General features: G+C 32.4%; 5 protein-coding genes and 2 non-coding genes across 9 annotated transcripts; 4 read left to right on the top strand and 3 right to left on the bottom strand.

Moving 5' to 3' along the window:
* Positions 1 to 6295: 6295 nt before the first annotated feature.
* On the top strand, positions 6296 to 48672 carry LOC126681222 (MLP-like protein 28). 3 transcript variants are annotated; one of them, XM_050376708.2, is made up of 2 exons: positions 6296 to 6588; positions 7423 to 8142. In XM_050376708.2, exons 1-2 carry the CDS (start codon positions 6402 to 6404, stop codon positions 7710 to 7712), a joined length of 477 nt encoding a protein of 158 aa, XP_050232665.1. In that variant the 5' UTR covers positions 6296 to 6401; the 3' UTR covers positions 7713 to 8142. The 3 variants fall into 3 exon arrangements, with proteins under 3 accessions (XP_050232665.1, XP_050232664.1, XP_055961982.1); XM_050376707.2 differs by lacking the exon at positions 7423 to 8142 and adding an exon at positions 47925 to 48672 and having other exon boundaries at positions 6387 to 6588; XM_056106007.1 differs by lacking the exons at positions 6296 to 6588; positions 7423 to 8142 and adding exons at positions 45783 to 46037; positions 47925 to 48672.
* LOC126681225 (MLP-like protein 28) lies at positions 18803 to 20074 on the bottom strand. Its single transcript, XM_050376711.2, has 2 exons — positions 19852 to 20074; positions 18803 to 19289 (listed from the first exon to the last, which is right to left on the bottom strand). Exons 1-2 carry the CDS (start codon positions 20036 to 20038, stop codon positions 19021 to 19023), a joined length of 456 nt encoding a protein of 151 aa, XP_050232668.1. The 5' UTR covers positions 20039 to 20074; the 3' UTR covers positions 18803 to 19020.
* A 9765-nt stretch (positions 48673 to 58437) lies between the features above and the next one.
* On the top strand, positions 58438 to 59349 carry LOC126681221 (MLP-like protein 28). The gene is made up of 2 exons (XM_050376706.2): positions 58438 to 58657; positions 58776 to 59349. Exons 1-2 carry the CDS (start codon positions 58471 to 58473, stop codon positions 59066 to 59068), a joined length of 480 nt encoding a protein of 159 aa, XP_050232663.1. The 5' UTR covers positions 58438 to 58470; the 3' UTR covers positions 59069 to 59349.
* An 8088-nt stretch (positions 59350 to 67437) lies between these two features.
* LOC130014720 (MLP-like protein 28) lies at positions 67438 to 68340 on the top strand. Its single transcript, XM_050376703.2, has 2 exons — positions 67438 to 67661; positions 67780 to 68340. Exons 1-2 carry the CDS (start codon positions 67475 to 67477, stop codon positions 68073 to 68075), a joined length of 483 nt encoding a protein of 160 aa, XP_050232660.2. The 5' UTR covers positions 67438 to 67474; the 3' UTR covers positions 68076 to 68340.
* A 22130-nt stretch (positions 68341 to 90470) lies between these two features.
* On the top strand, positions 90471 to 124806 carry LOC130014682 (MLP-like protein 28). The gene is made up of 2 exons (XM_050375900.2): positions 90471 to 90695; positions 124350 to 124806. Exons 1-2 carry the CDS (start codon positions 90512 to 90514, stop codon positions 124613 to 124615), a joined length of 450 nt encoding a protein of 149 aa, XP_050231857.2. The 5' UTR covers positions 90471 to 90511; the 3' UTR covers positions 124616 to 124806.
* Positions 102256 to 102362, bottom strand: LOC126685195 (small nucleolar RNA R71). The gene has a single exon (XR_007643307.1). It is a non-coding gene; the product is annotated as a small nucleolar RNA R71 (small nucleolar RNA).
* On the bottom strand, positions 113403 to 113509 carry LOC126685194 (small nucleolar RNA R71). The gene has a single exon (XR_007643306.1). It is a non-coding gene; the product is annotated as a small nucleolar RNA R71 (small nucleolar RNA).
* Positions 124807 to 125190: the final 384 nt, after the last annotated feature.

Raw genomic sequence — 125190 nt, 5'->3', positions numbered from 1 at the left:
TGCACCCATAGACTAGGGGTGTCGACATGGGATTTCGCATATTTGTGATGCTGTGGGATCTTCCTAGCAGGACTGGATCAGCCAGGTGTTTGGGTATGGGTCATTTAGTTCGCGAGATTGCTTTAGAGTTGGGTGCTTACACTCCTGAGGAGGTTGCTGAGATGGAGTTGCACGAGCCAACTCATTTCAACATTCAGCATCTCAAGGCGACTTTGTTTCTGAATTCCAAGGGAAAGATTCAGTCAGTGGCAGAGCGAGGTAAAGGGACCAAAAAGAAGTCTGGCTTGGTTGAACCGGTTGAGGAAGCACACGAAAACGCAGAGGCTACTAAGGTACCCCTAGATGGGGACGTACCGGTACAGCCGCAGGCTCAGGATGCTTATCAGAGGAGCATGCTGGATATTCAGAGACAGATGCTGAGGGAGCAGCGAGCTCACTTCCAGATGCAGAGAACCTACATGCGAGCCACCCATCCAGAGGGCGATTATCCATCGCCACCACCGCCGGAGGATTTCTGAGTTTTATTTTCTTTTCACCCCTTCGCATTTACTTTTTAGACTTTATCCTTATTTTCATATTTGTTTGCTTTCTGTCTTTTTGATGCATTGGGGACAATGCTAGATTAGTGTGAGGGTGGGTAGAAAAACTAGTGTTTTATTTTCTGTTATTTTCTGTGTTATTTCTGTTGTGTTAGTCTGTTATGTTTGTCTGTTATGTCATTTTCTTTTTGTAGGTTGTGATGTTATGACTCTGATATTATTTGGCTTCTAGTGGATATGATGGTCAGATATTTTCTCTCTTACTTTTGGTGTTAATTTTGTGCTCACATTGAGAAGATACCGGGTTAGAATGCTTGGAACTTTAATATTTTTGTCTCCCCTATTCAATGAATTGTTTAATCATGGTTTTTTAGGTCTGAACAACATGTTGTGAATAACTCTTAAATAATGTGCCTTCTTGCTGACATGACCTAATAGGATTGAGGTGAAAATTTGTATTTTGCAACTACATGATTTCTGTGAAAGTCGTAATTTAGGGTATAAAAGCTTGAAAAGAACATTGTTGAAAATAAAATTTCTGAGCATTTAAACAGAGTATTAGCAAGTCACGGAGCATAACCCAATTTTTGAGATGGTTTTGAGCCTTATTGAACATATTTTTATGCCTCAATTTTTGTAGTGTGAATCAATACTTGTTAATTCTCTAGAATTCGCCTTGTGTCCGTAGTGAAATTGCAAAAATTTGTTGAATAAATTGAAAATGATAAATGGCACCTAGGATTACCCATTTTGTTTAGACCACTTTAAATTAGCCTACCCCATCTCCCCTAGTTTCCCCAAGTTGAGCCTTAGCCGTTTTCTTGTTACACCTACGTTTTTACATAATTCTCTTTTTCTCATTCACCTCTTTCTACCCAATGACTTGATAAATTAATTGATGTTTGCAAGCAACTAGTGTGAGGATGTTTGACATCCTTAGCTCATATGTTTAGAACGATTATCTCTTATTTTCGATGATTAGTGTTGCCTTTTAAAATTCAGGAAAAGTAGCAAAACATGAAAACTAGAAAAAGAAAAAGAAAAGAAACAAAAATAGAAATTGAAGCTTAAAAGATGAAAAATCTGAAGAAAAAAAAAAGAAACTCAAGGCCTGAAAAAAAAAAGATTAATTTTTGTGATGAGCGTATGTGCTTAATTGTAGTTCCTGGACATCACATCAAGACATCACATCAATAGTTGTTTCTGGTGTAACTATATAGTGTATCAATAATGTATATATAGTGTATCTATAGTATTTTTATAGTCTTTTATGGTGTATACCATAAAAACGTTGCAAATACATCATAAACGTTGTAAATACACCATAAACATTGTAAATGCACCATAGATATACTAGAAAAACGGCAGAAATACACGAAAAATATATGTACACCGAAAACACCAGAAATACGCTAAAAATACACCAAAAATACACTATAACGTAAATACACTATAAAAACATTGCAAATACACCATAAATTAATTTTTCTTTACAAAATCAATAGCAGTAAAATAAATAAATAAATCTGTAGATAAGAGAGACAAAATAATTTTATGAATAATAGAAGAATTCTATATAGAAAAAAAATCATAGATGTATAATAATATATTTACAAAATATCTAAATCATCACAAAAAACCTAGACAGTTACAAAAAAAACTAAAAACGGTGTCGAGAAATTCTTAGAAGAAACGCAGTGACAAGAAAATCAATGGAAGAATCACAGTGATGAAAAATACACCAAAAAAATGTGACATCGAGAAAACGACGGAAAGAGATGAGCGGCGGAAATATATGAACTCAAGACCAAACAGAAAAGAAGAAGATAAGAAGAGAAAATTTTGAGAGGGAGAGAAATAGAGAGAGAGAGAAAAAGAAGAGTGGTATGGCAAAATTTAAAAAGGAATGAAATTTTAACCTAAAATGGAGATAAGCCTTTGTATATATAGTAAGGTATTTTTGTAAATATGTTTATTATTAGTCTAGAGTAAAAATTACGGAAAGATAGAGTAAAAGTGGTAAATACTTTTTAAAATTAGAGAGAAAATTTTCACAAATTGTAAATAAAATTGATTCCGCAATTTTAACAGAGTGCTGCCGGACGTACACATCTATATCATATATAAAAGCGCGGATGGGGTGGGACGAGCATATTTACATTAATATCTTTTCACTTATAAAATTTAATTATTAATTAAAAACTATTAAGACAACCATTAAAATTAGAGTACTAACTAAAATAAACTATTATGTTAAGATAAGTTAGAGTAATAAACAAAATAAACTACTATGTTGAGATAATTATATAGAATATTAATTAAAATAAACTATTTTAATTATTTAATGATTACTATTTTAATTATTTTTTGATTGTATAAAATTTTAAATAAGATAAACTATTTCAATGAACTATTATTTTATTTTTTACTTTATATTTTCTATTAAAATTATCTATAATTATAAAATTTGAGTACCAATTAAATTTTTTAAGCAATTAAAATAGTCATCTAAAATTTTTAATAAAATAAACTATTTTAAATTAATTAATATTCTAAATTTTATTTGATAATTTGACGAGTTACACTACGAGCCACGTGTGAAACACGTAAAATGACACTAATCATTTAAAATGGATGTAACTACTAAATTGGTCTAACGAACTTTAGGGAATACTTGAGTAATTGTTACAATAAAAAAATCTCATGTTTTACGATCAAACTTGTGAATCTAAACAACTAAATAAAAAACAAATTATATCCATCAAATCATGTGGTAATGGCTTAATCAGCCAGCTGACTTTTGATTATTTTATTTATAGCTAAAGAAATCTAAATTTAATTTGATGAGTGAATATCAACTAAAAAATGAAAGTAAAATAAATGCTACTCTGTTTTATATAAATACTTGTATTTATCATCAGTTTTTTTATTAGATTTATGAAATAATTATTGACTTATTGGCAGCTAATCCTATCTTTCAGGTAAACTTGAATGGCTCTTCTAATTTCTTTTTCCTTTTTTTTTAAGAAAAGATGACTCTTCTTTCTAAATTCTAATAATAGACTTATTCATCAAATCACGAATAATGTTTTGTTTAAAAGTGATCTTTTGTATTAATTCAAAACAAAAAGATGTAAAATAAATTTATAGATCTGACAAAGAAAAAATAGTCTATACTACAGACATGAGTGACTTAATCGCAAATCTGTTTTACGTATCAATAAAAAGGTGAAACAAATAATTGCGCTGTAGTTGAATACAAGTTCGATTTTTTAAAAAAAAATTGCATCAAGTAAACTTGAATGTCGCAAGAACTGCTAAAAATAACATACATATGTAACAAACAAGCTGAAACCATAATAAGAAATTTGAATAAATCAAAAAAACTGTATAAAATAAAATTCGTCAAAGATCAAGACAGATGATCGCCCAAAACAATAAAATCTTGATCAAATTTGACAAAACATCAACACAACAAAATTATTACCTCAGTGACAATATAACTTCATCAAACACACCAAAAACAAACAGATATCCATAATAAGTATTCTTCAAAAAACAACTTATTATTCGAAAAAAATATAAAATATAGATATACAGGTGGAGAGACGGCGACGATGAATATATCGTTAAAATTATTTAGTGATAATTTGATCTTTCAATTATAATTTACAACAAATAAATCAAATTCTTATATCTGATCTAAATTCAAAAACACAATCTTCAATTTAAACTTAAATAACTCTTTCTAAATTGATATAAAAAGTCAATTGTATAAAAATATTATTCGTGAAATCAAAATTATTAACCATAAAAAGATATGTGAAATGATTTTTTATATCCATAACTTTGATTATGTTGTCAAATATATCCTTAAAATATAATTTGGACATTTTGGTCCTTTAATTTTATAAATTGGGACAAACATGTCAAAGGCCCAAATTATATCTATTTTTAGAATTTATTTTTATAAATTTTTAATTGTATAAATGATTATTATACACAATAGATCTTAAATGTAAGTTTAAAAAGAGTTATATGGGTTTAAAATGATAATTATGCACTCTAAAATATGTTTAAATTAAGGTTCGATATATTTATTCCAATTTGTAAAATTAACAAATCAAAATGTCCAAACTGTGTTTTAGATATATGAAAAAAATGATCAATATTGTGCATATTAAGAGCCATTTCAAAAGTAGGTTTAAAATAAATATCAAATATATTTATCATAAATCACAAAACTGACGGATTAAATTGTCACAAATATTTTTTAGAATATATTTATCATTTTATAAAATACAGGCTTAACCCATCGTTGGGTCCCTACTTTGACGTTTTTGCACATAAAATTCATACATTAAAATACCCCATCATTAAGTTCCTGCACTTTAATTTTATCTTTAACGTAAATTCTTATGTTAGCGCTTGTAGTACACACGTCGTTTATGAGAGTAGAAATTTATTTTTGTAGTTTGATATATAACAATTGATTCCCTGCACTTTTAATTTATACAAATAAGGTCCATGGACTTTTATATTAAAGAAATGAAATCCTTGTAATTGTTTTTCTAGAAATATAAACCTGAATTTATTTTATAATCAAATATCATTGAAAAAATATATAATTTACTTAGTCAATAAAACAAGACATTTATGCAATTTAATTAATTTTTTATAATGTTTTAAATTAAATTAATAAAAAAATTATAATTTTTTTAAGGATATTTTAACTTTATTTTTTTAAATTAATATCCTATTTTTTATTAATTTTTATAAACGATCACTTTATCAAAATAAATATGATTTAAATATTAGAGTATATATCATAATGAGGTCCTTACTCGACATATATTTTTAAAAAAATTAAATTAAGGCGACTAAAAATATTTTATTAAAAAATTAGAAACCCATTTCTACTTCCGCCTTATATGTCACCTCTATAAATGGATGTAGCCAGCTCTGTCTTGTAAGTTTGAATAATCAAAGTTGACATATATTAGGATCGACGTCTGTTTACACCACCTCTAAGTGTGATTTTATTATATTATTTAAAAATAAAAAACATCAGTATAAAATATTATTTTAATAATTTAATAAATACATATTAAAATTAATTTTATTTCTTTGAGTAAATTTTACTTTTTAAAATAAAAAATTAAATTCACTTTTATTTTTTAACATAATGAAAAAATTAATTTTTTTTATTTAAAGCTAAATAATAATAATTTAAATATTTAATAAGAACAATTTAAATATTCAATAAAATAATAATTAGAAAAATATTGATTTTGACGTTATTATTTAAATATATTAAATTCATAGCAATTAAAAAAATATAAATTTTAATATTATAAATCTAATTTTAATTTGGTTAAATTAAAAATTAATACATATTTATATGCAATCTTTACATTTAAAAGTGCAGGGACCTAAAATAAAAAAAAAGTACGAAGATCTGAGAATGAGTTATACTCATGGAAAATAAAGAAAGATTAACAGTGTCAGCACTCGTCTTAACAGAGGGACCTCATAATAATGGAAGTGAAAGTATAAGGATCTAATGATGTGATATTGTATGCAAAAACTTTAAAGTGCAAGAATCTGACGATGGATTAAGCCTAAAAAATGTATTTTAACTCTTTTTTTTTTGGTTCAGAAAATGACTGCTTCACAATGTAAGACTTAATCTTAGAGAAGATGATAGCAAGAATAAGAAATAATGACTTGAAGGTAAGGGCAATTATGTTATTTTTTTCCATAAACAGAATATTTCAAATCTATATAAATGCAAGAAGATCAAACAGGTTTCTTCAGCAATATTTATTAGGAATTTCTTAAATATCTACAGAAAACAAAGTAATGGCTCTGGTCGGAAAGTTAGAAGGCGATGTGGAGATCAAAGCTCCGGCAGAGCTATTCCATAATGTTTTTAGTTGCAGACCACACCATGTTAACATTATGAGCCCTGACAATGTACAAAGTGTTGATCTTCATGAAGGTGAATGGGGTAAGCATGGTAGCACCATCTGCTGGAATTACACTCATGGTATGTGCACCATTACGCAACTTTTATTTTTGTAATTTATTTTGATAAAAGATAGATAAGAAGATCTTATATATCCACAACTAAAATTTGTTTACAAAATTTATCATCATTTTTCAAAAAAATTTAGTTTAATTCATTATTTTTAATATCATAGTCAAATATATCCATATTTGGAGCTGATGTCGCACGATATTATAAATACCGTTTGAGATATATTATATACACGTAGACGTATAACGTTGCTCTACTTTAGTTCTAAATGAGTTGTGAATATATCTCGCAAACGTTGCAAAAGTGATGGACAAAACAAGCAAAGTTTAAAGATCATGGTATGTTTGGAAAAGGAGTTATAGTTGGGGTAGATAAATTCATTCTTCCAAGATAAGAAAAATGATCGTTTGGATGTTCTTTTCTTTCATATTAGTTATTCAAGCTCCTTTTCTGTTTGGCAAAACCCATACGGAGGCTCCCTCTACTTTACCATTTTTGTTCGAGAAGTCCCTACACCAAAGTTCGTCACGTCCGGGTCCTTATAATTTGCAGAATCACATTTTGATATTCCTTTTTGTGGTTTTTTTAGTCCCTCTATTTACAATTTGTGATTTTTACGGCACACAAAAAATGACTTAAAAGATTATAATTTATAATTTGAAAGATTGAAAGAACAAATGAAGTAAGTAGAGGGACTTTACGAATAAAAAAAATACAAGGGATACCTGAACAAAAATGGTCAAAATAGAAGGGGCCTCCGTATGGGTTTTGCCTTTATGTTTTTATGATGTAATCTCCATGTATTTAGTAATGACATACTAATGTTTTTATGAAAATGATCAGATGGAGAGACCAAATATGCAAAGGAGATTATTGAAGAGATAGATGATGTGAACTTGTCAACAACTTTCAAAGTGATCGAAGGAGATCTGCTGAAGGAATACAAGGAATTCAGGTTTATAGTTAAAGCTACACCAAAGGAAGGGGGAGGCAGCTTGGTGCACTGGACATTGGCTTATGAGAAGTTGCATGAGGCTATTTCTGATCCTCAATCATTGCTCGATCTCGGTCTCCTTACCAGCACGCATGTTTGCTCTCACCTCACCCAAAATGAAGTAGCCCAACCCAATTAAAAAGTGACCGTAATTACCATCAATTTTTACGGTCTTCATTTTAAATATACCAGAATTTCTTATCTAAACCGGACTAATAAATGATATATGGACCTAATTAATTAAATATATATATATATATATATATATATATATATATATATATATGTGTGTGTGTGTGTGTATTTTACCTAGTGTGTGTTATTGTGTATTTTACCTAGGGTGTGTGAACTCGAGTAAATCTCAAGGCTCAAACTAGATGAATTTGTTACTAGTATGGGTAAACTCGGGCTAAGTATCTCGGGGCTCATAACTAGCTCTATTTGTACGTACGTTTATGTGTTTGTTCATATGATACAATGGATATAAGAATCAATACAAGTAATAAGTACTTGTACTAGATCATCAGGATTTAACAATCAAGGATTAAGGTTTCATTTGGAGACTTGTATCTGGTTGCATTGTGTAAAACTGTTTATACATCGTTTTGTTTTGGTAATTGCTCCAAAAATCACAAACTTTCGCGTGTTTTTGGTATTTGACACGAACTTTTAATTTTGACATATAAATATACGAACTATCAATTTTTTGCATACATAACACGAGCGCCATTTATGACATAAAACGGCACCGTTTTTGACCTAAAACGGCAACATTTATACCTAAAACGGCACCGTTTTTCACCTAAAATAGAAACTTGGTCATATATGCAAAAAATTGATAGTTCATGTATTTATATGCCAAAATTAAAAGTTTGTGTTAAATACCAAAAACACGCGAAAGTTGGTGATTTTTTATGCATTTAAGCCTTTTGTTTTTATATACTCATTTGTAAATTATGAACTCACTCGGTGTTGACCCCCCCCCCCCCCCACCCACAGTGTTTCCTTTCAGGTAGCATTCTTTTGGTATATCGAACTTCTGTTCTAGTTCAGAAGTCCGTCTTTTTGGTAGTATGTATAGAAGACGATGTCTCGTTAGCGTTGTAGTAGTGGTGTCAAGACCTAGTTGTACAGTGGTTTATTTTGAAGTGTGAGGACCCAATGGTTTGCTGATATGGTTTTATCATGTTGCCAAACTCTGATGTGTGAATGAACATATGTTTAAATTTTGGTTGGGCATCTCCACTTAACTTCAATTGGTTTTAAGATAGAATCTAACACGCTATCAGAGTCTTGTCAATTCACACAATTTGAATTTGGTCCGACCCATATGAGATGCGTGAGGGGGGACTGGTTGTTCGGCCTGAACACGCTACGCGTGAGGGGGAGTGTTGAAGTGGGAATCTCATATTGATTGTGTGTGTGAATGAACATGTGTTTAAATCTTAATTGGACACCTTCACTTAATACCAATTGGTTTTAAGATGGAATCTAACCAGAGTAACATAATTTTGTGTTTGTAATCATTAATTGAGATTGAACAAGAGCATTTGGAGGACTCATAAACAATGGGTATATATTCTATTTGTTTTTTTAATCCTTTTACTGTGTCTTTCTCTATTAATTTTGTGATTGCTTCAGACTAAGTGACGAGTAGCTAAATCTTTTGATTGGAGCTGACATTGAATTATGTTGTTTTGAAGTATTGAAGTATGTTTGTGTTGTTGGTTGTGTGTATTATTTATTATGCTCAATATAGGTAATATTTGGCCAAATAAACCATGGTTTGTAACTAGGATCTTGACTCAAGGGAACTTTGTTCTAAATAGACTTGATAATCGATAATCTAAAATGTTTAATAACATATGAAAATGAGTTGAGCAATTAGATGTCCCTATGGTGTATTATTAGGTGAGATTAGTTCATTAATTTAATGAGCAATTATGCGAGAGTGAGTTGTCTATTAATTTATTAGTTTAGTTGAACCTTTGCGATCTCTTTGACTCGAGAGAGCGGAGTTTAATGCCTTAGAACAATTCAAACCACACAACAACGCGTTAATTATACTTCAAGGTTTAAAGGGTGGCGATATTTCCAGATCAAGTTTTTATAATGTGAGCAATTTTTAAATTTTTGACATTTTTATCCTTTAATGATTAGTCAACTGTTTCCTTCTTTTATTTGTTTTCTTATTTTTACTTTTAGATTAGCTTTGTTTGATAATTAAAAAAAAAACACCTAAACTTGACTAATTTATCGCAGTAATCTCTTTTTTACTCAAACAAAACCTTAGAATAAACCTGTAAAATTAATCTCCAAACGGCATATCCATTCACCGTATTAATTAGCTATCCTAATTTTTTTTTTGTACTCTTTATTAATGACTCCTTAGTAATAATATGAAATGAAAATGCACTACAACTGCCAATATATATCTTACATGTTGTTTAAAAAAAAAAAAGATTTATGCATTTAGGGCCGTTTGGTTCAAGGTTGGGAATCGGAATCGGAATGAGAATCGGAATGAAAAGGAATGGAAATGAGAATGATTGTTTTCATTTTTTATTTGGTTCAAAATTAGTGTGTGGGAATGGGAATGGGTACAGGCGAAACATTCCTCCTAGTGTAAGAGATGATGTAGCTATATGGTTGCCGCCGCCGATGGGGTTCTATAAAGTAAATTTTGATGGAGCAATAAATAAGGATTCTCGCATAGGATCTATTGGTTTTGTTGTTCGTGATTATACAGGTACAATTATCTTGGCTGGGGCTCGACGATTTCCTGGCATAGTGGTCCCAATTGTAATAGAGGCTTTGGCACTTCGGACATCAATGGAGGAATTGTTGCGGATAGATCATCAGAAATTGATCTTTGAAGGGGATTGTCAGATTCTAATTAATGCAATAAATTCCTCCTCTAGTGAAGACAGAGATGCCGGAGTTATCTTAGAAGATATATTTAACCTAGTTTCTAATTTTTCGGAAATTAGGTTTCAGTTTGTATCTCGTTCTTGTAATTGGGTAGCCCATTCGGTGGCTAAAAAAGCCCTTGTTGATGACTGCTTCTGCAGATCTCATCATTTTATTCTGGAATGGCTCACTCGTGCTTGTTGAGGAGTCATTCATACTTCTCATTGTATTGATCGTATTGATATAATGAAAATTAGCCTTTGCAAAAAAAAAAAAAAAAAAAGAATGGGAATGGGTAAAGTTTAATAAAAAATTTATTTATTAAAAAAATTTATTTATTAAAAAAATTTATTTATTAAAAAAAAAATTTAAAAAAAATTTATATAATTTTTTTAAAAAAAATTAAAAAAATTAAAAAATTAAAAAAAATGAAAAAATGAAAAAAATTATTTTGAAAAAAAATTAAAAAAATTATTTTGGAATAATTAAAAAAATTATTTTTTAAAAAAACAAAAAAATTATTTAAAAAAATATCAAAAAAGCTTTTTTTTTTATTTTAAGTATGTTTTTTAAAATAAATATTTTAAAATAGTTTTTTTAATAATTATATATTTATTATTTATTATTAAAATATTTTGTTAAATTTTGATTCTCATTTCCAAAAGTCCATTCCCATGGGGTTGGGGGGGGGGGAATGGGTGATTCCCATTAAAAGGGTAATCACATTCTCATTTCCTAATATAATTTGACAAAACAAACACGAATAATGAAAATTATTCTCATTCCCATTTTCATTCCCCTCTTTTTATGGCGAACCAAACGGCCCCTTAATAGAAAAAAAATATGTCTTCTCAAAAAAACATGAAAAAAGACATATCAAACGCACTGTGATATTGTATGCGTTTGAGCCGTAAAATAAGAGCTTAAAAACATTAAGTTACCTAATATTTTGATGAATGAATTTATATCAGAAAATTTAACCTGCAGTTTATCAAAGAGAAAACAAACAAATAATTCATGTTTAATTGTTTGTTAATTACTTAAAAAGGATAATTCATGAATAAAAGAAATAAACCAAAGAAGGAAATAATTGACTAATCACATAAAAGGATAGTAATGTCCAAAATTTAAGAATTGCTCTGACTTCATAAAAACTTGATCTGAAATATCGCCACCCAGATTTAACATAACAAAAATACCAATTCCCAATTGTTTTTAAGAGAAATTCTTAGGTAGACTCGGTCTACCACGTCATCCGTAGACTAACCTATCACATTATGACACGTCATTAAAATGATGGCAATCTTGTAATATTACTATTCAAAAGTGTAAATAAATAAAAAAACGAATTTACAAGACTGCCATCATTTTAATGATGTGTCATAATATGATAGGTTAGTCTACGGATGACGTGGTAGACCGAGTCTACATAAGAATTTCTCTGTTTTTAATCCATAGTTTTCACACAAATTGCTTAGTTTTTAATCATAAAATCTACAAAATTTAATTTTAAATATTTTTATTTATATTTTTCAATTAATGAAAGATGATCTATTGACTTTTGATAATATTTATTTATTTGGACGACAAAGATGGAATATTCAAAACAATATTTCTCGTATTAGTAGTTCTGTTAGAGCATCTCCATTGCATGTTGTATTTTTTATGCTATTTTTAGCATAAAATAAGATAAAATGCTACATATAGCACATATTATTAAAATTTGCTCCATTGCAAAATGCTAAACTAAATGCTAAATTTATAGTTTTATAAGTGATTATCATTATTGATGGCAAATCTGTAAATAATTTAGATATAATAAAATTTAGCATATGCTAAACTTTCTAACAAATTTGGCACAAAGTTTAGCATATGCTAAATTTAGCACATGAAATAGAAGTGCAATGGAGATGTGCTTTTTATACTAAATGCTAAATTATAGCATTGTGAGGTATTTTAGCACTAGAGTGGAGATGCTCTTAGGTGCCACATAAATTAAAAGCTAATATTGTTGTAAAAATAAAATATATAATTTGATAATATTTTTAAAAATTATACTAAAATATTTCATGTTACGGGTTTAAATTTAATAAATTTTAATTAAATACAATATTAAATAAAACATTTTGAAATTATTATACATAGTAAAATAAGAATAACTATACAACATAATGGTTGCGCCACGTCATTCGTGCAACAAACCAATGATACGTTAGCCATGCGCAAATGTTTAATGATAAAAAAATAAGTAATAAATAAAGATTCTCTATCGCAAATGATTATTGGCTTGTTGTAAAAATGACATGACACATCCGTTATGTGGGATAAACACTCGTAAAATAAATTAACTGCAACATTGAATAATTTTAGAATGATTAATTGATTGGGTCATGCACTATTATCTAGAATTAATTAGATTAAAAGTAGCAGTTATACTAATCTCTAAAAAAAATCAAAATATTGTTTCTGGAGATTTTGACTTTGTTGTCTTTTATAATACTTCAAGTTTATTAAATAAACATCTCCTATTATCCACCGGCAAAACATGGTCGACAGCCACTTTTAATTCATAATACAGTTCATAATTGAAAATGATAATATTGTTTTTAAAATAGTATTATCTACTGTCACTATTATGAACTCAACAAAATGTAAATAAGGTAAGCAAAATATGAAATCTTTACAAGACCAAGTAAAATAGAGTAGCAAAATCGTGGTGATAGGAACTGATTTAGATTAATTTATTGCATTTGGGTTTGACATTATATTTTTTAGAAGAAAACCTGAATCATGAACAATTTTTATATAAAATTATTTCAAAATCAAATCAGATCCGATTAAGATGGGAATGAAAAAGCCAGCATGCTGTAATTCATAAGTAACAATAAATTATACAAATTAAAGTATAAGTAATCTTAAATGAAAACTAACTAGTACTACTTTCATAGTTGACCCAACTTTTTTTATAAGATGGACACAATGCTATAAAAATATATAAGATGGATAAAAGTGTTTATGCCATTTATGCCATGTTATGTTTATAACATGCCAATGAGCATTTGCGATAGAAAATAATTTAATTATTATTTATTTTTTTAATCATTAAAAATTCCACATGATTTCGCATAATTGGTTTGTTATACGAATGGCATAGCGCAACGGTTGTATTGAATAATTTTCCGGTGGACAATATTGACAGAATATAAAATTCGAGGTGGATGTACTATAAATTTTAAGATGAAAAAAGTTTATTAAAAATATTCAATATTGAGCAGTGGACAATTACCCACAACACCCTCTGAACTAGATAGTACATTTATGGATAATAGTATTTGGTGTGATTCTTTTATTTTCAGTTTATACTCGTTCCACAAAATTGTTTGATAAAATGATTTTAAATATTAATATTTTTAACAAAAACAATGAATATATCTTTAAAAAATTATGACAATTTAGTCTATAATTTTCTTTTTTCTGGTTTTCCTTTCGATCCGCTCGATCCATTGATGCCTACTATTTCCAATCTTCATTTCATTGAAATTTTAAAAAGATAGATCCACAACTTTTTCTTTTCTTAAATCTATAAAACCTTGAATCTAATGATCAAACAAACACTAATTTTTTTTGAGAGATCTAAAAATCTTATTAAAGGGGGTAAAAAAGATTTTAATTTTTATTCAAACATGATAAAATAAAAATCCCAATTCGAAAATAAAAATTTAACAAAGACTTATTAAAACAAAGAGTAGATCTATGATAATTAGTAATATATGCGGAGAGAAGATAATTTTTCGATTAGCCGAAAATATTATCTTCTTCCACCCTCAAACAAATAAAGAAGATGTGAAGTTTTTTATAAAGAAGGGAGAGCAAAATTTTAGAGAGAAATTTTTTTAATAGTAATTATCATTTTTAGTCTATAATTTTCAGTTTGTGATAAATACATCAAATCTATTTTTGCTATTTATTTTTGCAGTTGATCATTTAGGTTTAGTTTCATGACTGGTTATTTTACATAGTTGAACTTTTATTTTAATTAAAAAATTATTAAATTAATATGGTTTAAAATAAAAATTATATATTTAAAAATAAATTTAATTTGTTATATCACAAATCACAAAATTGGAAAATTAGATCGTTACAATTTAAAAATATGAATTCGTCATTATAGTTAAAAATAAAATAATTTTTTATATATTATATTTTCACAATATTTTATTAATTTTCTTTCTAAAATTAATTTATAAAAAGAATGTATTATTAGCCTCCTTTCTCTCACTTTTTTTCTTTACTAAAGTTTTTTTTTTATTAATAATTGAAAAGAAAAAACGCTGGTGAGAGAAAGAGAATTCACAACTTGGCAGAATATTATATACACTTATTTCATTGGTCATTTTATTGACCAGTGGTAAATTATTTACTTCATTATTTTAGTATTAAATTTTTCTCATTCAATAATTACATATTTAATTTCTTTTTGTAGATTTTTAACCCTTTTTATGAATTTATTTTTTAAGAAATTTTTGATGTAATTCACGGTGAATTTCTATTTTCACAGATTTAATAATGGAAAAAAATCATAATTGTTATTAATAAAAATTTCATTTTGATATTCTTTCGATCGAACTTGTTTAAAAATTAAGAAATTGTTTTTGTGATTTAAAATATTATTAAACAGGCGGATCGTCGAATTGTATATTTAAAAAGCTCTATTAATACAATGTAAAGTTATATATATAAATTTATTTTATTTAATTGAAATTTTTATTTTATAATTCTTAATGTGTTTTTTATATAATCGTTAATTATGTTATGTTTTCATCTTTCTCTATGGAAAAAGGGTTAGTAAGTCCTCAATGTTTAGTCTGTGGAACAACTAAGTCCCTCATCTCATGGAAGGTACTTTCTGTGAAGGTACATTTTGCCAACATGGCTGACATGGAAAGAATTGTTGGTCAAAACAAATCTATCTAATTTTTGTTTTAGGTCGTCTCCAGTTATTTTATTTTTCGTTTCAAAATAAAATTTATTTTATTCACTTTTCACAATTAAATGAGTTATTATCAATGTTGTCAAATACGTCCCAGACATTGGTCCAATAAAAACCGAGGGTTAAAAATAGATGTTTAATCCGAGGTTGAAAATAATAAAATGTTTAATAATTATTTATGTAATTCTATAAAAAAAATAAAATTTGTATAATAAAATTAATAGAAAATAAAATTGTTATGTAAATTATAACGAATTATTAAAAAATAAATCAAAGAATAATTTAGTCTTTTTATAAAAGAGTTTAGTTCGAGACTTCAGTAAACTCTATAAAACAATATATATGTTTATTTAGTAATTTGATTAGAAAATAAGAAATATACATCTTATCAGTTATATTATTAAGTCACTGAGTTCGAAATGAATAATATTTTAGTTTACAGTGAAAAAATTTAACTAAATCAAATAATAAAAAAATATGTAAAACCTATTGAATTTGAAACAGGTTTTTTTTATCAAATGGATTTCCGGACAAGTTGAACGGTCTGTAACTAATTTATTACATAACAATTTTAAGAGTTCCGGCCGAGTTAAGGCACCTGCTTTCGTATTTCCCGGTTGAACCGGCCAGTGCAGCCGGTTCTGATAGCAATAGTTACTATCACTTTCTATCATATTGTGAAATTGACAAAATAACTCAAAAACAAAATCACTTTAAAACAGACCTTTGTTTTAAATAGCAGTACTTAATTAGAGCATCTGGAATGACGCTCTTTATTTTATAGAATATTTTTTGTCAAATAAAGAGTATTAATAATTTTTAATATTAGTTCTCTCAAGAAAATTAATATTAGTCCAGTGGCTCTTTAATGTTGACTTTTTATCTATTTTACTTTTAGAAATAATAATAATAATAATAATATTTTCATTTACTTTTATTTATTTTATTTAACTTTTATATTAAATATAGCCAATTAAGAAAGTCCTCTGGATGAATTTGGAACTTTGGAAAGTTGGTGGCCACAAATGAATTGAATTCAATAAAAAGATAATATTTGAATAAAAAAATAACCAATATAATTTGAAATTTGAATTTTTTATCTTTTAAAAAATGAAGTATTGTCGTTTATTTTAATACTTCAAAATGATAGATTATAGGCACTCATTTATTTTTATCTTGGTTCCATTAAAAATATGATATCTTCTTTAAAAATTCATTCTGTTTATATTTATATATAAATTGTCTCTCAATTTGCGACGAAAGTAGTAATATTTATTTAATAATAATAATTAATAAAGCACCACCAAATTCATACAAATTAATTTTAATTATACATATACAAACCAAAAATGTATTATTCAAACTTCCTGATAATGTAAATCTCCATTATCAGATTTAATCAAGAAGATGATCAAACATGTTCAAACACACTGGATAAAAATACCAATAAATATCAATATGATCCTTTTCTTTTATGGCTTGAGAAGATGATTATTCGAGACTCCATTTCACAACAGCACCGCCATCATCCTTCACAATTGCTTGAACAGTCGTCTTTAAGCTCTTACAATGTTCCATTAATTCTCCTTCCAAAATGTTGAATATCACCTTTTTCTGCTTAGCGCTTATACAAAGGATAAATTTTCAATCAGGAAATAATCTAATTGGTATTTTTCGCTTCTGAGCATTGCGGAAGTTCTTGAGTTCGAGTATTCACACAACCATGCTCGTTCATCTATTAATTAAGAGAGTTTCCCATTTTTACGGTGAACATTTAAGAAAATAATATAATCTAAATTGTACAAGTTCTTATTTGGACGTCCAGTTGTTCATTAAAGCAAGTTGAAGGCCAAACTGATACAGTGAAAAAATAATGGTGAAATTTATATATACATTATTAGGCCAATATATCTTTAAAATATAAATAGGACATTTGGTTCCGTCAATTTTGCAAACTGAGACAAATATATCAAACTTTAAATTAAACCTATTTTTGACACATGATTCTCATTTAAACCCAAATAATCCTTCCTAAACTGAAATAAAAAATCAATTTGAGGTTTTAAATTTGAATATATTTGTCTCAAATCATAAAATTACTGGATCAGAATGTCCAAAGTATATTTTAAAAGACATATTTGGTAAAATAATAAAAATTACCATATAATCTTTTGTTTAATAATTATAAAATAATTTATTTATTAATTCTTTAATTCATTTGCTAGTTAGAATTTCATATAATTATTATCCTATAAATAACTAAATATAATGAAAAGTAAAGAGCTAAATAAATAACAAAAGATAATAAACAAATAACATAGTAAATACTTTAGAACGAAATTTTTCTGGGTTTTTAGATGAATTCGCATTCATTGACCGGCATAATTTACGGATGACACTTTATTGATTTTACCACATGACTTCAGTAAGATTTAAAATTTGATTAAAATTTTTCGTTGCTTTGAGCTTATTTCTGGAATACAAATAAATTTTCGTAAGAGTTTTTTATGGGTATTAATGTTGCTCAACCGGATCCTATAACAGCTTCTGAGGTTGTGGGCTGCCAGCTCGATCAAATACTGTGGCCTTCCATTAGCTAATCGAAGCATTCATACGGGAACTTGGGGATCACATTGTCGACGGCTTCAAGTCCAAAATCGCCTTATAGAAAGAATCATGGCTCTCAGACAGGTTAGTTCTCATCAAATATATTCTCTTAGTAGTATTCTAGTTTACTTTATCACAATTATGCCGGTTGCGATTAAAACACATCTAGAATGTATTGTCCAGAAGAACACAATATATAGGAGAATACAGCCCAGAATGATAATCATATAATCATAGCCGAACACCACATCAAATCCAAAACCCTAAGGCAATAAATTATGATTATTATAGCAAAATTATTATTTAGAGGATTTTGCATGGTGAAATTATTTGGCACAAATAAATTGATTTCTACATAGAGAAACCACCATACTTGGACATGAAAATTCTTAAGAAACAATTTATGATAGAGATGTATATGTCATTTTAAATTACAAAGAAAAAAGATATGACTTTTCTGAACACACTACTTGCAAACGTGCCAAATTACGTGGCAAATATTGAAATCCATTGTGTCAGTATACGTGTTCTTTCCGGCTTCAAACTCAGCAAAATTGTCCCAGAAAATAATCGGTATATCGATTTGTCAAAAGTTCAAAATTCATTACCGACATTGCCAAATTTAAAAGTTTATGTTGAATTGCAAATTAGGTCAAACTTGGTATATGAATTTGCATTTAACCCTTTATTCAACAATACAAATTAATAAAGCACCCACCAAATTCAAACAATAAAACTTTAGTTATACATATAAATACAAGCCGAACAATATTATTCACTTATACATAATTATTTAATTGTGGAAAGGTATTATTCAAACTTTCCGATAATGTATATATTCGGAATTCGAATAATCCATTATCGGATATCAAGAAGATGATCAAACATTTTCAAACACACTGGATAAAATACGAATCAATATAGATATGATCCTTCTTTTTCATGGCTTGAGAAGATGATTATCAATATCTTTGGTCATCTTCTCAAGCAAATCCAGATAACTATGAAGAGATGGGACATCTGCATGCATCTTTTCATATTCGAGACTCCATTTCACAAGAGCACCACCATCATCCTTCGCAATTGCTTCAACAGTCGACTTTAAACTCTTATGATGCTCCATCAAATCTCCTTCCAAAATGTTGAATATCACCTTTTTGTTTGCCTCATCTATCTCCACACTTTCCTTAACGCTCATAGTCTTTCCATCTAAATATTTTCCACAATTAAATCAAAAATTAACTTGGCAATTTAGTATCCTATCTTAAATTACATATGTAATTTAAAAATGTTTTTCAACGTGATAAATATTCTTTTTTATGAATACGTGATAAATATTCTTAAATAGATGGTCATGATGCAAGTAAAATAAGAATGAACCTTTATGAAAGAGAAACTGAAATTTGATGTTTAGTATTTTTTTCTAAAATAATGTGAAAGTTTAGTTTCTCGTAAGTATTTTACTCTTGACTTGGAAGTTTATCATCTGCATATATCTCGCACAGGTTCTTTGGGTTCAATAAATTAAAAGAAATAAAATAAAGTACAACCACTCCGGTCATAGATATTTATTAGGTCAAATTTATTATTATTTTTTCTCCTAAGTTTCAGTGTCCAATACCTAAATGGTAAAGAAAATCAAAATCCAGAAGTAAATAAACTTTTTGACATAATAATTAGGATATGATAATAATTTATCCTAAAAATAAATAGAAAATACTACTATCTCTTAAAAAATCATGATAATAAATTAAATATATAAATGCTTTACCTATGGTATAATTCCATTTCTTGATGGATCCAGGAGTTTCCCAGTCACCTTCGTGCACCGCAATTTCATGGATATGTTCAGAGCAAATATTGGGAATATGGTGAGCTTGGGTGCTAAATATTTTAAAGAATTGATCAGCGGATGCCTTGATCTGTACTTCCTTCTCAATCTTCTCAGTTAAATCCATTTTTTTAAGTATATTGGTAGATTGAATAAAAGATGCAACAATCCTTTCGTCTTCTTCGCTATATATACAAAGTAGCTACCCATTTAATAAAGGTTTTGGGTCCTTAAACTATAAAATTTTGATTTATCATGTCCCTTGTTTTCTATTTGTTTTTCTCAGATCTTTAAATTTTTATTTTCTGATCCATTGGATCCTCAAGTGGATATTATTTGGTTCCTTGAATCCTTAAACTTTTACATATTACTCCATCCGTCTCAAATTGATAGGCACTATTTTGATTTTTTTGTCCCAAATTATCGGCGGTAATTTATTGCTTTAATGCTTAAATGGCAGATATACCCTCATTAATTACTCCCTCCATCCCAATAGAGTTGTCCACTTTGAAAAATTTTTTTGTCCCAAAACTCTTGTCCACTTTCAAAAAGTAACTAAATTTTACACTTAATTTTCATATATTATCCCTATTTAAAATCCACTAATTATGAGTAAATTGAAAGTGGACCCTATAATTAATAGGGGCATTACAAGAAAAGTAAGGAAAATTTTATAAAACCTATAAACAATAATTGCTTTTTTTAAACTGTGTGATAAAGGCAAAGTGGACAACTCTATTGGGACGGAGGGAGTAGAATATATTACATTAAAAAGAGAGCAAAATCCACTAAGAAATAAAGTCAACACTGCATTAAATAAAGACAAGTGTAATATGTTTTTATAAAATTACTCATTTTGCATAGATTTACTAAATTTCTTAATACTTGTGTTTGTCCTAAACTGCCTATCAATTTGGAACGGAGGGAGTACTTCGTTAGGTCCTTAGGTGGTCATTAAGTGGATCTGCACTTAAGGACCCAATAAATAAAAAGTAAAAATTTAAGGATATGAAAAAGGCAAATAATAGATAAAGGACTTAATAAACTAAAATCATATAGTTTAGGAATCCAAAATGGGTTTAGCCTTTAATAAAGGTCTAATCACTAAAAAGACCTCCACCTTTTAGTCCAGTTTCAGTTTAATCCCGACGTTGCAATATTGTCCAATACACCCAAATTTGCAACTCTGATTTCCAATTCTATCCTCAAAAAAGCTAAATTAAAACTTTTTCACTTGAAAAATTGTTAATTTAATACTTTATTTTAGTATAATTTTTAAATAGCACTTAATGTTATAAAAATAACAAAAAGCTCTCTTCCCCATAAAGTCAAATAATAATAAAAATTTATTTTAATATTATAATATCAAAAAATAAAAAATTCACCGCCACACTCCTTCGACCACGCCACATTTTTCCGACTCCGGTGTATATTAAAAATAATTAATATTTTCTAATTAAGGAATTAATATACGCAAAATTTTAATTATTTTTATTAAATTTAAATATTTTTTTAAAAACGATAATTATCTTTTAAAATAAAAATTAATTTTCAAAAACCCGATCTTGTTCGTCTTTCTCGTGACGAACCCAAAACGAGTTTAAAAAATATACTTTATTTAAAAGAATTATTTAATAGCAAATTATAGTATTATTTGAATTTATGTGAAATTAGGTTTTTTGTTCTTTTTATAACACTAGTTTCGCATTACGTGCTATGCACGTGACTCGTAACGTAACTCGTCAATGTATATATTAGTAGATTTATTATAATTATATTAATTTTTTATTTATAATTAATATTAAATTAATTAAAAAAATTTGTAAAAGTAAATATAATATATTAGGTTTTTTTTTTATACTGAATTTATTCTTCTTTTGACTTTATAATAATCATAATTAAATAATTAACTTAATTTTATTAATAATATTTTTAAAAATAATAAGATTGAAATTTAAATAATAATATATTGATAAAATAGAGTTTTATTATTTTGTAGTTCAATCAAACTAAAAGATATGTATTCCTACTAATTTGGAGACACTTTAGTTATTTTTCACATACTAAAAAGTAAATTGGAGATAATTTAGCTATCTATTCTAATTAGCACTTTAATTATAATAGTGATTAATTAAATAACTAATTAGTTAATGACTATAAAACCTTTATTTAATAATAAACTGAAAAGGATTATTTAGTAAATTTGCTTGTCCTCCCCTCCCCCTCCATCCGTGTTTTTATATATAGTATAGATTAAGTGCTTTTATATATAGTATAGTATAATTTATACTACAAATGCTATTTACTAGAAATCAGGGGGATGGGTTTTTAATGAAGCTTCACGAAGTGGTCAGATTCACTCCACAACTGTTGCTCCAATAGTCCATGTTGCAGCTGCTACTCCGGTAGTCCATTCTTCAGCTATTGCTCCACTAGTTCAGTCTACAGCTGCTATTCTGCAGTGTAATACCCGTGTTTTCAAACTTAAATTGTCGGTTTGATATCCGTTATAAATTGGTTGGTTTTTTTCATTCGTTGTTCTTTTTTTTTCCGCCATGTTCTTGTTATATTTCCGACTTGATTCTCAATTATTATATGTTAGAAGTAACACTTGTGATACTTTGGTAGTATCTTTTTAAGTGTCTCATATGTATCCCAGGAGTCCTGATGTTGATTGGATTTATTTTTGGGTATTTATCGAAATAGTGTTCGAGTGTTTTCTAAATTTATCATGTTTTAGTAAAACGTACATATCTCCCAATTTTACAATCGGATCGGGGACCCCTTCAGATATATTGTTCCGGAGAGAATTTACTAAAATCTCGTCGGTTAAGGTTGTTTTTGGATGTTGCGGGCACAAGCTACATGTCGCGGACGCAATGCGGGCGCTACTAGATTTTGCAAAGTCTACAAATATATCCCTACCTCGACCTAATCCGCCTTCTTTCGACTCCTAATCCCTAAAATAAGTATATACACTAAAAATATTTGTTTCTATCAATCTCTCATGTCTTAATTTGATTTCATACATGTTGAATGTGATTTAAATTTCCATTTACAAGATTTTAGGTGAATCCTTCGTGTTCTTCATTGGAGTGTTGGTGGCTTGGCATATTTCGGTCCAGATCCTATCCTTTGGGTTTAATCTTTGTTTTACCTTGTTGTTCATCAATATTAGATAATGATGTATTATCCTTATAATTTATGAATTCCTTGTTGTATGTTTATGCCTAGAATGTATGATTTAGGTTGTTGATTGATCGGATTTGTGAAATTGAGATGACATGTTGTATCTATTGATGTGTATCATATGTTTGAAGGATTATTGGTTTATGATCTGATTTGTTTGGGCTTTATGACACATTTGTATGCATTCTATTGTCCTAGGCAATTTTGCGAGAAATGACGATTTCATGAGTTATGGTTGTTGTAATCACATAAAATAATTGGAATGATATACCTATTGATATAACATGTTTAATTTGACATTTATTGTTTATAATCAGTTTTTACATGTTTGGAGCCTTGGGCGTAGGAGTGAGCAAGAACCGAACCGAACCAAAAAACCGAACTGAACCGAACCGAAATTTATTGTTTGGTGCATTTTTCCGGTTAAAATGGTTTGGATTGGTTTTATATACGAGAAAATATGAAGTTTGGTGTTTGGTTTGATTTGGTTTGTAGTTTTCATAAACTGAACCTATCGAAAAACCGAACCAACCGAATATATTAGAACTACATAGTTTTTTTAACTCACAAATCCTAATATTTGTAATTATTAATGGAGGTTTTTGTTTTGTTATGTCATAATTTATTTATAAGCTCTACTTTAACTTTTTATTAAAAATAATGGGCTTTATTTTAACTTTTTATTGAAAAATATGGCTTTACTTTAACTTTTTATGGGCTTTTAAAAACTCAAACCGATAAAATAATAGAGACCGAACCGAACCGACCGAAATTTTTCGGTTAAAAAAACTTTGGTGTTTGGTTAAATAAAGAATGGTTTGAATTGGGATTTTCCCAAACCGAAAACTAAAAAAACCGAAAAAATTCCAACCGAACCGAACAGACCGATGCTCACCGCTACTTGGGCGTATGATTTGGTTTTAACTTGATTTATGATTTTAACTAAGTTATTTGAAATGGCTTTTCGGATCATGTTTAAAAGATGGTAACTCAATTGAACTTATCTGTTACTTTTTTTTTTGGTAAATGATAATATAATAGCACAGCCACAATAGTGGGAGGCAAAAGTTTTGCAAGACGGCAAAACTAAACAAAATTACAGAAGAATTCTAAATTTCTAAAGACATCATTACCAGAAAAAACAAAACCCGGATTATTATCCTTGTAAAAAGCAACAGACTTGCAAATGATTAAATAAGCTAGAGAATCCGGATCCACCATCTCATGACGAAATAGACGCTTGTTTCTAGCTTTCCAAATTTCCCAAATGCCGAAGAACCAAAACGTTTGCCAAAGAATGCGATACCGGTGGTGAGAAAGAGAACTCCAATAATCGAAAAAATCATGTAAGGACAGAGGTGCCACCCAACTTAAATTACAAGAACTCACAATAGCGTTCCAAGTAATCCAAGAAAATCGACAATGGAGGATAATATGCAAACTTGTTTCTTCTTCCGAACAAAACAAACAAGTTGAAGAGATTAACGGAATACCTCTGCGAAGCAAACTGACATTCGATGATATCCTATCCCGAGCCAAAAGCCAAGTGAAGAAGAGAATGCGAGGCGGCGCTTTAAATTTCCAGAATCTCCCTGCATTTGTTAACGTATGACTCTGAGAGTACGCAGCAAAGAATTGACTTGAAAACACTGCTGGATTATACTGCAGTTTACCATAGAAGCTGCTGCAGTCATCGTGATTCTGCTGTGGAAGACGACCTGAAGTAATGTTCAGCAGTGAACGCAGCTGATCCTGTTCGTTTAACTGAAGCCGACGATTCCATTGAAAGGTAAAACGCTGTTCATTAAAATCAAAGAAATCACTAACCTATCCCGCCTTGAGTCTGCTGAGATCAAAAAGATTAGGAAACAAAATATATAGCTGATCATTCCCATTCCAAGAATCAAGCCAAAACCGAGTTTGATTTCCTTCTCCAATGGCTGTTTGAATGCCTTTGCAGAAACAGCTCCAAGGACCTTCATCAATAACGCAAACTTTCTGAATTCCTCTCCATTGATGAGACAAATCCCTAGTTGGAGAGAGTTCAATATCGAACCAATTCTGAAGCCCAGAACTAGAAGCAACAACATTAAACCAAATAGATTCTTTATCCGCTGTTCGTAATTTCCAAACCCATTTAAGAAGAAGGTTTTAGTTTTTAAGCTTCAAAGTAGGAATATTTAATCCGCCAGATGAAAACGGAAGACAAACATCCTGCCATGAAACTTTACTGAAGCCTGGTTTATTAACTGAACCAGTCCATAAAAACCTACGCATAATCTGTTCCATAGAAGAACTAACCGAGCAAGGGATCTGAAAGGAACACAGGTAGTAAACGGGTAAGCTGCAGAGAACGGACTTAATCAACGTCAATCTACTCGCAGGAGACAGGAGGCTTCCCCTCCAACCGGCCAAACTAGAAGAGAAGTTACTAATCACTGAGTCCCAATCTTTAGCTTTTACTGGCTTTAGAGATAAAGGCAAGCCTAAATATGAAATAGACAAATTCTCAATCTTACAATTAAGAATTTTAGAAGCCTCTGACAGGGAAAAATCATCCACATGAATACCAATGATTGAAGACTTCTGATAATTAATCTGAAGACCAGAAACCAATTCAAAACATCGCAGGATCCTCAAAAGATTTCTAATCATATCTAAGTTTTTTGGCAAAAATAAAAGAGTGTCATCCGCAAATTGTAAAATAGAAATAGGATCAGCTAGACCTTCGATATGCAGACCATCAATCAAACCCAAACTCACAGCATTAGCTAATAAAGCTCTGAGACCCTCTACCGCTAGAACAAACAGCATAGGAGATAAAGGATCTCCTTGTCTGACACCTCTGCCCATACTGAAGTTATTAGTAGGGCTTCCATTAACCAGGACGGAAAGCTGAGATGTCTTGAAAAAGGAAGAAATCCATGCTAACCATGTACTCGGAAATTGCAACTTAGCCAGCATCTTAATAATAAAAGCCCAAGATATCGAATCAAAAGCTTTTTTAAAGTCGAGTTTGATGACAAAAACCTGGTTTTTGCGTGAATGAGCAAGATGAATCAACTCAGATGCAATCATGTGACACTCATGAATGTTCCTCCCTTTGATAAACCTGAACTGACCCTCAGAAATAAGAGATGGAAGAAGAGGAGATAGTCGATTGGCCAGCACCTTTGAGATAAGCTTAAAGACCCCATTGATAAGACTGATCGGCCGAAAATCAGTAATATCAGTTGCCCCTTTCAACTTTGGAATAAGAACTAGAAAAGCTGTGTTGAGACCGGCAGGAAAATAGCCCGTTCTATGAAATTCATCAAACAAATTCAAGAAATCATTCTTAATGATAGGCCACGCTTTCTTGTAAAAGAAAAGGTTAAAACTTATCTGTTACTTGACTCTGGGATTTGATTAAGTGTTTACGATTGTTCTGTGTTTGATACATATTTTTGCTTGTTGATGTTTTTGCTAGTCTTATGCGGTGTCTACTACTTTCTAGAGTTAGGACATGTTTTAATTCCGACTTATTATTTTAATACCTGCAAGTAAAAATGCAAAATCACAGTCGTCCACTAAAAATTTGTTGCATCATTCTTTCGTCGGCTACCCGATTTGTTTCACCGGATGCTCTGATAGAAGTATAATTACTCCTATTTTGCAAGTCTATTTGTAGCACTTTACCGTATCTTTGTGTGCATTTCGAGTTATATGTTGCTTATTTTTGTATCGAAGCGTTTCAGGTCTAAGGGAAGCAAACACAGAGTAAATTGAGCCGAAAAGCAGTAGAATTCATGAAGTTTAGTAGGTCTCGAATTTAAAAGCAGATGTCAAGATTAAGACCATGACTCCACAGGCAGAAGCAAAGCTCAAAAAGCATGTCTCGATCGAGACAGGTGTTAGCAATTTTACTTACCAACTTGTAAATAGTGGACTATAAGTCCGGATTATCGTACCCACAAGGATGAGAGTTTCAAAGTGAGTGAATTAGATTTTGATCTTCAATTCGTTTAGCAAGAGAATGAGTGTTTTTCTTAATTAACCAATCAACCAACTACTAACAACTTATGCTAATCTAGGAATTAACAAATTACTAATTTAAAGAAACGAGTAAACACTGTAATAATTAACGAAATTTAAGTGATAAAGAGGTTTGGGAGCTAATAATCCTCCTAGGTCATGCAATCAAGGGTATCGGGTTTAGGGTTCTAAACGAGGACCGAGTGTTCTAAGACCGCAACTCCCGCTCTCTCGAGCCTCAAAGAGTTACAAAACTGCGACTAATCGAGCTTAACCTACTCTCGTAGCACTAAACGCAAATATAGGCAATTAACAAATAAATCACAACTCATAGGCCACCTAATTACTAACCCACTCTCATGGTGTTACTAATTAAGTCTCTAATTAACAAATCCAACTAATAAACCCTCTCTCAAGGTGAGAATTAATTTAAGAACAATACTTAGGTAGCTAATCTAAGCAAGCTTTAGGCTCCTTAATTAGAACAATCAACACAACCCCAAAACCCTAACCCAATCATACACAACTAAGATTCAAATTAACCCCCAAACATGGGTTTAGCCAACCATGGTGAAGATAACAAGAATTACTAATTTATCAACAAACATTAAACATCTATTGCTATTCATAATGAGTGAAAGACAATTACCTTAAGTAGAGCTTGTGTGTAAATAAAAGTATTCACTAGATAATGAAGCTTGAAATAATAATAAGACTTGTAGTAGAAGAAAAATCATAAAGAAAACTAAAATCTGGAAATTACTTCTCAAGAACAATAAGAACAATTGTAGATCTCTACAAAAGGAAATAAAAAGTACTATATTAGGATTGAGGCTAAAAGTGTAGAATGTTTTACCCTGAAAACATAAAAGGCCTTATATAGCCAAGCCAAAAGAGGCTAAATGACAAATCCACTAGTACAAAGATTTGGCCAAAAGGGGAAAATGGGCCCACTAGCACACGGACCCAAAAAGATTTTACTCCAGGTTTTTCTACATGTCTCGATAGAGAAGCCTTTGTAAGAAGGCTTCTCGATCGAGACCCAAAATTGGCTTGCTCTCGGTATCTTTTGGAGACCATGGTCTCGATCGAGAAGCTTAGTACAAGAGCCTTCTCGATCGAGACCTGCCTAAAAACTAGCTTCTCGATTTGTACTCCTTTGTCTCGATAGAGACCTTGATAAACCTTGGGTCTCTTTTATCTTGCGTTCTAGCTTCCGTCTTTTAGATTTCTTTGATACTTCGCCCTTTATTGACCAAAAACCTTCATATTCGCTCCGATTACCTGAAATTGCACATACACGTAATAAGGCATACAATTGCTTTAAAAACGCATATAAAACGTTCGAAGCGATGCTAAAAAGACTCGAACCGATAGGAATATTTCACTCCTATCAACAAGAGAGGTCTCGATCGAGACCAATTACACTTGAAATCAAGAGCAATTGAAGTTGATGCTATTTCGAAAGAAACACTCTTTGTCTTGAACGAGAAGGCTGAAATGGAAGCATGTCTCAATGGAGACCCTCACTGTTTCGATCGAGACATTATTTTTAAGGGACACGTGCAGACAAGCTAAATTAGAAGAGTGGACTTCACCTTGGCCTACTTCCTTTTAAGCATTCCATATTCAGACTACTTCCTCATTCAAGCAGGTAGGTCCTTTGGGAGAGTTAAACTCCAAATTCAGATTTCAAACGGCTGCATATAATACGGTTCGAATCACGACCTCATTTAAATTAGGAGAGCGCCTTACCAACTCATTATTCCCTTAGGTTCGGTCTTTCATTTTTTACTCATTGTATAATTTCATTATGAACTTTTTTTTCTTCATCTCTTGTATGATTGCATTATGAACTTCTAATAAAATATTCATAAAAAAATTCTAATAAAATCGGAAAAAAAGTCTGTTTAACTTATATTCTAGCCTGACAAAATTAACGTAAGTTGCATTATGAATTTTATTTATTATTTATGCTTATCAAAATGTTATCATTTCATTGTGATCAAGATATTTTATTAATTGTCAAACACTTTTATTTATATATAAGGACATTATTGACTAAAATATAATTAGAATTATTTATTAATTATTTGGTTTGTGTGTACTTAAAAGATATGTTTTTTGAAAAATTTATAAAATATTATTTAATCAACATACATGATTATAAGCTATGAGATCGTATCTATTATCAATAATTATGGTAATTTTCTCAATTAAACAAAGCAAATGAAGAAAGTACAGTCGACCCTCTAATAGTTAATATTCTATAAATTGATAATTCTAATAATTAATAGAAAATTGAGAGAACCAACTTCGTTCCACGTCGGATAATTAATAATTCTATTAATAATTAATAAAATTTAAAATATATTTTACATGAATATTAATTATTAGAGAGATTTTTTTAAGAAATATATAACAATTGATGATTTATTTGAGGCAATACTAACCTTAATTCATAAAGTGGAAGTTAAAATACCATCAAATTATAACTTTCTTATTCTTTTAAGAAATTTTAAAAGAAGTTATTAGATAAACAAATTAAAGTAAGTAAAGTATCTCTAGTATAAAAAATATTAAAAATTATTTTACTTTATGAATACAACTTCTTAATAATTATTTTTTGCTTTGATATCAATTGATATTTTTTAAATTGAATATAAAATTGTTTCTTTTAAATTGAGTGATTGTAAAGGGGATAATGTCAAAAAAATTCACGAACTTTACATATTTTTTTCATTTTAATCACACATTTTAAATTTTGTCATTTTCATACATGAACTACCACTTTTTCCCAAATTCATTCACGATGCTGAGGTGTCACGTCTTCGTTGGTGTAATCGCTGAGGTGGAGGTCATTTAACACCAATTAATGAGTGACATCTCAACGCCGTGTATGAATTTGGAAAAAAGTGGTAGTTTGTGCATGAAAATGACAAAATTTAAACTTCGTGATTAAATGAAAAAACATGTAAAGTTCGTGATTTTTTTTAACATTAACCCATTGTAAAGTGTATTTAGTTAGTTTTTTTATAATATAATATTAATATTAAGTCTATCAATGTAGATGCTTTAAAATAACTTTTATAATTTTTTTTATACAAATTCAATAAATTCATAATTCTAATAAGGATTAATTACATATAAAATCACAATCTTTACACGAATTCTCAAAAATAACATGACCTTTAAAACGTGTCAATTCAGGGCATCACCTTTCATTTCTTTTCAAAAACAACATGAGCACGTTTTTAGATAAAATTTTGCTGATTTGGACACTCAATGGGAGTGCCACGTGCAGTGGCGGAATCAGAATTTTTTTCCAGCCCGGGCTAATTAATATGTAAAATATAAATAATTTTAACGTAAATATGCACATGTTTATAATTTTAAAATAATTTCAATACAACTTATTTCTCTCTTCCAATTAGTGTACAAAAAATAAAATAATTCAATTTCGTGATTTGGAATAAAAAAATATGTATGACTTGTTAATTCTGGATCGTTTTACATTAATAATTTTTATGAGAATAAAGATTTAATTTTTTAAATTGTCTTAAATTAAGGGCGCTAGATGGAATTATTGATTATCAAAGAGTATTAAAATGATTAATTTTACTTGATTTAAGTAAAATAATGGGCTCTGGCAAAAGAAAAAGAGTAAAATAATAGGAAATTTAGGATGATATAAGACATATAAGAATCGATACTAGGTCAGTAAATGAAGAGAGTCAGAGACAAACTCTCTACCACTAAGCCAAAGTGCTAAATGCTACACATTAGTACATAAATATATTGATATCATTTTCCAGCCCGGGCTTAAGCACACCCGAGCCTAAGCGTGGTTCCGCCACTGGCCACGTGTCATGCCACGTCAGCAAAAACGCACTAAAAATATGTCCATATTGTTTTTGAAAAGAAATGAAAGGTAGTGCCCTGAATTGCCACGTTTTAAAGGTCATGTTATTTTTGCAATTTCGTGTAAAGGTAGTGATTTTATATGTACTTAACCTTTCTAATAATTAATAAATTTTTGATCTAACATGTGTATTAATTATCAGAGGGTCGACTGTATAGAAATACTCCTGCATTAAACATACACATTAATATTTAACTTAATGTTCTAAAAAAATAATATTATAAAATCGCCAATTATATCTATATGCATGTCTTTACATTTCAATTGTACCCAATTTTATAGATTGTACTGTTTTTCATTTGAAAAAAATTTAAAACAAACCCTTATAAATAATTTATTTAAATTTTTTACCATATGAAACATTTAAATTCTATTTACTTTTACTTTATAACCGATTAAAAGTTTTAAAAGTAGCAATTCCCCGGTAAACCATGCATACTGAGTGCCATACTCTCTTTAAAGTCTCTTTAAATGCTACGAGGTGGTTAGTAGGTGACCTGCTACATTTAATTTGCTCTTTTTAATAATAGACGAAATAAAAATTGGCATCTTGACAGCTAATCATATCTTCTCAGAATGCCTTCTCTTTCTAATAATGGACTTATTTATCAATTCATGATATGATTTGATTTCTTAAAAAACTTGCATAATTCAAGTTTTTTTCTTCTTCAGAAAATGACTTTTAAATGTAAGACTTAATTTAACACAGAAAGTGGGTGGTGGAGTTGGATTCGGAAGCGATGGTAGTGACATTTCAGTAAGTGATAAATTATAAATTATAAATTTAATAAACTATAAAAAAATAAATATTTATATTTTGTTTTATATTTTTTATATGAGGAAATTATACCATTTACTAAATACAATTATAAAAATAGGTGTTAATATTTTTCATTTACAAAATACCGAATTGACTTAAAAATAATTACAAAAATACCAAAAAAAATAATTATTACAAAATAAAATTTACATAATGTTAATTTATGTATACTAAATTCATGTGCATAATGTTTATAAACTAAAAAAATATTAAAATTATACCAATATTATATCAGTAAGTGATAAATTATAAAAGATACTCCCTCCGTTCTTTTTTAGTTGTCCATTTAGCTAAAATTACACATATTAAGATAGTGGGATTTTTGTCTTAAATAATAGAAGTAAATACTAATATAACCCTACTATATAATAAATGTTTTGTAAATTGAGTTATGGAGTCATTTATTAGGAAGGGTTAAATTTGGAAGATAATAGCTAATGTTATCTTGAAATTCTAAATGGACAACTAAATGTAGATAAATTCATTTGGCTAAATGGACAACTAAAAAAGAACGGAGGGAGTAATTCATATCCCACAAATAAAATTTATTGAAAACATTTGTGGATTAGATATTAAAAAATTCATATTAAGTGGGAGGTCCAGACAGGGGATGCCAAGGTTAGCCTCCCCGAGAGTTTACCCAGATGGTCAGATTCTGCCCTAAAAAGAATGGTCGGGCTCCGCCGGGAGTTCTCTCGTCACAAAAAAAAAAGTAAATATTTGTATTTTGTTTGATATTTTTTATATGAAAATTACACCATTTACCCAAAAAAAAATTATAAAAATAGATGTTGATATTTCTCATTTACAAAATATCAAATTAACTTAAAAATATTTATAAAAATATCAAAAAATAAAAAATAATTTTAAAAAAATGGTATGCATAATGTTAATTTTTGTATACTAAATTTGTTTGCATAATATATATAAATTAAAAAAATATTAAATTATACCAACATTATACTAAGAGTATACATATCAAAACATACCAAAATTTTATTAATATTAAACAAACATTATACAAAATACATTGTATACTAAAATTAAATTATTAATATACTAAAATTAAACGTATGAAAATATATAAATAATTTATTATCGATACACCGAAAGTATACTGAAATTATATCAATATAAAATTTAATGTTGTTTTTAAATTCTCTAATTCTTAAGTTTTGAATATATTGAAATTATATCAATAGATACCGTATTTTATAACTAATTTTTGTTTTTTTGATATTTTAATAAATATTTTGTATTCAATTTAATATTTTTATAAATAACAAAAAGTCAATATCTATTTTTATAATATTTTTGAATTTTTATATATTTTTGTAAAAGTCTCTTTTTATATTATTAGTTGGTAGGTCATCCATGATTTAAAATGAAATTATTATGAATGATACATTGTCATATCATAGGATTTTAACTTTTGAAAAGTAAATATAGGACTCACATGCATTTAGAACAAATTTCAACTTTTAAAGTAAATATATGGGCCCATTATTAAATTTTTTTTAGTGCAGATTAGAGAAAGTTCAATTTATTAGATATTTCGTAATGAATGTTTAATGATGGAGTCTAATAGATTATTATTAGACTTAGAGAAAATAACAAGAAAAATCATAAACCACAATTGTTTTTCACCAATTGCCATTTTAGTTAGAGTTATTTCTTTGTTAGCATTATTATTTCAATTAATAGCACAAAACCCATTAAATTTTCATTTACTGCCATCTTCCTTAAACTTACATGTGTCCAAATCTCCACCTACATTAACTGATTTGCTTCCCCGTTCCCTTTTCCTTCTCCTCTTATACGATACCACACTTTGCTACTGCTAATAACCATTATACATATTTATTATAAAATTGCAACTGATTAAGAACACTAATTGCCATAATATGCACCTAAACTAGTAGTGCTACTTTTATTATTATCTGATGAACCCACCATTCCCTCCAAACCACCCACTACCAAAAAAATCTATTAAGAAATAAAAAGTGTCCATATCAGTAGCTACAAAATTTCTACTGTGAAGAAATAGTGGAGTCCTCTCAAGCCATTGGCATGAAAGAAATAGTGGAGTCTTTTCAAGCCTCAACCAATTGTTTTTGGTAGGTGTATTGTACCAGAAATGTTTCTGCTTTTAATTGTTGAAGAAAAAATATTTGACAGGATGTATAAGAGTTAAAAGAGAAGAATGAGAAGATGGTGAAGTATTCTGAAATTATTATTTTTTCTTAATGTTAGCTTTTGTGTATAAAGTTAATTGTTCATTCTAATGAGCTAAAATTTTCAATTATAGAGTATAATTTAACTATTTAGTTATGATATTGGGTGGTAGTTGTGGTGGAGGTAGCTGGAGGTTGGAGAAGACATGTCAATTAATTTAAAAATTAAAAAACTTTAAAATTATGCTTTTTATATGTTTTTATTATATTTTTTTCCATTTATTATTGAATAGAAGCTTTTTATAACTATTCGGAAAAATATTTATACAAATACTGTCAAAAAATTAAAAAATATTCAAGATATTAGAAAAAAAAATTACAAAAATGATGGAGATATATTTGATACAACTCTGATACATATTTGATACATTTCCGAAACATATATTTCCGATACATATTTGATACATCCTCGATACATTTCCGTTACATATTTGATGCATCTCCGATACATATTTGATATATATTTGATCGTTCAAAATATTTTTTCTTGTTAATATATATATATATATATATATATATATATATATATATATATATATATATATATATTTGATACATTTCCGATACATATTTGATACATTTCCGATACATATTTGATCATTTTCGATACATATTTGATTCATTTTCGATACATCTCAGGTATATCAGATAATTATTAATTTATTATTCAAAAAAAAATTATTAAAAGACACGTAGGTGGATTAATTTATCTTTTTCAAAATCTTTTGATCGAGAAAGTGAATTACATGTACTAAATTGGAGTTTAATTAACCGAATTAATTAAATTTTTTAATTTTTATCTTTAATTTTTATCGATTTAATTGAATCAAACGACTAATTCGATAGATTCATTTTTATATTTATACATTTTTCAACACATATTTTATACATGATAGATACATTTTTAAAATGTGCTTTATAGATACATCATGATATATATTTATACATAATAGATACATCATAATATATAATTACACATGGCATAAAAATTAAATAATTTATAAAAATTGTATTATTTGTGTATTTATGTATTTTTTTTTAATTTAATAAATTTAAGTTTTTAAAATTAAAAGTAATATTGTTTTTAAAATTTATGTTATATAAATGAATTATTTAGACATATGGTGTGTGTGTGTGTATGAGAAAGGGGGACCACGTGGCAAGGGAGTGAGAGAGAAAGAGAGAAAGAGAGAAAGAGAAACACATGAGAAAGAAAAATGGATCACGTGGGAAAGAGAAAGAGGGACTATGTGTCTTTTTCCTATTGGAATGGCATGGATGTAAAGTTTTGATGTTTTGTGGCATGAATAGAAAATAAATTAGTTAAATGGCAATTAGTGTAATTGGAGCCCAATTTTTTGGCATTTTTGTTGTTTTCTCTTAGACTTATAAAGTGGATGGCCTTAATTATATTTAGAAATATTTGTAAATACAACCTCACATTTTTAAATTGGCTTAATTATTTAAAAACCACCCATCTTATAACTTTTTTTCATTTATACCATGACCTAGGAAAATTTTCAATTGTATCCTATTTTTGATTTTTATGTTTCATCTCTACCTAATGAGTTGAATTGACCTATTTTCTTTTAAAAACAAGTTTAAATTAGTCCTTCATTTTTAACCTACATTCTAATAAAATGTTAATGTTAATCATTTATGTATTTTATTTTTAATATTTTCATCTTTAAATTAATTAAATTATCAAAACAATTACTCTTGGGGTACAAACGAAACATAAAAATCGAAAATAGGGTACAATTGAAAATTTTCCTAGGTCATGGTATAAATGAAAAAATTATAAAATGAGTGGTTTTTAAATAATTAGGCCTTTAAAATTTTATTATGCATCACTTTGAAACTTAACAAATATTAGCATATCTTTTTGAAGTCCGACAAACTTGATCTTGAAATATTTACCAACACTTGAATACATATGTGGGACACTAAAACAAATATGAACTGTCACGTCATTGATATCATATTGCTACAAAATTCATTATAAAATGGCTAATATACTAAAACATTATTGACTTTTAATTTTTTTTTAATTGCACTATATATTTATAAATTTGTCAATTTTATTATATTTTGTATTTTTAATTTTCAATAACACCTTAAATTAAAAAATTAGATGATTTTATTATTATAAAAATAAAAATATTCAAGATATTTAATTTTAGGCCTAATCACTCAAAAAACCCTCACCTTTAATTTTTTTTCAATTCCACCCCGACGTTGCAAATTTGTCAATTTTACCCACTTTTAAATTTTCCGTTATCAATTGTACCCCAATTTTTTAATTTTTGTTAATTTTTTAACTTAAATGATGAAATCATTCAATTAACTAAGTTTAAATATGAAATTAAATTCTATTTTATTCCAAAAAGTACAAATAAGTCCTTTATTTTTTAAAAACTAACTAAAACCCATAACCATATTAACACTAACTTAAATTCTTAATTAATTTAACTAAATTTAAATAAATTTTAAAAACGTACAATTAATATATGCTAGACATGGAGAATGTTTCAAACAAATTTCCAAACGAAAAAGACGTTAATTTAATTTTTTAGGGTACAATTGAAACACAAAAATGTAAAATAGGGTAAAATTGACAAATTTTCAACGTCACGGTATGATTGAAAAAGGGCTAAAAGGTCGGGGTTTTTTAAAACATTAGACCTTAATTTTAACAATTATATCATATTCTTTTACAATTATAAAAATTCAAATAAGTCATTTATCTTTTAAAAAATTCTAATAAATTTAAAATAAATATTAATTAGATATATGATTAATTAATTTTATAAAATTTATAAAAAATTAGATAAATTAAAAACCGACATGTGTCAATGCCTCCAACTCCAAATCCACCACCCCCTTCGTCGGATCAGTCACACTCGCCGCTTCTTGTCTTCTATGGAGGACAAGCAGACCTTCTTGCTCGTCCTCCCATGAAGGACATCGGCAGGTTTGAGGGCGGGCGGGCAGTAACGCTTCGAGGGAGGAGGCGACGGTTAGAGAGAGACGGTGATAGAGTTTGAGAAATTTTTAAGTAACTTACATAAAATAATTTTAATATCATATTTTTTATTTTACGGAGAAGATGGTTTTTTATGTAATTTATAACATCAAAGAATCTTTAGCATATTTGATAAATATGGAGGGCTCATTTTGAATGTTATACAAATAAAAAGAGTTTAATTTGATGTTCTAGTGTGTTATTGAAAATCAAATATATAAAATAAAATAAAATTGACCGATTGATAATATTATGATGCAATTGAAAATAAATAAATAAAGACAGGTAGTTGTTAAGACTATTAGTTTTTATAATATTTCAATCTTTTACAGGTTTTGTTAAATTCATTCCTATTTTATTTTCATTCTTTATTTTGTCTCTAGATTAACAAAAATACTCCCTCATTCTGAAATAGTTGCCGCTTTAGTCATTTTCACACAAATTAAAAAATTAGTAAATATGTCTAAAATTATAAATATTTTTTATTAAATTAGCCCTTTTTAAAACTTGTTAACATTAATTAGTATGACTTTTTATTTGTATTTTTGTATTTTTTTAATGAATTAATGAGGGATATATGTGAAAAAATAGTAATAAATGCTTTTTTGGTATTATAAAGTGATAAGTATTATGGAAAAGAAAAATCTCCCTATAAAGCGATAACTATTTCAGAATGGAGGGAATAGCTATAAAAATTCCTATTGGATGAAATTTGGAGGTGAATCTTATTTTCTGTTAGGTGAGAATATGTTAGCCAATATTCATCCTGACATTTTTACACTTTGCGTGTATTGGTCACTTCTTCCCTATCTAATAACTTTTTAATTAAATGATATTTAAGATAATAAATTTTTTTTTTTTAATTTTCTCTCTGAGTTTTCATAACTCAAAAATATTAAAAAGTTTCTACAAAAAGCCAACTCTTTTTTGTTCTGTTGATAATGCCTTATTTTTTTAAATATTATTGTCACATTATCTTATTGAATAGAAATTTATTCATCTGTTTGAGTTAGATAATTAAAAAACTGATAAATTATTAAATTTATAATATTTCAATATTATTTACTAAAAATTAAATACATCAGTTACTAAATAAACGTAATATATATATATATATATATAAATTTAATTAATAAATGAAAATTATGCATACTTTACTAAATTGTCACTTTTATTATTTTAGAATTTAATTTTTATTTTTTATTTTAAAGTTTATAAATACTGCTTTTTTCAATTTTGATTAACGCATCATATATTTTGTTCATGATAGAAATCCAATTAAAAAATATATTTCTATTCGGAATCATATTTCTATATTCAAGAAAGATAATCATATTTAAGAGATTCATTTCTAAATGAGCTCACAAGTCAAATAATTTTTTTATTCAATTCGTACGCTAAATAGGCATCATTTTCTTATTTAGAATCTATAAGATATTCTCTCATTAATACCGTATAAGGAATTTGAGTGGCAATTTTCTGAAATACATGTTTCGGTAACTTATTTACACTTTTACCTGTCAAGTTTTGATTTTTTTTCTTACTTTTTTTATTTATGAAAAATACTTTTTTTTAATTTCACAAATACCTTTTTCGGTTTTCAATTTTGGTTTTCTGTTTTTTCGGTTCGGTTGACCGAACCGACTGATTGCACATTATTTTTCAGTTTTTAATATTTTATTCTTTTCTTTATAGATTTTTTTCCTGAATTTTTTTTATAGTGTATATATAGTGTTTTTATAGTCTTTTTATAGAGTAAGATCAGTGTATATATAGACTATTTATAGTGTATTTATGACATTTTGTAGTGTTTTATGGTTTATACCATGAAAACACTATAAATGCACCATAGATATACTACAAAATGACAAAAATACACTAAAAACATAGATATCCCGAAAAACACCAGAAATACACTATAAATACACCAAAAATACACTAAAACGTAAATATTTTATAAAATTACTACAAATGCACCATAAATCATTACAAAAAATCTAAAAAATCACACAAATTTAAAAACGAGTCGAGAAATCCATAGCGCGAATGGAAGAGACAAACAGATTAGCGCGAACAGAAAAGATAAACGAGAAAACGACGAGAAATCTATCGGAAGTATACGAACGGAAACGCGAATGGAAAAGCGAACGGAAAAGAAGAACAGTAACCGGAGAAGACAAACTGAAAATCAAACGAAAAAGAAGAAGAAAAGAAGAGAGAACTTTGAGAGAGAATAGAGAGAAAAATGAATAATTATGTAAAAGTTTAACTTAAAATGAGATAAAACTTCTATATATAGTGAGTACTTTTATGAATAAGTTAGAAAAATAGGTAGCGATAATAAAATAAATATTTATCTCTCTCTCTCTCTCTCTCTAATATTTGTGCTCTCACTTCTCTCTAGAAATAACTTCCATTTTCTCCATCTTTTTGAGGGTGGGAGAAGATGATCTTTCCGGCTAGCCGGAAAATCATCTTCTCTCCGCCCATATTACTAAGTAGTATAGATTTACTCTTTATTTCAATAAATATTTGTTAAAATTTTAATTTTGAGTTGGGTTTTTTTGATTTTATCATGTTGGAATAAATTTTAAGGTCTTTACCACCTCTTTTGCTTTGATTTTTTAGATCTACAAAGAATTTTTAGTGTTTGATCGTTCTTCAAAGTCAAGTTTTTGTAGATCTAAAAATTGGGAGGTTTGTGACTTTTAACTTTATAGATCTAGATGATGAAGATGGTTGGTTGGCAAAAATACTACGCTTCAACGGTTCAAGCGGATTTTCCGTCTCATCGGAAGAAGAAGATCGAACTCCCCGTCCGACGGTTTATCGTTGTTTTTAAGTTTGCGGGATCCATGATTAGACTTCTTTCTAATTTTTGCTTGTATCACGTTTGTTGCCTTTTATTGGTTGCTTAATCTTGAAAGATCATATAAAAAAATTATTGTCATATGACTTTCACTCTTGTATTGTTATCTTCATCAATAGATTTACCTTTGGAAAAAAAATAGGTAGCGTAGGAAATAAGGAAACGGTAGGCCAAAATACTGTAAATACTTTGCTAAAAACAGGTATTTGGAAAATAATTTCAAATTTAAGATATGGCTAAACACACAATTATAATTTATAAATAGTGCTCCCTTACCACTATTAGAAAACAGTCGATTTGCGACGGATTTTAGCGACGGATTTGAAATCCGTCGCAAAAATTGATTTTTGCGACGGATTTAGCGACAGATTTTGAATCCGTCGCTAAATCCTAAAACAAATTGAATCCCGCCAATTTGTTTTTCGCTTTTAGCGACGAATTTTGTAATCTGTCGCTAAAAGTAATACATTTAGCGACGGAATACCACATCTGTCGCTATTGCTTACTTTTAGCGACGGATTACTAAATCCGTCGCTAAAAGTACTATTTTTATTAAAAAAATTATAATTAAAAAATATATTTACTAAAATAATATTTATTAATTAAAATAATATTAATTATAAAACAATTTATTAAAAAAATTATTTATTATATTTATTTATTAATAAAATAATTATTTATTTAAAAATAATTATTTATAACAAAATTATAATATTAGAATGTGGGAGTAAAGTGTAATAGTAATAATTTGTTGTTTTTATTTAAAATAATTATTAAAAAAATAATTTATTTTATTTAAAAATAATTTATTTTATCTAAAAATAATTAGTATGAAAAAATAATTATTTTATATAATAAGAGAGTAAATTGCTGGAGTATCTTTTTGTTATTTTTTGTTATATTTAAATATAATATACATAAATATAAAACAAGAATCTGAGTTGAATAAGTTGGAGTCACTCGCGGGGGAATTACAAAGTTAAAGAGGAATCGATGGGAGTAATGTGAAGAATGGGTGACCTACTCGGAAGTTGGAAGATTTGCGATATTTGCGGGTCAGTGCGGGTGTGTGTTGTATAGCCGACGGGTGTGTGATTGTGGTTGACCGTTTAAATAATATTTCATTTTACGATTTTAATTAAAAAATATTTTTTTTTTATTTTTAAAAATTAGCGACGGATTTCAAAATCCGTCGCAAATTTTTTTAAATCCGTCGCAAAAAAAAAGTATTCCGTCGCTGCAAAATTGGCGACCAGATATTTAGCGACGGAATTTAGCCATTTAGCGACGGAAAAATTCATCGCTAAATGGCTGTTTTTTAGTAGTGTACTCTCAATACCGATTTAAGTATCACAGAGCTAATCGGACAACTGTCCTCCGATTAGCCATTATAGTGTTTTGCAAGTTAAGTCGCTAATATGTGCTGATCTATCAATTCACATGGTTTTTAAAGTATTTTATTTTATTGTTTTATTTGTTTATTCATACATACATATGCGCATTGACGAAGCCACCCCCAAAATTGAGATGGGGCACAAATTTAATTTTAAAATATAATAACATATATCATACCAAAAAGAAAATTAAACCAAATAAATAAGGTCAAATGTCGTAAAAAGGCCAAACCTTTCACAAAAGTTTCACAAAGATCCCGACCTTTCAATTTTGTCAATTTTGGCCAAAAATTGATTATTTGGTTTCACAAAAGTCTTGACCTTTCAATTTTGTCGATTTTGGCCAAAAATGGATTATTTGGTTTCACAAAAGTTCTGACCTTTCAATATATGTGCATGTCACGTAGGCGCCACATAGGCAAATTGAAATCAATTGAGAGTTGGCCACAATTGAAACCAAATAATATATTTTTGGCCAAAATCGACAAAATTGAAAGGTCAGGACTTTTGTGAAACTTTTATGAAAGATTTGGTCTTTTTACGACATTTGGCAATAAATAAATATTTTGTGGTTAGGTTATATTTATTATAAAAATATAATTCTATTTTTTAATTTTAATTTTATTTTACATGCAACAAATTTGTCTTAATGAAAAATAAAATAAAAAATAAAAAAACACATTAAATTACTATATTTGAACATAATTAAAAAAATAAAGATATGTTTTTAAATAGAAATATGTTGAAAATTTTAAAATTAAAATTTAATTTAAATAGAGTCTGCAGCATTTTTTTTAAACTAATCTAAATTATATGTTAGATTTTATCATACATTACTCTTCTACAAAATCCAATAAATTTATTTTATTTGGTCCAAGTAATATATTAAATGACATATTGCTTTTACTGTTAGTGTAAAATTAGGAAGTCTAATTAACCCATAGACTTGGTTTATTAGATTAACTAATTTTTTTTAGAGGAATTTGCACAAAAAACTCCTTTTTCTAACTTATTTGTTTTAAATACCTCAATTTCAAAAATTTACTTTTATACTCTATTTTTCTATTATTTTTAGTTGTACTCTCAATTAGCAAAATAACTTATTTGTATTTTTACTCTCATTCTTTTAAACACATGCATATCTCATTCTTCCTTTTTTTCTCTCTCTCCTTTTCCTCTCTTCCTTTTCCTTTTTCTTTTTCGTTTTTTTCTTTCTCTCTCCTTTTTTCTCTCTTTTTTTTTTCTTTTCTTTTCGTCTCTTTTCTTTCTTTCTTCTTCTTCTTCTTCTTCTTCTTCTTCTTCTTCTTCTTCTTCTTCTTCTTCTTCTTCTTCTTCTTTTCTCTGCAACTTTTTTTTTCTTCATTTTTTTCGTTTTCTACTTTTTCTATTTTACACACTATATAAATAAACTGTAAGACAAAGAAATTTGAATAAAAAGAAGAGTTTAAGAGATAATATGATGGGTGATAGATGATAAAGTGCTTCTTCTTCTTCTTCTTTTTCTTCTTCTACTTCTTTCTTTCTATGTTGTTTTAAATTATTAGATCATTGTTATCTGTAATTTTTTACAACTTTTTTTTGAAAAAAACGTAATTTTCTTCATTGGTGATGTTTTGACCTGGTTTTCAAATATTTAAAATTAATTTTAGAAATCGTTTGAAACTGTTTTTTCGAAACTGTTTTATACTGTTCGAAACCTTTGTAAACGGTTTGAAACTATTTTATACTGTTCGAAACTGTTTCAAACTGTTATTTTTTTAAGTGTTTGAAAATATTTTTCTGAAACTATTTTAGATTGTTTGAGACTTTTGTAAACGGTTTGCAACTGTTTTATACTGTTTGAAACTGTTTTTTTGAAACTGTTTGAAACTATTATTTTTTATGTAAACGGTTTGAAACTGTTTTATACTGTTTGAAACTGTTATTTTTTAAACTATTTGAAAATATTTTTAGAAACTGTTTGAGACCTTTGTAAACGGTTTGCAACTATTTTATACTGTTCGAAACCTTTGTAAACGGTTTGAAACTATTTTTTGAAACTGTTATTTTTAGACTGTTCGAAAGCGTTTTTTAGAAACTGTTTTAGACTGTTTGAAACCTTCGTAAACGGTTTAAAACTGCAATTGAAACTGTATTTTGATACCGTTTGAAACCGTTTTTAATAGATTTTTAATGAGAACAAATAAATTAATAATTTACAGTTTTCTTTGTTTTTTAAGAAAGTTATGATCGTTAGATTTGAATTCGAAGTGAAATTTGAAGCTATTTGATTAGGAATTAAATATTCGAGCGGATCGAAATTAAATTTAAAAGTCACAATAAATTTTTAAAAAGTAAAATGATAGAATTAGAGAAATCAATTTCTTGAATTATTATGAGCTAAAGATTTTAAATTTAATTGTTGATTTGTTATTTTTTTTTCTCTTTAAATGAGCTGAGAAGAAAAGAAGAAGAAGAAGAAGAAACTTTGAATAAAATGTGTTAGGTATAAGTGGAGTATAAAAAATAAAGAGCAGAGTAAAAAAATAAATAGTTGACACGCTTGGGGTATGTAAATCAAGTTATAATTTTAGGGTTACTAAATGCTAATATTTTTCTAATCTATGTAATTAGCTAATTCTCTCTTTTTTTTATTAATGTGAGGTAGGACCCAGGCCCAACCTGGCCCTACCTTACATCTGTCTCTGCACATGCGTACACGCACATGTGTGTAGATACATATTTTTTTTAATATTTTTTTTTGAAAATTTCAACCTCACGTACATGGATCTGCCACTATGAATATAAAATATTTATATTTTATTTGACTATATTATTTTGTTAAATTTGGTCAAATGTAAAAAATGTTATTAACATAATTATGGCACTTTTACAACGCATATTTAATCCTATGTATGTTTATTTATTTGTGTGATCACTAATAGAAAACTGCATTTTAGCAACAGATTTTTCCGTTGCTAAAGGCTGAAATCCGTCGGTAAATTAAATTTTCCGCTGGTAAAAGGCTAAAATCCGTCGTTAAATCAAACAAATTCTGTCGGTAATTCTCTGTTTTCTAGTAGTGGATGAGGTATTTTAACATATTTATATAATTAAAAAATTTAACTTTTTGAATTTTAATCTAATGTTTTTCCTTTTTTAATTCCTTAACCTTTAAATTCAATTGGATTATAATTTTTGATTTTTTCATATATAGAAAGTCTTGACGCGAGAGAAATGATAATATTTAAAAAAGTTCAATGGAGAATTGATCGAGTAAAAAACATATCGATTATTTTAATTTATCATCGTTAATTTATTAAATTGTGTATGTTTATATATGTTAGACTAGTCTTTTTAGTCTTATAGTATTATTGATGGAAACCGAATTCCAACATAACTATAATGGAACTGAGTTGAATAGAATCTACGCTTTTTGGAGAATCTTAACACTTGCCCAAAAGGTGAAAGCCCGATAACATCGACATCAGAGTTCATGAGATTCGCCAGACTTGAAGATCAAAGAGAGCTTCGTCCGAATCCTCAAAAAGACCGACTCACTGAGGACTCAGTGAAGCTGCATCGCTAAAGTATATCGCCAGAAACCCAATATACGAAGAATCATACCTTGAAGACCGAATATACGAGATTTTTTTCCTATTCGGATACATATTCCAATTTCGGAAGATAAGCTTATTCACGAAAATACTCCTGAATAAAACTTTCTTTAAATAAGAAATTTCTTTCCTATTCAAACACAAGGCTACTAAATAGGAATCACTTTCATATTTGAAGTCTACTGGGTATTCTCTCAATTATTATATAAAGATTTTGAGGTATGCCTGCCTTCATATATACACAAATCGCTGTTCAAAACCTACACTGAATAAAGCATCGGAGAATTAATCGGACGACTACCGTCCGATTAGCTTCTATCTTATTTTGCAGGATTACTCATCGGATCAGAAGGCTGACTCCATCACTTATTAAGATATTATTGGTAGGAGTAAATTTGAAAATATAGCAGTAATCGCGTTCTCTTATTATTCTAATGTGAGAAGTATACCAGTGACTGGGGATTTATGGCTGACCGATATTGGACACCATCATTTAGCTATTGCAATTTTTTTTTGTCGCGGGTCATATGTATAGAACTAACTGGTCCGGGGACATGCAAAAAATGATAATAAATCTCGTCGTTAATTCGTTAATCTTATGTTATGGATTCCTAAATAATTAATATTAATGAAAAAAAAAATTGAATTTCATTTTTCAAATAAAATTTTTAAATTCGAAAAATATTATAAACTAAAAAGAGTAATAACTAAACGTTCAACCAATAAACTTGAGCTATTGGATAATATTTCTGAGTGTCACTGCTCATAAACAGTCTCCATATCTACATTAAAAACAACCAACTAAAATCCGACTAAAGTCTATATAAAGGCAAGAAGATCAAACAAGTTTGTTCATCAATATCCAAAGTAAAAAAAATGGGCCTAGTTGGGAAGTTGGAAGGTGAAGTTGAGATCAAAGCTCCTGCACATCTCTTCCATGATGTGTTCAGCTGCAGACCACACCATGTTAACATTATGAGCCCTGACAAGGTGCAAAGTGTTGATCTTCATGAAGGTGAATGGGGAAAGCATGGTAGTACCATCTGCTGGAATTACACTCATGGTATGTAAAGTTTATACAATTTTTCAATATTTTTAGTTTCCTTTTCTGAAAGTACCTTTAAGTTTTGGTATTTAACTATTTATAAATCAACCCCTGTAAATAATGCTGGATCTAGAAAGTTTTTAGATAAAAACTATAAATATAAAAGAAAATAAATTATAGAAATTTTAAATTTTTTATTGTATAGAATATTAAAATAATAGAATTTATTTTATGATTATTAAAGTAAGATCCATATATGTAGTAATTATTAAATTGTAGTAAAATAAATAAAAAATGTTATTATATAATATTAAAATATTTTATTATCGTAATGTAAGAAAAAATTTCATATCTTGAAAATATTATATAAATTTGTAATATTATAAATACCTTTTTTAATTGTGAAGGTTATTTTTAATATAACAAAAATTAGACTCTTATTTAGTGGGGTGTTTAGTTCAGCTTTTTGATAAAGTTTTTAGCTTTTACTTTTCAAAAAGCTCCACCAAAATGTTTGGTGAGAATTTTTGTAGAATTTTTTTGGAGATTTTTGAACCTCCAACGGCTGATGTTAGAAAAGCTCAATTTTGATGTTTTTTGCCAACTGATAGCTCTTCTATTATTTTTAATTATTTAGACAAAATTACCCTTACTATAATATATTATTTTTTTAATATATAAAATTATTTAAATTATTTTTAAATACTATAATCATTTATAAATTATATAAAATTATTTTATTTATATTAAAACAACTATAAATTAATAATTTTTTGAAAAATTTATTATAAATTTATCAAAAAAATATCTAAATAAGTTTAAAATAGATATTGCTTTTTATAAAAAAATTATTAATTTTTTTATTAAATAATATATGATATAATATATTTATATTTTAATAAATAAAAACAAAAATTATGCCTTTTACAGTCTTTTATATATAAACAGCTACTGTTGATTAAACCTCAACAAACACTTATGGTATATCATCTATCAGCTAACAGCCAACAGCTAACAGCCATCAGCTATAAAAAACAGCTGAACCAAACAGGCCCTTAAAATAAATTGTAAATCAATTACTAAAATTTTAATATCTTAAAAATTATCACCGATGTACTATAACTCATATGGTATAACCATTTGACAACAATTTGCCGGGTAGTAGGTTATATTTCTCCTACAAGCATTTTTCCATCTCAATTATTATTATAATAAATTATATTGACGAATCCATTAGTTTTTTCAAATTATACGGAAATTAAACTATTTAGATCACTGAATTTTGCTATTAAATTATTTAGGTCATTGAACTTCCACTTAGTTACAAAATGAGCAATATGTTTTTCTTATTTTTTATGTTATCGAACTTATTATTTTGTTTCACCGGGAGGATTACCTACTAGAGACTTGTATTAAAAAAAAACCATTGAATTATAAATTTTATTTTCAAAAAGGAACGTTACATTTAACGTTGAGAATATGTCAGTAAATTGGCATCGATCTGCGGCAAGTGACCTTCTGTTAAACGAAATATTAACTTTAGTAACCAAAAAGAAATAAAATAAAGTATTGTGCGCATTTATTAACTTATTGAATGTTAGGTCACCTATAAAGTTTAATACCCCAAATTCTATTGATCATATCCAAGTAAAAAATATAAAAAGTCAATTTAATAAAAACAAAATACAATTTAATATCTTAAATTGTTTTTATGATAAAAAAATGTCCATTTTTAAAAATATTTTATAAAATTTACTTCATGAAAATATATTTAAATAATCAAATTCAAAATCACACAATATTAGATCGACACACAAAACAATTACAATAAAGAGTCCAATTGTTTTGTTGATTAGTTAAGTTTAAATTTCCCAAAAGTAATACTGTTTCCATGACATTGATCAGATGGAGTTGCCAAAGTTGGAAAGGAGATTATTGAAAAGATTGATGATGAGAACTTATCAACAACTTTCAAAGTGATTGAAGGAGATCTGCTGGATGAATACAAGGAATTTAGGTTTATAGTTAAAGCTACACCAAAGGAGAATGGAGGTAGCTTGGTGCACTGGACATTAGAATATGAGAAGTTGCATGAGGGAATCCCTGAACCTCATTCGATGCTTCAGTTCTGTCTCCATACCAGCAAAGATATTTGCTCTCATCTCAGCAAAAATGAAGTCGCGCAACCCGAAAAGTGACTCTGATAATTATAATTATTAGGGTGTGACTCCTAAGAGCCGTTATCACTACGTTATCAATTATTGTAGTATTTGTGTTTATAATTCATGAATTACAGTTTTATCCTGAAAATTTTGAAAAATTATTATTTTCTCTTTGACTTTTACGTTTTATATAACTGAAATCTCCTTACAACTGAGAATTTTAGTTAAAAAAGCTAAACGTTAAGAGTGAAATAATAATTTTTCAAATTTTATTGAAAAAACAGTAATTTATATCCAGACTCATAGAAATAATAATAATTGATATAATGTATGAATAAGAATGCACTAGCGCTACTGGTGTGGGTGATATAGATGCTCCGAAGTAAGCTTATGTGGGTGTTGTTTCATCTTTCTAAGTGAACATTGTGCAGCTTTGTTTTTGTGGACATATCAATTTCTACCTTGATGTATGGAATAATTCAAAGAGGAAACGTGTCTTCCAAACGATCAAACTTATTGATATGTGTAGTGGAATATTTATGCACCAAAAATTATGAACTATCACGTGTTTTTATTATTTAACACGAATTTTTAATTTTGGCATAAAAATATATGAAGTGTCAATTTTTTTCAATAATAACATAGGAACCGTTTTGGACATAAAGCGACATCATTTTGGACATAAAACGGCAACGTTTTTGACATAGAATGGTACCGTTTTGGACGTAAAACGACACCGTTTTTCAAAAAAAATAATACAAACATGGTCTTATATGCAAAAATTAGATACTTCATTTATTTTTATGCCAAAATTAAAAATTTGTGTTAAATACCAAAAACACGCTAAAGTTGGTGATTTTTGGTGTATTTATGCCTTTAAAAATTGATGCATCAAATAAATTATATGATAAAATAGTAAATAATATAATTGAATTTATAACTTGTTGGTGTTTTTCTTAGTATTCTTTCTGTCTACTATGGTAATACGAACAAAAGATCATTTCACCCCCTCAACTTGGCATGAAATATTGAAAAAGTCTAGATTTACAAAATCGGATCACTTTTATCTTAAACTTGTTCAAACTGGATCGGTTTCACCTCTATGACAAAAAAAATGAAATAATTAATTAAACTTAATTTATTCTAATTAGTCATATTTAATAAAAATGAACTCTGATTAAATCTATAATTATAACTCAATTAACACTATAATTTAAAACTAATTAAAAGATAATTAAACCCTAATCGATGGATCCGGCCTTCGTGACCGGTTATGTATCTCTTTTAACAATCTTTGACCTGTATAATAGGGGTTAGACTGCTCATCGGACGGTGGTTGTCCGATGGGCACTCCAATGCTTAAGTCAGTATTGAACTTACGAGAGTATGGAATTATTGTAGTTTTATGTTGTGTGTTTAGACCTATTTCAACCTCTTTATATAATAGTAGTGAGTGAATACCTTATAGAGTCCAAATAGAAAAGGGATTCCTATTTGGCATATGAATCCAAATAATCATGGAATTTATTTAGGAATGAATCTCTTAAATAAGATTATCTTTCTTGTATAGGAATGTGTTTCATATTCTTTTAAAAGATTTAAGTCTTCTAGAATCTTCCTTTGATATTAACTTATATGAAGAATTATGGATCTCTAGATATCCATATCCGGGTTTGGTTACCGAATCCCATAGGATTCAGTCTTCTATTTATTATGGTAAACCCGTATAGATTTTTCTTGATCTTGATTGTCTTTAATATATCATTCTTCGGCGAGTCTCGAGGTCCGCCACGGTGGGCGAAGCATACCGGACTCGCCCTCCCCCCTTCCCGACAAGTGAGCTAAAGCCTTGATATTTATACCTTGGTTGTTTTTAACTTTTGTTCGATGATTTTGAGTTTCGCCTTGGTGAGTCATCTTCTTTTGGAAAGACTCTTGGTGAATCTCTTTGATTTATTTTGATACCTTATCTCTAGTATTCCATTGTTCATATTTTGATACTCTTGGTAAAATCATACCTTTCTTCTTTTTATTTTAAAGTAACATATTGATGTCCATCACATAAATCTCCTTAAGAATTTACATACCCAAGTCTGTCTTCAATATGAATCAACGACTTTCGGCATTTCAAACTGGTGGCTTCTCTATCTCCAAATAATCTTTTTTGTGTCAAGTAATTGCGCCTTGCGAAATCCTCCAAACAATAATTTTGCCATAATAATCATAATCCATAATTAATCTGAAAACCCAAACTGGCTTTGATACCAATTGTTATAACATTGACACCGATGTAGAATCTTTAATACCAATTTTCGTGACTGGTTCTTGACCGGATTGGTATGCGCAGCAGAATCGAAACCATTCAGTGAGTATTTGATTATGGATTTGATTAACAAATAACAATATAGCAAAATAAATAAATAACACAAGAGATATACGTGGTTCTGCATTAAAGCGTACATCCATGGGTTAATTACATATAAAATCACTACCTTTACACGAAATTGCAAAAATAACACGACCTTTAAAACGTGGCAATTCAGGGCACCACCTTTCATTTCTTTTCAAAAATAATACGGACACATTTTTAGTGGCGTTTTTGTTGATGTAGCATGACATGTGACACTTTCATCGGGTGTCCAAGTCAGCAAAATTTTATCTAAAAACGTGCCCATGTTGTTTTTGAAAAGAAATGAAAGGTGATGCCCTGAATTGACACGCGTGTTATTTTTGAAAATTCGTGTAAAGGTGGTGATTTTATATGTAATTAACCCTATTTAATTATGGATTTGATCAACAAGTAACAATATAGTAAAATAAATAAATAACACAAAAGATATACGTGATTCTGCATTAAAGCGTACATCCACGGGCGAAAGATTCGAGCTATCCACTAGTCATAAAAAGGAGTACAAAATTGATGGAGAATCACCAAATAGAGAACATCTCTAGTAAATATGCCCTTAGATTACAAATCTCAAAATTAGAAATCAAAGTCTATTATTTAAGTGGGTTTGGAAGTTGCGCTTTATAAATAGAAACTCGCTTTGGTTTGGTGTTATTTCTAATGGATCACTAATTATTGATTGGGTTTCTTTGTTTAATGGTGATTCAAAGAAATTTTCAACTATTTGGAAAGGAATTAGAAAGAGATGTTGTAACGATGAGTTTATGTGGAGTTTTTTTATGGCGAATGTTTGTTATAAGGTGAGGGATGGAGCTCGTGTTTCGATGTGGAATGATAATTGGTTAAGAAATGGTACGGCTAGAAAGTTATTTCCGAGACTTTTTAATCTATCAAATCAAAAGCATTCTATTGTCGCGGATATTAAGAGAGAGGGATGGAAATGGCGACGGAGATTAAGAGGTTCTGAACTATTATTACTTCAGGATTTACAAGGCTTATTTAATCAATTATGTTCAGTTGAAGGTGGGGGGACTGACATAATTTCTTGGAACACATCTTCTGCGATTTATTCTTCTGCGTCATTCTGCAAATTCGTGTCGCTTGCAGCTGCTGAGATTGCTCATCGTTCTACTGATTCTGCTATAAATGCAGTTCACAATCATACAACAGTAACTCATCTGCCTGCAGATTACCGTGCTGCTGTCAATGTTATTCGCGCTAATTATGATGCAGCAGTGTGTCGTCGGCCTTCAGCAGCAGCTCTTACACCAGCAACTCGGCAACAGCTACTTATCCTTCAGCAGCAACCCGGCAGCAGCAGCAGTTCACACAGCAGCAGAAATCCGGCAGCAGCAGCAGTTCACACAGCAACAACAACTCTTACAGCAGCAGCTCAATTTCTGGTAAATGATCTGCATTCTTCATTTACAGCTGCTGTACAGGTAAATAGAACAGGAAATGGAGCTGTAACAGACAGAATATTTGAGGCTTCAGGGATGGATGTTATTTCTACGAGAAGATTGGAGTCTTGTTCTATTTTCTCTAGAGTTTGGAAGTCACAGGCTCCTCCCCGAGTGAATTTTTTCATTTGGGTGGCTTTACACAATAGAGTTCCTACTTTAGATTTCTTAGCAAAACGTTCTATAGTTCCTCCGGGTAATATTTTGTGTTCGTTATGTGATATGGTGGAAACGCAGGAACATTTATTTATACACTGTGCCTTTGCTAGGAGTATCTGGTGTGGTGTTGTGCAGAGATTGGATTTAGTTTGGATTGCTCCTTATTCTTTTGCGGATTTCATGATTCAGTGGCAAGATTTGGTTCCAAGAGGTCGCAATGGGAAATTATGGGAGCTTTTGTGGTATTTGGTCGTGTGGGAAATATGGAAATGTAGGAACGGCAGAATTTTTAGGGGTGTCGTCTCAAACAAGGAGGCGGTGATCTTTAATTGCTTCTCAAAAGCAGTTTTTATTTTTAAAAGTTGTAATAGGAGTTTTAGCTATTCAGGTTTGGATTTCTTTTTGAATCCATTCACTATTTTGTTTTTGAACAGTTGATTTGTTTTGTCCTCTTCTTTTTGCCTAAGCCTTTAGCGTGCCATCTAGAGTGTGCCGCTTTTTGTGCGAAAGCTTAAAGAAGTGGTTTTTGCCGCTTCTCGCGGCTTTTTATATATATTTTTATTCATAAAAAAAAATATGCACTTAGAAAAAAACCCACAAAGTGTTTAACTCTCTACAAGAAGTAACCTAAAAGGGTAAGAATTAACTTATATTTCTCACATCACACACACCCCCCTTTTCCCCTTATTCACATCAATGTTTATATTGTGTGTTCAGTTTTGGTGTACTCTAAAAGGTAAATAAGGTAGTGTATACATAGGGATAGGGTTGATTCCTCCTTGTAGCATAAGGAATATTAATCCTAATTGGATTAAATATTTCCAATTGCCCAATGATAATAAAGCTATCCTTCTCGCAAATACTCCCCAATAGAGTCTTAATACAAATAGAAATTAGTATTCTAAGCATATTCCAACAGACATTTTCACGTGTTTTGCCTATTTTAAGATTAAAAAATTATTATATAATAAAATAACTAATTTGATTTTTTAATTTTTTTTACCTTAATTTTTTTTTCAACACATTTTTAAGATCAACATGAAATCAACATAAAATCAACAAAAAATCAACAACATGTAATAAACTAACTAATTCAAAATTTTCAATCTTTTTTTAACCATTATATTTCTGCACTTAATATTTATCACATATTTGATTTTTGATATTTTTTTTTGATATTTTTGATTTTTTGGACTCTTTTTTTATTTTGACTTTCTTTAACTGTTAATGTTTTTCGTCAGTTTTAATGTCATCATAATATCAACATGATATCAACACTACATCAACAACATTTAATAACTGAGAAATATTAATTTTTAAAGCTTTTTTATGCTAATTTTTAATTTTTAATTTTTTTATCTTTATTTTTACTCATAATTAACCAATGTTTGTTATTTATCATATATTTGATTTTAATTAATTTTTCTATAAAGTGTTGTTTATTTTGGAAAAATCAACATAAAATCAACACAAAATTAACCAAAGATTAATGTATCAATGTTAAAATCAACATAAAATCAACATTTAATCAACTAAAGAGTAATGCATCATTGCCGATGTTAAAATCAATCAAAATCAACATAAAATCAACATTAAATCAAGCAAAGATTAATGCATCATTTTTCTATCTCAAATATCAACACAAAATCAACATAGCATCAATATAGTATCAACATAAAATCAATTCTATAATATTATAATAATTCAAAACTATTTTTAAAATTTTTCATTAATGCTAAAATCAACACCATGTCAACACAATATCAACAACGACAACAAATCGTGCCGCGTAATAAAAAAATGTAGAAATACAATTAAACACAATTTAATTGAAGAAATAACAGATAATTATTCCGTAAAACCATAAAATTATGTTATATAATATGAAATTATTATTATATTCTTTAAAGATAATATTTATACATGTCTAATGATGAAAAAAATAGTAAATAATGAATAAATTATAGATCTGAAAAAAAGATGAAGAAAATTTCAAATCTGAAATCAAAACAATAAACTGGGAGGAAGAGAGAATTGAATAAAGTGGAAAGAGAAAATAATGAAAATGCGATGTTTTGTGTTATTAGGGTAGTTTATATAGTATCCGTAGAAAAGTAAATAATTTCAGCGTGTAAGGTATGTCAAAAAGTGAACAGTATAAAAATAAATATATTGGCAAAATAAGCTGTTTGTATAAAAAGCTCTTAAATCTTTTACTTTTAGACTTAGTCTCCACTTGGGCCTAATAGATTTTGCGGAAGGAAAAACTCTAGTTACAAGTTTTAAACTTCTTATTATTTTATTTGATAACCACATGTAGCACATATTTAATGTCAGTTTCAGGAGTTTTAAACTTCTTATTATTTTATTTGATAACCACATGTAGCACATATTTAATGTCAGTTTCAGGATTTATAAACTAGGCCCCCTAATAAAAAAGTTCTCATTAACGTCCATGCAAGTTGGAGTACAATACCCTCTTTAATTAAATGCTACGAGGTGGTTAGTCGGTGAACTACCAATACTTATTACGTATCAAATGCACATAATTTCTCATTTTTATATTAGATTGACGAAATAAAAATTGATCTTGACAGCTAATCATATCTTCTTAGGATATCTCTTCTTAATTTCTAATAATGGATTTATTTATTAATTCATGAGAGATCAAAGGATCAATTCACCCCCTCAAGTTGGTACGAAATATCAAATAAGTCATTTTTGTCGCTTTTGGTACAAACAGATCCAAAAGTTGCATTTTCGTATCAAATCAGTCCCTCTCTCATTCTTGCCCACTCTCAACCCGCGTTTGAAACATACTCTCCTGGTTAAAAGTTTAGAATAGTACTCATTATTTTAAAAAGTTACTAAATTAATACCTAAATTAAAAAAAAAATCTAATTTTTAAAAAAAATTTTGTAGAGGAGGAGCACTCAACTCCTCCGGCTGCCGGAGGAGCATGACTCCTCAAGTGCAGACCCGATCTGGGTCTGCTCCTCACCGTGGAGCAGACCCAAATGGATCTGCTCCGGCGAAGCAGACCCAGATGGGTCTGCTCCGGCAAAGAGCAGACCCGATGGGTCTGCGATGCGAGAACCGGAAAAAAAATCGACTGAAAATTAATTTCCGGCGAAAAAAAAGGGATGAATTAAAGTTAATTGTGTTTTATTAGAATAAATTAGGGTATAATTAAGAGTTTTGGTTAAGTAAAATATAATTTTTTTGATGAATTTTAATAAATATAATTAATTAGAGTTAAATGTGTTTTATTAGTTTAATCAAGGTATAATTATAGTTTTAATTAATTATGATATGATTAATTAAGTTAATTAAAGAAAATTAAGAAGCTCACTCTCTCGAGGGCTTTTTTGATACGAAAACGCAACTTTTGGGTCTGTTTGTACCAAAAGCGACGAGAATGACTCATTCGATATTTCGTGCCAAGTTGAGGGGGTGAATTGATCCTTTGTTCATTCATGAGATAATTTGCTTTCTTATAAGAAGAAGTCGGAAGGTATAAAAAAAGGGTTAATTGTACATATAAACTCATGACTTTTACACAAACTTTTAAAAAGAACATGATCTTTAAAACGTGTCTATTATATACACCACCTTTCATTTTTTTCAGTTCCATTATGCGCATATTTTTCGGTGAAATTTTGTTGATTTGGACACATGATGCGTCTGCCACGTGTCATGCCACGTCAGCAAAAATAACACTAAAAATCGCCAATGTTATTTTTGAAAAAAAGAAAAAAAGATGGTGTCTATGATTGACACGTTTTAAAGGTCGTGTTATTTTTGAAAGTTGATGCAAAGATCATGATTTTATATATAATTAACCCTATAAAAAAACCTTCAAATTATTCAAAAATAGTACGCTTTTTTAGTTTCACCAATTAAACTCCCAATATATTTAAATGGTGTGAATAAACTTTACATTAAAAAAACACATAAACAAGTAAAAATATGAGTTAAATGTCCAAAAAGTAAACTAAAATAAAAAGACTTATATTGTACTTTTTCTGAATAACTTGAGGGGTTATTTTTATACATTTAACTTAAAGAAAAAGCCTTATGATGAAAAAATCCAAATCTTTTAATTTTTATAATAATAGTCAAATTGTATTTTCTGATTGTAATAACAGTCAAATTGTATTTTTTGTGCGAAAATTTTGACTAGTTTTGAGCATTTTTTTCACTTGTTGCGCCTTTTTTTTGGTGACGAGGACTCACTCTACTGAGCCGAAACTCAATATCATTGTCAAACCCCGGGATGTGGACCGCCCGTAAGCCACATACCTCGTAATTCCGGGCTATAATGGCCAGCAATCCAACCTCAACCACTCCATATTAAGAAAGGGCGTAGCCGGGGTTCGAACCCGTGACCTTTGGTGCCCAGATGGCTGAGGTTTAGACCACTAGACCTTTTAATATATCATTATTTATTAAAAAATAATAGTAGCTTAATAGAAAATAACAAATTTAGTCACCAATTTAACTATTAATGCAATATAAAAATGCAATTTAACTATTATTATAAAAATTAAAAAAATTATATTAAATTGTAAAAAACTGTAAAAATTTAGATTTTCTTAGCATTAGACCTAAACAAAACACAATTCAGTTTTTCTTCTCTTCATAAAATGATTTTCATATGTAAAACTTAATCTTAATGAAGGTAGTGAAATAAGAAATAATGATCTAGGACATCATAACAATTATGTTATTGTATTCTCATAAACAGGCATAGAACTAGGGGTGAGATAGGGCGGCCCCTAGAGTACTTTAAAAGTTATTTTAATAGATTGTGATTTCCTCAAGTTCATTTTGAACTTGAGGGGGTTATGTTCACGATTTACACCGTTCATTATAAAATGAATGGTGTAGATCAAAAAAACACAATTTTAATCAAATTAATTTATACCGTTCATTTTATAATGAATGGTGTAGATCATGAACATGACCCCTTCAAGTTCAAATGAACTTGAGGAAATCCCAATCCTATTTTAATTCATATAATAAAATAAAATAATACAACTATTACGTAAAAAATGAAATATTTATTATTTATTTTTAAGAGAAATATATATTATATAAAATCATATAATAATAATTTTATGTAATTAATATTTTATTAAATAAAATAAAAAATATTAATTTTATATGGAATAACTATTTTATTTCGCACCTATTTTACAAATAAATAGCCAAAGAATATAGTCTAGCGGTTGTGCTGCCCCAAACGAGACAATTCTATCCCTCCTATTATAGACTAATATTGATAGTTTCAATATTTTTTTTAATTCTAACCAATTAAATATAGTAATACCAACTAGAAAAAGGCTATCTTTATATTTATACAATATATAGTTTTAATGATATTTTTTATTTCATTACGAATCCGAAAGAACTAAAAAAATTTGTATAAATTATAGATGGAGAGAATAGCTAAATTTATGATTATTTGTGAAAAGAACCTCATGTTTTACAAAAATAATAAACTAAACATCATTATCTGATAAAAAATTTATAATCAGGTCTTTCAACTATACCTGTTTTAGTTAACCGGTTTTTGATCTTCACTTTTACACTTTCTGGTCTCATATAAAATAACTGAACGTTCCATCAAATAAAATTTATCTTTGGATAAAATTTCTCACCGGTCAATAACAGTGCAAAAATATACATTAAAGAAGGCTAAAGATACAAAAAAAAAATCAAATTATTTAGAAAAAAGACATAACTCGCTTTAGTTTATTCTTGGCCACTTGAGCCATGTTTGTAGACTTTATAAAAGAGCTTTTTAAATTTTCTTGAAAGAGCAGTTAAACCTTTTTAATTTTGTCTTTGAACATATAACTTTCACAATTTTAGTTATTTTTTCAAAGGGTGTATTTGCACATATAAAAACATTTGCAGGCTTATATGATAAAAATAAAAATAAAAAAAAATTATGTACTCTTTCTAAATAATTTAATTTTAATTATCTTTGGTCGTCAAATAACAACCAATTAAAATCCCACTCAATTCTATATTAAGAGAAATTCTTAGGTGAACCAAGTTCACCACGTAAGATTATAAACCATTCATTTAATACGTGCTTTCATTAATTGGCTCATATAAATATTCACACCCCGTGTCACGTATTAAATGGATGGTTCATAATCCTACGTGGTGGACTTGATTCACCAAAGAATTTCTCCTATATGAAGGGCAGAAGATCAAACAAGTTTGTTCATCAATATCCAAAATAAACAAAAATGGCCCTAGTTGGAAAGGTGGAAGGTGAAGTGGAGATCAAAGCTCCTGCGCATCTCTTTCATGAGGTATTCAGCTGCAGACCACACCATGTTAACATTATGAGCTCTGACAAGGTACAAGGCTGTGATCTTCATGAAGGTGAATGGGGTAAGCATGGTAGTGTCATCTGCTGGAATTACACTCATGGTATGTACTCAACTTTTCAGATCTCTATGTTTATATTGGACTTAACTTTTCAGATTCTATATCGAATAAATGACGAATCAAACTGATATAATTTTAAACGAATCAAACAATTGACCAGATGGAGTTGCCAAAGTTGCGAAGCAGATTATTGAAAACATGGATGATGAGAACTTTTCGATCACTTTCAAAATGATCGAAGGAGATCTGCTCGACGAATATAAGGAATTCAGGCTAATTTCTAAAGCTACACCAAAAGAAGGGGGAGGCACCTTGGTTCGCTGGACATTTATCTATGAGAAGTTGCATGAGGGAATTCCTGATCCTCATTCATTGCTTGATTTCCTTCTCCATCTCAGCAAAGATATTTGCTCTCACCTCAGCCAAAATGAAGTCACCCAACCCGAAAAATAATTACTATAATTATTACGGTCTTGGTTTTAAACATATGAAAAATTATTATTGTCTAGACCGTATTAATAATTATATATAGTGCGTGATTGAACGATGTTTGAAATAAATAAATGATAACGGATTAAGGATGTTGTTGGTACAACATTAGAGGATTCTAATCCAAGTTTATATATGGATGTTGTTTTTTCATCTTTCTAAGTGAATATTATGCACTTTGTAAACGTTTGTCTGGTTTTCTTTGTAACTTCAATTTTATGAAATATTTCGAAGATTATTCGAAAGATTATTGCTTCTTGGCAATTCTTGTTATGTATCATCGACATAAACGTATTCCACGAGCTTTATTTGAGTATGTCTTTAACACCATATATGCTAGGGTACTACTAGTTCTAAATATCTTTTTTATAAGTGATAGGTAGATTAAGCACTATAACAAAGAAGTGGAAGGTAAAAGCCTTAAAAGGCAACAAAAAACGGAAGCAATCTAAGCTTCGAAATACATCGATGCTAGAAAAAGGAATAGCCGGGTTCAGTAATTTGTAAAATATCACACTGCCTTGCAAATACAATTAAAAGTCAAACTGTCTATCACCACTAATTCATTTGAACACCCGCTTATTTCTAATTTTCCATAATTTGCAAACACAATGAAACCAAATGACCCTCCAAAGCTCGTTGTACTTAACCCCAAGACATAGATGAGTTGGTAAGACGCTCTTTTAGTGTAAGTGAGGTCGCGGGTTTGAACCGTACTCATATATGCAGCCGTTTAAAATTTGGGGCTAAAGCTTTGTCTCCCGCAAAAAATCTATCCGGCTTGATTGGGATTAGTCTGAATGTGGAAAGTTTAAAAGTGCCGTTTTATAGTTGGAACCCGTTCAGAACACCTCATGATCAGATAAAAAAAAGCTCTCTGTACTTGTAACCAAAATGGAAACTCCACTACAAATGAAAATCTTCAAGAGAAAAGGGAGAAATCCAAGATATATTGCTCAAATCAATAATATGAGTCCGAACTCTTCAAATAATACGATAATTAAGAACAATCTGCATATCCGTTTATAAGTGAGTGCAAAGAGATTAAAAAGAATCCTACTCATAAAAAATACTATCTACTGAAAATTCTGTTTTTATCGACGGATTTTATCGACGGATCTAAAATCATCCGTCAATAATTTGCCGACTGATTAGCGACAGAATCCATCGCAAGTTTGGCGGGAAACATCCGGCAAAAAATTACAGCTGAAATTAGCGACATATTTAGTAATCCGTCTCTAAAAAATAATTAAATTAAAAAAATTACTTATTTAAAAACGAATGATTAATTTTTTTTAAATCATTTAGAAATTACTTACTGAACAAAAATTATTAAAGTTTATTTTTTAAAATAATTATTTAAAAAACTAATTATTTTAAAACTAATTATTAAAAAATAATCAGTTTTAAAATGTGAGAGTAAAGTGCGAAAGTAATAATCTGTTCTTTTTATTTATAAGTTAAATATAATATATATATATATATATATATAGACGTATAACAATAATTTGAGTTGGTTAAGATGAGATTAAGTGTGGAAGAACTTCAAGGCTAAATAGCCTTGGGTGGGAGCAATGGTATGATGGATGACCCATTAAGAAGTTTGCAAAAATCTCGAGCGGGTGACGATGAGCGACCTATGGGGTGATCGACGAATTAAATGATGGATAAAATGAATAAATTTTACGGTATAATTAAAATAATTAATTTGTTTTTTTTTAATAAAATGTCGATAATCCATCTGTAAATTAGCGACGAAATTCTTACTTTTAAAGACAGATAAAGCAGGATTTCTAGTAGTGACCTCTGGCATAAAGAGTTCCATTGAACGAGATGCGGTCTCTAAAGAAGGATTGTCATAGGAATTCCTTTTTTTTAAATTACCCGTAAGAAATCTCGCTGAGAAGAGATAGGACTGCTGGTAGCAGATCAAACAAAAAGCAACTGAAAACACATCTTTTCCCATCCAAAAAATCTGTCAAAATTGGTGTAGCTAGATAGTAACTAAAGTTAGCTGATCTTGAAGCAATTGGAAGCTTGTATGGTCACCGATTTTAAAGAGATCTAGTCTAACTGAATTGAGAGAATGAAGCTGCATGTTTGTCAAAAAAATTAGAGACCATAAACTGTTGCATTCTTGGCGGTTTATAAAAAACTTGAAATTTTGATTTCAACACGTTGTTCCTCAACCAACAATTTTTCCAAAACCAAATTCTGGACTCTCACGTGGGAAGTTTTCAAAAAATATTAGGTGAGTGACAGTGGGTGATCTATCGAGTGATCGACGAATTAAATGACAGTTAAAATGGAAGCTTTTATGATTTAATTAAAAAAAATAAATTAAATTTCTAAAACAATTTTTAAAAAACAAATTATCGCTAATCCGTCGGTAAATTAACGACAGATAAAGTCGAATTTTTAGTAGTTATTTGTGGAATAAGAGTTGCATTGGCTGAGATGCGATATATAGTAAAAAACCATAAAAAGACTGAATTCTCATAGCAATTCTTTCTTCCCAAATTATCAAGAAGAAATCTCGCTAAGAAAAGATAAGGCTTCTTGTAGAAGATTACAGCTGATTAGGCAAGAAGCAGTATAAAACACACCTTTTCCTATCAAAAAGAATCTGTCAGATTGGTGAAGCTGGATAGTAACTGAAGTTAGCCGATCTTGAAGCAACTGGAAGCTTGTTTGTTCACCGATTCGAAGAGATCTAGTCCAACTGAAATGAGAGAATGAAGTTGTATGTTTGTCGATAAAATTAGAGACTATAAACTGTTTCATTCTTGACAGTTTCTACAAATTTTGAAATTTAATTTGATTTCAGTAGGTCGTTCCCCAACCAACATTCTTAGCAAAACCAATTTTTGCCCCCTCACTTGTGGTTTGCAAAAATGTCGCGTGGGTAACGGTGGGTGATATATCAGGTGATCAATGGATTAAATGACAGTTAAAATGAATAGCTTTATGATTTAATTAAAATAATTAAATTATTTTTTTTATAAAAATTTAGAAAAGACAAATTTTTTCTAATTCGTCGGTAATCTATAAGTAAATTAGCGATAAAATTCCTACTTTTAACGACGGATAAAGCAGGATTTCTAGTAGTGACCTCTAGAATTAGCATTGCATTGGACGGGATGCAATGTCTAGTTAAAATCCATATGAAAAAAAATGAGATTGCAGCAGATTATACAAGAAACAGTAGAAAAACACATCTTTTCCTATCCAAAATAATATGTCAGACTGGTGAAGCCGGATAGTAACTAAAGTTAGATGATCTTAAGCAATTGAAAGCTTGTCTGGTCATTGATTCGAAGAGATCTCGTCCAACTGAAATGAGAGAATGAAGCTGTATGTTAATCAAAACAATTGGAGACTATAAACTGTTGCATTCTTGACAATTATACAAATTATAAAATTTTGATTTCAGTAGGTTGTTCCCTAACCAACATTCTTCCCAAAACCGAATTTTCCCCCTCACCCACCTTAAATGAGACGGAATTGTTAAAGCAATTCTAGGCCAATTGATCTTTGACACGAAAACTAAATATGCCTCGCCAAAGAGGAGAAAGACGGTAACATTTATGGATTCAATATCAAACTAAGAATTAATACGAGAGCTCAATGAAAGAACCGCAAACCATAATGATTTTATATTAACAAACTTAAGCTTCCAAATCCATTTGAAGAGAAAACATTAGGAAAGAGTGCGAGTTAGAGGCCGAACGGGCGGATCTTTGATTTGTGTACAATTATATGGAATCTGCCTTACTGATCAAGAGGTCCAGAGAAGGGATGTCATTTCATTAAGGACTGATCTTCAAAAGTTGCAATCTGATCACGTCGTTCTTAAAGAGAAGTATGAGGATTCTTGTTTTCTTCTCTCCCGAATGTTGAAGTTATACTGGAAGGCTATTCGTGATAACTTCTTGGCTCTTAATCCTTGTAGATATACCTCTTTTTTTGGCCATTGACATGATTTTATTGAAGGAGGAGGATCAGCGTGCTTTGGCGGATTTCAAAAAGAAGGCTTAGTCATCGTTCGCTGGTCCTTCCGATTCTATCTCGGTTCATACCTTTTCTGGCGCTCCTCCAATGTGCATCCTACTTTTCCTCCTCTTTTTTGGGCATGCCAGCGCCTTTTTCTTCCCAATTTTTGGTAGTTCCTAATGCCATCATGCATTTCTTGATTGCTGATTTTGGCTTTTTGAACACCTCAAATGTTGCGCAGTCTTTGTAATTTTGTTGTTTTGATTTATTGACTAGCTTCCATGCCTTGATAGATACTTACTTTGTCTAACATCTCTTTTTTGGAAATGTAGGTTGTCTACTTTTTTTATTATGGATGAGACTTTCTTCTACTTGGTTTTTTTACTGTGCATTTTCTTCTTTTGTTGTAGTTCTTTCCTGTTTTGGTCGTTTCCTTGTGAGAAATATTTCTCAAGTAGTTTGGCCGTTGCCTTATGAGAAATGTTTCTCAAGTAGTTTGTTCGTTGTCTTATATTTCTCAAATAGTTTGGTCGTCGTCTTATGAAAAATGTTTCTCAATTTATTTTGCTCATTGCCTTATGAGAAATGTTTATCAAATAATTTGTAAATTTGTTTTGTTGCTTCTATCTTGATGCTATGTTTTGTGGAGATTGAAACTTCATTTCTTCTACTTTTATTCATAATACATTTTTAGGTGCTCTACCTTCTTGAATCTTAGTACTTCCTCTCCTTTTGTAGTCTCCGATCGATCGTGCTTCTTCATGTAGTCTTCTTCACACGATATGGTCCTTCCCAACTGCTTTTTAATTTTTCCATGTCTGCGTTGCCTTTGCCTATTTCCGCATCTCTCAAGACTAGGCCCCCTTAAAATTCACGAGGCCGTACTCTTTTTTTGTGGTACCTTGCCACTTAATTTTGGTAGGCATCTGCTCTTATTCCTGCTTTTCTTCTTTCTTCTAGTTAATATAGGGATACACAACTATCTTAGGGATAGGCAACTATCTTCTTCCTTTTTTCCTTATTGAAGTGCTTTGTCCACGGTGTTGGCATTCTTATCTCTATTGGTATAACAGCTTATATTTGTATGTCAGTTTAAAGGGGGTTTTCCCCGTTCCTTTTCTTGGTGTTGTTCGGTAATGCCCATATGGCGTTATGGAATTCCTCTGCCCAGTTGTCCTTTGCTTCTTCCAGCCTTTTCTTCAGTCTTTTACATATTGTTCGATTGGTGACTTCTATTATTCTGTTTGTCTGTGGGTGTGCCACTAAGATGAACTTCAAATTGATTGCATTGCTGTTGTTTTTGGGTGGTTCTTGGGTGCTGCTGTCTTTCCTGTTTTGCTTGCAGAGTGGTAATAGCTTGTATAATTTTTTGTTTATATAGGCCTTTGGGCTTGTAAGAATAGCTTGTGGAGTTTTGGCGTATCTCTTTCTCAATAGCAATAAATTTACTTTTTTTTGGTAATTGATAAAAGAATTATCTCCTATAAAAATCTTAAAAAATTATTCACATTACTCGTAATGAATATTGTTTGTGTTGAATTATAATATATTTATGTAGTATCAAATTGAATATCAAAATAGAGGAAATTACACCATTTAACAAAAAAAATGAAAATAATTACAAAACTACATGTTAACTTTTTTATTTACAAAAATATTAATAATATTTATAAAAGTACAAAAAAATAAAAAATAATATCAAACATACGGTGTATACTGTGAGTATAATGTCAATATACTAAAAACTAACATTATATCAACATTATATCAATATTCTATACCAACATTATACATACTGAGATTTTACTAATATTAAATAAAAAATTTACCAAAATTACATCAAATCGTTTACTAAAAATTAAATTAATAATATACTAAAATTATACCAACAGTATACTAAGAAGGTACACATCAAAATATACTAAAATTTTATTATTACATCAACATTACACCACATCACATACTATATATTAACCTAACAATATACTAAAATTATACCAACAATATACAAATTATCTAGTTTATTACCAACTATAGTGAAAAATAAATATAAAAAAATACACATGTTATCAAATAGAAAATATATATAAAAATTTATAATCGATATACCAAAAATATACTTAAATTATACCAATAATAAACCAATTTTTGAATTATCTGATTTATAGTTTTAATATTCCAAAATTATACCATAATTATACCAACATTATACAAATCGTATTTTTGTAATTAATTTTTATTTTTTGGTACTTTTGTAATTAATTTTAAATCATTTGTATTTTTGTAAATAAAAAAAGTTTACAGATACTTTTGTAAATATTTTTAAAATTTTAGGTACTTTTGTCATCATCCCATCAAAATATTGCATACTGCACCATATATTTGATTCCTTTTAATATCCTCATAGATCTATAATTCTTTGTCAAAATTTATTTACTCTTTGTGGTAATTATATATAACTATAGGAGTCACTCTCACATGGCAAACATGTCATTATTTTATATTAATAAAATATTCCTTACTGCCCCCAGATATCCCAACAATATTTAATTATAGATCAATCAGATTTTTGGAACCTCCACCAACTTTATCAAATTTATTATTGAATATAAATAATTGAATAAGTTTTTGTATGAATATAATTTGGATATTTATTGAGCAAGTAATGTAGAAATAAATTATTATCAAACATATACCCTCAACTAAAGAAGCAGTAGTGAAAGACGCTTATTTTAAGAGTTTACGCACAATTAATTACACGCATGAAATTGTATTATAAAAACTACTTCTCTGAAAAAAGAGACACTCCCTCCATTTTTTTAGTTGTTACTTTTGGGTAAATTGTTAGAATTCAAAAAGTGATTCTTATGTTTTAAATTATAATATAAAAACTAGTTTAACCCGATTTATGAACTCCATTATTGAAAAAATTAATTTTGAAAATAAAATTTTAATTATACTATCGGATAATTTAACTTTGAAAATTGACTAATATTTAATGAAGTGATTTAATAAGAAGGTTAAATTTGAAAGATTTTTATAAAAATCACATGGAAATCCTAGAGTGACAACAATTGATGGAAAATATATTTATGTAAAGTGACAACTAAAAAAAATGAAGGGAGTATATTTTTTTCATATTAAACACATAACAATATTATGAATATATTATGAATCTCTAATTTTTTTTTAAAATAGTTTTTTATATTAAACACATAACAATATTAATTGGTACAATTAAAACAAAAAATTGCAAAATAGTGTATAATTGACCAGTTTTCAATATTAGGCAGGACTGAAAAAAGGTTAAAAAGTCAGGTATTTTTAAAACATTAGGCATAAGTATAATTTTACTTAAAACATTAAATATATAAAATAAATATAAATATATATATGTGTGTGTGTGTTTGTGTGTATAGTTATTGAAAAGTTAATAGCTCTAACATATACTTTCTAAAATAAGCTTAATGCCTTAAAAAAATCTCGATCTTTCATCCCCTTTTCAATCTTACCCCGACGTTGAAAATTTGTCAATTTTACCCCATTTTGTATTTTTTTCATTTCAATTGTACCCCGAAGCATAAAATTGACCTTTTTTTATTTGATAAAAGTTCAAAAAAAATTCTTCAAAAATGGTCAATTTAATATAAAATGTTAGTCTAATGGAAAAAGAGTTAATTTAGAGAATTTTTGTCAAATAAAAAAAGGTAAATTTTATACTTTAGGGTACAATTGAAATGAAAAAAATACAAAATAGGGTAAAATTGACTGATTTACAACGTCATGTTAGGATTGAAAAAGGAATAAAAGATCAGGGTTTTTTAAGTTGTTAGGCCTCTAAAATATGCAAATAATTGAGATAATTGAAATTTTATTTTTCTTTATTATTTTAGTTGGACCGTGTTAGAAATTATGAGATAAGAATCTAATTGACTAAAAATAGTACTATACAAGAATTTAAATTTAAATAGATATAAACTGCAGGGATTAAATTGAGATATATTTAAATCTGAATAGACACTCCCAAAAAACTTCTTAATGGGAAAGACATATTTTTATCAGAATTAAAAATTGCTGTTTCCCCATCAACTGCTGCATTAATTTCTATTAAATTCATGAAATGATAAATTGTTTTTGACAGCTAACCTAATAATGGACTTCTTTATCAATTCATGAAGTAATTTGTTTTTTGTTTTTTTAATATATCTCCATTATAAGACTTTATTTATCCTTTTTTTTAATGGCAGCAAGGATATAAAGACTTGAAGGTGAGGGCAATCATGTCATTTTATTCCATAAACACAATATATCAAGTCTATATAAAGAAAAGAAGATCAAACAAGTTTGTTCATCAGTATCCAAATCAAGAAAACAAAAATGGCCTTAGTTGGAAAGTTGGAAGGCGAAGTGGAGATCAAAGCTTCTGCAGAGCACTTCCATGATGTGTTCAGCTGCAGACCGCACCATGTTAACGTTATGAGCCCTGACAAGATTCAAGGCTGTGATCTTCATGAAGGTGAATGGGGTAAACATGACACCATCATCTCCTGGAATTACACTCATGGTAAGAGAAATATTGCACAACTTTTAGATCTTTATGTTTAGAGTTTTTGTTGATTAATTAGTCGATATGCACAAAAATGGTACTAAAGAAATACTATTGTTTGCATGAAATTGATAAGATGGAGTTGCCAAAGTTGCAAAGGAGCTTGTTGAAAAGATAGACGATGAGAACTTATCGACAACTTTCAAAGTGATTGAAGGAGATCTACTCAATGAATATAAGGAATTCAGGCTAATAGTTAAAGCTACACCGAAGGAAGGGGGCGGTAGCTTGGTGCACTGGACATTGACCTATGAGAAGTTGCACGAGGGAATCCCCGATCCGCATTCATTGCTCGAGTTCTGTCTCCATACCAGCAAAGATATTTGCTCTCACCTCAGCCAAAACGCAGTCAACAAACCCGAAAAGAAGTAACCGTATATAATTACTATTACCATTACGGTCTTACTTTTAAATATATGGGAATTTCGTTAGATTGGATCCATAAATGATATATGGATCTAATCAATTAAGTATTAAAAGTATGTGTGGTGTGATTGATCGATGTGTGAAATAAATAAATAATGACGGATCGGAGATATTCCTGGTCTGAACGATATAGATGCACCCAAGTAAAGCTTGTATGATTGTTGTTTTCATCTTTCTAAGGGAATCGTACGTACCTTTGTTTTTGTGGAAATTTCAATAACTATAGTAATGCATGAAATATTTGAAGTGGACATTCATGGGTGTCAATCGAAAGATAAAACTTATTGTTTCTCGGCAATTGTTGTTTATGTATTGATGGAGTCTGCCTTCTGATCAATAATTAAACCTGCAAAATAAGGTAGAAGCTAATCGGACGGTGGTTGTCCGATTAACTCTCTGATGCTAAAGTGTAGCGGCTTAAACATAGTTTGGTGTATATGAATGTAATTGTGTGTTTAAAAAAGACAAGAAACAGAGAAAGGCCATTCCGGCCTACACAAAATATAGAATATCCCTGAGCCTCTCTATATCCTGTTTTGGTTGAGTTAAACGAAACCAAGCAACAAAATGCACAGGGAGATTCCAGAAGAAAAGAAGAGAGAAAAAAAAAAGCAGTACCGGCTACTTAAGTTGACCAGAAGAAGTGTTGATGTAAACGATTTTTGTAACAAAACCAACGGGGATAAACGGACGAGACAACACCAACAAAAGAAGAACACGATAAGGCGAACAGAGATCAGAATGATCAAAACTCGGCATAAATACCCAGCTAACTCGTAGGGAGAATTAATGGTGGAATAAGCAAATAAACATAGGAAAAACGAGGGAACCACAAATCCACATCGACCAGGAAAAAAGGAAAGACAAGGCGCGCCACAAACACTATAAAACTGACACGATCCCATAAAGTCCAAGACAGGCGATCAGAATGAACCAATGTCCACACGCTAAACCATTCATCACTAAAACAAACATCTGGTCCCGATACTCTAGTCCCTAAGTCATAAACTACATCCGACATCCAGATTTATCAGGAATCAAGAAAATTGTCGAAAGATTCCTTTCCTTTGTAAAATTTTGTAATAAAACTATTTAGAGAAAAAATTTCACTCTTACTTTTTCATTTTCCTGAAACAAGACATTGACATCTTGCTTAGGGATATATTTTAAAGAAGACTTCAAGTCTTGAATTTCTTTCTTCTAATTGAGCATCTCAATTTTAGCCGCAGAGGCTTCCTTTTTGAACACTTTCATTTGGGCATGATAATCTCCACATTTAGTTGTCAACTCATTTATCATGTCATTCCATTCATCATCAATTCAACCGGATTAAGAGAAAAACTACGAATAGAATCTGTCATTAAAAACCTAATATCCGTCGGTGATTTTAAATTTTTTTATTTTTTAAAAATACTTCTCAGCCGGTTGAACTGGGAACCGGTAGCTTCACTTTTTCAACCACCGGTTCGGTTTTGAAAACACTGGCTTCGTTCATTAAAACTCATCAAAGCGACATCGTTCAATGAAAACAAAAAAAATTATTGATGTAAAACGTCAAAGAAATGAAAGGTTAAATCCTTTTATACCAAATTTTAAAAATATGATTAAATTGGTATAAACATAAAAGATGTGTTTTTCTTTTACAAATATCTATAAAAAGTAGAGCTTTTTACAAAAAACAAATTATGGTCAGCTAAAAGTTTGTAAAATTACGCTCTTTTGGTAGATTATTGGTAAATCATGATAGATTGTTGGTCAATGGCCTATTTTTGTAAAAAAATTAAAAATATGTATTTTTACAATAGCAAAAAAATTAAGAGCGTACTGCTAGAAAACAACATTGCCGACAGAAAAATTTTAATTTGGCTACTTATTTCAACCTTTTACTGACGGAAAATTGATTTAGCAATGGATTTTAGCCTTTTACCGACGGAAATATCCATTGCTAAAAGACTGTTCTCTAGTATATTTTTTTTAGAAAAAAAGCATACGGAACATAATTTCTTCTAAAAATATTACCGTAGATTATGATTTAAAATAATTATTAAAAATAATAATTTTTTATCAGTAAAAATAATAATTGATGAAACTATGCACTCTTCGAATAGAAATCTATTTTCTAAAAGATCCTGGCTTTCGTGTTTTGTTGGATTTCCGAGATTTTTTCGATGATCTATGTTATGTTGAAGGGATATTAATATATGATCTGATCGATTGCGTAAAGCACACGGTAGATGAAGTGAACTTGCCAACTATTGAGAGAGTGATTAAAGGAGATATAAATTATGCATTCCACCTGAACATAAAGGGGTAGCTGAATGAATTAAAGATTTGGGGATCCAAATACGATGTGTCGTCGATATCACCAGCTGGGACTCAGTTCCCATCTTATCAACACAAAAACACTACCACCCATCGATCTCCATTATAAGGGGACTACTAATTAACTGCAGTGCAGAAATAATATGACAATGTCACGTTGAATTACCATTGCCATGCTATAGTCAAATATGTTCTTATTAATAATCTTTTTTTTTTGGATGAATGGTAAGTAGATTAGTACACCCACAAATTGTGAGTTGCAGAAGACTGATAAAATCAGCTAAACATAATTACAAAAGTAGTCTAATGAACGAAACACGTCTGCTCCTGAATATTCAAAGCTATGATTCCTAGCCCTATAAAATTCGACAGTTCGACCAATACTCTGAAACTGTAAACTATGAATGTCATCGATAGAATCATTGAAGACTCTATTATTTCTGGCTTTCCAGAGATGCCAGATGCCAAAGAACCATATGAGCTTCCAAAGCTTTTTGTGTCTTCCCGACGATAAAGAATTCCAATTCCAGAAGAATTGATCCAACGAAGAAGGAGAAACCCAGCTGAGATTGCTCTTCTGAAGCAATGAACTCCAAAAAAACCAAGCATATTTACAATGCAAAACAATATGCATAGAAGATTCATCATCCTCACAAAGATCATATTTAGAATTTTCTGAAGTTAGAATACCTCTAGAAATCAAAGTGACATTCGATGATATTCGATCCCGAGCCAGTAACCATATGAAAAATTGGATGCGTGGAGGCAGTATTTCCTTCCAAATATGCTGCGTTAGGAACGATAATCTCCCCTGAATAGTCACAGAACTTATAGGCAGCAGCTCGGACAAAGAAGCTATTGTAAAACCGTCTGTTTTTTGCCAAAAAAATTCGTCTTTTGCTGTTCCTAAATCTGCAGGATTCGGCAGCAAGTTCTGGAGCTGATGAAGTCGATCTTGTTCTCCCACACGTAGCCTTCTCTTCCATTGCAGATTTGAAAAAGTATTGAGCTGTTGATTAACAATTTCTGCAACCAAATCTTCCTTATTCCTACTGAGGCTAAATAAATCCGGAAACTGCTCACCCAAAGTCCTTTCATTCACCCATCTATCTTCCCAAAACCGAATCTGATTCCCTCCCCTAGAGACATAGAAATCGAATTGACAAAAGTCTCCCAGGCCGGTCTGTTCTTGTTACAAACAGTATAAATTCCTCTCCATAAAGGCGATAAATGGAGTTGGTTTACTGTTTCAATATCAAACCAGTAATTTAGAGAAGAGCTTGTTGAAACAACATTAAACCAAAGTGATTTCTTGTCTGATACCATCAACTTCCAAACCCATCTCATCAACAAACAAGTATTCCTTTTTTTAAGAGGGGTGATGTTTAGACCACCTCTTGTATACGGCATACAAACGTTCACCCAAGCAACTTTACTGAACCCCTGACTATCAACCTTTCCATTCCATAAAAATCGCCTCATTATTCGTTCAAGCGATGCAGCAACAGTAGAAGGAATTTGAAAACAACCCAAAAAATAAACCGCCAAACTACATAATACAGACTTAATAAGAATAAGTCGTCCTGCAGGTGATAATAGATTACCTCGCCATGAAGAAAGTTGAGAAGAAAAATTAGCAATCACCGGATCCCAATTCTTGATTTTTGTTGCTTTATCCATTAGAGGAAGGCCTAAGTAAGTGATCGGCAGTTCATCAATATTGCATTTTAAAATGACTGAAGCACTATAAAGAGAATTGCTGTCCACATTGATTCCAATAATTGAAGACTTGTTGTAGTTGATCTTAAGTCCAGAAATCAACTCAAAACACCTCAATAAAGAAAGGAGATTCTCAATTATCTGCAAGTCATTCGGAACGAAAATAAGAGTGTCATCGGCAAACTGGAGAATGGAAACTTGATCTTCTAGGCCATCAATTCGAATTCCTGTCAAAAGACCCACACTCACTGCTTTAGAAAATAAAGCTTTCAAGCAGTCTACCGCCAAAACAAAAAACATTGGTGAAATTGGATCTCCTTGACGAACCCCTTTTTTCATAAAAAAAATTCTCTGTAGGACTTCCATTCAGAAGAACCGACAATTGTGCTGAATCAAAAATTGCCGAAATCCAATTAATCCACCTGTCATCAAAATTCATTCGTCGAAGCATATTCAGAATGAAACTCCACGATATAGAATCAAATGCTTTTCTAAAATCAAGTTTAATCATAAAGACTTGATCTTTTCTACGCTTGACGAGATGAATAATTTCTGAGGCAACCATATGACAGTCTTGTATGCTACGACCTTTTACAAACCCAAATTGATTTTCTGAAATAATCAAAGGAAGAATTGGAGAAAGTCTATTAGCCATCACCTTAGAGATCAATTTAAAAATGCCATTAATCAGACTAATTGGTCTGAAGTCCTTAATATCAGAAGCCCCCTGAAATTTAGGAATCAACACTAAGAATGCCGTATTTAATCCAGTCGGGAAAGAAGCAGAATCATAGAATTCAGAGAACAACGAGAGAATATCACCCTTCATAAAAATCCATGCCTTCTTATAAAAGAAGTAATTAAAACCATCCGGTCCAGGTGCCTTATTACTGTCACAACTCATCAGCGTATCAAGAATCTCTTTCTCACTAAATCTTCCCGAAATATCTGCTGCCTGTGTATCCGTAAGTGACTTAATAGAAAGGTCAGCTAACGAATAAGAAACACAATAATCTTGCCGAAAAGCAGTCTTAAAATAAGAATGAACTCGTTGTTTTACCTCAGCTGGAGTGACAAAGCCAATGCCATCAATAAAAATTTCGGAAAAAGAATTAGTATTAGAGTGAATATATGCTACCGTATGGAAGTATTTCGTGTTTCTATCACCATTCAAATTCCAGTTGAGCCTTGATTTTTGGTGCCATAAAGATTCCAAGTGTTTCGAGCTTTGATCAAAATCTTCCTTTAGGCTTGCTAGCTTGTTCCCGTCCTCCTCATTTAGGCAATTGAAATTTGTTTTAGCTTCTAACATATCGATCTCAGCTTGTAAAGAAGCTAGCTTAACATTTAGATCCCCATATACATCACGATTCCAACACTTTATTGTTGACCTTAACTCACGTAATCTGATCACTATATTAGAATTCGGCAACCTTTCAACTATAGATTTCCACGTATTTTCAGCAAACGATTTGAACTCCTTATGACTCCACCATGCGTTAATAGATTTGAAAGGCTTTGGACCCCAGTCCTTAGGCGAATCCGAGCTGAACATAATCGGGACATGATCTGAATAAGATTTAGGAAGCGCCTTTAAAATACAATTTGGCCAAATTGTAAATGCCGATGGAGATAAGAAACACCTGTCAATTTTCGATCTAGAAGTTTTATTCTGCCAAGTAAAAAAACCTTCCCTGCAGGATTGACTCAACCAAATTTGATTCAGATATGAAATCAGAAAAGGCAAGCATAGAAGATGAATAACTAGTACAATTAAATCTTTCCGACGGATCAAGAATATCGTTGAAGTCTCCAACTACAATAAAAATTGCATTAGTATCCAATTCTGGCCTGATCTCCTGCCAAAGAGAAGTCCTTTCACTAGGGTTATTGCTTGCGTAGACCAGAATATATCGAATATGAACGTTACTCCAAATAAAATCCAATAAAATCCATCTATTAGATTTATGAATTCTCGTTGGAACAATAAATTTCAGATTCTAAATGCAAAGAAGACCACCCGAAGCCCCAATAGACGGAACAAAACAATAATTATAATCAAGATTGGGCCAAAGCAATCGAATAGAAAAATCATCAAATACCTCCTTTTTAGTTTCCACAAAACCTAAAAGAGAAAGATTATTTGTAGATACTAAAGAACGAATAAATCTAGCTTTCCTAGCATATGATAAACCTCCTCGGGTATTCCAAGCAACAAAATTTAAGTTGTAAGTCATTAAAATAATAAAGAACCTGGACGGAACAGCTGAAAAATCAGATTGCTGCTTCCTTCGCAATCTGCTGCGATAATAAATCCAATATTCCTGCTTCATGTTCAATATTAAATAGCCCCAACTCCAAACCTACCTTCCATGTATTCTGAACTTCATCAACTGCACTTTTCTTTGACGCTGAAATAATATGTAGCTTGTTTCCATTCCTGATAATCTCATCAGAAAAAGAAGATTCAGAGCTACCCCTTGGCAAGGACAGAGATAGCAAAATACCCCCTGCTGAAATTCTCTTATTTTTCCTTTTTTGTGTGATTATACCCTGGCATTCTGGAGAACTAGGAACAGACGTAGTAGCTGGAGCGAGCTGATTTAAATCAGCAATGTTTTCCGGAGCAACAGAAATTTAAATCTTCTTTAGTTGCAGATGAATTTTCCAATCCAAAAGCAGGAGAAGAGAAGCTTGATAAGCCCTTTGTAGCAGTAGAATCCGTATGTTGTGAATGACAGTTCACATCATGTCCTGAATAAGATTTGTTATTCGGTAATGATCCTACCGAAGAATCAGAATCAGTTTCCGTAAAATCCAAATCATCCAGCATAATAGGAATATCCGATTCAAAAACACGAACAATGAACTCCTTCCCATTGATTGATAAAGAAATCGATTCTTGAATAAATTCTTTTGAAGTAGAGATTAATACTGAGCCCGTATCCAATCTCTCTTTCGAAACAACCAAAGGATGGACCATAATTGAATCCCCATATCTCCTGCCAATTTGCATGAAGAGATCATCTTCCCATGCAATTACCGGAATTCCAGAAATATTAAGCCACATAAATCTCACATTGCTAACAGTATCAGCTTAGCATTGATCAAAAGAAACAAAAAAATCCAGCAATGACGGAAAGGTAATAGCTTCAAACATCTCTTTTAATACCAATGATCCAAATCGAATGAGGAGATCAACTCCTCCCATGAAAGAAAGAGATTCAAATTGAATTCCCTTCTTCTTCAGGTAAACAGCAGCCTGTAGGATTGAATTCAAATCCTTGATCTTGAGAATCAAGCATAGGGAAATTTCAGATTGGGATTGTTGAGAAGGGGTATATATCATCGATTTTTCCTTCAATACTTGGACATACGATCTGTTATCCCTAACCGATGAATTCAGAATAGGTTTTGGAACAGGATCAAAGACCGGCTTTCTGACTGCCGTTACCGTGTTGGAAAACCCTGAATTCAGTTTTCCTTGGGGAAATCTGGATTCGAATGCCTTGATTCTGTAATATCCAATGTTAACCATGTTTAATCGCTTGATAATCGTTGAATAATCTTCCTCCGGGTTTGGACGGAAGAAGCCAAATCTTCGGTTTCTAACATTTCTCTTCCTCGCCAACGAAACACGCCCAGCCACTCAAAACTTCAAAAAAGCTTGCTGCAGATTAATATAATTCCATGTATCGGGATAGTTCTCAAAATAAAACACAGGACATGGTTCAGGTATGGTGATAGGTGTTTGTTTAGGGTTCAGGGTTGAATTTGTTACGTGAAAAGCACGATTTTGGCCATGGTGAAGAAGGGTTTTAGGGTTAGGGTTAGGGTTTTGGGAGGAGGTTGCCATTTTCTAGTAATATGGTTTTTTTATGACCCGTCAAGTTAAAATGAACTTGAAGAAATTCTCTTATTAATAATCTTTGAAATATATTATTTCCGTCTCATTCAAATATTGATTCTTTTTCTAATATTTCATTCTATTTTGGTAATTTCTGCTTGTAAATTATTTTTCACATTACTTTTTTTCTACTCTTCTCAATTAATTCACTAAAAATTATTTATTTAAAAAATGTAATGCATTTAATATGATATGAAAATATAAATATAGAATTACTATTTTTTTAAGGGTTAATTACATATAAAATCACTACTTTCACACGAAATTTCAAAAATAACACGACCTTTAAAATGTGTCAATTCAGGATATCAACTTTCGTTTCTTTTCAAAAATAACATCGGCAATTTTTAGTGGCGTTTTTGCTGACTTGGCATGACACGTGGCACTTCCATCGGGTGTCCAAGTCACCAAAATTTTATCTAAAAGTGTGTTCATGTTGTTTTTGAAAAGAAATGAAAAGTGATGACCTGAATTGACACGTTTCAAAGGTTGTGTTATTTTTTGAGATTTTATGTAAAAATAGTGATTTTGTATGTAATTAACCTTTTTTTTTAATAATCAAAACAATTTTCTCACTCAGAATAGGACGAAGAGGATAATTTTTTTAAATTTTATTATTTTAAATGAATATTTTATCAATGATTTCTTGATCTAGTGTTGTGAGATTTAAGGTTCTAAAGAATTTTAAAATTTAGTGGTGACTAAGTCAAATATTAAAGAAAATATTTGAAAAATAAAGACTACATATAGGGGTGAACATCGGTGGATACGGTTCAATTAGGAACCAAACAAAATCAACCAACCAAAGTCTGAAAAATTAATTGTTCTTTTGAGATGAAGTTTGAAAAATTAATTTAAACTTTAAATAATTAGAGTAATAAATTTTCATATATGGTATTGCCATATTTATGGGTAATTGATTTTTGGGGTTACTGTACTTTTTAAGAATTGCAAAATGGTGACCGAACTTTAAAACGTAACAAAATGGTTACTAAACTTTTAAATATGTGATTTTGGGAGGTTTTTAAGCGTTTTACAGTCAAATTATACATATGTAGTAATCAAATTTTGATTATTTATGACAAATAATACTTTATATTTGATATATACACACAATCAACAAAAAATCGACTCAAAATATTTTTCTTCAGTGACCAAAAATCCTTCTATCTTAACATAACCAAATAGTATAGTAACTAAAATGTTACATTTTGAAGTTCGGTCACCATTTTGCAATTTTTAAAAAGTATAGTGACCTCCACAATCAATTACCCCATATTTATTATTGTATGAAATTTACTAACTTATGGATTAACTATAATTAAGGGATAAAAACATGATGGAATTCCACATCGCTAAAGAAAGGAGAGACTCACTCTTACGGGTACATACTATTCATTACACATCAATTCTTTCTTAATATACTGATCATTACCCTTAACTAACTTAAGCATCGAAATGGATTCAGGGCCCAACCCAAGATCCATCTTCTCTTACAAGGAGATCAGACGAGCGGACTCGGAGCGGCTTATACACATTTTTGGATCCATCATTTGGCACCGTCTATGGAAATGAAAATTCTCAAAAAAAATTATATTAATGGAAATAGGAATGAGTGATGAAATCAACAAAACATCCATACCACTAGCCAACCACCAGACAGATTTCATGGCCTACCTAAGTCCCCACGATCGCGAAAAAAACCACGAGATGCGGAGCGAGGAGTAAATCCCAAGTTGTATAAACCGGGCAATAAATGACTCCAGTCATAGTATATAATGTATGTATGGAGGAAAAAGGAGAAGCAGGGGGGAATCGCTGGTGATCGAAGGAAATATAAGGAAGAAAGATGTGGCAGATATCCATAAATCCTAGAGATGCGACAGACATTGCAATGTGGAATGCCTACTAAGCTTTCGGCGGAAGTATGATTCAGATAAGGCTACAACTGAAAGAAATCACGGGAACAGGAGGAACAAAGCTGCATTCGATGGGTACCACTGTCATTCAATTGTTGTTTGGAAGTAGTCAAGCAATAGGAAAAACAATCGCTACCCTATTCCACATAGTGGACCGGAGGCTGCCCTACAATATCATACTATGGCGGCCATTCTTATACGTATCTGGAGCGACAGTAAATATCAGGAATTCAAGGATGATGCTCCTCACAGCGGAAGGAACAGTCATCATACTTGGAGATCCATGTTGGTAAAAATACGCAAGCGTACGTATGCCAACTTGTAATACAGACTGTGAAGTCCGGATATCGTACCCACAGAGAAAGCTTCTAAAGACAACCAGTTAGGAAACTCAATTTGTATAGCCGAAAAGATATTTTGATTGAGTTATAAGAACTAAATAAAGTAAAATAACAATTATGGATAAAATTAACTAAAGCTATAATGAAAATAAGGTTTTAACAATGATGGGAAGAACAGGGATTATTAACTTTCATTGTGTTGTTTAATCAGATTGGAATATGGATTTGGTTGTTCTACTAAGGTTCAGGCTAATCGTGAGCACCTAAAATTCTCTCTCGAGCAATTGCAGGCAAAAACAGATAACAAACTAGTAACAGGCTAATTACTCACTCTCGCACAATTATTAACCTAAATTACTAATCAATTAATGTTTATGAAGTAAACCCTAAGAACACGTACTCGTCAATTCACTCTCGCGCAATTAACTCCTACGTTCTTAATTATGTTGGTCTATTCCAGTTTTACTCTCTCGAGCTAAAACCAAAACACCGGACAATGAATAAATTGGCCAAATAAATCCAAGCGTTAAGAACAATAATTAAAACATAGTAATAACAACAACCCACAAATCCAATTCGTTTAAACAGACATAAATCCCATTAATAATCCCTAATGAAGGTTTAGCTACACATATTCATAGAGAATTCAACAATAATGTAATAAGAATTCATGGCTGAATAAGAAACAATAATAATTAATCTCTTAATAGTTATCGTACCTTAATCGACAATAATCCCAAAACAATGATGAAGAAAATCCAGAATACAAGCTAAAACGATGAACGGTAATCGAAAGCTAAACTAAACTAATGTAAAACTAATGTCTAATGTGGCGAATTAAGCGAACTAAGCGAACCCTTTGATTTGTTGTTTAGTGCGGTATTTATACGTCTTTCAGCTCAAAGAAGGGTTTTGACTCGTACCCATGTGTATTTTCGAAGTTGCCCTCAAGTTTAAGTGAATTCGGGTGATGTGGCAAGGTCAAAACGACCTTTTTTAACCCAAAAATCGTCGGGTGTGCGTTCGCACACTTTTTTGAGCTTCTAGGGGTGTGCGTTCGCACACTAGAGTGTGTGATCGCACACTCATGTACTTAGCCAAAATTTTGCTTCAAAACTCACTGGAAAGGCTGTTTCGCTCGCACACTGCTTTGCACTTTAGTGTGCGTTCGCACACTTCCACTCTGCTGCACACTGTCAACTTCAAAAGGTCATAACTCGGTGTAGAAATGTCGGAATGAGTCGATTCTTGATTCTATGTAAAGCTTAGGAGGTCTACTTTGTTTCTTATCAAGAACACAAAGTCAATTGAAGTCTCTAAGTAATCCAAAATCGTCAATCAATAAAGAGGGGTCAATTTCACAAGTAGAAACTTGTGCTCTCGGCGCCTATTTTCATCGGATCTTCGAACAACTTTCCTTTAACCTTCAATTATGATCCAAATGGCTTCCAATTAGCTTGAATATCATGACAAACTCCCAATTATTCCTGAAATGCTCAAACACAAAAATGAGTACAAAGAAGCTCAAAACCAAACGTCAAATGCACATATATGACATATAAAACACATAAAATATAGGAGTATTTCTACTCCTATCAAAATCCTCACACTTACCTTTTGCTTGTCCTCAAGCAAATAAATAACAATTCCCAAATGCCAATCACACACCCATGTCAGAACATAAGAAATTAAAGCACTTTCACCCCCCCTAAGTAATGAATCAATCAAATCATGCTTTAGAGAAGAACAACATAGAGAGAAAAACAACTAATAACAATGGCAAATGCTCACACATGAACCAATAACACCGAGACTACTCAAGTGTTCTCACTCCTACATAACTTATAAATCAATTCAATCTCTAGGGCAGTCTAAACAATCTCAAAACAAAGATGAAAATCATATTCTGAGCGGAAAAACAACATGTGTAGCAACTAAGAAGTATGTCTCTCACAAGGTACTCTCGCACACACAAGTGTTTAAGGGTAAATGTTAAAAACTCTCTTGCCAAGACATGTTATTCTACCATAAGTTTGCCAATAGTCCACAATTCCACTACTAATTACGTTGAATAAAAAGAATCAAAATGGACTTTTCAATTGGTTGTAACGGGGTTTGGGTTAAAGTATGATACGGGTAAGCAAATATGGGTAATATGACTTGACAAACTTAACAAATGTCACAAGGAACAAACATTTAAAGTTTCAAGCTCGAACAAACTTTTAATCTCTTTTTCTTTACTTTTCATGCCTTAAGTTCACAATTATTTTTCTTTTTCTTTTCTCTCTTTTAAGCTCGATTTTTCTACTTTTTATTCGTTTTTTTTCTTCTTCTTTTTCTTACTTTTTTTTTTGAACTTCACAAGGCATACTAATCATATAGCACAAGAGATAATCGTTAAACAACACGAGCTTAGGATGTTTACCATCCTCACACTAGTTCCTTTAATACTTATTCAATTTATCAAGTCAAAGGGTAGAAAGAGGTAAATGAGAATAGGTAAATGTGTAAACGTAGGTGTAACAAAAATAAGGCTAAGGCTCAACTTGGGTTATCTAGGGGAAATCGGGTAGGCTATTTTAAGTGGTCTAAAGAAATGGGTATTCCTATATGCCATTTATCATTTTCAATTTATTTAACTAATCATGCAATTTTACTACGGACACATGGCAAATTCTAGAGAATTAACATGCATTGACTCACACCACAACAAATGAGACATAAAAATAATATGCTCGATATGGCTCAAAACCTCTCACAAATTGGGGTAATACTCTACGATTTGCTATACATCTTGTTCAAAAGCTCAGAAATTCAGTTTTTTTCAACAATGTTCTTGTCAAGTTCATATGCCCTAAAAATGACTTTCAACATAAATTATGCATTTGTGAAGTACAAATTTTCACCTCAGTCCTATTAGATCATGTCGGCTAAAAGACACAGTTATTTGACTATCATTCTAAACATGTTGTTCAATCACAAAAACACAATTTAACTAACTCATTAAATAGGGGGGACATAAACACTAAAATTTCAAAATTCTGACATTGGCAAGAAATACGGCATAGGCATGATATAGAGGACAAACCAAACAAGCAAGGCATGAACAAACTAAGCAAAAGACATACAAAAATATCTATAAAGAGGTTCGCCACAAATCATCCTACATACCAAACATGAACAAAAAACAAAAACCAAAAACAAAAACTAAACTAAAAACATAAAACATAATGTTTTCCCCACCCTCACACTAGTTCATGCATTGTCCCCAATGCAATGAAATAGAAAAAATAAAGCATAAATGAAACATAAAAGTGTAAAGGGTGAAAGGAAAGATACCCTTGGGATTGCCTCCCAAGCGCGCTTTAGTTAGAGTCCAAAGCTAGACTCTTCGCGTAAGGTTGTTAAAAATACAACCTAACATGAGGAAGCCGTCTTGGTAGCATCTTCTCCCTCTTTTCCTTTGTTGGCTCCTTCAAGTAAAACTCAGGTGATACAGAGTATGCATTGTCTCTATAATAAAGGACAGGAGGAGTGTTAAGGATATTTATATATTTGATATTATTTCCATCATACTTGGAATCAAACCCTTCTAAGAATGGATCCTTGTAATCAAAGGTTTTGTCGATTTCCTCATAGAGTACTGTAATACCAAATTCCTCCCTACTTTCATCATTGAAGCTCATGGAAAAAGTAAGTGGGTCAGGAACTGAAGTTTCAAGATTACTACCCTCACACTGTCCTTTCTCACCCTCTGCAGACACCTTTGTGGAATGGCATTCCACTAATGCCTTGTCGCTTTCCAAATCCAACTCCATGTCCATGGCTTGTTCTTTTGGAGTAGCTTCCATTGTTACTAGTAACCCGTTTTGGTTTTCAACTTGTAAAGCACTAGCAATTTGAGTACATTGTACCTCAATATTGTGAATAGATTCAGACTGAATCTTGGACATCTTTTGGAACTCAGCATCACTCTTTTCCATCATATCAAGGAGCATATCCATCTTGCGAGAAAGTGACTCTTCTAGAGCTCTCTGGTGTTGTTCAGTCTCATATGAATACTCCAGTTCATCGCCAAAGTTGAAATTAGAGTTACATTGGTCTTGATATGTATGGAAGTTCCCCCAATTGTTGTTCCAACAATAATTTTGATGGTTGTCCCACCCCAGATTGTACGTGTTGGAATAGGGATCACTAGATTGACATTGACCACCCACAAAGTTGACATGTTCATTTGAATTTGGATAAAGTATTGGACATTCAGCCTCGGTGTGATAGAAACTCCCACAAACCACGCAATTATGATTCCAATCCATTACGCTTCTTTAAAAAAAAGTACACCATGGAAAAGGTACCTGAATATAAATTGACAAATACCCACGGCGTAAAACAAGAAAATAAAAAAAAAACTAAATCAAGCCGAGCTATCCCAACTTAGTTGTTAAAGATACGCTTTCCCCGGCAACGGCGCCAAAAACTTGTTGGTAAAAATACGCAAGCGTACGTATGCCAACTTGTAATACAGACTGTGAAGTCCGGATATCGTACCCACAGAGAAAGCTTCTAAAGACAACCAGTTAGGAAACTCAATTTGTATAGCCGAAAAGATATTTTGATTGAGTTATAAGAACTAAATAAAGTAAAATAACAATTATGGATAAAATTAACTAAAGCTATAATGAAAATAAGGTTTTAACAATGATGGGAAGAACAGGGATTATTAACTTTCATTGTGTTGTTTAATCAGATTGGAATATGGATTTGGTTGTTCTACTAAGGTTCAGGCTAATCGTGAGCACCTAAAATTCTCTCTCGAGCAATTGCAGGCAAAAACAGATAACAAACTAGTAACAGGCTAATTACTCACTCTCGCACAATTATTAACCTAAATTACTAATCAATTAATGTTTATGAAGTAAACCCTAAGAACACGTACTCGTCAATTCACTCTCGCGCAATTAACTCCTACGTTCTTAATTATGTTGGTCTATTCCAGTTTTACTCTCTCGAGCTAAAACCAAAACACCGGACAATGAATAAATTGGCCAAATAAATCCAAGCGTTAAGAACAATAATTAAAACATAGTAATAACAACAACCCACAAATCCAATTCGTTTAAACAGACATAAATCCCATTAATAATCCCTAATGAAGGTTTAGCTACACATATTCATAGAGAATTCAACAATAATGTAATAAGAATTCATGGCTGAATAAGAAACAATAATAATTAATCTCTTAATAGTTATCGTACCTTAATCGACAATAATCCCAAAACAATGATGAAGAAAATCCAGAATACAAGCTAAAACGATGAACGGTAATCGAAAGCTAAACTAAACTAATGTAAAACTAATGTCTAATGTGGCGAATTAAGCGAACTAAGCGAACCCTTTGATTTGTTGTTTAGTGCGGTATTTATACGTCTTTCAGCTCAAAGAAGGGTTTTGACTCGTACCCATGTGTATTTTCGAAGTTGTCCTCAAGTTTAAGTGAATTCGGGTGATGTGGCAAGGTCAAAACGACCTTTTTTAACCCAAAAATCGTCGGGTGTGCGTTCGCACACTTGAGTGTGCGTTCGCACACTTTTTTGAGCTTCTAGGGGTGTGCGTTCGCACACTAGAGTGTGCGATCGCACACTCATGTACTTAGCCAAAATTTTGCTTCAAAACTCACTGGAAAGGCTGTTTCGCTCGCACACTGCTTTGCACTTTAGTGTGCGTTCGCACACTTCCACTCTGCTGCACACTGTCAACTTCAAAAGGTCATAACTCGGTGTAGAAATGTCGGAATGAGTCGATTCTTGATTCTATGGAAAGCTTAGGAGGTCTACTTTGTTTCTTATCAAGAACACAAAGTCAATTGAAGTCTCTAAGTAATCCAAAATCGTCAATCAATAAAGAGGGGTCAATTTCACAAGTAGAAACTTGTGCTCTCGGCGCCTATTTTCATCGGATCTTCGAACAACTTTCCTTTAACCTTCAATTATGATCCAAATGGCTTCCAATTAGCTTGAATATCATGACAAACTCCCAATTATTCCTGAAATGCTCAAACACAAAAATGAGTACAAAGAAGCTCAAAACCAAACGTCAAATGCACATATATGACATATAAAACACATAAAATATAGGAGTATTTCTACTCCTATCAATCCAAAAGTGGAAGAGGCATGGTGGAGGGCCTCCATGGAACAACTTATACTAATAGACAAGATACTTAACCTACCATGTGAAGAACCAATGTCAAAGCCAGTTGAAGATACAAAAAAGTGGGAGGTCTTCCTAGCGAAGATACTAAAACTCAGAACTGGAGTTTCCGAACACACAAAGGTAGCGACAAAAGAAGTACTAGAAAAACTCTCCCAGACTTTTGCGACCAAAGCTTCGGAGATAACGAGTGGATCCATAGATCGCCTTTCATGAATTGAACATGGACCCAAGAGCCAAAACGGTTAAATCGAAGAAACGAAGGCACTCCGGGAAACGACAAAAGGTAATCGCGACAAAAATAGAAAAGCCGCAAGATGTGGGGTTCATTTTTCTCCCCTGGTCTACTTCGGCTGTTATCTTGATTTTCTCCTTTTGGTGTCTCCATGTTCCTTCTGTGGCGGCTTTGAGGCACACTCACGTACTCCGTTCTTTGAAAATTGATGTTTTCAACATAATTAATGGCCACATTCCTGACTTCTTGGGCCATCTTGTCCAGGTTGGACTAGAATTATTCCAGTATCTTCATCAAAGCTTGATGGTAGATTTCTCGAGAAGTACAGCCGTGGAGGTTGTTCCCCTAATTCGTCTAATGGCAGAAAAAGAATAGGGCTTGCTACCCTGACATGTTCAGTCCTATAAATAGGGGTGGCATTCTTGATATTTGACTTTTACATGGGCCATTGTTTCCAAGTCCGTCTTTGGTGATTATTGAGGTTCCTACACCGATGGGCTGTGCGATTGGAGGGTTCAGATCTGCCTTCCTTGTTAATCAGATTCCTTGGCTACTTGTTATTTTGGATCGGTTCCGTCGAAGGTCATCCTTTCAATGAAATTTGTTTGGTTCACCAAAAGATTCTTCGATTCGAAGTTTTATGTGCTTTCCCACATACATCGCTAATTCATGGAGTCTTCCTGTTGAGGGGTTTAACTTGAAAATAAGGGTTAGAAGGATGATCAGACGTTGGTTGTCCGATGAGCATTCTGATGCTTAAGTCAATGTTTGTCTGTGAAGTGTTTGAGTAAAACGTAATAATGTGTCGAAGTAAGTATACCCTAGGCTCCTTTTATAGTACTAAAAACATACAGAGAAGAGTCCATATATAACTACGATCAATCTGTCGCCAAATGACTGTTTTTAAGTAGTTTTTGACCAAAAAACTCATTTGAAATAAAACTAAAATTTAGTAAGCAAAATGGAAAAATAAATAAATTTTAATCACTAAAATGAAATAAAAAAAAGTTTGGATGCCTTTTATATCAATTATCCTTTTTTAGCATGACTAGTTAATTTGAATTTATACCTTTCAAATCCTAGCCGCTGTCTACAAAAAAACACTTTATCAAACAGGAGTAAATTATTTTACTTATGTTACAATTCATGGACAAGAACGAAACAATTGAAATATTAATGAATTCGCTAGATGGATTAATATGTGAATTTAAATGTAAATTACTCATAAACCTCTCACTTATCTTACATGTTCGTCTCTTCTATTTGAAAATCAAACGACACGGTTTTCCATTTTTATTTTTATTAACAGTTTAGTTATTTTGTCCATTTTAAATGTTAATCAACTGAGTCAAAATACTAAATTTAATAAAAAAATTCAATTTCATCATAAACTTTTATATATTTAATATGTCTAAATTAAAATCATATTATTATGAAATTTAGTAATTTTTTGATATTTTAGTTTTAAAAACTAAATGAAGTTAAAAAAAATTAAAATCTAAAAGTAAGGGAAATAAAAGTTAAATAAATTGAATTTTATTAATTTATTAATTTATCAAATTTTATAAATCTATAATTTTTATTGATATATGTGTTAGAAACAAGTCTAAAGACTAAATTAAAATTTAATTATTTTAGTTAAGTCACTAGCACAAAAAATGAACGAAGAGATTAAACCATTAACGGAAAAAAAAGGTCAGAACCACATCTTTTGATTTTTAATTAGGAGGGAGAAAAGTGTAAACTATAATATATGTGGATGTATTTGATTATATTATATTTTTAAGATAAAAATAGAGATAAAAATTTATTTACTACACTTAACGCAATCTTAATAAGTATGAAAATAAAAAAAGTGTAAATATCAAATAATTTATTTTTGATAATTGTTATGGGAGGTATTAAACCTACAATTATGCAATAGATTGCAATCAAACACTCTCACCATTTATGCCATAACTTGTTGGTTGTAGTGCTTTTTTTAATGTATGTTTAATTATAAACACTAATTAGAGCATTATAATTTATAAAATTAAAGATAACATTTACCGTCAAAAAGAAAAACATCAATAATAGCTATAAATAATTAATTTATATCATGTAGAACGCGCGCAAGTCCTACTTCTTTCGATAATTACATCAGATTGCTAGATTAGTATGTGACTATGATTCTTGATAGCACTCCATTTTATTAATTAAAAATATCAACATAGCAATCAAAAAGATTTTTACCAGATCTCTATGATTAATAGATTTCATTATATTTAATATATTAATATTTTATAGATGGATTTAGGTAGAGGGGAACAATAAAATATATAGAAATTGGTGGGATTAGGTACTCTACAGCTCTACTGCTATTTCAAGAGAAATTAATTAAAACCAATATTAATTGCGCAAATATAGTGAAGATCTCCTTCTATAGCATTTTCAATGAATGCACCGTCGTTTCTATGTATTTTTAAAACAAAAAATTTTAAATTTGAATTTATTTAAATTTTTATTAATTATTATTTTTATAAATTATACTCTTTCCGTACCAAATAAACTTGTCACTAGTATTTCATCTTTATCACACAACTTTAAAAATATAATTAATATTAAAAATTTATAAATTTATTTCTATTTTCATTTTATAGGCTTATTTAATGTCACACTAATTCACTTTGATCCCTTGTAATAACATGCATAGCTACTAATTGTAGTGGGTTTTAAATTAGAACAATCTAGAATTTTAATTTTAAATATCATGATTTTTTAATTTTGGGATAAAAGAAAAAGAAAAGTAGACAATACCGTTCGAACATAAACAATATTCAAGAGGTGTTTAATTTAAATTTAAATTTTCGGTAAAACTTTTAATTTTTACTTTTAAGAAAGACTTGATAGTTTAAAAAACGATTCATACACAAAAAACGATTAGTAACGAAGGAGATCCGATTTGCTCGTTTCCTCCATTAATGACGAAGTCTAGCAGTTGATCTCCTCCATCAATCGATGAAACGAGCAGATCTGGTCTCCTCCATTACATGGGCAGACTAGAAGCTCGTCTCCTCCATTAATGGAGGAGACCAACTGTTCATTTGTTGGTGACTAGTCGGAGTAGGAGAGGGAGAGAAGGCGGCGGTAGGCGGAGTACGAGTAGGTGACGACGAGATTGGATTTGAGTTTTTGTTTTCAAAATAAAAATTAAGTTTCAAGATAAATTGAAGTTTAATTAAATTTAATAAAATTTTAAGTTAATTTTAATAAATTCATTAAAATTAGTTTAAATTAGATCTAGTTAAGTTAATTAGAATTTATAAATCAATTTTAATTAGTTAATTAACAAATATTAATTATTTGTAAATGTATATAAATTTTATAATAATATAACTAATTAATTTGATTTAAAGATTGAATTTGATTTTGTAATTATCATCTATTTTGCTTGGATGAGGGGTGTTGCTAGGTCAGCAATTCGCTGAGTTGGCAGTGACGTGGCGAACAACTTGGCAAAAATTCGGTTCGATTTAAAAATATCTAGAAAAAGTTTAAATATTTCAAAATTAGTTGACTAGCCGATTTTAAAAGGTTTGGATATAATTGACCAAACTCGCAAACGTTTGGATTTTATTGAGATTAATTCTATAGTTGACTACTTTTTGACGGTATATATAAAAAATCTCTAAATTACAATAATTAAAAAATGTTGTTCAGTGTGATAATAACTTCAACAATTTAGCCTAAATTTATTGACAATTTTGATCATTTTAGCATATATATTTATTTAAAAAAAGTTAAACAATATGGTCTATTAATTTAACAAGTTAAATAATTAAATTTAAATCCCAATTCAATTATAACTATAATTTTTTTAACTGGACCAATCAAATATATTCATGCAAACAATTCATGTGGATCAGACACATTTTAAATATTGTTTATTTCAATTTTGAAAATTATCGAAATAAACCATTCAATTTTTTTCTCAAAATAATTAAAGTTACGAATAATTGTGACTTCAATAAATGCTACACCTAATGTGAAATCATCAAAATATACATTGATGCTGAAGTGCTACCAAATTAGCTTGTGTAAATCGTCACAATTTATTTTAATTTATATAAATACTATTTTTTCAAATGTAAATAATTTTAGTACGTACGTGTTTGTCGGAATCACTATGTACCGATATCTTAATATTGTGATGTTTAATAAAATATGTTCTCTCTGTTCGTATATTAAACTGCATTTTTCTATATTTGTTTTGAAGTGACTGTCCAGGATAATTAGGTAGGTTAAATGACACTAAAACAATTTAATTTCATATCAGTAGTTAATACAACAAGCTTATTGAAAATATAATGTTAATGTCACTTATTGGTAGTCTAATGATGAACCCGCAAATACATAAAAGTTTTGAACAATTTAAATGCAAAATCCAATTAAGGATTTTCTAGTGTCATTACAGGAGCCCCAATCTTTGAGAATGGATGTGATCTATTGTAATTCACAAACTGAGGTAGCAAGGCTTTGATATTATGCTTCAACAGAAGACCTAGAGATTGTGATGTGTTTTTTAGGTCATGTTTGGTTCATGCAATAGGTGCGGAATAGAATAGTTATTCCGTATAAAATAACAATTATTTGCTTTGATTCATGAAATAGGTATCCCATATCAGTGCAAGAAGTTTGGTAAATAGTAACATTTAAAGCAAGAAGTTCCTTAAAAGCATTAGAAGTGTATTCCCCCCTAAATTAAATCTAAAACATTTAATAACAGCTGCATGTTTAGTTTTCACAAGAGACTGAAACTCATTATTAATGCCTAAGAAGTCTGAGCGACGTTTCATAAGATAAATCCAACAATAACGAGTACAGTTATCAATAAAAGAGACATAATAACAAGAACCCCTTTTGTAACCAACGAGCTGTAGCTCAAATGGTATAAGCGCTGAGCAGCAAACTGCTAGGTCGTGGGTTCAATTCCTCCCACAAGCGCTCCCCCCTCCCCCAATTATCAAAAAAAAAAAGAACCCCTTTTGTAGAAATATGAGATGATCCCCAAACATCAGAAGGAATAAGATCAAAAAGTGCAACAGATATAGTATTACTTTTAGGAAAAGGCAAAGTAGAAAATTTTGCTAGTTTACAGCCACTGCAATCAGAAATGTCATGAGTTTTTAAATTTCCTAAAACTCCAATATAAGCTAAAAATTGCAAACGAGAATGCCATAAGTAAAACACAGACGAAGAAGGATTCAAACGAAAAGATGATATATTCACAACAGGAACAGAAGCCGCAATCTTAGGAATTTTGAGCTGATCCAATATATAAAGTCCTCATTCCCCATGGATCCCAATCATTTTCTGAGACTTTGGATCGTGAACATAACAAGCAGAAGAAGAAAAACAAACTAAGCAACCATTATCACAAAGCTGAACAATATAAGTAAGATTTAAAGTAAGACTGGGTATGTAATAAACATTAGATAAGGACAAAGAAGGTGTAACAACCGAACCAACACCTTGCAAGAATTAAATTTTAGGGTACAGTTGAAACATAAAAATCGAAAATAAGATACAATTGAACTTTTTCCTAAATCAGGTGTAAACGCAAAAAAGTTATAAGGTGGGTTTTTTAAAATAATTAGGCCTTTATTAATCTATTTCCACTTGTCTATAAAAATGATTAGAGCAAATTTTCTCACAAATAGCAGATTTCCAATCAAAATTAGATTAAAAAAATGGGTCTCTCTGGTAAGATGGAAGCTGATGTAGAAATCAAAGCTTCTGCTGAAATGTTCCATGATTTGTTTGGTGGCAGACCACACCATATGCCTAACGCTACTGAAAAATTGCAAAGCTGTGAATTGCATGGAGGCGAATTTGGCAAACATGGCTCTGTTGTCTACTGGAATTACGTTCATGGTATTTCTATTTTTCCATCATTTTTTTGTACTTATGGCTTCATAACTACTATTTTCCCTATAAATATCGGCTCATATTTATAAATGACATTGATAATCTTTGAGATGAGATGGGGGGTGAGATATTCTTGTGGTTCTACGAAGAGGAGGAAATTCCTGCTCTTCAAATAATGGTTGTGATAATGGACTGATAGGGGAACTAAAGTTCCAAGGACTGGGAGGGTGAGAAGGAGTGGAAAGTAGTGGCTGGCTAGTAATGGATTGTGCAGTGTCAAGAGGAGAAGAAGGCATTTGAGAAGAAAAAGGAGCACAATCCAAGTCATTGAATGAATGATTATCAATAGCAGAAGATGATTCTTTGACATTTTGATTATAAGGAAAAATGGATTCATGAAAGACCACATTCCTTGAAACCAAAATGGTATGCTTCTCAAGATCATAGAGGATATAACATTTGGTAGCAGAAGGATATCCTAGAAACATACATTTGATGGCCCTTGAATCAAACTTGGTTCTGTGCTGAGCAATGGTACTGGCAAAGCACAAACTACCAAAAACCTTTAGATTATGCAAATCTGGAGGTTTATTATAAAGTTTTTCAAAAGGAGTAGAGTTTGAAATAATAGGAGAAGGTATCCTATTTATTAAATAAACAGCATGAATAACACAGTAGGCCCAAAATTTCAAAGGTAGAGAAGATTGAAACCTGATGGCCCGAGCAACATTGAGAATGTGCTGATGTTTTCTCTACAACACTGTTCTGTTCAGGTGTATATGTGCAACTAGTCTGATGTATAATCCCTTCTTGACTATAGAATTCTGAACATGCAAATTCTAGACCATTATCAGATCTGATGATCTTAATTTGCTTTGAAAACTGTGTTTTAACAAAAGCAACAAACTGTTGCAACAAAGTTCTTGTTTCAGATTTGCTCCTCATCATATGAACCCATGTATATGTAATACCCCAAAATAATTAGTTAGCTAATTGGACCACGTGTCCAGTTTTGAGTCGCAGAAGTGGTGATATTGGAAAGTTTTCCGATAAATAAGTTTCAAGTAGGTCGGTTTTGAGAAGTTAACTATGAGAAAAATTAAGATTATATTTCGATTCTAAAGTTAGAATTGGAATTAATAGGAAAAATGTCAAGAAAAGTCTAAAATGAAGTACAGGGACCAAAGTGGTAATTTAGCCACTTTGTGACGAAAATAGAAATATTGGATTTTGACGGAAAAGTGTTATTATCGGGTTTTGTATTATTTATAGGATATAAATAATACGTATAAGTCGTAATAAAAGAGATTAACGATTTAGTTATGGACTAAATCGTATGATTGAAAAGTTTAAAGGATAAATGATAAGAAACAAAAAGAACAAGGATTCAAGTGGGCTTTTAGCCAAACAATATAAGAAAGGAAATATGAAATGAAGGAAGCAGAGAGAACCATCCAGAGAATTGAGAGATTTCGATCGATTTCCGTCGTTTCGCCGCCGTTTCTCCGTTCGACGTCCGATTCGAGCGATTCAAGCGACGATTTCTTCAGAACGGAAAGCTCTATCACCTCCGGCCATCAAATTAAGGTAAGAGGTCGGGTTTTGACATGAAAAAGATGGTTTTGCGGGCTGTTTTCATGAGATTATGATTTTTGGATTGAATTTGACGGTTTTGAAGATATTATGGCGTTTACGAAGAAACCGAGATATGGGTATTGACTAGGGAAGCGTTTAGCACGTCGGGGTTGTGGCGAAACCCCGGAAAACTTGATTTCCGGGGCTGTGCACGTGGTGCACGACCGTGCACCACGGGTGCACGAACGTGCACTAAAAGTGCACGAACGTGCACCTAGCAAGGTGCACGAACGTGCACCTGAAGTGCACGAACGTGCACTCTTCAGGGTGCACGAACGTGCACTGGAAGTGCACGAACGTGTACCCCTGAGGTGCACGAACGTGCACTTGGTTGCACGATCGTGCACCCACCGAAGGGCACGCCCGTGCATTCCGACTTGCCCCCACGTGTATGCAAACGGTATTTAACTTAGGTATTCGACGTTTTGAGTAATTTGACTCTAAAAGACGGGTTTCGGACCTTGAGAATCATTAATCTCGAGATTAGCTCGACGTTTTAGATAAATAATAATAATGGAGAACGTCAAGGACGTTAAGCGATTCTCAATTATGAGAAATTGTATTCGCTAAGTCGTTTATACGACTAAAGATATGAAATACGTAAATAAGTGTAAAACAAAACTAAAACCTAAAACTTAAAAGTATTATACGTATAAGAATGCGAGAATCACGTCTAACTATTAACGATTTATCAGACGTGTCAGCGAATAGTGAAGTCAGTAGAGGCGGACTAGCAAGAGCGTACTATCAGATCGATCATATCATTTCTTGGATTGCGGTCACTGTGAGTTGCATTTTACTTTCGTGTATTATCAATTGATACTATTTTGGTATTATTGTCTATATGCTGTTAATATGCATCGCATTATATATATTTGAATTACTGATATGTTATATGATTTGAATAATAGTGAGTTACGTTATGTTTCAGGATTTTAGTTTCGAAAGGATCGAGTACTTGTTCATATGTATTTTTATATTGATATTGATTTGAAATGCGATGCTATGTTTTATATTAATACTGTTAGTAAATGCAAACTCACTCAGTATTTCCCCAAATACTGACCCCTCACCTTTGATGTCTTTCAGGTGCTTAGCTTGTGGACTTAGCTAGAGGCCAATTTTGGAGTGAAGAAGTCATCTGTATATTAGTTTATGACTTATGTTAATGCTGCAGTAGTGGTCCTGTGTCAACAGAATAGTAGCCTAGTCAGCAGTTCATTTTGATTGTATATATCAACTGCTGTATTTGTTTATATGCTTCTTGATAGGCTACGTGTTTTGTATATGATCCACGGCCCCAGATGCCGGTGTGATGTTTTGAGACACTAACTGATGTATATAGTACCGCGAGGCCAGTTCGTACAGGGTACGGTAACTAGAGCCCGCGAGGTTAACGGAACAGTTAGTGTAAATGTTTATATGTGTTATATATTTGCTTCTGTTGTGTTACGCTGTTTGTTTATATTATTTGCGAAAAATTAATTGTGATTTTAGGCTTGCTACGGGTTCCGGAGCTACCACTCCCGTTCCCTAGCGCCGGTTGCGGCTCAATATTTTGGGTCGTGACAATGTGTTCTATTTCTGCTATAAACGAAGGAAAGACGTAACGAATATAATAAGTAAAAGACAAGACAAGAGACGATACCAGTACAAAAAGATCAAGATATTTAAAGACAATTAAAATCAAATATATAAGTGCTAAGGAAGCATAAAGCACATAAGACGACAGTGAGTTGAAATTATTCCTAGACTTTAAGAATTGTGAAATAAATGGAGTATAAATATTAGAAACAATCGGAAAACCCTCCAAAAGAAGACGAGAGATAGAATAAGAAAGGAGTTAAATGAAGGTTAGTTAACGAGAAGGATTCTCGAAATAGTTAGACTTAAAAAAAAAAAAAAACATAAGAAATTCTTATGGGGTTATCAGAAATAAGGAATTGTAACATAAAGGAGAGACATTTTTGACTGACAAGTTAATTAATGACTCGGGAAGATTTTTAAGGACTAACTACAAAAAGTCAAGGGAGATAAGAATACAGATAGTATCGGTCAAAGAGAATGGCTGTACAAGTTACACGATTAAATGTAACGGGAAGTGAAGCGTTGAAGATAACAGCGAATGATGAAGATTTACGACCGTCAGAACAGCCTGAAGTTCACGATAGCTTAATAAGCCAAAGGAAAGAGAAATGGTAGATAGTAAAGAGTGTATCAGGCTTAGCTATGTTAAGAAACAGTAAATGTGTTAGGTGTGAAGTAAGTTGAAGAAGATTGATTGATAAAGGACAAAGTGTTAGACCATGATGGAAAGGAGTGAATAATGATAAGAACCAGTTAAGAAAGGAAGGTGATAACTGCAGACGATAGGAAAGATCATAATTGCAGGTTATAATTACAAGAGATAATATTCATAGGAATCCGTATAAAGTAAGTATGTTATTGAAGATGGAATTGGCATGTCGTGAACATTCACGTATAAAGGAGATTAGTAGCAACATGTGGCTACTAAGAAGGAAATGATGAAATAAGAAAACATTAGATTGAGATTAATGACAACTAAGTGGCAATGATGTAAGGACTATGACATCAAGAGTACATCCAAGGACCCTTCTATCTCGGAAAAGATAACAGATGAGACGAAGATACCAGTAAGAAAATTTTCAATGATGTAACAGCAAGCAACTATTAAGAGTGGAATAGACAATCGATTAGTAACAAGTATGAAGTTATAACTGTGCATGGAAAACTAAGAGTTAAGTAAAAAGGAAAAGCTGTAATCAAGACGTATTAATGGACGTTAAGGAAACTGTAAGGATAAGTTAAGATTCCAACAAGTTTTATGAAAATTCGAGGACGAATTTTTATAAGGGGGGAAGAATGTAATACCCCAAAATAATTAGTTAGCTAATTGGACCACGTGTCCAGTTTTGAGTCGCAGAAGTGGTGATATTGGAAAGTTTTCCGATAAATAAGTTTCAAGTAGGTCGGTTTTGAGAAGTTAACTATGAGAAAAATTAAGATTATATTTCGATTCTAAAGTTAGAATTGGAATTAATAGGAAAAATGTCAAGAAAAGTCTAAAATGAAGTACAGGGACCAAAGTGGTAATTTAGCCACTTTGTGACGAAAATAGAAATATTGGATTTTGACGGAAAAGTGTTATTATCGGGTTTTGTATTATTTATAGGATATAAATAATACGTATAAGTCGTAATAAAAGAGATTAACGATTTAGTTATGGACTAAATCGTATGATTGAAAAGTTTAAAGGATAAATGATAAGAAACAAAAAGAACAAGGATTCAAGTGGGCTTTTAGCCAAACAATATAAGAAAGGAAATATGAAATGAAGGAAGCAGAGAGAACCATCCAGAGAATTGAGAGATTTCGATCGATTTCCGTCGTTTCGCCGCCGTTTCTCCGTTCGACGTCCGATTCGAGCGATTCAAGCGACGATTTCTTCAGAACGGAAAGCTCTATCACCTCCGGCCATCAAATTAAGGTAAGAGGTCGGGTTTTGACATGAAAAAGATGGTTTTGCGGGCTGTTTTCATGAGATTATGATTTTTGGATTGAATTTGACGGTTTTGAAGATATTATGGCGTTTACGAAGAAACCGAGATATGGGTATTGACTAGGGAAGCGTTTAGCACGTCGGGGTTGTGGCGAAACCCCGGAAAACTTGATTTCCGGGGCTGTGCACGTGGTGCACGACCGTGCACCACGGGTGCACGAACGTGCACTAGAAGTGCACGAACGTGCACCTAGCAAGGTGCACGAACGTGCACCTGAAGTGCACGAACGTGCACTCTTCAGGGTGCACGAACGTGCACTGGAAGTGCACGAACGTGTACCCCTGAGGTGCACGAACGTGCACTTGGTTGCACGATCGTGCACCCACCGAAGGGCACGCCCGTGCATTCCGACTTGCCCCCACGTGTATGCAAACGGTATTTAACTTAGGTATTCGACGTTTTGAGTAATTTGACTCTAAAAGACGGGTTTCGGACCTTGAGAATCATTAATCTCGAGATTAGCTCGACGTTTTAGATAAATAATAATAATGGAGAACGTCAAGGACGTTAAGCGATTCTCAATTATGAGAAATTGTATTCGCTAAGTCGTTTATACGACTAAAGATATGAAATACGTAAATAAGTGTAAAACAAAACTAAAACCTAAAACTTAAAAGTATTATACGTATAAGAATGCGAGAATCACGTCTAACTATTAACGATTTATCAGACGTGTCAGCGAATAGTGAAGTCAGTAGAGGCGGACTAGCAAGAGCGTACTATCAGATCGATCATATCATTTCTTGGATTGCGGTCACTGTGAGTTGCATTTTACTTTCGTGTATTATCAATTGATACTATTTTGGTATTATTGTCTATATGCTGTTAATATGCATCGCATTATATATATTTGAATTACTGATATGTTATATGATTTGAATAATAGTGAGTTACGTTATGTTTCAGGATTTTAGTTTCGAAAGGATCGAGTACTTGTTCATATGTATTTTTATATTGATATTGATTTGAAATGCGATGCTATGTTTTATATTAATACTGTTAGTAAATGCAAACTCACTCAGTATTTCCCCAAATACTGACCCCTCACCTTTGATGTCTTTCAGGTGCTTAGCTTGTGGACTTAGCTAGAGGCCAATTTTGGAGTGAAGAAGTCATCTGTATATTAGTTTATGACTTCTGTTAATGCTGCAGTAGTGGTCCTGTGTCAACAGAATAGTAGCCTAGTCAGCAGTTCATTTTGATTGTATATATCAACTGCTGTATTTGTTTATATGCTTCTTGATAGGCTACGTGTTTTGTATATGATCCACGGCCCCAGATGCCGGTGTGATGTTTCGAGACACTAACTGATGTATATAGTACCGCGAGGCCAGTTCGTACAGGGTACGGTAACTAGAGCCCGCGAGGTTAACGGAACAGTTAGTGTAAATGTTTATATGTGTTATATATTTGCTTCTGTTGTGTTACGCTGTTTGTTTATATTATTTGCGAAAAATTAATTGTGATTTTAGGCTTGCTACGGGTTCCGGAGCTACCACTCCCGTTCCCTAGCGCCGGTTGCGGCTCAATATTTTGGGTCGTGACAGTATATCTGGAGTTATCATCAACAATGCTTAGAAAATACTTGTAACCATTAAGAGAAGGAACACTGACTGGTCCCCAAATGTCTACATGAATCAAATCAAAGGTAGAATCTGTGATAGAGTTGCTAACAGGGAATGCTAGTTTTTTCTGTTTAGCAAAATGACAAATATCACAAGCAGCATTGTTGATATTAGAGGACTTTATTGAGGAGTCAAGTTGCTGCATCAGCTTGATCCTATTATTTGACAGATGCCCCAATCTGTAGTGCCAGAGATTCATGGATACTTCATTCTTGGAAGAAACTGCAGAACTGCAAACACTATCAACACTTGGTAAAGGTGTGAAGTGGTATAAACCAGCTTTTTTATCAGCTGTGCCAATCCTCCTCCAAGTACTCATTTCCTGGATGAAACAGGTATCATGGTAAAGGATTAAGAACAATCTCTTGTCATCAGTCAACTTACTAGCAGAAATTAAGTTGAAGTTGAAACTAGGGACATAGAGGACATTCTGCAGGAGTAAACCAGGAGCTAATTGAACTGTCCCTATGTGAGTTACTGGTATCAATTGACCTGTTGGTAACTTAACATGAACATTAACAACTTGTTGAGAATGTTTGAAAAATCCAGTTCTGCAAATAATGTGGTCAGTAGTACCAGTGTCTAGGATCCAGGTATCTTTGTGAGCTTTTGGAGAAAAGCAACAAGTGTGAATTATACCTGAATCTTCTGTTGATGGCTTGAAGGTTGCTGTTAAGGAATTAGCATGTGCTATGTTATCTGCAGTGGAAGTCCCTTCTGGTTGAATAAGTGCCATCAATTTTTGATACTCAGCTGGAGTGAAAGGAAAGTTCCTTCCATCATATGAATTATTTGGAGGAGGTGCTTCAATCTTTGGTTGGTTCCTGTTTATGTATACCCTCTCTTCCTGCTCTTCTGGATATTCAGATTCTATGTAACTGGTTTGATTAGCATAGCTGCTCTCTCCTCTATATTTTGACTGAAAACCAGGTGGGAAGCCATGCTTCCTGTAACATATTTCTATAGTATGACCAGTGTGGCCACAATAAGAGCATAGTTTTGGTTTAGCATTAAAACTGGGTACAAAATTTCCTCTTCCTCTGAAACTTGCATTTCTGTTAACAAAGCCACCTCTTCCTCTAGCATAGTAAATGCTAGATTCAGATCCAGGATCATAGTCATTCTCATTTGATGTCTTTGCCATAAAAACATTGGAGTCTGTGACAGATTTGGTATTAAAACCACCAGTAATTTGTCTCTCATGTTGTATAACCATGGAAAAAACTTTGTTAATTACAGGTAAGGGTTCTTTCATCAAAATCTGTGTTCTAACAGTTCCAAAAGAATCATTTAATCCTTTTAGAAACCTAATGACATGATCATTTGAGTAATTAGTCTTGACAGCAGCAACAGCACCACAAGCACATTTTGGCTGACACAAACAAGTAGGCAATGATCTAAGACTCAACAATTCATCCCATAGAATCTTTAAACGAGTATAATACTCAGTGACTGATAATGAATTTTGTCTAAAAGTGTAAACTTCCTCTTGTAAATCACCTATTCGATAAGAATCTCCCTGCGAAAATCTATCTCTTAAATCAATCCATATCTCTAATGCACTATCAAGACAAGCAATGCTTTCAGCAATTGTATTAGAAACTGCCCTGTACAACCAAGACATTACAAGAGTATTGCACCTTTCCCATACTGAAAAATTAGGATCATCAATACCTGGAATTAAGATAGAACCATCAACAAACTTGTATTTGTTTTTAGAGATCAACGCCATTCTCATTGATCTATACCACGAATGATAATTGCTTCCTTCAAGAAGATTAGTAACCAAAACCAGAGAAGGATTTTCTCCTGGATGCACAAAATAGGGAGAAGAAAAAGAGTCTTCTGCTCTAACAAAATGATTCGCCATTAATGAAAGCTTAAGCAAAACAGAGAATATTGAAGAAAATCAAGAGAATTCTGAAGAAAAACGAAGAAGAGAGAGAGCATTCAAAGCTCTGATACCATATCAAATTTAGAGAACAGAGAGAAATCTTTATTAACTTTGTAAAATCTAATTACAAAAAATGAAGAAGAAGATGATTTCAGCTTTATATACTTAGCTGAAATCATACCTTCTTTTCTAATCAATAACTGCTCTTAACAGACTAACAAACTCACACACTCTCTACATGACCTCACTTCTATACACGCATAACAGCAAGTCTTGAATACAGCTGTAATCCAGCTGGCATATAGCTGGCATATGCTGATGTGTATCATAACAGAATTGAGAGAAAGCTTTAGTGACAAGCTTCAGTAGCAAGCAGTAGAACGCAGAAGTAGAAACTGCAGATTAGTATCTTAGAAGCACATAATACTCATGTTAAATATCGGCTCATATTTTACAAATTGTATTGATGATTATACGAATTTCTCTAAACTTTATTTTAACTAACTTCAATAGTTTAGCCTATCTTATTGATAGGTGATAGGAGTATTTTACTCCTATATTTAGGGTCGATTTTAGTCGGTTTTTATTATGTGTAGTATTGTTTTTATACATTATTTGGCGTTTTTACGTTTAATAGTGTTTGTTAGTATTTCAGTGGAAATTAGGTGAAAACCGACTATTTGGGGCAAAATTATGGTGGATTGCGTGTACGAGTGAAAAGCGTAGCTTGCGGACGAAGGAATTGAAGTTACGAACGAGATTGAGGATTGTTCCGTTCGAAAAAGATGAGTTCCGAACGGAAGACATGCAGAATGAGCATGAGTCCCGAACGGAAAAGCCTTGTCCCGTTCGGGACTCAAGAAGGAATCTGATATCAAAAGCTTTCGGCCAACGAGTTTTTCGAACGTGAAGGGGTTGTTCCGTTCGGAAAAGAGGAAAATTAGGCATGTCACGAACGGAACCAAGGGCTTCCCGAACGGAACAAGAGTAAAACACGCGTGCTTCAGGATTTGATTTGGACTGAAATTCTTCTTCAACTCACAATTCCAACTCCTATTACAAATCAATTTGCAATACGAATTAGAAGACTCCGGAACTTCTCCTACTATATAAAGACCTTGTACTAGACTCAATTTAATACGTAGAATAATTTAGATTACATTAGTTTTAGTTTCATTCTCTTAAAATAGCGTTTTAGCTTCTATTTCTCAGCAGTTTATAAGTAGTTTATTATTAGTTTCTGCAAAGAACGATTGTGAAGATTTCAAGTTTAATCTAGACGATTCTTCCGAAATTGACAACTCCGGTATTTATTGTTCTAATTATGTTTAATTCTTCATCTTCTTCTTTGTTTAATTTAAGCTTAAGCATGTGTAACTAAATCCTTTGTTCGGGGATTGATATGAACACTTAGACTAGTTTTCGAATTGGATTAGGATTTATTAAGTGAGTAAAATTGTGTTTTAATTACTAAGATTAATGCTTGAATTAATTTGATCACTTAGTTCATGATTTTGTGTTTAATTAACTAATTGAGAGATTGTTAATTAGATAGACATAGGTAATTAAAAACTTAGAGGAAAACACCGTGAGAGCGGGTTGGAATTTAGGTAGTCGTTGAGTTTGCTTCATAATTACAATTTAGTTATTTAATTCAGTTTTAATATTGTGAGAGCAAGTTAATAATTGATTAGCTAATTAGGTTGTGATTTTATTTGAATCTTTGAGGCTTGAGAGAGCGGGATTCGGTGCATTAGAATAGCTCGATTCACAATAAAATCACTAGATAAATTTTGATCCATTCTTCTACTAGTTTATTTGGAATTATCAATTCTTGAGCTTTTTACCATTATTGTTTATTCTTCAATTTATTTGTTTGATTTCAGATTTTTAGTCTAATTACTTGAGTTAAATTCACTTTAGATTATAATTAGTTCACACAAATCCATTTATTTTCCTACTAGCCAATTAAAGAATATTAGAAATTAGTTGTTTAGTTCATTGTTCCTTGTGGGATCGATACTTGGTCTTCCAAGTTATATTACTTGAGCGATATCGTACACTTGCGATTATTTGCCAACAAGTTTTTGGCGCCGTTGCCGGGGAGCAATCGCAATTAAATTAATTAAAAGTATCTTATTCTTAGATTGAGTTAGTTTTATTTAATTTTAGTTATTTTTATACTTTGTGATTCTTGGATTTTACGTTGGTTTTCTTGTTTTTGTTTGCGCAGGAGTTTTGGTTAGTGTATGCCTAATACACGACGTGCCAGAAAACCGCTAGAACCGTTTCAGTCAGACTTAACATCCTTCGAAAGAAGTATCCGAAAAACAGCGCGGAAATCCAAAACAATGGAGGACGACCGTAACCCTCCGTTGAATCACGAGGGGATTGTTCCACCACCACTACATGATGGCCTAGCTCTTAATAGGCCAAACGAGAGGGTCGCCCCTCTTCCCGCAAGACGTACCTTGGGTGAATTCTTCTTACCCAACGTAGACAACGCCAACTATGGATGCTTTGCACCTCCTATACTCGCTAACAATTTTGAAATCAAGCCGGGAACGATTCAACTACTTGAGAGTCGTTGTCAATTTTATGGGTTGGAACGCGAGGATCCAAACGCCCATCTTTCAAAATTCACGGAGGTATGCAACACATTCAAAATCCATAATGTGACGGAGGATCAAATCAAGCTTCGTCTTTTCCCTTTCTCTTTAAGGGATAAGGCGAGGAATTGGATTCAATCACTTCCAAGCACCTCAATCACAACATGGAAGCAATTGGCACAAGCTTTTCTCAATAAGTATTTCTCTATGGGTAAGACCGCGAGGATGACCAAGGAAATTATAGATTTTCTCCAATTACATGGTGAATCTCTATACCAAGCTTGGGAACGTTTCAAAGAGCTTCAAAGAAATTGTCCGCATCATCATCTAGGAAGGGAGCATCTTGTCTCTATTTTCTACAATGGTACCAATGAGGCTACACGGGCAACAATTGATGCGGCATCGGGAGGATCACTTATGAAGAAAACTTATGATGAGGCCAATAACTTGCTAGAGGAACTCGCTACAAATAGTTGTTCTTGGTCAACCGAGCGGTTGAGGCAACCACCTCAAAAGGGTATCATGACCCTCGAGCAAACCCAAGAATTTGAAGCAATGAAAGCGAAGAATGCGACACTTCTAGCACAACTCGAGATGTACAAACAACAAGCAAATCAAAGGAATGCTCAACTTGCGGTAGTTCAAATGGGTTGCGAGACTTGTGATGGGCACGATCATTCGGGAATGGATTGCCCCGTCCTACATCAAAACTCAAATGAGCAAGTCAACTATGTCAATGGGCAAAGGCAAGGCAATGACCCATATTCCAACACCTATAATCCGGGGTGGAGGAATCATCCTAATTTCTCGTGGAGGGAAAATGCGGGTCAAGCCAACGCCAACCCAAATATGGGAGGAGCAAATTTTCAAGGAGGAAACCGTGGTCCACAAAACCAAGGCAACTTCAACAACTACCGACCACAACCCCCACCCGGTTTTCAAAATCGGAATACGGATGAGGGGAGCAAGATTGACAAGCTTATTGAGGAAGTTAGAACCGGTTTTAAGAACCAAGCTTCCGTCAATCACCATCTCGAGACTCAAATTTCTCAACTTGCCATCTCGCTTCAAAATAGAGCTCAAGGGGGTTTACCGTCTACAACGGAGTCAAATCCAAGGGAGCAAGTAAAAGCCATTGAACTCCGAAGCGGGAAAGAACTTGATGATCCACATGCAAGTAAAGAGAAAGCGATCGATCTAACAACGGGAACAAATGAGGAGGAAGTAACCGAACTTCCATATGTAAAACCGCCACCTCCTCCTCCATTTGTGCCAAAGGTCCCTTTCCCGGGACGATTGAAGAAGACGCCGGATAACCAAAAATTCCATAAATTTCTGGAAATTTTCAAGAAACTCCAAATCAATATAAGCTTTGCGGATGCTTTGCGTGAGATGCCTCAATACGCGAAGTTCCTCAAAGAAATCATAACGAAGAAAAGGAGTTGGGACGACAAAGGCACAATTTCCCTAACGGAAAATTGTAGCTCACTTATCCTTAGTGACTTGCCCACCAAGCTTAAGGACCCAGGGAGTTTTACAATTCCATGCAAAATAGGCGATTTAAATTCAATTAATTGTCTATGTGATTTAGGGGCAAGTATCAATCTAATGCCTTTGTTTCTTTTCAGGGATATTTTTGGTGATCAAACTTTGAAGCAAACATCAATGATGCTTCAATTGGCGGACCACTCCCTAAAAAAGCCATACGGAGTGGTAGAAGATGTTCTAGTCAAAGTAGACAAATTCATCTTTCCGGTGGATTTTGTCGTACTTGACTATGCGGCGGATAAAACATGCCCTATGATTCTTGGGCGTCCTTTCATGAACACGGGGAGGGCATTGATAGATGTGCACGCCGGACGACTCACTTTGCGTATCGATGATGACAAAGTGGAGTTTGATATGAAAAGGATTATGCGCAACACTTTTGAGGAGGTGGAATGCATGAAATTGGATATGGTTGATGGAATTGTGGAAGAACTTTTCCCGGTTTCAAAAGTCATATTCCATTCCGAGGAGACACAAGCAACTTCCGAGGAAGAATATTCCAAAGAAGATGAGCCGAAAGCCGAAAATTTGATTAGAAGAGAGAGCGTGACACCACCTTCTTCTATCTCTCCACCAAAGGTTGAGCTTAAAACGTTACCATCTCACTTACGGTATGCGTTTTTAGGCGACAACATGACTCTTCCCATCATCATCTCGAACAACTTGTCGGAAACACAAGAAGCGAGAGTTGTCAAAGTGGTGAAGCAACATATATTGGCGATCGGTTGGCAAATTTCGGACATCCGAGGAATTAGTCCCTCGGTGGTCATGCACAAGATCCACCTAGAAAACGAGTCAAGAGCATCGGCTCAAAGACAACGGCGTTTGAATCCAAATATGAAGGAGGTCGTGCACAAGGAGATAGTAAAACTTCTCGACGCCGGAATTATATACCCCATATCCGATAGTGCGTGGGTTAGTCCCATCCAATGTGTTCCAAAGAAAGGGGGGATGACGGTGATTGAGAACGAGAAGGGTGAGCAAATTTCCACTAGGACGGTAACGGGATGGCGTGTTTGTATTGACTACCGCAAGTTGAATACGGAGACGAGGAAGGACCATTTTCCGTTACCATTTATCGATCAAATGTTGGAGCGGGTAGCGGGCCACGCTTATTATTGTTTTCTCGATGGATATTCCGGGTACAATCAAATTCTTATCTTCCCGGATGACCAAGAGAAAACAACTTTCACATGTCCTTATGGAACGTTTGCTTATCGGAGGATGCCGTTTGGTCTTTGTAATGCACCGGCAACATTTCAACGATGTATGACTTCCATCTTCGCCGATATGATTGAAGATATTATGGAAGTCTTCATGGATGATTTTTCGGTATTCGGGGACTCTTTTGAGATATGCTTAAATAATCTTGAACGAGTGTTGGCCCGGTGTGAGGAGACCAATCTAGTCTTGAATTGGGAGAAGTGCCATTTCATGGTAGAGGAAGGAATTGTCTTGGGACATAAAATCTCCAAGGACGGCATTGAAGTAGATAGAGCAAAAACGGAAATCATCGAGAAATTACCACCACCAACTACCGTAAAGGGAGTTCGTGCCTTCTTAGGGCACGCCGGGTTTTATCGACGATTCATCAAAAATTTCTCTTCCATTGCTCGTCCTTTAACTAATTTACTTGTTAAAGATATTCCTTATGAATTTACTAATGATTGCCTTGATGCTTTTGCTAGGTTGAAAGAAGCCCTCATCTCGGCCCCAATTATTTCATCACCCGATTGGACTCTTCCTTTCGAACTCATGTGTGATGCAAGTGATATAGCACTCGGGTGCGTATTGGGGCAACGGAGGGAGAAAAAGCTTCACGTGATATACTATGCGAGCCGAACATTGGCGGGTGCTCAACTCAATTACACCACCACCGAAAAAGAGATGCTTGCGGTGGTGTTCGCATTGGATAAATTTCGGTCGTACTTACTTTGCTCTAAGGTTATCATCTATACGGACCATGCGGCCCTTCGATACCTTTTTGCAAAGCAAGATGCTAAACCGAGACTAATCCGATGGGTGCTCCTTATGCAAGAGTTTGACATCGAAATTCGCGACAAGAAAGGAACGGAGAACGTCGTCGCCGATCACTTGTCAAGGTTAGAGATTCCGGAACCAATTATAAGTGGCGTAGAGATTAATGAAACGTTTCCGGATGAGATGTTGATGGTACTTTCGGAAGTGGAAACGCCATGGTATGCGGATATCGCAAACTATCTATCTTCCGAAATAATGCCACCGGATTTGACTTACCACCAAAGGAAGAAGTTCTTGAGCGATGCTAAACGGTTTCTATGGGAGGAACCGTACCTCTTCAAGGTGTGTGGAGATGGGATTTTGAGGAGATGTGTACCACTACAAGAGATGATGCCTATACTTAGTCAATGCCATTCTTCGGACTATGCGGGCCATTATGGTACATCAAGGACCGCGGCTCGTGTGCTAGAGTGCGGATTCTTTTGGCCTACGCTATTTCGTGATGCGAAAGACTTTGTTAGTCATTGCGATCGATGCCAAAGAGTGGGGAACATATCGAAGAGAGATGAAATGCCGCTTACCAACATTCAAGAGGTGGAACTTTTTGATGTGTGGGGAATAGACTTCATGGGTCCTTTTCCTATGTCGTTTGGAAAGCAATACATATTGGTGTGCGTAGATTACGTTTCAAAATGGGTAGAGGCGGAAGCATTACCCACTAACGATGCCAAAGTAGTGTTGGATTTTCTCAAACGTTTGATGAATCGATACGGGACTCCTAGAGCAATAATAAGCGACGGTGGATCTCACTTTTGCAATAGGCAATTCGATGCCTTGATGCGGAAATATAAAGTCTATCATCGGGTCGCTACTCCGTACCATCCTCAAACAAGCGGGCAAGTTGAAGTTTCTAACCGTGAGCTAAAGAGAATTCTAGAGAAAACGGTTAATAACACAAGGAAAGATTGGTCACTGAAACTAGATGATGCATTATGGGCATATCGTACGGCTTTTAAAACGCCCCTCGGAATGTCTCCATATCGTATTGTTTTTGGGAAAGCATGCCATCTTCCGGTGGAACTTGAACATAGAGCGTATTGGGCCATTAAAAAGCTCAATTTTGACCTTAAAGCGGCGGGGGAGAAACGTATGCTTCAACTCAATGAGTTGGACGAATTTCGGTTAAATGCCTATGAAAACGCCAAGCTTTACAAAGAGAAGACGAAACGATGGCATGACGCTCATATCGTGCCTAAAACGTTTGTGGAGGGCTCTTTTGTCTTGCTCTACAACTCGCGCCTCAAATTATTTCCCGGGAAATTAAAATCCCGTTGGAGCGGTCCTTTCAAGATTCGAACGGTGGCAAGTCATGGAGCTTTGGAATTGGAGAATTCTAGTGGTGAAATCTTCAAAGTAAATGGACAACGGTGCAAGCCGTATCTTGGACCTTTGACGGATCAAGTAGTGGACCAAATCACGTTCACCACTCCTACATAAATTCCGGGCCACGGTCTAGCTTTTGACCAAAAATAAAGCGCACTCGAGAGGCAATCTCGAGAGGTTACGTGTTTTGTTTTATTTATTTTATTTTCCTTTTATGCGTATTTAATTTTTAATTTGTTTATTTATTTCCGTTTAATTCCGGGGTGTGTTTTTGTGTGTTTTTGCAGGTATATACATGATTTCAGGAGGTTTCCGTTCGTGAAATACCTTTCCCGTTCGAAAAAAGGCAAATTTTGCCTTTGTCCCGTTCGGGAAAGGCTATTTCCGTTCGGGACAAAGCCCTCAGCCCTCAATTTTTTCGAACGGAAAAGGGTCATTCCGTTCGGGACTAGGCAAAATTTGCCTTTGTCCCGTACGGGACACACCCTTCCCGTTCGAGAAAGAGCTCTCGGCTTCTCACTTTTCCGAACGGGAAGGGTAGTTCCGTTCGGAACTAGGCAAAATTTGCCTTTGTCCCGTTCGGGACACCATAGTTCCGTTCGGGAACAAGGAAAATTTTGCCTAAGTTTCGAACGGGACAAGAATTAAGCCTAATCCCGTTCGGGATTAAATTATTCCCGTTCGGGAAACATCAAAAATTTTGAAAAATTTGAATTTTGAATTTTGAATTAAAGTGGAGTGGATTTCTTGGGACTTGTGTTTCTTTTGAGATTTGTGTTTCTTTTGAAACTTGTGTTTCTTTGAGATTTGTGCTTTGTAAAAATTTGAATTTTTCACTTGGATTGATGATTTGGCAAATCCGAACCATTCATTAGTGTTTCAATTTCACTTGGATTGATTACATGGCTTCGATCTAAACCGTTAAATCAATTCCAAGTTATTAAATGGAGAGTTTGAAATTAGTGGAGGGAAATCTTGAGATTTGATTTATTTTTCCTATAAATACCTTGCATTTTTCTACTTTTTATTTCACACATACTCTTCTTCTAATATTCTTCTCTTCTTATTCTCCAAATTTATTAGAAATACTCTCATTCCGCAATCATGGTGCGAAGCAAGAATGCCGAAAATCAACCAATCCGTCGTTCAAGCACGAGAAATCAAGAAGCGGCGAATCCACCCTTACCGGCCGTGGGAAGGGTACGTACTAAATCAACCGCTCCATCCTCATCTCGGGTGAACACCTCGGCGATATTGACTACTCGCTATAACGCACCTTTCCAAATCCATACGGAGGAGGAAGGTGATTTATATTTGAGTATCAAAGAAAGGGAAATGGTAATTCCATTCCAAATCGATTTTGATGATATGGAGAACCTTGGCATCAAGGATGAGGTGGAGCGTTATTTGGATATTTTGGGGTTATCGGCATTGGCAAAGGTTAGTCATCACTCTTACGATGAACTTACTCGTGAATTCTTCTCTACTCTCAAACCGGTTAGCGGTTCTCCTTCATCTATTTCTTTCCGCATCAACAACACTAGCCACACACTTAGTGTTGAAGATTTGGTGGAAATGTTTGGGATGAGGGGAACGGGGTTGATAGATTGGGATCAAAACTTTGATCAAGTGGAGATATGGAGGGAATTGACGGATCGTGATGATTATCGGACAAGGGGGTCCAAGATTAATGAAATCAAAGACATCGCTATTGTGGTTTTTGTGAAGTGGTTTGGGCACTCGTTTGGCGGGCGTGGTGAATATACGAAGGTGGCCAAGAGTGATCTTCTAGCTTTGAATGCTATTTTGCATCCGGAGATAGAAGCATACCAAGTCAACACGGCGTATCGTCTATTGAAGCGATTGAGGGAAGTTCCATCCGAATTATCCAAGATTGGCTATGGTTTCATTATTCGTGCTTTGGCGGAAAAATACAATTGTATGCCTACGGCGTCTACTTTGGCGACTTTTGAGACCATTCTAGCACGGTCTCTTAATACGAACCATTTGGATGTTGCCGGGTTTGTAAAGAAGGGAAGAGTTATTCCCTATAATAGAAGGGTACGATTGGTGGCACGAACACGGCGAGAAGAGGTAGCACGGGAAGTAGAAGGTGGAGAAGAAAGAAGAGCGGAGGAGGCACCCGCGGGAACTTCTCAAGCCGGAGAAGCGGCTCATGTTTCCGGGTTTGACCAACGGTTTTCTGAGTTGGTTGAGCAAAACCGGATCGGATGGGAGCAAAACCGGGTTGGTTGGGAAACTAACCAAAAATTACTTGAAGATATCCGACGTGAACAACATGTTGGTCTTGCACAACTACAATGGAGGCAAGATCGAATGCGAGCACGCCTTAATCGGCAAGAGGATTTTCTTCGGGGTTACTTTAATGCCGCCGGCGGAGAGCGTTATCCATCACCGGAACCATCACCGGATCCACCGGCCTTTGACTAGAGCGAGATTTGTTTTTCTAAACCCAAACTCTTTCCAATTTTTTCTATTTTTATTTCTTATTTCTTAGCTTTGGGGACATAGCTAGAAATAGTGTGAGGAGGGGGGAAGAAAAAATTTAATTTTCGTTTGGGTTATTTTTCGGTGATTTATCTTTATTTTCAGTTTTAGTTTATTTTTATTAAGTGTTATTGTATTAGGTGTTAAATTAGTTTATTTCAAGGTCTTGTATCGTTTTAAATCGTTGTCTTTTAAATATGAAAGTGTTAGTTGATTTGGTGTGTATCTTAATTAATTTGTCAATCTTAGATTTCCCCGAATCAATGAATGTATGAACGCGTTTTCTTAATTCAACAATTGATAAGCGATGCTTGCTTAATGACTTAATAATTCGTTGACATAATCCGATGAAATAAGGGTGAATTCAAAATTTAGACTTGTTCAAATCGTTGAAACATAATTGAATAACTTGATGCGGATTCATGACATGTTGATTGTTATTTTTTATAGTCGTTTTAAACTTTTGGCATGAGTAGCATAATTTAAGTAGGAATTGAGTTTATGGCATAACACTACACACTTTTGAGAGTTTTGAGCTTAATTTCCTTGTTGTGAGTGTTGATTTCATGTTTTATTCCTAGAACTTGCTCGGTGTCCGTTTAAAGTTACACGATTGAGTTTTCAACAATTAGATGATTATGGCAATTAGGTATAACCTTTCTTTTAGACCACTTAAATAGACTACCCTTTATCCCCTAGATTACACCAATTTGAGCCTTAAACCTTTTTATTGTTTTTACCGTATCTTACCCTTTACCGTTCTATGCTTTACCTCTTTTGATTACCTTATCGACTTGATATATTATTTGTTATGACTATGATGAATATAGGTGATTAATAACTCAAGATTAGTGAAAAGAGAAAATGAACTACATTGTGCTTAAAAGATAAAGTTACGCCTTGAAAAAGATTAAAAAAAAAAAAAAGAAAGATAAAAATTTGCAAGCAAAAAAGCTTCAAAAAGAGAAAAATTCTGAGATTGCAAAAAGCAATGAGTAGAGCGTAAAATCGAAAAGAAAAGAAAGTTATAAGTTCACATAAACGCAAAAAACCGGAGTTAGATCAACCTAGAAGTTAATAGTAGTAATAAATAGTATATTAAGTTGATAATTAGCCTTTGTTTAACCTTTTTACCTACCCTTTACCTTAGCCACATTACAACCCAATAAAAGACCATATGATTTTTGTTGATTACCGAATCAAGTAGCGGAGTCCGGGACTATGAGCAAGCTTATGGTGAGTATTCATGCTTTCAATTGTGAGCTTTCTTTGTTATATACCCTACTTGTTGAAATATTGATGCCATTAGCTTAGTTTTTATTGAATTGTGCTATGATTAGCCTAAGTGAGAAATTGATTATGTTCCATGTCCCGCAAGTGATAGTGAAGCTTGAAGTGTGATTCAATTTGACCTTGTACTAATGAGTTAGTAACCGTTGTTATATTGAATTATGTCATAAAATTATTATTGTTATTTGATTGCATCATTATTTAGTTGTCGGTTTTAGAAGGTTGTTTTTCATATTATTCGTAGGGTTGGGGATTTCTTTGATTGATTTATTGTTAAGTTATATGCTAATGATTTCTAACATATTTTGTAGAGTAAGATTTGTTTCTTGCTTGAGGACAAGCAAAGGTTAAGTGTGAGGAGGTTTGATAGGAGTATTTTACTCCTATATTTAGGGTCGATTTTAGTCGGTTTTTATTATGTGTAGTATTGTTTTTATACATTATTTGGCGTTTTTACGTTTAATAGTGTTTGTTAGTATTTCAGTGGAAATTAGGTGAAAACCGACTATTTGGGGCAAAATTATGGTGGATTGCGTGTACGAGTGAAAAGCGTAGCTTGCGGACGAAGGAATTGAAGTTACGAACGAGATTGAGGATTGTTCCGTTCGAAAAAGATGAGTTCCGAACGGAAGACATGCAGAATGAGCATGAGTCCCGAACGGAAAAGCCTTGTCCCGTTCGGGACTCAAGAAGGAATCTGATATCAAAAGCTTTCGGCCAACGAGTTTTTCGAACGTGAAGGGGTTGTTCCGTTCGGAAAAGAGGAAAATTAGGCATGTCACGAACGGAACCAAGGGCTTCCCGAACGGAACAAGAGTAAAACACGCGTGCTTCAGGATTTGATTTGGACTGAAATTCTTCTTCAACTCACAATTCCAACTCCTATTACAAATCAATTTGCAATACGAATTAGAAGACTCCGGAACTTCTCCTACTATATAAAGACCTTGTACTAGACTCAATTTAATACGTAGAATAATTTAGATTACATTAGTTTTAGTTTCATTCTCTTAAAATAGCGTTTTAGCTTCTATTTCTCAGCAGTTTATAAGTAGTTTATTATTAGTTTCTGCAAAGAACGATTGTGAAGATTTCAAGTTTAATCTAGACGATTCTTCCGAAATTGACAACTCCGGTATTTATTGTTCTAATTATGTTTAATTCTTCATCTTCTTCTTTGTTTAATTTAAGCTTAAGCATGTGTAACTAAATCCTTTGTTCGGGGATTGATATGAACACTTAGACTAGTTTTCGAATTGGATTAGGATTTATTAAGTGAGTAAAATTGTGTTTTAATTACTAAGATTAATGCTTGAATTAATTTGATCACTTAGTTCATGATTTTGTGTTTAATTAACTAATTGAGAGATTGTTAATTAGATAGACATAGGTAATTAAAAACTTAGAGGAAAACACCGTGAGAGCGGGTTGGAATTTAGGTAGTCGTTGAGTTTGCTTCATAATTACAATTTAGTTATTTAATTCAGTTTTAATATTGTGAGAGCAAGTTAATAATTGATTAGCTAATTAGGTTGTGATTTTATTTGAATCTTTGAGGCTTGAGAGAGCGGGATTCGGTGCATTAGAATAGCTCGATTCACAATAAAATCACTAGATAAATTTTGATCCATTCTTCTACTAGTTTATTTGGAATTATCAATTCTTGAGCTTTTTACCATTATTGTTTATTCTTCAATTTATTTGTTTGATTTCAGATTTTTAGTCTAATTACTTGAGTTAAATTCACTTTAGATTATAATTAGTTCACACAAATCCATTTATTTTCCTACTAGCCAATTAAAGAATATTAGAAATTAGTTGTTTAGTTCATTGTTCCTTGTGGGATCGATACTTGGTCTTCCAAGTTATATTACTTGAGCGATATCGTACACTTGCGATTATTTGCCAACAAGTTTTTGGCGCCGTTGCCGGGGAGCAATCGCAATTAAATTAATTAAAAGTATCTTATTCTTAGATTGAGTTAGTTTTATTTAATTTTAGTTATTTTTATACTTTGTGATTCTTGGATTTTACGTTGGTTTTCTTGTTTTTGTTTGCGCAGGAGTTTTGGTTAGTGTATGCCTAATACACGACGTGCCAGAAAACCGCTAGAACCGTTTCAGTCAGACTTAACATCCTTCGAAAGAAGTATCCGAAAAACAGCGCGGAAATCCAAAACAATGGAGGACGACCGTAACCCTCCGTTGAATCACGAGGGGATTGTTCCACCACCACTACATGATGGCCTAGCTCTTAATAGGCCAAACGAGAGGGTCGCCCCTCTTCCCGCAAGACGTACCTTGGGTGAATTCTTCTTACCCAACGTAGACAACGCCAACTATGGATGCTTTGCACCTCCTATACTCGCTAACAATTTTGAAATCAAGCCGGGAACGATTCAACTACTTGAGAGTCGTTGTCAATTTTATGGGTTGGAACGCGAGGATCCAAACGCCCATCTTTCAAAATTCACGGAGGTATGCAACACATTCAAAATCCATAATGTGACGGAGGATCAAATCAAGCTTCGTCTTTTCCCTTTCTCTTTAAGGGATAAGGCGAGGAATTGGATTCAATCACTTCCAAGCACCTCAATCACAACATGGAAGCAATTGGCACAAGCTTTTCTCAATAAGTATTTCTCTATGGGTAAGACCGCGAGGATGACCAAGGAAATTATAGATTTTCTCCAATTACATGGTGAATCTCTATACCAAGCTTGGGAACGTTTCAAAGAGCTTCAAAGAAATTGTCCGCATCATCATCTAGGAAGGGAGCATCTTGTCTCTATTTTCTACAATGGTACCAATGAGGCTACACGGGCAACAATTGATGCGGCATCGGGAGGATCACTTATGAAGAAAACTTATGATGAGGCCAATAACTTGCTAGAGGAACTCGCTACAAATAGTTGTTCTTGGTCAACCGAGCGGTTGAGGCAACCACCTCAAAAGGGTATCATGACCCTCGAGCAAACCCAAGAATTTGAAGCAATGAAAGCGAAGAATGCGACACTTCTAGCACAACTCGAGATGTACAAACAACAAGCAAATCAAAGGAATGCTCAACTTGCGGTAGTTCAAATGGGTTGCGAGACTTGTGATGGGCACGATCATTCGGGAATGGATTGCCCCGTCCTACATCAAAACTCAAATGAGCAAGTCAACTATGTCAATGGGCAAAGGCAAGGCAATGACCCATATTCCAACACCTATAATCCGGGGTGGAGGAATCATCCTAATTTCTCGTGGAGGGAAAATGCGGGTCAAGCCAACGCCAACCCAAATATGGGAGGAGCAAATTTTCAAGGAGGAAACCGTGGTCCACAAAACCAAGGCAACTTCAACAACTACCGACCACAACCCCCACCCGGTTTTCAAAATCGGAATACGGATGAGGGGAGCAAGATTGACAAGCTTATTGAGGAAGTTAGAACCGGTTTTAAGAACCAAGCTTCCGTCAATCACCATCTCGAGACTCAAATTTCTCAACTTGCCATCTCGCTTCAAAATAGAGCTCAAGGGGGTTTACCGTCTACAACGGAGTCAAATCCAAGGGAGCAAGTAAAAGCCATTGAACTCCGAAGCGGGAAAGAACTTGATGATCCACATGCAAGTAAAGAGAAAGCGATCGATCTAACAACGGGAACAAATGAGGAGGAAGTAACCGAACTTCCATATGTAAAACCGCCACCTCCTCCTCCATTTGTGCCAAAGGTCCCTTTCCCGGGACGATTGAAGAAGACGCCGGATAACCAAAAATTCCATAAATTTCTGGAAATTTTCAAGAAACTCCAAATCAATATAAGCTTTGCGGATGCTTTGCGTGAGATGCCTCAATACGCGAAGTTCCTCAAAGAAATCATAACGAAGAAAAGGAGTTGGGACGACAAAGGCACAATTTCCCTAACGGAAAATTGTAGCTCACTTATCCTTAGTGACTTGCCCACCAAGCTTAAGGACCCAGGGAGTTTTACAATTCCATGCAAAATAGGCGATTTAAATTCAATTAATTGTCTATGTGATTTAGGGGCAAGTATCAATCTAATGCCTTTGTTTCTTTTCAGGGATATTTTTGGTGATCAAACTTTGAAGCAAACATCAATGATGCTTCAATTGGCGGACCACTCCCTAAAAAAGCCATACGGAGTGGTAGAAGATGTTCTAGTCAAAGTAGACAAATTCATCTTTCCGGTGGATTTTGTCGTACTTGACTATGCGGCGGATAAAACATGCCCTATGATTCTTGGGCGTCCTTTCATGAACACGGGGAGGGCATTGATAGATGTGCACGCCGGACGACTCACTTTGCGTATCGATGATGACAAAGTGGAGTTTGATATGAAAAGGATTATGCGCAACACTTTTGAGGAGGTGGAATGCATGAAATTGGATATGGTTGATGGAATTGTGGAAGAACTTTTCCCGGTTTCAAAAGTCATATTCCATTCCGAGGAGACACAAGCAACTTCCGAGGAAGAATATTCCAAAGAAGATGAGCCGAAAGCCGAAAATTTGATTAGAAGAGAGAGCGTGACACCACCTTCTTCTATCTCTCCACCAAAGGTTGAGCTTAAAACGTTACCATCTCACTTACGGTATGCGTTTTTAGGCGACAACATGACTCTTCCCATCATCATCTCGAACAACTTGTCGGAAACACAAGAAGCGAGAGTTGTCAAAGTGGTGAAGCAACATATATTGGCGATCGGTTGGCAAATTTCGGACATCCGAGGAATTAGTCCCTCGGTGGTCATGCACAAGATCCACCTAGAAAACGAGTCAAGAGCATCGGCTCAAAGACAACGGCGTTTGAATCCAAATATGAAGGAGGTCGTGCACAAGGAGATAGTAAAACTTCTCGACGCCGGAATTATATACCCCATATCCGATAGTGCGTGGGTTAGTCCCATCCAATGTGTTCCAAAGAAAGGGGGGATGACGGTGATTGAGAACGAGAAGGGTGAGCAAATTTCCACTAGGACGGTAACGGGATGGCGTGTTTGTATTGACTACCGCAAGTTGAATACGGAGACGAGGAAGGACCATTTTCCGTTACCATTTATCGATCAAATGTTGGAGCGGGTAGCGGGCCACGCTTATTATTGTTTTCTCGATGGATATTCCGGGTACAATCAAATTCTTATCTTCCCGGATGACCAAGAGAAAACAACTTTCACATGTCCTTATGGAACGTTTGCTTATCGGAGGATGCCGTTTGGTCTTTGTAATGCACCGGCAACATTTCAACGATGTATGACTTCCATCTTCGCCGATATGATTGAAGATATTATGGAAGTCTTCATGGATGATTTTTCGGTATTCGGGGACTCTTTTGAGATATGCTTAAATAATCTTGAACGAGTGTTGGCCCGGTGTGAGGAGACCAATCTAGTCTTGAATTGGGAGAAGTGCCATTTCATGGTAGAGGAAGGAATTGTCTTGGGACATAAAATCTCCAAGGACGGCATTGAAGTAGATAGAGCAAAAACGGAAATCATCGAGAAATTACCACCACCAACTACCGTAAAGGGAGTTCGTGCCTTCTTAGGGCACGCCGGGTTTTATCGACGATTCATCAAAAATTTCTCTTCCATTGCTCGTCCTTTAACTAATTTACTTGTTAAAGATATTCCTTATGAATTTACTAATGATTGCCTTGATGCTTTTGCTAGGTTGAAAGAAGCCCTCATCTCGGCCCCAATTATTTCATCACCCGATTGGACTCTTCCTTTCGAACTCATGTGTGATGCAAGTGATATAGCACTCGGGTGCGTATTGGGGCAACGGAGGGAGAAAAAGCTTCACGTGATATACTATGCGAGCCGAACATTGGCGGGTGCTCAACTCAATTACACCACCACCGAAAAAGAGATGCTTGCGGTGGTGTTCGCATTGGATAAATTTCGGTCGTACTTACTTTGCTCTAAGGTTATCATCTATACGGACCATGCGGCCCTTCGATACCTTTTTGCAAAGCAAGATGCTAAACCGAGACTAATCCGATGGGTGCTCCTTATGCAAGAGTTTGACATCGAAATTCGCGACAAGAAAGGAACGGAGAACGTCGTCGCCGATCACTTGTCAAGGTTAGAGATTCCGGAACCAATTATAAGTGGCGTAGAGATTAATGAAACGTTTCCGGATGAGATGTTGATGGTACTTTCGGAAGTGGAAACGCCATGGTATGCGGATATCGCAAACTATCTATCTTCCGAAATAATGCCACCGGATTTGACTTACCACCAAAGGAAGAAGTTCTTGAGCGATGCTAAACGGTTTCTATGGGAGGAACCGTACCTCTTCAAGGTGTGTGGAGATGGGATTTTGAGGAGATGTGTACCACTACAAGAGATGATGCCTATACTTAGTCAATGCCATTCTTCGGACTATGCGGGCCATTATGGTACATCAAGGACCGCGGCTCGTGTGCTAGAGTGCGGATTCTTTTGGCCTACGCTATTTCGTGATGCGAAAGACTTTGTTAGTCATTGCGATCGATGCCAAAGAGTGGGGAACATATCGAAGAGAGATGAAATGCCGCTTACCAACATTCAAGAGGTGGAACTTTTTGATGTGTGGGGAATAGACTTCATGGGTCCTTTTCCTATGTCGTTTGGAAAGCAATACATATTGGTGTGCGTAGATTACGTTTCAAAATGGGTAGAGGCGGAAGCATTACCCACTAACGATGCCAAAGTAGTGTTGGATTTTCTCAAACGTTTGATGAATCGATACGGGACTCCTAGAGCAATAATAAGCGACGGTGGATCTCACTTTTGCAATAGGCAATTCGATGCCTTGATGCGGAAATATAAAGTCTATCATCGGGTCGCTACTCCGTACCATCCTCAAACAAGCGGGCAAGTTGAAGTTTCTAACCGTGAGCTAAAGAGAATTCTAGAGAAAACGGTTAATAACACAAGGAAAGATTGGTCACTGAAACTAGATGATGCATTATGGGCATATCGTACGGCTTTTAAAACGCCCCTCGGAATGTCTCCATATCGTATTGTTTTTGGGAAAGCATGCCATCTTCCGGTGGAACTTGAACATAGAGCGTATTGGGCCATTAAAAAGCTCAATTTTGACCTTAAAGCGGCGGGGGAGAAACGTATGCTTCAACTCAATGAGTTGGACGAATTTCGGTTAAATGCCTATGAAAACGCCAAGCTTTACAAAGAGAAGACGAAACGATGGCATGACGCTCATATCGTGCCTAAAACGTTTGTGGAGGGCTCTTTTGTCTTGCTCTACAACTCGCGCCTCAAATTATTTCCCGGGAAATTAAAATCCCGTTGGAGCGGTCCTTTCAAGATTCGAACGGTGGCAAGTCATGGAGCTTTGGAATTGGAGAATTCTAGTGGTGAAATCTTCAAAGTAAATGGACAACGGTGCAAGCCGTATCTTGGACCTTTGACGGATCAAGTAGTGGACCAAATCACGTTCACCACTCCTACATAAATTCCGGGCCACGGTCTAGCTTTTGACCAAAAATAAAGCGCACTCGAGAGGCAATCTCGAGAGGTTACGTGTTTTGTTTTATTTATTTTATTTTCCTTTTATGCGTATTTAATTTTTAATTTGTTTATTTATTTCCGTTTAATTCCGGGGTGTGTTTTTGTGTGTTTTTGCAGGTATATACAAGATTTCAGGAGGTTTCCGTTCGTGAAATACCTTTCCCGTTCGAAAAAAGGCAAATTTTGCCTTTGTCCCGTTCGGGAAAGGCTATTTCCGTTCGGGACAAAGCCCTCAGCCCTCAATTTTTTCGAACGGAAAAGGGTCATTCCGTTCGGGACTAGGCAAAATTTGCCTTTGTCCCGTACGGGACACACCCTTCCCGTTCGAGAAAGAGCTCTCGGCTTCTCACTTTTCCGAACGGGAAGGGTAGTTCCGTTCGGAACTAGGCAAAATTTGCCTTTGTCCCGTTCGGGACACCATAGTTCCGTTCGGGAACAAGGAAAATTTTGCCTAAGTTTCGAACGGGACAAGAATTAAGCCTAATCCCGTTCGGGATTAAATTATTCCCGTTCGGGAAACATCAAAAATTTTGAAAAATTTGAATTTTGAATTTTGAATTAAAGTGGAGTGGATTTCTTGGGACTTGTGTTTCTTTTGAGATTTGTGTTTCTTTTGAAACTTGTGTTTCTTTGAGATTTGTGCTTTGTAAAAATTTGAATTTTTCACTTGGATTGATGATTTGGCAAATCCGAACCATTCATTAGTGTTTCAATTTCACTTGGATTGATTACATGGCTTCGATCTAAACCGTTAAATCAATTCCAAGTTATTAAATGGAGAGTTTGAAATTAGTGGAGGGAAATCTTGAGATTTGATTTATTTTTCCTATAAATACCTTGCATTTTTCTACTTTTTATTTCACACATACTCTTCTTCTAATATTCTTCTCTTCTTATTCTCCAAATTTATTAGAAATACTCTCATTCCGCAATCATGGTGCGAAGCAAGAATGCCGAAAATCAACCAATCCGTCGTTCAAGCACGAGAAATCAAGAAGCGGCGAATCCACCCTTACCGGCCGTGGGAAGGGTACGTACTAAATCAACCGCTCCATCCTCATCTCGGGTGAACACCTCGGCGATATTGACTACTCGCTATAACGCACCTTTCCAAATCCATACGGAGGAGGAAGGTGATTTATATTTGAGTATCAAAGAAAGGGAAATGGTAATTCCATTCCAAATCGATTTTGATGATATGGAGAACCTTGGCATCAAGGATGAGGTGGAGCGTTATTTGGATATTTTGGGGTTATCGGCATTGGCAAAGGTTAGTCATCACTCTTACGATGAACTTACTCGTGAATTCTTCTCTACTCTCAAACCGGTTAGCGGTTCTCCTTCATCTATTTCTTTCCGCATCAACAACACTAGCCACACACTTAGTGTTGAAGATTTGGTGGAAATGTTTGGGATGAGGGGAACGGGGTTGATAGATTGGGATCAAAACTTTGATCAAGTGGAGATATGGAGGGAATTGACGGATCGTGATGATTATCGGACAAGGGGGTCCAAGATTAATGAAATCAAAGACATCGCTATTGTGGTTTTTGTGAAGTGGTTTGGGCACTCGTTTGGCGGGCGTGGTGAATATACGAAGGTGGCCAAGAGTGATCTTCTAGCTTTGAATGCTATTTTGCATCCGGAGATAGAAGCATACCAAGTCAACACGGCGTATCGTCTATTGAAGCGATTGAGGGAAGTTCCATCCGAATTATCCAAGATTGGCTATGGTTTCATTATTCGTGCTTTGGCGGAAAAATACAATTGTATGCCTACGGCGTCTACTTTGGCGACTTTTGAGACCATTCTAGCACGGTCTCTTAATACGAACCATTTGGATGTTGCCGGGTTTGTAAAGAAGGGAAGAGTTATTCCCTATAATAGAAGGGTACGATTGGTGGCACGAACACGGCGAGAAGAGGTAGCACGGGAAGTAGAAGGTGGAGAAGAAAGAAGAGCGGAGGAGGCACCCGCGGGAACTTCTCAAGCCGGAGAAGCGGCTCATGTTTCCGGGTTTGACCAACGGTTTTCTGAGTTGGTTGAGCAAAACCGGATCGGATGGGAGCAAAACCGGGTTGGTTGGGAAACTAACCAAAAATTACTTGAAGATATCCGACGTGAACAACATGTTGGTCTTGCACAACTACAATGGAGGCAAGATCGAATGCGAGCACGCCTTAATCGGCAAGAGGATTTTCTTCGGGGTTACTTTAATGCCGCCGGCGGAGAGCGTTATCCATCACCGGAACCATCACCGGATCCACCGGCCTTTGACTAGAGCGAGATTTGTTTTTCTAAACCCAAACTCTTTCCAATTTTTTCTATTTTTATTTCTTATTTCTTAGCTTTGGGGACATAGCTAGAAATAGTGTGAGGAGGGGGGAAGAAAAAATTTAATTTTCGTTTGGGTTATTTTTCGGTGATTTATCTTTATTTTCAGTTTTAGTTTATTTTTATTAAGTGTTATTGTATTAGGTGTTAAATTAGTTTATTTCAAGGTCTTGTATCGTTTTAAATCGTTGTCTTTTAAATATGAAAGTGTTAGTTGATTTGGTGTGTATCTTAATTAATTTGTCAATCTTAGATTTCCCCGAATCAATGAATGTATGAACGCGTTTTCTTAATTCAACAATTGATAAGCGATGCTTGCTTAATGACTTAATAATTCGTTGACATAATCCGATGAAATAAGGGTGAATTCAAAATTTAGACTTGTTCAAATCGTTGAAACATAATTGAATAACTTGATGCGGATTCATGACATGTTGATTGTTATTTTTTATAGTCGTTTTAAACTTTTGGCATGAGTAGCATAATTTAAGTAGGAATTGAGTTTATGGCATAACACTACACACTTTTGAGAGTTTTGAGCTTAATTTCCTTGTTGTGAGTGTTGATTTCATGTTTTATTCCTAGAACTTGCTCGGTGTCCGTTTAAAGTTACACGATTGAGTTTTCAACAATTAGATGATTATGGCAATTAGGTATAACCTTTCTTTTAGACCACTTAAATAGACTACCCTTTATCCCCTAGATTACACCAATTTGAGCCTTAAACCTTTTTATTGTTTTTACCGTATCTTACCCTTTACCGTTCTATGCTTTACCTCTTTTGATTACCTTATCGACTTGATATATTATTTGTTATGACTATGATGAATATAGGTGATTAATAACTCAAGATTAGTGAAAAGAGAAAGTGAACTACATTGTGCTTAAAAGATAAAGTTACGCCTTGAAAAAGATTAAAAAAAAAAAAAAAAAAGATAAAAATTTGCAAGCAAAAAAGCTTCAAAAAGAGAAAAATTCTGAGATTGCAAAAAGCAATGAGTAGAGCGTAAAATCGAAAAGAAAAGAAAGTTATAAGTTCACATAAACGCAAAAAACCGGAGTTAGATCAACCTAGAAGTTAATAGTAGTAATAAATAGTATATTAAGTTGATAATTAGCCTTTGTTTAACCTTTTTACCTACCCTTTACCTTAGCCACATTACAACCCAATAAAAGACCATATGATTTTTGTTGATTACCGAATCAAGTAGCGGAGTCCGGGACTATGAGCAAGCTTATGGTGAGTATTCATGCTTTCAATTGTGAGCTTTCTTTGTTATATACCCTACTTGTTGAAATATTGATGCCATTAGCTTAGTTTTTATTGAATTGTGCTATGATTAGCCTAAGTGAGAAATTGATTATGTTCCATGTCCCGCAAGTGATAGTGAAGCTTGAAGTGTGATTCAATTTGACCTTGTACTAATGAGTTAGTAACCGTTGTTATATTGAATTATGTCATAAAATTATTATTGTTATTTGATTGCATCATTATTTAGTTGTCGGTTTTAGAAGGTTGTTTTTCATATTATTCGTAGGGTTGGGGATTTCTTTGATTGATTTATTGTTAAGTTATATGCTAATGATTTCTAACATATTTTGTAGAGTAAGATTTGTTTCTTGCTTGAGGACAAGCAAAGGTTAAGTGTGAGGAGGTTTGATAGGAGTATTTTACTCCTATATTTAGGGTCGATTTTAGTCGGTTTTTATTATGTGTAGTATTGTTTTTATACATTATTTGGCGTTTTTACGTTTAATAGTGTTTGTTAGTATTTCAGTGGAAATTAGGTGAAAACCGACTATTTGGGGCAAAATTATGGTGGATTGCGTGTACGAGTGAAAAGCGTAGCTTGCGGACGAAGGAATTGAAGTTACGAACGAGATTGAGGATTGTTCCGTTCGAAAAAGATGAGTTCCGAACGGAAGACATGCAGAATGAGCATGAGTCCCGAACGGAAAAGCCTTGTCCCGTTCGGGACTCAAGAAGGAATCTGATATCAAAAGCTTTCGGCCAACGAGTTTTTCGAACGTGAAGGGGTTGTTCCGTTCGGAAAAGAGGAAAATTAGGCATGTCACGAACGGAACCAAGGGCTTCCCGAACGGAACAAGAGTAAAACACGCGTGCTTCAGGATTTGATTTGGACTGAAATTCTTCTTCAACTCACAATTCCAACTCCTATTACAAATCAATTTGCAATACGAATTAGAAGACTCCGGAACTTCTCCTACTATATAAAGACCTTGTACTAGACTCAATTTAATACGTAGAATAATTTAGATTACATTAGTTTTAGTTTCATTCTCTTAAAATAGCGTTTTAGCTTCTATTTCTCAGCAGTTTATAAGTAGTTTATTATTAGTTTCTGCAAAGAACGATTGTGAAGATTTCAAGTTTAATCTAGACGATTCTTCCGAAATTGACAACTCCGGTATTTATTGTTCTAATTATGTTTAATTCTTCATCTTCTTCTTTGTTTAATTTAAGCTTAAGCATGTGTAACTAAATCCTTTGTTCGGGGATTGATATGAACACTTAGACTAGTTTTCGAATTGGATTAGGATTTATTAAGTGAGTAAAATTGTGTTTTAATTACTAAGATTAATGCTTGAATTAATTTGATCACTTAGTTCATGATTTTGTGTTTAATTAACTAATTGAGAGATTGTTAATTAGATAGACATAGGTAATTAAAAACTTAGAGGAAAACACCGTGAGAGCGGGTTGGAATTTAGGTAGTCGTTGAGTTTGCTTCATAATTACAATTTAGTTATTTAATTCAGTTTTAATATTGTGAGAGCAAGTTAATAATTGATTAGCTAATTAGGTTGTGATTTTATTTGAATCTTTGAGGCTTGAGAGAGCGGGATTCGGTGCATTAGAATAGCTCGATTCACAATAAAATCACTAGATAAATTTTGATCCATTCTTCTACTAGTTTATTTGGAATTATCAATTCTTGAGCTTTTTACCATTATTGTTTATTCTTCAATTTATTTGTTTGATTTCAGATTTTTAGTCTAATTACTTGAGTTAAATTCACTTTAGATTATAATTAGTTCACACAAATCCATTTATTTTCCTACTAGCCAATTAAAGAATATTAGAAATTAGTTGTTTAGTTCATTGTTCCTTGTGGGATCGATACTTGGTCTTCCAAGTTATATTACTTGAGCGATATCGTACACTTGCGATTATTTGCCAACAATAGGACATATGCACATGCTGTATTAAAAGGCAAAAGTATCTTCATGTGGTCAGATTTCACATATGTTTTAGTCCCTTTTTTTAATAATTGAAGAGAGATCGAGTGAGCGTTTGTGGAAGAAATTGAATCTACGACTTGAACTACCTACCAATTATACAACTGATCATTGCCGTCTCACTTAAACTTCTATTGTCATGAAAAAATAACGATACAAAATGGATCTTAGCGTTAAAGAACAACACATTTTAGCTCTTATAATCTGATGCGAGTACCTTTTTAAGAATAAGATAATTATTTTGACAATTATAAATTAATGGTTAAAAATCCTACTTTTATATGTAACTATATTTTTAAGCTAAGTAAACCGTGTCCTAGCTGTTATTAAAAATCCTATTTTTTACATGACAATGGAACTTTCTAAATGGTACGGAGAGTATAAATCAAAAAGTTGCTCTCAATTAAATACATAAGACAAAGTGATCTGATGGTGCAATTGCACTAAATTTTGGCCATGACACAGATATTGCTTTTTTGTTTTGAATAAACAGATGGAGTGCCTAAAGTTGCAAAGGAAATTGTGGAATTAGATGATGCGAACTTGACCTCTACTTATACAGTTACCGAAGGAGACCTTATGAAGGAATACAAGGCTTTCAAATTTATTGTTAAGGCTACACCTAAGGCTGAGGGCTGCACTGTTCATTGGACCATTGAATATGAGAAGCTGAATGAAAATATTCCTGAACCCCATTCTATGCTTGAATATGTGGTCCATCTCTCCAAAGACCTCGACGAGCATCTGGCCAAAGCTTAAGCTTCCGCTCTCAAGAATCGATTGATTAAGCATATTATAACTAGAATAAATTGTGAGCTCGTTGTTATCTGTTGTTCGATTGCACACTTGCGAGTATCGTATATTGTACTAATATTTTAATACATAATATTGGGAATCATAGTTATTGTTATTTATGATGTTTTAATAAAATCTGTTAATTTGTGTTCGTATATTGGAAAAGGTTAATCATCCAAAAAAAAAATTAGTTTTTTAATTTTCTTCGTATATGATACAAACTATCAAAATCATTTTATTTTCGTCAATTTCTCAATTATCAGTTGTAATTGTAACTATTTATTCTGATTAGAGTGGAAAAAGTTCATGTATATTTTTTTTATACTAGTTTTGCATTACGTGCTACGCACGTGACTCGTAATGTGACTCGTCAATTTAATTTGTTATTATTATATCAATTCATTTTATTTATTACCAATATTTAAATTGATTAGAGTTTTTGTTAGACATAACTTATCAAATCCTAATCGATGTTCTATACCAACCATTTCAATGCTCAATTCCTCTTTAACAAATTTGTTTATTGGCTTTACACCTTA

This window comes from Mercurialis annua, linkage group LG5 (assembly GCF_937616625.2).
Source record: "Mercurialis annua linkage group LG5, ddMerAnnu1.2, whole genome shotgun sequence".
Classification (NCBI taxonomy): Eukaryota; Viridiplantae; Streptophyta; class Magnoliopsida; order Malpighiales; family Euphorbiaceae; genus Mercurialis; species Mercurialis annua.
Note: the sequence above shows the minus strand (reverse complement) of the source record. Positions and strands in the feature narration are given on the sequence as shown.

Coding starts and splice junctions, on each gene's coding strand:
- LOC126681222 (XM_050376707.2), top strand. CDS start 6,402: ATGGCTCTGGTCGGAAAGTTAGAAGGCGATGTGGAGATCAAAGCTCCG. Junction 6,589..47,924: donor CTGCTGGAATTACACTCATG/GTATGTGCACCA, acceptor GACATTGATCAG/ATGGAGTTGCCAAAGTTGGA.
- LOC126681225 (XM_050376711.2), bottom strand. CDS start 20,038: ATGGATTTAACTGAGAAGATTGAGAAGGAAGTACAGATCAAGGCATCC. Junction 19,290..19,851: donor GAAATGGAATTATACCATAG/GTAAAGCATTTA, acceptor GAAAATATTTAG/ATGGAAAGACTATGAGCGTT.
- LOC126681221 (XM_050376706.2), top strand. CDS start 58,471: ATGGCCCTAGTTGGAAAGGTGGAAGGTGAAGTGGAGATCAAAGCTCCT. Junction 58,658..58,775: donor CTGCTGGAATTACACTCATG/GTATGTACTCAA, acceptor ACAATTGACCAG/ATGGAGTTGCCAAAGTTGCG.
- LOC130014720 (XM_050376703.2), top strand. CDS start 67,475: ATGGCCTTAGTTGGAAAGTTGGAAGGCGAAGTGGAGATCAAAGCTTCT. Junction 67,662..67,779: donor CTCCTGGAATTACACTCATG/GTAAGAGAAATA, acceptor GAAATTGATAAG/ATGGAGTTGCCAAAGTTGCA.
- LOC130014682 (XM_050375900.2), top strand. CDS start 90,512: ATGGGTCTCTCTGGTAAGATGGAAGCTGATGTAGAAATCAAAGCTTCT. Junction 90,696..124,349: donor CTACTGGAATTACGTTCATG/GTATTTCTATTT, acceptor TTGAATAAACAG/ATGGAGTGCCTAAAGTTGCA.